The sequence below is a fragment of the Lutjanus erythropterus genome, chromosome 16 (assembly GCF_056507025.1).
Source record: "Lutjanus erythropterus isolate fLutEry1 chromosome 16, fLutEry1.hap2, whole genome shotgun sequence".
Taxonomy (NCBI): domain Eukaryota; kingdom Metazoa; phylum Chordata; class Actinopteri; order Lutjaniformes; family Lutjanidae; genus Lutjanus; species Lutjanus erythropterus.
Window position 1 is genome coordinate 1,215,502 of NC_139332.1, and position 144,179 is coordinate 1,359,680.

Consider the following 144,179-nt stretch of genomic DNA (forward strand, 5'->3'; position numbering starts at 1 on the left):
GTATTTGGCCAAAGCATATACTACACACTCTCCACAATCACAAAACACCTTCACACAGGAGTGAGGATTACTTAAGAGTTATTTGAACAGATTTTCTATCAGCAATAAAATGTAAATATTGAAGTTAAAAGTGTCGGCGTAGTCTGGTAAAAGGGGCAGGGACAACTGATTTAATATGAATATCTTGCTACACATTTACCTGCACTAATTAAATGTTGGTTCTAAAGGAGTGAAATGTAGGCTAACACTAGTCTGTAGCTAGCTTATTTCACTATGGACGTTAAGCTAACAGGTTCATTTCTACCACTCACAGACTATAGGCTACCCACTTTTCTTGGAGAAATATTGGGTCACATATTGACACCCTTTCTTTTCCCTCTCCTCTCTCTCCTTTCTCTCTATCCCTTTTTGAAAACCGTATTTGATTTCAGTGTGTGGCCCACAGTAATGTTAACATATTTATGGACACTACACACCCCCCATATCCCATATATTATTTTTATTATTGTGGGTTATTATTTTGTTCACTTATAAGCTGATGTATATTTTTACTGGTAACAGCAACTTTAATGCTTTGGTAGATTAATTTGTGGTTATATTGATAAAGCTCACTCATTCATTATCCCTAGCCTGCAGCATGCAGCCATGTTACTCAGATGTGCTTGTGTTTCTATATTTCCAGTTAAAGAGGAAGAATAAAGGCATTCTTTTAAACTTTTGCACGCCTGGAAGTCTGCTCTGTGTCCAAGTGTGCAACATTAGTACTAGGCAGCATTGTAGCGCAACTACTGACTGCTACTAGGCACCGTCACCAATAAGTGTGCTAAGGCAGGACCAAATCATTTCATGCAGATACAGGAGGAGGGGTGGTCGGTCAATATGGATGTTTACTTTTTCATCTTTTGCTATCTGGGAATGATGATGTTTAATAATTTTATATTATTTTTTACCTATTTTTGGGGACCCCTGTCAGTCAGGGCCTTTGGAATTGTCATAACTTTTTCCCTCTATATGGCACCGCTGCTCTGCTGTCTGACATGTTTTGCATAAATGCTGCATGATCTGCAGCAGTATTTCTCATCTTTCTTGTAAAACCCAATGACACGGTACAATGTCACTTCGCTGTTTTCAGCATCCTCTGTTTTGAGGAAATGAAGATGAGTGACAGGAGAGGGAGGGGGAGCACTTGTTTTGTGTGAGCACAGCAGCAGCAGGTGTCCAGTGAGAGCGGTGCAGACAGAGGCAGGAGAGAAAACAGAGGAAAGTCACACTTCATTGATGCCAAAAATGAAACATACGCGTCCTAATGAGATGAATCGATACGCTAGTGCTGCATCGATTTGTTTCCAATCCGTTCAGCTTTTTATGGATACAGGCCATCTGAATTGATGCACTCGTTTCTTACACACTGAAGTCTGATGCATCAGATGCATGAGTGAATCATTACAACCCTACTATTTGCACATGAAGCTGTTTTTGAGACATCCTGCTGTCTCCATATATTGCATGCTCTGGCGCTTTCACTCCTCAAACCAGGAGATCTGTCCCCTCACTTGAAAATCTCTTCTCTTTGTTTCTTCCTGGTCCTTAAAGGTGATGAAAGCTGACTTTCTGATTGTTTTATTGCATGTTTGGCCTAAACTCACCTGTGAATCAATGAGGGCACTTGGGCACACCTGATAGGTGTATCCCGCAGGGCGGGGCAGGGCAAAATATAAATAATAAAGCAATAAAACAGGAAAAGCTAATGCTGTAATGCCCTCCAACAAGGTCAGACTGTCACTGAGATAAAGAAGAAATGTCTCATTATGAATGAGAAAAAAAGACACACCACAGCCATAGTAAGAAGTGATCGATAACTGTAGTGAGGAGGGGACTAAGGGGAAGTTTTCATCACGAATAGAAGACAGAATAAGTGAGGATATTCACCTGGACAGAAACGTCATAAACCTGCTTGTGCAGATATATGACCAATACACCTGGCAGCAGGTAATACCGGATCATTCAATGAATGATGATAGGCTCAAAATGTCTTCAAACTAACAGAATACACAGTCATAATGAAAAACACTGATTTACATAACAGCAGGCTGACTGCATAAGACTCCTGTGACAGGTCTGGATCACTTGTAAATTGTTTGTATATCTGAAAGAAAATCCAAAATTGGTGAATGCAATAAGTTCTCATAAATCACTTGTGTACACCACTTAAGACCAAAATCTGTTCTTACAAGTGGTTTTTGCATAACGCTGATTGTCTGTGTCCCGGATGGTTGTGTAAGTGACACTGGGCTGTTTTCTTATGAAATGAAGTATCATGTGGTCAGTTTTTGACCGATTCATCCTGAGTAGAGATTTCTTACACATATCATATCATCAGTGACAGAACAATGAAAAGATGGGACATGAAGCAATGCAATGTGAAGAACAATTTACCATTGGCTATGATGGACTTGGCCCATTTTGTCAAGAAATTTAAAATCTAATCAAGAGAATTCAGTCTTTATTGAAGTCAGTTTCTTGGAATCTTTATCAAAGAGGCTAATCTAATATTTTACAAACAGGAAATGATATGAAGTCAGTACAATGTACATGTTTTCTCTTATATTTTAAAATGTAATCAGTTAGATCTTTTCCCAGTGTGAATGGTGTTCACAGAGTAAAGAAAATATACAGAGAGGGACAAATCTGTGCAGTCATGTGTATTGACACATCCCCACACAAACAGGTTTTGTGTATTATGTGAATGTTTGATTCAGGTCAAAGAAACAGAATAACAAAAGCAGAACAGGTGGATGCTTTTATTCAAAGAATGGACTTAATATATTCTGTGGTTTTGCTGATGTTGTAATGCACAGTAGAAAGCAGCAGATGGACCAGTTCATTTTTTACCCCAAATGCTGTCTGATGTAATATTAGACAATAATATTACAGAGATAATCAAGAATATCCTGACTTGTGCCTTGAGGTCACAGTGCCTTTAGACATTAATTTAACATTCTTTTTGTTATACAAAGTTGTAATGTCATAAAAATTCTTATATCTGATCAAATATGGTGTCCAGTGCTGTAAGAGATCTTTGAGAATGGAAATGTAATTGAATCAACTATTCCAACAGCTAAGACACTGATCCCAGCACTCAGTTTAAATAGTTTTTCTGCTTGGACATTCAGGCAAGTGAGTCAGAAATATATACTTGCCCAAAGTCAATTTTTACTTGCCTCTGTGCAAATTTGCATATTTATTAATGGTTATAAAAAAAACCAGAGACCAACTTTAATTGTCATGTTCAGTCTAGGGCTGCAGTGTCTATAAAATGTCAGAAAATAGTGAAAAATGTCTTTAAATGATTTGCTTTGTCAGCTCATAACCAAAAGTATCAGAAACAGAATGACAGTCAGAATCATGATCGCGTTATTCGCCAAATATACAAAGTACACAGGAGTTTGACTTGGTGATGCACCACAGAAGAAAGTGGGACAAGAAGAAAAGAGATAAAGTCAAATACAAGAACTATGTACAAATACTAATATCATATACAAATAAGAATACCATGCAAATTGAACATAAAAAGTGCAAATATGATAGGATTTGTACAGTACAGTATAAGTTGAGGAAAAGAAGTATGGATGACATGTTTAATAAGATAATAAATGGAAAAAACAGGAAACAGAATTTTCTGCCATGTTTGCATAAAAAATTACTTTAATGATTAATCATAGTTTGATTCGTTTTTAAAGCATGCCTGGCTGGGCAAGTGAGTTGCTAGGGCTAGCGGGCTAACCTTATTGTTTAGCCCTGTGCTTCCTGGTTAACCATAAACCTTAAGCGGTTATTTTGATCTCTCACCACAGCAACACAGCAGCAGGTTTGTTAGTGCAGCGATGTTGTGACCAGAGTGATGGCTATTGTTGTGTAGGGACAGAGGTAACTGAGTGGAAGTGGTAGTAGGTAATTAAAGAGCATATGCTCAACTGGAGGCCACAAAGCACAGATGTCAATAGAAGAGAGAGGGATAGCAGAAGCTTTTTGAAGAGTGCTTCATTCACTCTCAGGGTGTGAAATCCTTCCTGCAGCACAGCCGGAATAAGAGGCAAGGTCAGCTGCTCCAGTTTGATGGAAATAATTCAAATATTAGTCTGTAAAATGATGTTGCAAAGATGAGAAGAACTGGGCAAGGTTCCAAACACAGGCAGACAGGCAGTAACTGGACTATGTGGAACCGTGTTGTGGCAGTGTTTCCACCGAAGCATTGCTCAGCCCCTGCTCCTGTCCAGTTGCTGATGAATTTATAGTTCAGAAACAGCTTCTTACATTGCATTACATAGTTTTATCCTTGTGAGGGAGGTGTTATTTAGATCATTTCAATATATTTCCTCTCTGTTCTGCTCAGTGCTCATAATCACCTCTACAAACTAGGGTCACAGATTTTCGGTTTTCCTTAATTGATAGTTTAAAATGCTAACAATTAGTAATAATATATAAGATACAAAACACTTTTTTTTATTTTCTCTTTTTTTTTGTTTTTTGTTTTCTCTCTTTTTTTCTCATTTTAAGTTGTTTTTTTTCTGTATTCAGCAAATGGCTCCACCAGACAAAATGATGTCAAATGAGGTGCAGTTACTGCCATTTCTAGACTATAGAAATTTATATAGAAATTTTCTTGGTTTTATTTATATATGTGTATGTATGTATATGTATAGTATCCTCTAATGTTGGATACTCCCATATACAATGGAACAGAGTCCCATTTCATTCTAAACATTTAATACATTTAAGTGTCTGTGATGTCAGGAGACCAACGGTTCAGTTTGACCATGGGAATTGTAATGAATACTTAAGTACAAGTAAAAGTACAGACTTAACAATCTACTCATAAAAGTATAAGTAGCATTTTAACTCATTTCCACTCATACCATTAGCACACCCCAAACACTATATTATAGTTTTAAGTGTGTAGGTTGCAGCTCGGAGGTTGTTCTTGTTTTCTGAAGACTTTGAAAACATGGACAGTGGATGCCATGATGTGACCAATGGCAGACTTACACCCGCACTGTGCATCTGCTGAGTCAGACTAGACGGAAATACTCAAAATACAATGGGCCACATGCAAGAATCACTCATACAAACAGATTTGTTGTTAAATGGTGTGTATAAGTGATTTTAAAGAGAACTTGTGGCATTCAGCAGTTTTGTCATATTTTGAATTATCTGGCAGATACGAACACAATTTACGAGGTCCAGACCTGTCGTAGAGTCATGTGAAGTCAGTCTGCTGGTATCACAACCAAAGTTTTTCACTAATGACTATATATTTCACTAATTTGAAGACATTTCAAGTTTGAAAAACTAAATTACTTTTCATAATTATGTTGACATTATCCTATTTGACTACATTTCATTTAATTATAATATAATTGTAAATTTACATATAAAGCCTATATTATTCCCTGCTGTCAGGTACACTGGCCATATATTTGCACATACAGGTTTATGAAATCTCTGTCCACACTTATTCTGTCTCCTTTGTCCATGATGAAAACCTCCCCTTAACCTCTTGCAGTCCAGCAAGTCATTTTTTTTTTCTTAAGTAATTTTCATAGTAAGACGTTTCAGTGACAGTCCGACCCTCCTGTAACACAGCATGAACAACACTTGTTTTTCATGTTTCTTGGCTTTGGTTGGTCTTTTAATTCCACTCCTGGCGCTGATAAAATGGCAGATTTTCCTTTATGGATCTCTAAAAAGTTGCAAAAGGACTCCCGCACTGTCGATTTGAACTTTTTTGATCATATTAATCCTTTCAGTTGCCATGTTTTTTAGAAATTAGGCACAGCCATAATTGCTGGTATTTGGAATTTTTTTTGGATGCTATCACTTATTGTAATTGTGTGTAGTTCAGATAGGGAAAATGAACTTTGATCATTGTGATTGTATGTATATTTTGATGAATGACGTGTCTTTTTGTATCAGATATGGAGTTTTGTTTATCTGTCTTATAATGCTTATAATGTAAATACACCCCTATCAGCCTACTCACAAAGGGAATCTGCAAAATTTGCTGTTGAAATACTTATTCATTTATTTGTAATTGATTTATTATATTATGTATTTCCCTTTTAGATATGTGGGGGTTACTCTAGATTGTTATACAGAGAGCTTTGCTTTTTCAATTTGTTGTGTGTTTCAGTAACCCTATGATAATTTTGTCCCTCTTTGTTTGTACGTGAGAATGGGATTCGTTGTGGAGAAACAACCATTCCCTATTTAAGATGGCTGCTCATGAACAAAAACTATTTGCCTGATGAAGGTCTAGTACTGAAACGTGGCAAATAAATGATATATTGCTAGTTAGACAGTGTACAAGAGTCCTTTTGCAACTTTTTGTCTTCTCTCTCCAACGCACCTGCCTTGTTTAATAGATGTAGTGTTTCCTTTGTTCATTTATAGATCTTTGAAAACAGGACGTCAAACTCCAAACTCCTAAAGTTCTTTTTTTCTCTTTGATGCCATTTTCGTGAATGAACACTTCCTGATATTTTGGCCAGGATGTGCAGCTATATATTGTATTATTGGGGCATTAATTATGCTAATTTACAAGTCTCATGCATGTGCACTTAAGTACACACTGGTGGATAATTTACACGGTTTTCTGAAGTTATGAGTGTTTGCTGAATCTGATGTGGCATGTTTGTACGAGGCCTTCATATTTAAAAAAAGTAAGAGAAATTACTTAATTAGCATACGAAATGTTCTTGCATAAGGCCCAGTGTTCCTAAGTACAGCTAACACCTCTAAAAAAAAGAATTAAATATTACTAATACTTAGATTTACTGTGAGATTTAAAAATAATATCCTGTTAATTTCGAGATAAGGATAACTAATATACAGTGGTGGACAGTAGTGAAGTACATTTACTTGAGTACTGTACTTAAGTACATTTTTTGAGTATCTGTACTTTACTTGAGTATTTGTTTTTTTGGAAACTTATTACTTTCACTCCAAAGACAAATATTGTACTTTTGACTCCACTACATTTCTAGGAAGGTTGTTGTTACTTTTCGACTGAGCTTTGAAGTCAGCTGTTGGTATTTTTCTTTTCTAAAATGCAGTTGGTCACATGCTGTGTTCCTCACAGAAAGAAACCAATCACAGTAGCTCCTCTGGATTGATGTAAAAGTGGAAATACATCATCCAGGCGCTCTGTAACAAGAACAAGCAAGTTCTCCCTCTGTCATTCAAACAAAAAGCAGTAATGGTGACGTCAGGAGAAAGACAAAATGAAATCTCAAGATGTTATTATAATTATTAATTGTTCCAGGTAGCTTTTAAAGTTGGATTGTATTTATCGGGATGAAAAATACCACATAATTCATGTATATATACTGCCTCTGAAGACAGAAAGAAATCTCAGTTATTTAACTTGGAGAACTCCTTACAGTTAGCTTCAATCTAATTTTCATGATGTGATTTTAATACAGTTACATCAGAAATTGACAATAACTGTCCTTTTTGTTTTTGATTGTATTTGTATGCTGAAGTTTTTATAGGTTTTTCTATAGACTTTGTGTAGCAGAGCGGTTCTACAAGCAGGTCAGTGCATCATTAGATGGTTTCAGAGAGTTACAAGCTTCTGTAAATGCATCATGAGAACAATACAGCATGTATTGATATTAGAAAATGTACTTTGTAATTTGTACTTTTGAATACTTAAGTATTTTTAAAAACATGTACTTTTGAATACTTAAGTAGTTTTAAAAGCAAGAACTCTAATACTTTAACTTGAGTAAAATTTTGACTGAGCAACTTTCACTTGTAGTTGAGTAATATTTGACCAGGAGTATCTATACTTTGACTCAAGTACTGGGGTTGAGTACTTTGTCCACCACTGCTAATATATTATTTTCCCCATCAATTGAAATATTCTAGATCCAGTATATAATTTTAAAACATTTTCCATTAAATTGTATTTAAAAAATAATACTATATTTGGTAACTTTAGGATCTGCACTAAATTTTTAGATGAAGTTCTGTAGGTTTCAACTGTTTCACAGCATAGCATGAGTTGATGTTGAAAAGGTTAAATAAGCACATTGCTTCAGTCAAAATGTTGTAATCTTTCTTGCTCCCTTCTACACCAGGTATTTTTAATACAAACATACCAGCAGGCCGACTTATGCTGCTTACACTAACGTTGATCTGGGTCTGTTACAGCTTTGTTACTACCTCCCTTAAAATATGAGAGGCATGACCAAAATGACCCCCCCCCCCCTTCCACCTCTAGAACTTTTATACAAACAGTGATGTGAAATAAAGGCACAAATTCCTGCCTTGAACAGGATGTGTAAAAGGGTTCTTATAAAGTGGTGGTACACTCACAGAGAGGGAGAGGGGACATGTGGATGGGTGTTGATGTTGGATTGTGGTGTTCTCTCTGCTCCTCTCTGGGGAGCTGCTGTGCTCCACGCTGTCACTTCACCTCAGCAGACGGCCTGGCTCAGCACCTGCTCCTCACACTGGGGGGAGGGGAAGGATGCTAGTGATAGTGATGGGGGAGGGGGTGCAAGAGCAAAGTGTGGCCTTTTGTGTAGTGATGGGGGAAGGAGTGTCTGTATGAATGTGTGGGAAGATCTGACTGTACAGGCTGCCGATGTAGGGAGTGTTGTGCTGAACAGACTGCTTCCCAGACAAAAGCACTCAGACTGGCTTAGATATGCCAATTATAGGCATCCTGCTGTATCTGCTGAGACCCACTTCATATCCTTGTGCTCTCATTTGCAACTTGGCTGGTAGTTTCTTTTGTGCTGAAGTATAAAAAACTGCTTTTACTCAGGTACAGCAAGAAACTAAAGTATGGTTTTATTCTGTTGGTAATTTTATTTCTGTTACACGAACATATATCCAGTGTGTGTGTGTGTGTGTGTGTGTGTGTGTGTGTGTGTGTGTGTGTGCGTGTGTATGTATATATGGCAATGGAAGTTATTCAGGCATGAAATATGAAGGTCAGGTTAAGTTTTTTTAGTCCACAAAACACTGCTGGAGTTTCACAGGAAAACAATGTTGCAGAGTCTCTCAAACACTGAAAAAGAATGGTGACCAGTTTTCAAACATAAAACACAACAAAATAGAGACATATTGATCATCCGGTGTAATCTAAGTCTCTTAAAGCCCCAACATGCCAAGTTGCCCAAAAACAAAGTTTCACCATGTTTTCGCCTGAATCTTCATTGTAGGTCCTCAGCTTGGAGCCACGTTCATGTGTACATGCACACTGTCTGAACTGTGTGTGTGTTATGACAGCACGTCAGGATTTTAGAAGACTTGGAGTACACCAGACAAGCAGTCTGGAGGCTTTTATGTTTTTTTTCTGGTATGTTTTTTTCCTGTAAAACTTCAGCAGTGTTTGGACTAACAAAATAAATCCGAACCTCAACTGGCATGAGGGTGAGTAGATAATGACTGAATTTGCATAGTGTTAAAAAAAACTAGGATGTACACATACATGGTGTTAATTAGGAGCTTCAGAGGTGTTGGTAGGTGCATTTTCAAACTTGTTCTCATCCCAACTTGTTAAATACTGACATTTGGTCACCCTCCCCATTCCCTTCATTGTCACGTTCAGCACATGGTAACCTTTTGCAGCTGTGTGAAACTCTGCCAGAAAGCCTTTTTAACACATAGTTATTATGAAACTGTCACTCTTGGAGGTAGCTATAGACACAAAACCTACTTTGGTAGGTTTAGGGTAAGACCATGTTTGGGGTTACATTAACTATGTTGCATTACATATGTAACATGATGACAAGTCAAGCAACCCACAACACAAAAGTCACACGACAAAAGTTAAGTGAGGCACATAACGTTATGTGCCTAACAACAAGGGCTGTGCAACTAATTGAAATTTTATTGAAATTGCAATATGGCCTTTTGCAATTTTCGAATTGCAGGAGGTGCAATGTTTTTAAAGGCAAAATGTGCCAACAAACTTTTAAATGAATGAATGTCATGAAACAGATATGTCCTGTCCTACAAATGTGATTATACAGACCTAAAAAAACGTCCTGCAAAAAATTACACCAGTCATTTTAACATGTTCTTCAATCAAAATAAGAATAATGATGTAAGAATTATTATAACCTCTAATGTTGCAAATCAGTATCAATCAAAATTATATCAGATATTTTTCCCCCAAATTATTTAGTTCTACTAACAGCTTTTAATGACATTTTGGTTTCACACAGGACAGGAACTCCAGTCTCTGAGGTGAAAGTCCTGTCTTTGTTTCAGCCATTCATTCACCCCACCTCTTCCATATGAGGACCCTTTTAATACCTCCTCGACAGCCCAGGCGTCTCATACAGCTGCAGATGTGTTTACATTGAAGTCATCTGAAAGGCTGGTGCATCTCTTGGGATGAGACTGAGTTGGATTTTTTTAACTTTAGAAAGAGCTGGGGTAGACGTTTCCCCCTGCCTCCAGTCCTTGTGTCAGACGAGACTAACATTGTCCTGACCAGGTCTAACACACATACAAGACTAATATCCATCTTCTCATCTCACAATTCTGTCATTCTATCCCTGGTCATATTGTGCAAATATTCAACAACATATGCCAAAAAAATATATTTTTTGTATTCTTGTATCAATGTCCATCAAAGTTCTTCCTGTAAAAAAATATATGACACATTCTTACACAGGACTGAACCAACAAATTTCAATTCATAATAATCATGACATCCATCCAGTCAGCTAAAAAAAAGCATAGTCTTTTAGGTTGTAACACGCACAATTTTCATCGTTCAAATCAAAGTCCTCCCAACATTCTGTCCTGTTTGCCTATCCTGTTTCATTGGGAAATATGATATGGAAACTAGGTACTTTTTTTTTTTTACTGTTTTATCTGGACTTAAAGGATTTGAGTGCACTATAATTTTTCAAGTAAAGGAAGTCTTCCTTTGTCATAAAAATGTTGAATGATCAGACTTTGAAGACAAGTAATTGGCCCTTCACTAACCACAACCCTCCTTAGTTACTGTTGCAATGCCTGCAATACTTTCCATTCTTTCATTGTATTTATGCAGTTTACAGTGATAACGGTAGCAGATTTAACATTGACATTGTAATTGTTGAAACACAAAGTCTTTGAATCCTTTGAGAAGTTAACAAAAGCAGAGTCTCATGACAGTGGATTTTGTTGGCTAAACTAATGACTCACAAGCAGATTTCATAAACTGGCTGATGTGAGCTAATGCTAACTCTTTGAGTCAGCTGAGAAATCTCCAGCTGACATTTTAATTTTTCCATCTGACATGTATTTAAAACAAGAACCCTGTGAAAGTGTAGTAATATAAAATTAGCTGACAGCTGCATACATGTTATAGCATTGATGCTAAAGACTAAAGAGGCTAAAGCTAGCTTACATCTCAACAAACATGATATTGAAATATGGCAGGTATATCTACATGATACATGACAGAAATACACTCATTAATGCAATTAGCGAGCCAGACAGAGATGTATCATTGTCGTTTGATTGTGCATCAGCCCTCCTCCTCCTCCTCAAACCCCCACAGAACAGATGCAGATCCAGTGGTATCTAACAAGTTTGTCTGGAGGTAAAGTTACTGCAGCAAGTAAGCTCATGTTAGTCAGCCAGACATGCTAATGTTTGCAGTTTATGTTAGAGCAAATGAAGACAGAGTTTAATCCATTCACCACATGTGTGCTCTTGTGTTACAAAAAAGATGTCACTGTCCAGATTCATGAAACACTGAGTATCATTCTTCTCAGAGTCTCCTGCACACCTTCAGCTTGGAGAGAAATGGAAAGTTTGCCAGCCCTAGCAATGGTTGATAACCTATGATTGGACAGTTGCTATTTGGAGACACTTAACGAAGTGTAAATTAGATGGTCTATACACCCAGTGTGATGTCACGATTTTCTCATGACATCTAAGATTAGTGACTGAAGCTATGATGCCTATATGTATTTGTGTGTTTTTGCACATTATTTTACTTCCTGGCTGATAAAAGCACCAGGAGTCACTGATAAAACACATCAGGCAAGAACCAGCATTGCTGGTTTTGATGATGTATATCATGTGAGACAAGAGAGTGTAGTTCACTGAGCGGTTTGACATAAAACTAAAACACAACAAACCTATGACAAACTGCAACTTTCTTGTCTTGTAAAATTATAAACATCATATGTGTATTTTGTGACCCAATTTAATCAGGAATGAAAAATTATTTTCCTCTCCCCAATGACTATGGTTCATATTTTTTCTGCAGTAAAGGCAAACAGAGAGGGGAGGGACTTCACCTCTTTATTGTGTTGTCATGGTGGGCAACAGCCTTTCTGGCTCCTTCCGCTTGTTGATTGCTTTATTGTTATTCATTACATAGAGGTTATGAGTGATGGCAGATCTGATCACAGAACCTTGTTTCAAATGCAGGCAGAATGCAGGCCTGTTATGTAACAAACAGTGTCCTGGCATGTCTGGGATTGTAATCTACAATCCTCTCAATGCTCTCAAACTGTCATCAAACAAAGTATTACCTGAATTCATATTTTTGTGAATTAATTCAAATGACTTCAGCCTACTCACTCTCCTCTTTTACTAATACTGCTGAGTGAAAATGGATGCATTGATTTTTTTTGGTACAGCATCCTTGGCTACTGATGGTGGAGCTCTGCCATGAAGAGCCGCTCTGAGAGCTGTGATTGGAGCGGGCTGCTCCTGCAGCTGCTCCCATTGGCTGCTTCCACAAATACACTTGCCTCATTACATACAAAGCTCCACCCTCCTGTTCAAAGAAGGGGGATGTTGAGGGTTGTCCAAGCCCTTTGAGTTGTCTTACAGGCTGCATGTCTCAACATATCCTTTTAGCCTGGCTGTTCTCTTACATTTACAGCTATTTCTTGTATTTTAAAAGAAATCCAAAACATGTATGCATGCAGTGAGTCAGAAATTAAATAAACATAAAGCATAACATCGCATTTTGAAGCTCAGATTAACTGAGATTTAATTTTAAAATTGATATTCAAATGGAGGTACTAATTCATATTGATGCATCATTTAATAAATAAATTGGATGTATCAATCAGACTTCTCAGTCATAGTTTGTTTATTGTGTATAGTTTAATGAACGTCAAGTCTGAAACGTATTTCTAGGTCTAGTCAACAGTTTGACAAGAGGCTGAGCAGGTGAGTCAACCGCATATTGCGCCTCCTCTTGCTGCCTGTCAGACAACACTGGGGGCAAAGAAAATCCACCAGAGCGTTTGCTAGTGGTACCTAAACACATTGTTAAAAGCCGCCTGATAACGCTCATGTATTCCCACTTTGTTTATCTGATGCTTGTGAGGAATAGTGAGCGCTGAGCATCTGCTGCCTTACAGGATCTTTTCTTTGCGGGATTATCTGAACAGAGGGTGAGTGTTCTGTCCATCACACTGTGAGTGGACCACAGAGAATTTGTTGACATTTTTTCACATTCAGCGCCATTTGCAGACAGGTACACCTACCGCCCCCTTTATTGTTCCCACTGTCAAACTGCTGCTATCACGGAGCAAACGGCGCAGGAAAACCTCCAGTGGTCTGAATATAGTCTTTAAACTGATATGATATGTTAGCATGTAATGCTGCTATAAGGCGATGCTGTAATGATATGAACGACAGCAGATGCGATGTCAGCTGCGACAATTTTCGTATTTTTTGTCTAAAATGACCGCACTGAAACGATAAATTGTAGATGTTTTTGCAAATGATTTGGTGTATTAGTCTTAATCATAAAGCCAATAGGGACTGTGGTCGTTCTCCATGTTGTCCACAGTGATGCAGTCGTAGGTTCACTTCATTCTGTAGGATCATCATGGAGTCTGTTGTATACATTCAGCAGGGGCGATGCTACGGTCAGTGGAGATCAGGGCCGGAAATCTTTGAGTGAGTCCTGGGTCATGTGTTGATCCAAAAATATTACAGTACATAGAAGTGCTTTGTGAGTGAACAACAACTACTATAATAACAACAACAATAGCAATAGCAGCAGCAGCAACAACAACAACAACAACGACAATAATAATAATAATAATAATAATAATAATAATAATTGTTATTATTATGATTATTATTATTATTATTATTATTATTATTATTATTATAGCCTAACCCAGTGGTTCTCAAACCTTTTCTGGTATACCCCCCTTTTGGAAGCTGGCAAAAAATGATTAAAAAAAAAAAAAGTGTAGCTATATCAGTCCATATTAGAGTCAGCATATATGTTGTCCAGTATGCACCTATACAAAAGGTTTGCTCTGTTTGTGTTTATTATTTATAGTCATTTCTAATTATTTATTGTTAAACCATAAAACATCCTGACTTCATTGCTGAAGCATTGCTGATGTCTGATGTTATGTGATTTTTGAATTAAAATATAGAAAGTTTTATACTATGTGCAGTATCTGTATATGCAAATATTTAAAGGTGAAATATGTAAGACCATAGCATTAAATGAATACTGTAGTTTATGGAAGCCACTGAAATAAAAAATATCCCCATTTTAAGTCATAATTATGAGATAAAAAGTCCTAGTTATGAGATAAAGAGTCATTATTATGACTCTTCATCCTATAATTTTTTTTTTTTCTTTCAGTGGTGGAAATGGGCTTCCATGCTAGTTGGAGCCACAGATGGTACATTGTATATTAAATATGCTTAAATGAGCTGTGTTTGGCCCCACCCCATCCCCCTGACTCAAAGCTGCAGTTTGCATTGACTGTAACTTAGAAAATGATGAGTGATGACAAGTATTCAACCAAGATTTAATCAGGTGTTCATAACTATGTTAGGTGTCTATAGATATAAAATTCTTCCCGTTCTCCTGAAATAAAGTACACACACTCTCAGTTCTGAGTTCAAAGACCGTCTGCCAGACTCCATTAACATATTGCTCAATTTGACTGTTATAAACATCTGCTCCTTCTGAAAGATCATTTATGGTTTATGACTTACTCATTGTGCAAATATTCAGCATTAATTTTGGCTCCATGTAAAGTGATTAAACATGAATGAAATGTATGTGAAAGTACACAGGCCACAACAAAAACAGATGATCCGCCCTGTAATGGAAATTTTCAAGGAGAACATGCGAGCTGTAGTGTTGTTGGTTGAGAAGCTGGTATTTCAATTTAGAATGTTTCTTTAATCATTGATGAAATAACATGATCATTTCATGATTTAATACAGTAAATGTATTGCATATTTCTCCTTAAGTGCATTAATTAATAATGTTTCTTCACAAAATGTTAAAATTGAAGGTAGCTAACTGTAGGACTCAATGAGTATTTTGAATAATAATCATATTCATATATTCTTGTGTAGAACCTGATCTGAATGTCTCATTAGGATCAGTGTCAGTAGAATCAGGATTGTCAGCATGCTTTACACTCTTATGTTCATCGACTACACCAGTGGTCTACAGCCTTTATGATCAAAAGAGTAATTTTTGGAGCCTCAGCTATTAGATTCTCTCTTTTCCCCGAGGACCTTTTTTATTTGGCATCCATAGCTAACTTGTGGAGACTCTCTCTCTAAATTTGGTGTATAGGCTTCATATTTTTACACATGATAAATGTAAAGATCACATTACCCATTTTAAAATAAAGGTAAAAAACAACAACAACTATAATCTTTAGTTGAAAGTATTTACTTTCCTTTTTGAGATAAACTTGAATCTCAAAAAAATAAATAAATAAAATAAAATGCATTTCACAAATTGGTTGCAGTAAAGTGTGAACATGATTTGTCATTATTTTGATACCTGAAAACTGAATGAATTAACTCTATAATTTTTTAAATACTGACTAACTAACTAACTAACTAACTAACTAGAGAAGTAGTTGGTAAAACATTTTCAAAACTTGAGTTTGAGTTAGTCTTTTTATAGACCTACAACAGTTATTGATGAAAATGTTAAAAGTAACTGTTATTCATTTCCACATAATTTTTTGCCAAAGTCACAGGGAGCCACTGGTGAGGTGTGAAAGAGCTGCATGTGACCCCTGAACTACACAAACTTGACAAATTAGAATATTTAAAAAAAACAGGCTGTTTTAAAAAATTCAGCTGATGCAAACAAATTTAAATGCATCTGATGCTGAAGTTGCTGTCCTGTGTTAGTAGCTTCTAGTTGTATGTGTGTGTTATTTAATACTATCTGTAGGAGTCACCATGGTCTGAACTGTTCAAGTCATACACACAGTCCTGAAGGGATTTCAGCCAATCAAACACTGTTCATGTGCAGTATTTGTGGATGTCGGGTGCTTGGTGGGGCGCTCCTTCATGGCTGTCTTGACTCATCTTTCTCTTCGCAAGTCTCTATATTTATCTCTCCGTGTTTTATTTCACACTCTCATGTTCAACTGATTACTGTTCTTTATCTCTATAGACTGCGAGTGAACAAAGCAAGTCATGCAAACACACATTTCCTCCTTTTCAATATCGTTCTTTTCCAAATGGAATAAACATCGACTGCCTGGAAAAAGAAAGTGACAAGACGAAAGAAAGAACCAGAAAAAGACAAACAAAGAATAAAGAAAATAGCTACCAGCTGTCAGGACTAATATTAACAACAACAGTTTTCCTTGTATCATCACTTTTTCACTTTTTCATCACTTTTTCCAGGTATGTTGTGTTTTCTCATCTGCATTCTTTTTTTGTGTTGGTCAGTTACAAACTATAACAGATGTCTAATGTTTGATAGTGATTAGCTGAATGTGAAAAACCACTGAAATAGTAGTTTGAAACAAAATCTTCACTTTTCTCTGAGTTTTCAATCATATATTAGGATCTTCTTCTGTGAATGGGTTTTGCTCACTGACTTCATTTGCTGGGATAACAGTGAGATGTGGTTGAGCTAGTTACCTTCAGTGAAGATTTTTTCGTCAAACAAATTGTTGGTTTTTGGTGTGAGTTGCAACATGTTGATAATTAAGAAACATGTTTGCACAGAACGGCTTGACTGTAAGGATTCTGTTTTTCTGGTTTTGCTCAAAGATAAGTCAGTCTAGACCAGGGGTTTGCAACCTGTGGCTCCAGAGCCACATGCTGCTCTTTAGTCCCTCTCCAGCGGCTCCTGTGACTTTGGCAAAAAACTATGGAAATGAATAACAGTTTTGTTTTACATTTTGATTTTCGTTTATCATTGTTGTAGGTCTATGCTGTAAAAATGAAAAAGTTGAGAACACTCAAACTTTCAAGGCAACGTAATGCAATAGATTTGACAGAGATTTAGAGTTCTGAACTTAAATTCTTAGCTTTTGAAAAAGTTCTTCCAATTGCAGATCTTTTGTTGAGATAATTAACTTTTCTTCTTTGGATTAACTTAAATCTTTGAGTTTTAGAAACCCAACAAAGTTGCATTTAAAAAATCATTGAGTAAATTCATTGACATGAAAATTACTGATGGTTAAAATTTTAATATTTTCTCTTAAAACATTTATTTTTCAGACACCAAAATAATGACAAATCAGGTTCACAGCTCACTGTGACCAAATTTTGAAATACATTTTTTTGAGTTTCTAAAACTCAAAGATTCAAGTTTATCTAAAGAAGAAAAGTAAATCAGTATACATTGCTAATTTTTTTTTCAGTTTATTTCAAAGCTTAAGAGTTTAAGTTTGGCTCAAAGCTCAAAAATCTATTGCAGTACTTTGCCTTGAAATGTTGAGTTGTTGCAAGTATTTGTTTTACAGTGTAAATTTATTCTTACATGCTATAACTGTAAAAATATATAGCCTATGCTTTTTTGTCAAAATTTTGATGGTGGCTTGTCTTCTTGAGTCTCCATAAGCACACCATGGATGCCCAAACCAAAAAAAAAAAAAGAAAAGAAAGGAAAAAAAAAGTGATTTTATACACTTTTTTAAGGTTTTTAAAAGTGTCCAGTGTGTTCATCTCTCAGTACTTTTGTAGCTTCTAACTAAATCTCTGTGGTTTGTGTAATTTCACTCCTGCACTGCTGTGCGTACTTAAGGATATTTGCTTTAGTTCAGCATTTCATACTCACTTTCAGAATAGAGTCGTGTAGAGTTACTGCCAATGAACCCTTTAGTGATGTGTATATATATATATATATATATATATATATATATATATATATATATATATATATATATATATATGTATATATATATATATGTATATATATATATATATATGTATGTATGTATGTATGTATGTATGTATGTATGTATAGATAGATAGATAGATAGATAGATAGATAGATAGATAGATGTAATAAGAGTGAGTTATATCAGTTATTTTTCCTGTCTGTGCATTCTAAATATTTCTCATGAAGAGAACACATTTCGAGGATTGTGCAACTTCTCAAAGTGCTTTTTAGTCTGCTGTGGAATATGTGATTCTGTTGTTAAATGTTGTTAAACCTTTCCCTTCAACTCTCTAACCGCTACAGGTCACTATATTTTTTCTGTCTTTACATTTTCTCAGAGCTGTCTAAGTGTCTTATTATTACTGATTGCTTCCATCACTGTCACTGATGTCTCCTACATCTTGATCCGTCAGGCTACGTTGTGACACTGTGATAGGGCTCAGCTGTTTTTGGGTTTGTTTCCTCACTTGTGTCTTTCAGCAAAGACTCCCTGCCTCTGATTTCATTTGGGTCAGGTTGGCTCCCACTTTCTGGGTTGTTTCCAGAGCTCGTGCCAGCTCAGCAACTGTGTGTGTGTGTGTGTGTGTGTGTGTGTGTGTGTGTGTGTGTGTGTGTGTGTGTGTGTGTGTGTGTTGGGTGGGGGTGGGGTTGGGGGGTCATCCAGCTTCCACAGCAGCCTTTAATCCCACACAGGCCCGATTAACTTTAAAGCCGCTTTCAGTCCTTAAGCTCACTTTCAGCACTCTGACACAAGCTACAATGCAGTCAGAAACACAGATATGCTTAAGTATGTTTTTCCTTTAACTTCACAAATGCATTTCAGTTTGAACCTTTGAACCAAACCATACTCATGTCCACATCCAAGAATCTTTGAGATCTTAAAACTGTTTTGCCTACATCAAATATTGTAATCAAATCATTTCTTTACTTTGAGCCCAGAATCAAGTTGAGGATTTGGAGGTTTTTGTTGCTCAATGCTGAATATTTTTCATCACTTGAGCTTTGGAAAATTGTCTGTATGAATGTTTCCAAAGAGAGGTCTACTAACAACAGAGTCTCAGAATCAGCATCAGAATCAGCTTTGGTGTCCAAGTATGAGTACACATTCAGGAAATTTGTATCATGTGTAATTTGTGTGCAAGAACAAAGTTGGTCAGTCAGTCTCAGTGGTGGACAGTAGTGAAGTACATTTACTTGAGTACTGTACTTAAGTACATTTTTTGAGTATCTGTACTTTACTTGAGTATTTGTTTTTTTGGAAACTTATTACTTTCACTCCACTACATTTCAAAGACAAATATTTTACTTTTGACTCCACTACATTTCTTGGAAGGTTGTTGTTACTTTTCGACTGAGCTTTGAAGTCAGCTGTTGGTGTTTTTCTTTTCTAAAATGCAGTTGGTCACATGCTGTGTTCCTCACAGAAAGAAACCAATCACAGTAGCTCCTCTGGATTGATGTAAAAGTGGAAATACATCATCCAGGCGCTCTGTAACAAGAACAAGCAAGTTCTCCCTCTGTCATTCAAACAAAAAGCAGTAATGTTGACAGCAGGAGAAAGACAAAATGAAATCTCAAGATGTTATTATAATTATTAATTATTCCAGGTAGGTAAAGTTGGATTGTTTTTATCGGGATGAAAAATACCACATAATTCATGTATATATACTGCCTCTGAAGACAGAAAGAAATCTCAGTTATTTTACAGACTTACAGAACTCCTTACAGTTGGCTTCAATCTAATTTTATGCAGTGATTTTAATAGTTACATCAGAAAATAACAACTTTCCTTTTTGTTTTTGATTGTATTTCTATGCTGAAGTTTTTATAGGTGTTTCTATAGATTTTGTGTAGCAGAGTGGTTCTACAAGCATCAGTGCATCATTAGATGGTTTCAGAGAGTTACAAGCTTCTGTAAATACATCATGAAAACAATACAGCATGTATTGATATTAGAAAATGTATTTTGTAATTTGTACTTTTGAATACTTAAGTATTTTTAAAAATGTACTTTTGAATACTTAAGTAGATTTAAAAGCAAGAACTCTAATACTTTAACTTGAGTAAAACTTTGACTGAGCAACTTTCACTTGTAGTTGAGTAATATTTGACCAGGAGTATCTATACTTTGACTCAAGTACTGGGGTTGAGTACTTTGTCCACCACTGGTCAGTCTGTCGGTCTGTTTGTCTGGGTATCTGGACATTTCTGGCTATGAAGTCTGGCTATGAAGTGATGGTCCCCAATGAGAACAGCAACATTATCATAGTGACTGCATGTTGTGTGTAGTGCAATGATTTATTGATTTCTTAAATGAATTACCAACTATTCTCTGATTTTTTTCTTAAATGTGAATATTTTCTGGTTTCTTTACTCCTCTCTAACAGTAAACTGACTATCTTTGAGTTGTGTACAAAACACAACATTTGAGGATGTCATCTTGGACTTTGATCAACATTTTATGGACCAAATAATTAGTGGAAAAATTACTGCCGGATTGATCACTAATTGAAAAGTAGGTCCAAACATGTGAAAACCTATTTTCACGCTTGGACTCATTTTTCAATTGATTTTTCAAGATTGTGACAGAATTAATTTTCACCATTTTCTGATATTTTATTGACCAAACAACTAATCATTTTATCAAGAAAATGATCAACAGATTGATCAGTAATTAAAATAATTGTTAGAGGACCTGAAAGACTTGAAAAATGTTTCAGCGGACAGGATTGTGACTAGAGCTGCCACAATAAATCAATTGTTAAATTAATCACCAGCTATATAGATGATCAATTAATCAGTTTGATTTTTTTTTTTTTTTTCCAGAAACAGTCAAACTTTATTGCAGAATCTTCCAAACAATGGAAGTGAAAATTGACCAGTTTTCAAATGGAAAAACTGAACCATTTCTTTTTTTCTTTTTCTTATTTTAGTCACAGTACAAGCCTCAGGTGACCTGGCATCAACAGCACTAAAAATTCCAGTGTCTTGAGTCTTGCAGGTCCCTTAATTCCACTGATGATGCTGTTAAAATGTCAGATTTTCTTTTATGGATCACTGGAAGCACAACTTCAATCTCCAGACTTCTGGATTTTTAATCTTTCAACTCTTTTGTGAACACTTCCTGACATATAGGGTAGGAGGTGTAGCCTTATATGGCATTATTGGGTTGTTAGTTACGCTAATTCACAAGTTTCATGATCGTGTGTTGAAATACACATAGGTGGATTATTTACACAGTTATCTGAAGTTACGAGTGTTTGCTGAATCTGACATGGCACATTCATATGAGCCTGCCATACACAAAAAATAAAGAGAAAGTTAAGGTAAGAATATGAAAATGTTCGTGGATGAGGCCCATTGTTTTTGCACATTGCTGCTGCTGTATATGCCAGCACCCACCACCCACCACTGCTGTACAACTATCTCACAAGGCCATGTCTTGTGAGATAGCCAAAATAGCTTGACAACATTTGAACATTTGATTTATAATGACATTAACCTGTCAGTAGAAGGAATGAAGGTGTAAACTGTTTCACCATGGTGGAATAACCGTGGTTTTATTTCAGCTCATTTCATTAATGAGCACAACAAAAAGCAGGCAGAATGCTTATCTGAACTGAAAAGCTACAGACTGTGACACCTGCAAACTACTGCCTTAGACCATACAGTGACTGAACAATCAACCATGACAATGTGAACTACTTTTCTGTACATGTACACACTCCTCAGTACACCTGGATCTGTGAAGCCCACACTCTCACGTTTCTCTGCCCTGTCAGCACTTGTGTAGCTGTGCCAGCATCCTTTCAGTACTGCAGGCTGCTGCTTCTGGAGCTTCATGTGGTGACAGGCTCCTTCTGCCCTCCATCTTCCAACTAACCTTAAACTATTATATCAGGAGCTATATAATTACACAATTCAGGTTCAACTGTATTGTATTTAAAACGAGCTATTACAGTCTTCTTCAGTGTTTTGTTTAATTTTGTTTCAGCTCCTGAAAAGTGTATAATGCTGTTACGGCACAGAATCATTGTTTACTTCTTGAAATTATTACTCAATCAGAGTCTTTTTAAAATATGTCTGAGGATCTTTGAGGATAATAATAATAATAATAATTGTTTTGCTCAGCCATCACTTTTCCTAACCATTTTCTCTTGACTTTTTTAGTTTCCTTTTTATTTGACCTGTTGTTTGTTACATTTCTAATTTTGTGAAGATTTTGACTTTATTACTCAAAATGCCTGATGGAATATATAATTTTGTGCAGTGGCGGAGAGAGTACTGAAAAATCTGTGCTCAAGTACAGGTATTGTTACATTACTAAAATATTACTCCATTACAAGTAAAAGTACTGGTGTTAGAAAAACACTTAAGTAAAAGTGTAAAGTATTCTTACCAAAAACTGCTCAGAGTATCACTTCTTGCTTATTACTTCTTAATCATTGATGTTTAATATATCATTAATAGCAACATTGAATCAAAGGAGTTCATGTTTCTCCAAATATTCAGTCTAAATTACTCCAAACTCCTGCACTGTTTTGCTGCTCAGTGGTAAAGGTCACCTCTCCAAACTAGGGTCACATATTTTGTGCATTCTTTGTAACCAAGAATGGAAAATGCTAACAACCAATTAATCATTAATAATGTTTAATACAAAACACCTGTTTTTCACTCATTTTCAACTTTTTCACTTTTTTTTTTCTCTCTCTCTCTTTTTCTAGTCATTTTAAGTTTCCTCATTGAACAAATGGCTCCACCAGACATTACTGCCATTTCTAAGACTATTGCTTAAATACTGTTCAATACATTTTTAACTGATTAAATTCTTAGAGGCAATTAATGATTAATCATGAACCATTGGAATCCTCATTTCAAACCTGTGCTGCTGCAGTGTTTTAGTTTTCATATCGAATTATTTTCGTTTGCTCTTTCTCCATCAGATCCCCTTATTGTTTACTAAAATACAGATGGAAGGTGTGGATGTTATGATTTTAAAAGTAACTAAGTAGATTACATGGTGTAATTCATACTTATTTACAAATAAAAGACAGACTTGAAAATGTACTCATAAAGGTACAAGTGCCCAAAAAAGCTACTTAGTTACAGTAATTTGAGTATTTGTAATTAGTTACTTCCACTCCTGATTTTGTGTCGGTGCTTTCCAGAGCTTACAGCAGGTAAACTAGGTCAGAAAAATTGTCCTGACATAAATAACAGTCATTTCTGAATGATCACTGTATTGCATGAAGGTGTGCTGAGCAGTAACTTAAGTCTTTGGTGGTCATTCTACTCATTAATTGTAGAGTTATGGGTAAAGGGATAGTTGACCTAAAAATGAAAATTCTATTGTTAGTCCACAAAACACTGCTGGAATTTCACATGAAAACAGTGTTGCAGAATCTCCCAATCAATGGAAGTGAATGGTGACCAGTTATCAAACATAAAAAATAACTGAAAAAAAATCATAATCCAAGTCTCCTAAAGTCCCTACATGCACACTATCACAACACACACGTCTAGTTTTGACAATGTGGCTAAAAACATGTTGTTTGAAAATTGGTCACCATTCACTTCACTTGGGAGATTCTGCAACACTATTTTCCTAAAACTAAACCAGACCCTCATAGTAGATAATGGGTGAATTTTTATTTTTGGGTGAACTATCCCTTTAAAGGAAGATGCTGAAATTCACCAAAAAAAAAAAAAAAAAAAAATCCTGGATCCGCATGTCCTCATGATGAACATTCTATGTAAAACCTAAGTTCCAAAACTGTAAGAGACTGTATCAGCTGACTGTAATGTAATGTCCATGAGTCTTTGATCAAGTAAATAGGTTGCTGTCAGTACTCTTTTGTAAAGTTAAAGGTGCTGTTTACAAATCATGAGTAGCACTACTCAGGCTGTAAATTTTTTTTCTGTGGCTCGGGAGGGAGCTTGTAGAGTCAAAGAAAAGAACTCAAGTGATGTCATCAGTGTTATTCGTGCCTGGGCTCGGAGACAGATCTTTAATGCATGTCATGTGTAAACTGTTGGCATAAAGTGTGTATCTGTTACGGCCCCCTGTCAAACAAAGAATCACACGACTCAAGTAGGGGTAGGAGGCTGCAACATATGATGAAGGACGCCACAACAAAATCAGGTCTAACCCACAAGCTTTATTCTTACCAAACCAAATAACAAACAAAAGGGGAAAACAAAAGGGACTGGAGACCGCGGCCAAAATGAACAAAAGAGGGAAGACGCTGGGCCACCCACGCAATGGGCCGTCGCTCCCAGTGTCCTCCCCTAAACTGCCTAAAAGAACACTAACCTAAAATAAACAAAGACGAATAACAGAACTGCCGGTAGTCTCCAGCCCAAACTAACACAACAAACTAAAATAACAAACCCCAGCACCTAGGCGTGCATGGGGGGGAAAAGAACCTGCTTGGGGAAGGAAAAATGCAATAAAGAAGGAAGGGAAAAACTCCTTCCTATACCTGATTGAATGTGCGTCTTGTGCTGTGCCAAGCCCCCTCCTCTGTCTCTCCACTCCCTGTCCCTCTTATCTCCTCCTCCTCTCCCTACCTGAGTGCCAATTGCACTCAGGTGCGCAGCAGGCAGAGGGAGGAGGGAGACAAGCCGGGCAGAGAGAGAGAGAACAAGAGCAGGCTGCTGCATGTAACAGTATCACAGTGTAATACTAATGAACTGGAGTATCCCTTTAAAGCCAATGTTAAAATGGAAAGCATGAAATTAAGATGTTCCACCTCACTCACTCTCACAGTTAGACCTGGATAACACTACTAATATTACTGAGAAATCTTTCACGATAGTGAAGTTTTATATCAGTCAATGTTCATAAATATTGATCATATAGGTCACAACATCTTGTGTACCCTGAAGGGTGAAAGTAGCCAAGGTAATAAAATAAGTGTGCTGCATTATCGCTGTGTTATGACTTGGTCACATTTGACCAAGTACCTTGATATCGATATTCAGTCCCTCCAGGAAGTTGCGATATTGTGATCACAACAATTCACGCAGATTCAGCCAATCCCTGTGAATTCTAAGACCTTGCAGTTTTATACAAACTCCACAACTTTACCACAAACTTGACCAATCATCATAGCTTTCCTCGAGTTACACCAATCACAGCAAACATCATACATGTACATCTCAGTGAACCGTTATTGTTATTATTTGCTTTTTTTTTTATGCATTTCTATATTGTTTATTTTGTCATGGGTTCTGAAAAAAACACATTTGTTCTTGCAATTGATATTTATCAATGCTCTGTGCATTTTATGTGATAATTTTATGCTGGTCTTGAGTTTGAGCTCCAAAAAGATTTTACTTCTTTGTGGAATACCTCGCAGGCGCACTTCTTCATTTACACATAAAGCAGATTTTTTCATTTTTTGTAATTCTGAGCATTTTTGGTAAGGTTAGTTAGAACATTCAGAACAGAGTGTGGTTTTGTTCTCCCTGGAACAAGTCACCTTTGATTTTTAATGAATTATACAAAAAATATTTTTTACAACTTTCTTTTGCGATTTTCTCTTGGCCCTTCAATTTCTCTGAAAAAAATAATCCTAAAAGCATCACAACATTCATTGCAATTTTTTAGAAAAGCTGCTGTGAAATCAGGCATCTTGGGCCACATCAATCTCAAAAAAGGCATGAGAAATCCTGGGGGGACTGAATTTTGCAACAATATAGACATGACTATTGGTGCTTTCACAAGATACTAACCTAACACTAGGATTACAAATTTTGTGCATTTTTCTTAACCAGTAGTTGAAAATACTGACAATTGATTAATCATTAGAAACTAATACGAACAAACTGCATCTTCTCTCTCATTCTTTTCTCAGTTTCATTTTTGTTACAACTATTTCTAGACTATTGATTCATTATAAATAGATTTTAATTGCTAATAATTAGTTCAGATAAATGATGTCACTTTTCTTTCACACAGCCTTATAAAACAGGAAAAGACTTAGCCCATGTGATGATATAACCATGTCCAAAATCTAAGACTATATCTAGTTTCATATCATGATACAATATAATATCAATATACTGCCCAGCTCTACTCACAGTTGAATTGAATTGTGCTCTAATGTTCACTTTTCTTGCTTATTGTTCAGAGAGGGTGAACCTGTGTGTTTTGTTCATATGTCCCTGACCTCTCAGCTAGATGGATGCATGTAATAAATCAAATAATGTAACATTTCCACCTGTTATTAACATGTGATCCCTTTCTTATCATGATCTGGATTAGCCTACAGTAAATACAGGTCACTTTCTGTTATTTTAACTTCATCCTGTCCTCTATCGCCACAGCCGTTGCCATGACAACAGACGAGGCGGAGAGTCACCAGAAGAAGCCGAGGCAACAGGAGGAAAGGGGCCAGGACGCCAGGCCGCCCTCACCGGAGGAGGAGCAGCTCCGGCCCCGCAACCGCAACTCTGCTGGCCGTGGCCTCTCCCGCCTCTTCTCCTCCTTCCTGAAGAGGCGCTCACATTGCGAGAGTGAGGTGGGGGAGAAGGACGACAAGGAGGAAGAAGAAGCTAAAGCCCCGATTGCTGACCCTGAACCTGAGCTGAAGACAGAGGGAGAAGTCGCCCTGGATCAACACTCAGTGAGCAGTGTTGAGTGTCAGGTCAGCAGTGTGTAGTGCATCCCTAGAGATCACATGTTCATTTTCATTTCTGAAGTAATGGCTCTTTGTCATTCAGGCTTTTCTGTTAATGTTGTCACCTTTTAGTGTGTGTGTGTGTGTGTGTGTGTGTGTGTGTGTGTGTGTGTGTGTGTGAGAGAGAGAGAGAGAGAGAGAGAGAGAGAGAGAGAGAGAGAGAGAGAGAGAGAGAGAGAGAGAGAGAGAGAGAGAGAGAGAGAGAGAGACTGTGTGTGCGTGTAACAACTATCTAATCAACTACCTAACCTTTTGTAAAGCTGGGATAGAGAAATATTATTAAGTACTCGAATATCCACAGGTTTTTTTTTTAGCCTTTATTTAGCCAGGTCCTGTTGAGGTCAAGATGGCAGCAACACACTTACAGTTGTTTGTAGGGTCAGATAAGTCCCCAGAGAAACTGAGCGTTCAGGCTAAGGGTAAAGCGTGAGTTCACATGCTTGCTCTCTGCTCCAGGCTCAGGATTAGATGATCATTTTTCAGCCAGCTCACTCTCCTCACTCTGTTGGTGCTCCATTGACATTGTAGACATTAAACACATAGACAATAATTTGAAGTGTATCATGACAAATATAAGTGGAATGTTCAGTTTGATTAGCCATTTAGACAGCTTTGTAAAATTATTCTTTTTTGAAATGAGGGCAAAAACTAGAATATTTTGTGTTTGTAAATGTAGTTACTGGTGCATTTTAAAATTTATTTTTCCATTTAAACCTCTGGGGAGGTTTGCCCCTGCTTCTCTGGGTGAATCCACTAATACATTTAGGCATGAATTTCATCATTTGATGTTATGAGCACAAACATTAAATGGCTGGAGGTTAAGTTAGGATGAGCCCTGAGAGTGCCAGGAACCTGTTGTTTTAGTAGCAATTATTACAATATTTCTGCTGCAGATGCATACATCAGCTCTGCACTCCCCAATAATAACTTTTTGTCCTTAAACACATTTTTGACTAGCTCAGTCTCATGAAATCTGGCACACACATATCAGAGTCATATGCACTGAAAGAGATACAGGGATTGGGTTCATGACTGTTAAGTGGACTCCATACCGTTGCCTATTGCCTGCAGTTCCTCAGATATTCACCAAATTTGCACATTGCTCTCATCACTTCAGACATATTAAACATTGGCTTTCATGAACTTCACCCAATTGAAACTGAATTTTGTGTATTTTTCCTGTATTTTGTAAGTACAGTACTTATTCAAATTCCACCTAGTGGCTTTATGGGATTCCTTTACTAGATGAGACAAATGTAATGTTTAATAAGTTTATAATATTTGTATTTCACTTTGCTTTACATACAATAAAATACCCACCCCCCACAAAACTGCAGTGCTAAAGAGTAGTAGTACAAGTTAAAAAGTAATAAATGAAGCAAGCAGATGCAAAACAAAGTACATACCAACAAAGCAAGATATAATTCACAATTTTATAAACAAGTATTGAAAACTATTGAAAATAGGAGAAAAGGGTAAAATGACTAAAACAGAATAAAGACCTTTAAATGATTCTATACTCCCATGTGTCAGAGCATAGGTTGTGAGGTCTATAAAAATGTATTTTAGAAGAGAATGAAAAGATGAGACAGATTGTTAGCCTAATTTCCCCAGGCAGGCCATTTCAGAGAACAGGCACCCTAATAGCGAACATGCACTCAACTTTAGTTCAGAGCTTGGATGGTGAAACAACTAATAAGGCCTTGCCTGTGGGTCTGAAGCTGTGTTAGGCTCATAAAGAGTCAGCAGCAAAGTCAGCAGTGTAGCTGGGAGTGGTAAATAGTAGCCAGTGCAGATGTGCTTAGACCAGTGATGTGGCCTCTACATTTTGTGCCAGTTAAGATTCTAGCTACAGCATTTTGAACAAGCTGGAGACATGATAGTCATTTTTGACTGAGGCAGGTACAGAGCAGGTGGCAATAATCTAAACAAGATGAAATGAAAGTGTCAATTACATTCTCTAAATCAGCATGACATAAAATGACTTCATTTTAGACACATTTTTGAGCTGATGGAAACAACACTGTACTATGGAGGTTTTAGATGAGATGATTGCCAAGATCATGTAAGAAAAGCTGATGTCCAGCATGTCCTTGAGAAAGTTTATGAGGGACTTGAAACAGTTGGGATTCAAGGCACTCGAGTAAAATAGCATGAACAGTAGGCTCGGGCGACATCTACTTTTTCATACCTGCATATCTTTCAGACATTTTACCTGGATATAAGGTGTTAGGGCAGTGTTTGTGTAAAATGACCACTGCAGATAGCACTTTCTCAGCATTGGTTGAGGAAAGTATTATCATAATGATGCTTCAGTCTGAGAAGCTGCAGCTTTTATTTACTGACAAACTCAAACCTACATTATACATTTAATGACAGACAGACAACTCATTGCTCCCCTTTTCTTCCACTCAGCATGCATTCACTATCAATCTCTGCAACACAGACAGCAATCAGTCTGCCACTGACTCGCTCTTACACTTGATATGCTCACTACTTGTCACTCCTCTGACCAGTCGGTGGTAAGCAGTGTTTCACCTCTATTATTGAGACCAAATCCAAAATACTCCCAACCGCATGTTTGTCAGCTCAGCTGAGCTGCCTTGTCCACCACCAGAGAGACTGACATCTGGTGGTGTGTGCACACTACAATGCATCATATCAATACAGCATCTCTGTAGTTTAACAGAAAGAGAAGTGTCCATATGTTTGACAGTATTGAATCATACTGTCAGGATTTCCTAATAACCCAGTATACCGTAATACCTTTACACCTCCCAAGCCTACTGATGAGTGGTGTTGAAAGCTTAACTCAGGTCTAAAGGATTAGGTCAAAGCAGTCCCCTGCATCTGCTGTGAGGAGGAAGTCATTACCTACTTTAACAAGGGCAGTTTGGGTTGCTTTGTTATGCTCCAAAATCCTACTGGAATTTTTTCGAAAATATTATCATGGTTCAGATGAGAAAAAAATTAGGCCAAAACTTTTTTTCCCCTAAAATTTCAGACAAAAAAGGGAGTTTAGAAATTGGCCCAAAATTAGACCAATCAGAAGAATCAAGGCTGGGCTTTTTAAGAAGAGGCTGAACTACTGCATGGTTAAAACAAGGAGAAAAAGTAAATTTGATCTTTATTTAACCAGGCAAACCATTTAAAACAATTTCTTATTTGCTAAGAATTGGTTCTTAATTACTTGTGGTTTGTACGGTAATGTAATACAGATACAGACACAGACACAGACACAGATACAGTGCTGAGACGCAGCTGGTGGCGTAAGCTGCACATTCTGTAGTATTGGCAGTATTGAAAATCATACTGTCTGGATTTCTTAATACCATTGTATACCTTTATACGCCTATTTAAAAGTCATGAAATTTGACACACACATCACAAGTGGTGAAAGATTTTATCTGATATGGGTCTTGGGCTTGTGTGGCAGTGGTATCCTGGATGTACACAAAATTTGGTAAAAGTTGTTTCTCACTGGAATTTTTTCACTGGAATAAGACAATGTCAATATAGTGATAACTTCTGTTTTGCCAAGAAATACACATACCTTTTATTTAATTCCTTGAAAGTCTTCTACAGACATTATATGAGTCTGGGCACACATGGATGTAACCTGTAACTTGACTGGTTGGTGGAGGCATACAACCAGGGGGTGGAAATTCTACCATCTCCTGGTGTAGCAGCCATCTTGGATTTTGAGGTCTGTGTTGGCAAGTTTGAAAATTTCCTTGACGGAAATCCAAAATCAAGGCGCCACCTGAATTGACCCTTTGCTAAGCCCCACCTCCAAACAACAACTGTCCAATCATAGCTTAGCAACTGTAACTAGAGTTATCAGGTTTTCTATTTCTCTCCATGTTGAAGGTGTACAGGAGACTCTGAGAAGAGCGATGTTTCATGAGTCTGTATGGTGGCATCTTTTTTTGTAATCTTTCAAAAATGTGACACATAAGAGCACACGTTGTGGGGATTGGATTAAACTCTGTCGTCATCTGCTCTAAACATGAGCTCTGAACGTTAGTGTGTTTGGCCCAGTAACACTAACTTACTAGCTGCAGTAACTTTACCTCCAGACAAACTTGTTAGACGCCATTGCATCTGCATTTGTTCTGTGGGGGTTTGAGGAGGAGGATGTGGACTGATGCACAATCAAAGTGGGTCGACTACGATGCATCTCTCTCTGGCTCACTGTCTCAGGTCTAAGTCAGGTTAGCTTAGCTTTTATCCTGCCTCTCTTTCATTACACTAATCAAGTCCCTGCATGTCCTTTTCCCACATTAATGAGTGTATTTCTGTCATGTAGATCTAACATGTCGGCATACATGCCATATGTCACCACCTGACCAGTGTTTGCTGGGAAGTAAGATAGCTTTAGCCTCAGTCTTTTAGCATTAACGTTATAACATGTACGCAGCTGCTAAGTAACTTCACATATACACTTTTGTCAGCTAGAAATAAGAATCTGCTTTTGTTTTCTTCTCTAAGGAATCAAAGACCTCGTGTTTCAAGAATTATGATAAATTTGCCACCGTTATCACCATAAACTGCATTCATGCAGAAATGGAAAGTTTGGCAGGCGTAGCAACAATCAGTCGGCAGTGAAGCAGTTCTTAGCGAAGGGTTAACTGAAATTTCTGATAAGGAATTGCGACATCCCAATTCAAATAGAATGTACCTTTACTCCCAAAGTGTAACTACGTCAGCCAGCAGTCTGTAGTAGTAGTGTCTGTGTGGATGATCTGTGTGTGAGAGCCCATGAAGATCCATTCAGTCGTTCACAGTTATACCACCAAATAAAAGTGACTGGATGATTTACATTCACAGCGTTCTTTCTATATGATTTCTGCTCTCCATATTTACAATTTAACAATCAATACTAAAATGACAATTAAGGCACATACAGTATATGCATGAGTTTAACTTAATTGTAAACAGATTGATGTCATTGTGATTGTCTTTGACAGGCTCTCCAGGTAGAGAAGAAAGAAGGAGAGGAGGAGGAAGGTGGAAAGGACAACGAGAACAACAAGGAGCAAGGAGAGGAGGCTGCCCTGGAGAAAGAGGACAAGGAGAAGGAAGAGGAGAAGGAGACTGATCCTGAAGGAGGCAGCAAGGGAGACAAGGAGGAGAAAATGACAGAGGAAGAAACCAAAGGTCCCAGAGCTCCACGCCGACCCAAGACTATGCAGATCAAAGTCACCCTACTGGACAACACTCTGCTTGAGTGTGAGCTGGATGTAAGAACACTTTTTTCATCATTCATACACACACAAAAGAAAAATTACATTTCACTGGGTTTAATGATTTAATTTTAATACATGCAGCCTGAGGCTTCTGTTCAAAGTATCAGAGTCAGAGCATATCCATTGAAAAGTATTAACATATATATTAACCTCTCATGATGTAGTCTGAACACTGTTGGATAAACTAGTAAAACAGTAACCTAAAAAGTTGTTTAATTACCTAATGTTTGCCTTAACCCCAACATTAAACATACAGAGAACTCAGGCCTGATTGCAACTTCGTAGTAAATGCATAGATGCTTAGAATTTTACTCTTTATAATGCTAGAACCACGGCTAGTTGTCCTTGCAGATTATCACTCACTATATACATAGGTGTGAGACCAAATACAAATTACAGGGAAACGTGAATACTGTATTCTGTATACCTTCATACCTGACATAAACTGACCTCATGTTGTATGCATGCACTCAGAGCACAGGCTGACATGAACTTGCAGAGACATGCACTACTGCATCCTGCAAAATCATGCCCATCCAGGTGGAAGTTCCGTCTGCCTAGTGACTCTTGTCATAAGTTGTACATGCACTATATAAGAAATAGCATAGACATATAGACATATAGACATATATGTGGATGCTGCATTGGCCTTTGGATCAACATTGCTGCCATATTTGCCTTGTTCAAGACTGGCCTGTAAACAAATACATGTATTCAGGGAGCTGTGTTTTTTCTGGATAAAAAGCACTATAACTCTTAATTTCTCAGCTGACTTGTGGCTCGTGTTATATTCAGCAGGAGTAAGTTTGAAGAAAAGCCTTTTTTTCCAGGCTGATCTTATATTGGTTTGATAAACTGTCAGTCTAATACCTCCAGAAATTCTGGGAACCACAGAAATCAGATGCGATTGGAAGTTGGGGAGTAGCACTAATTTTCACTGTCAGTTTTCATCACTTATTTCTGAAACCTTACTGAGAGCGAACATTATCAGCCTTGTTAACTACATCAGTGTGAAAGCAGCTACATCTGAAAATGCTGTTTAAATCTTTATGTTTTCAGGTGGCTTCAGTAAAAATCTTCAAGCACACTGAACAGCTAAGTAGTGGAAAAATGGCAGTCTTTTTTTTGTTCCTCTCTTGTTGTTCAGCTTATAAAAACGAACCCGTCACTTCTCATTTACTTGTTTCTGCTGTGAGGTAACTGAATGAGCATCAGGAGAGATTTGATTGTGGCTCATGTGAACAGTTCTAAAACACAAAGGTAACCAGTGAAGGAAGGATTGGTGAGGTGATTGATTGGTGATGTGGTCACTTTTAGAACACATTAAAAGCCAGCAGCCAGCTGGCAGCAGTGGAGGGAGCATATATATATGTATATGTATACATATATGTATATATAATATGCTCTTGTTGCTCTGCTCAGTCTTCTCATCTTGTCATGGTGTCTGACCTGTAACATGAAACTGTCTTCCACAACCTCACCTTGGTAGCAGAGTTTGTCTGTTCCTCACCCAGTTTTAAGCCTCCTACACAGCTGTTTCTGTTTGACTTAATGACTGTGTTTCAACCTACATATGAAATTGATGATATAAGTGGTTAATCTTACACCTGACTATGACTCCCTGACTGTGTACAAGTGTACCTAGTAGAATTGATGCTGTTTGGAAGGCAAAGGGTGGTCACACCAAATATTGATTTGATTTAGTTTGCTTCTGTTCGCTTATTTTGCATTTCTTAGTTTAGTTTAGTTTATTTGCACATTATATATATATGTACAAAGACAAAAAAACCCAAAAGATTAAAACATTGTGCAGGAGAGGTTGGAAGCCAAAAAGGCTTATAAAGATACCTCCCCTATATAATTAACATTGACAACTTAAAGGTGTCAAGACTAAATAGATATAAAACTGATATACAGAAATGAAAGTATACAGGGTGCGATGCATTAACAAAAAAACAAACAAACATAAAAGCAAAACAAACAAAAAAGGAAAAAAAAAACAAGCTTATTAAAACAGCTATTTGCTCATTAAAAACTTTTTCAAATGTTTTTTGAACAAAGACAATGTAGAAATTGATTGTAGAGATATAGGTAAATTATTCCAAAGAGATGGTCCTCTGTATTTCAATGTGTATTGGTTCAGGGAAGTCCAACAATATGGAAGATGGAAGTCTTTTGAGTGTCTTGTATAATGGGAATGAATGTCTGATGAAAACGTGCTCAGCAATTGATGAGTTAGGTGTACATATTTGTACATGAACACACACAAGTCTGGTATATGTTTACATTAAAAATTGATAGCAGTCTGTATTTTCTGAAAAGAGGAGCAGATTAATCAGATATTTTAGCAAAACTCATCATTCTCAAAAACTTCTTTTGAACTGACAAAATCATATTGAGAAAAGTGGGACATGTGACAGCACAGTACATAATATAAGGATAAATTAAGCTGTAATAAAAAGTTAGAATACAAGAATGATTTGTCAATGAACGAACTCTACTCAAAATTCCAATTGACTTCATAGTCCTTTTACAGACAAATTCAATATGGCATTTCCATGTTAATTTTTCGTCTACTATGACACCAAGGAATTTAATATGAGGAACCTGAGTAATTCCAATATTGTCTATAAATAATTTGGTTTCTTCTTTTGAATACTTTTTATTTTTATTTCAGAATATTATAAAATTAGATTTATTTATAGTGAGAGAGAGTTTGTTCATCTGAAACCATTTAGAGATTGATGACAGTTCTTCATTTGCTTCTTGAATCAGTGTGCCAAACTTTTCATGTGAAGCAATAAGACATGTGTCATCAGCAAATAAAAGAGGCAGGACATTATTACAAACCCTGGGTAAATCATTCATATATATCAAAAACAAGAGAGGTCCAAGGATGGAACCCTGAGGAACCCCACAAAGCAGCTTAGCTGTATTTGAATTTTGTATATTTATAGATACATATTGTTCCCTGTCCTTTAAATAATCAGTCAACCATTTCAGAACAACATCATGAAAGCCTTGGTTTTGTAACTTAACAATAAGGATGTTGTGATCAATAGTATCAAAGGCTTTTGACAAGTCTAAGAATATGCCAAGAGAAATTTTTTTATTATCTAAAGCTGTAGAGATTTTATGAACAAGCTGTAAAAGAGCCATTTCAGTTGACATTTTTTTCCGATAACCATATTGATGGCTGTACAGTATGTTGCTCTCATCTAAATGTTTTTTAATTCTTGAATATACTAGTTTCTCTAAAACTTTAGAAAAACTAGGTAAAACAGATATGGGACGATAATTAGTAAATGTGCTAGAATCACCTGATTTAAGACAAGACTACCTTCTTTACAAGACTAGATCTTATTTCATCATGTCCTGGACCAGAATTTTTCATATCCAATATAATGTCATGTACTTCTTTAGAGGTGGGGGGATCAAACATACTGATACGAGGATACTGCTCACTGATATTCACCTAGACGGATTCATCTGTATTCTCTATGTCTTTAGCTAAGGAAGGACCGATACTTACAAAGAAATCATTGAAGCCATTTGTTATGTCAGAAAGATTAGTATAATTTCTCACACCATCAGATAATTGAGATGGGATAGTTTCTAAATTGATAAACATAAACAATTACATTTTATCAGTTTTGATGTTGGAGGTTCTGTGTTACAGCTTTCTTGCTGGCTGTTATAATATTCTTAATAGATATTTGTCTCCCTTCAGTAGTTGAGGTGCAATGTTGCCCAAATAAACTGTTAAGAAAGAACAGTCAAATCCATCTCCAGAAATATTCTGCATTACTTGTATTACCTCTTGACAGTATGACTGAATGGCTGGGACTTTAACTTGGGGATTGTGAAATATCTAATCAAATTATGCCAGCATAATTCTCTCCAAAGACCTGAACTGGTGCAAGTCTTCCTCTGAAATGACAAGTCCAGATTCTTTCTCCCATTTTTATCTAATCTGATTTGTTTCTTAATAGATAAATATTTGAGAATAACTTTGAAACAAGTTTCCTATTGCCCTTATTTTGTATAAATGTCAATAAATATGTCAATTACATTGGTATCACTTTTCTTTAAGAATTCTGCCTCATATTAAAACAAGAAAAAAAATCCAGTCTTTCTAAACCGTTTATGTCCCAGATTTTCTGGAAGCTATCTCTCTTTGTTGAAATGGAGCAGTAAGAAGTGATGCCAATTCTATACCAGTATTAAAACCCACCATCAGTCCTTTCTGGCTTGAAGTCTGGGTCAAAAACTTTGACCTAGACTTTCAAATAATGGTGATTTACATTTCTTAAACCACACTCCCACCTTCACTTATAAGAGAAGCTATAGTCCATTTATTGAAACTATTAGAATGCTGCTCATACGAGGTTATGCTATCTAATACGGAGTGTAAAGGTATGTATATCTAACTGTAACGTTTCCAGATCTGCTACATACTATGGATTACAGCATCATGCAAGTAGTCTTATTTGTGCCACCTTGTAGTAGTCTGTTAAGCAGGGTAATGATCTACTCCCTTTTTCTTTAGGATGTTTGTTTTTCTTCAAATTCTTGGTCTTCTACACCCTCTAGTCCCCACCCTACCCCGTATGAATCTTGAGATCCATTTATCCCATTCATTAAATTGTCATGATATTAAGATCACCTTCAGTGTCCTTGAGTCAGCAGACAGACATGGTTTAGCTGGCTCACTGTGGCTCTGTTCTCAGACCAGTCATCTCCTCTGCTGAGTCCCTGCTTCAGTTGTAAGCTGACAGCTGTTAAACAGTCCTGTGGGAGAAGCAACCGCTCCCTCTGAGCCTCTGCGCTATTCTCAACATCTGCTCAGTCATGTTCAGCACATTATGAGATGTCACATCTCTGACAGCAGAGTGTGTGTGTGTGTGTGTGTGTGTGTGTGTGTGTGTGTGTGTGTGTGTGTGGGTGTGGGTGTGGGCCTCAGAAACATGCAAAAGGTCAGGAGCTGTTCATGAAGGTGTGTGACCACCTCAACCTGCTGGAGAAAGACTACTACGGCCTGGCCATCTGGGAGACACCCACCATGAAGGTGAGTGATTGTTGCTAGTTTATATCAATCCAACAACCCAAACCTCAGTATTTCTTTAAGACAACAAAAGGATCTTCTTCATATGTAAAGTCATTAAGGGGTAGATGAGCATGTGGCCCTCAGTGTTTCTGACACTGAATGGTGTCTGATATCAAAACTCATTGCTACATCATCATTTTCTTGATCAGACTTGGATGGACCTGACCAAGGAGATCCGCAGGCAGGTACAAGGTGAGCAGAACCCCCTCTGTTCTCTTTTTTTTTTACTGACATGTTTGTAATACATGTTCACAGTTGTTTCATGACCCTATTCTTTTCTTTCTCAAGGTGCCAACTATAATTTCACCTTCAATGTGAAGTTCTATCCACCGGATCCAGCTCAGCTGTCTGAGGACATAACAAGGTACTGCAGGGGTTTCAGTGAGTCTGTCACCAGCTAAAGGCAAACTGAATTTTAATGAACCAAAAGCTTAATGTGGATTTATATCTCCAGATGAGGTGGGATCATTTTAACATCGCATGTAATATTTTACTCTGTGATTTTTGGAATGCATGTGTTTTAATGTAAGTTTAGTTATCTGACATTATGAGAACAATAGGATGGGTACCGTGATGTTCCAGGTGGTTTTAATTATTGGCTGCAGAGTCCTAATGTCCTGGGCCATGCACATCCCATGATGCCAGTTTGTGATGTTTCCAGTCAGGATGCTTTCTGTTGCTTCCCTGTACACAGTACTTGGGGACTGCATGTTGAACCCTAGATTGGAGCAGCTGTGATCTCCAATCCAAACTGTCTGGGGTTTGCTCTGTTTGCAACGTGTGCAGATGAGATCAATTAAGCATGAAAGCTGACAGAAATCTTAACCCAAAGTCCACTCACAAGCCTCTTCTGGAGCTTTGACCCACATCTCACAGTCAGACCCCCAAATATCTGATTATCTGTTATGAAACCTGAGTTGTACATGTGATCCTTGTTTGCTTATTGCAGGTACTACCTGTGTTTGCAGCTGCGGAAAGACATCTTACAGGGCCGACTTCCCTGTTCATTTGTCACCCTGGCCCTGCTGGGCTCCTACGCCCTGCAGTCGGAGCTGGGTGAGTACGACCCCGAGGTGCACGGCTGTGAATACGCTAAGGACATGAAAATGGTGCAGGGTCAGACCAAGGAGCTGGAGGATAAAATGATGGAGCTGCACCATACGTACAGGTCAGAACATCACCTCAGTCAAGCAGTGGTGCAAAAGTAAAAGTATCAATGCCACAATAGAGAGGCGAAGTCACGCCCCTTCAGGTGTGCCCGCATGGGACCTGACTTTGGAAAAAGAGGCAAATTATTTTTTTATTCTGTTTGAACTGTGCCACAAATCACACATATGATGTTTGTCAGTTTAAAACATAATTTTTCAAATGTAAATACTAAAACTACTAAAGGTACTGATGATGGTAGGATATTAACTTCCTTATTTTAATCCTTCACAATACATCCTAATTTTTATACATAAAATCATTACTTGAAAGTAATTGGTAACTACTACTGCAAAATGAAATACAATAATACCCACCTCTTAAGTGAAAGACAAGTTTTTAAGGTAGCATAAATTGTATTGTCTATTTAAAATACTAGTAGGAAACTGTACTAAAGTAATATACTTAAATAAAAACTCTTTTACTTTTGACCACTCCACTCAACACAACTAACTCCATCTTATTATTGACAATACATGAACTAAACAAAGCATAACTAAATCTTTTATTGGATCCCTGCTGTGATGTTGTGGCAGGTCAATGAGTCCAGCCCAAGCAGACCTGATGTTCCTGGAGAATGCCAAGAAGCTTTCCATGTACGGAGTAGACCTCCACCAGGCCAAGGTGAGCACATGGGGAAGAGTAATTCATCCTTGTTTTCCATGGTGACCCTTGGGTGTGTTCACATCAGCCTCGTTTAGTCAGGTTGAACTGAACACTGGAGCCTTTAACCCCTGGTTGCAGTTTGTTTTGGGTTGGTGTGAATGCCAGACCTAAACTCTTGTGCGAGCCAGTAATCACTCTCTGGTCCACATAGAACTGGTGGTCAAGTGAACTTTGGAGTGGTTCATTTCTGGTGTGAAAATCATTTGCACCAATCACAGAAGCATACCATTATTTGTGACATTTTATTGGTTAAAACATGTTTTTAAAGGGACAAAAATCATATTTGTAATACAGGGTACAAATAGAATTTTAAAAAAACTATTTGTCTTTTACTGTTGACTTCCTCATGTCTTTTTTTCTGAAGTAAGGTGGAGGGACTTCCCATCTCTATGATCAAAAATCTGAATTTCCATCACATGACTTTGTTTATAAATTCGAGACATTGGAGATTACCTCAAACTGGACCAGCTAGAACACTGAAAATGTGTATCCTCTTCACATTGGTTTGATTCAGGGACAGCACCTCCAGACTCCCCCCTCAATTCCAGATTTCCTTCATAGATCAGAGCTGCATGCCGGAGTTTCCATGTACCTTAGTGTTCTACAAAGGTATAAAAAAAGGAACTTCTTTTCCTGCAAGTTTTTCCCAGACTGTCCCTTAGTGGGTTCCCTCAGGGAAGAGCTGCTAAAGTACATTGTAAGCTGTAAGTTGTCTTTCGCCGCAGTGCACACATCGAATGATCACTTGTAAAGGCTCATAAATGACATTTTACATAACAAGTGTTGCCACAATCATTTTTTCTATTATTATTCCAGACGAGACTTTGTGATAGTACCAAAAAATATGTAACCTATAGTCTACAAAATATAAAACAGAGTATGAATGGAGACATATGACACAGTCTGTGACTTGTTGAAAGCCCAGGATAAATGATAGAGCTAAATAGGTGAATGATTTTGTTCTCATACAAGCAAAAGGCCTAATACAAATTTGTTGTTATTACACGAAAGACACCTGTAGCAGCATATCCATGTTTAATAGCAGTGCGTGCATGCATGCGTACGTACATATGTATGTGGTCTGTGTCAGCTCTGTGCTCCTCTGCTGGCAGCATTTAGCTCTCAGGGTCAGTCTGAGGTTCAGGCTACTATAGACTAACCAGGCAGTCAGAAAAGCCATATCCTCCTTTAACTCTATTACATTAAAAAACATTTTAAATTTTTTCACAAATTGGATTAGTGTTACGGAGAGGTTCTATATTTTATTTGATTACCTTCATGATAAGAATAGACAGATTAAATGACAATATTCTCATGATGTGTTCTGCACAGAAACGTTTTCATAATTAACTTTCATTAATTTCGTTAATTTTAAACTAATGATGTAACTTGGGCCGGTAGCCTAGATGTGAACTACACTACAACTGTCCATTTGAAAAGCATAATGTTGGTCTAATAAACCAACAACTGTGACAGGATGAACAGAGTGCATCACTTGTAAAGCTTATGGGGCCCAGATAAAAAACTTGTAAAGCTTACGGGGCCCAGATAAAAACCTGCACTCTTAATCTGGGTGGAATGTGACCCAGCCTTCATGAAAACAAACACCACAGATGTGAAAAGAAAACCCCACAATGTGCTTGCAGTTTTGTCTGATAGTATTTTTTTTATCATCACAGAAACGTGCATGCCTGGCCTGACCAGCAGGAACACATGTGACCTGTCAGATTTTACAGCAGAAATCAGGTCAATGTGTTTGCATCAGAACAGGGGTTTAACCTGATATGCAAGACGGGACTTGTACAGAACTATACCTCCCCCTGTGGATGATAGTGAGCACTACAAGGAAGCTACATAATAAAACAACTGGTTCAGATAAAGATACAGCAGATTCAAGTTCCTACTTGCATGGATCATTATTGGTAGGTTAATTCAATAGAGAGCCCAAGTTACACCTGTTCTAGTGGACCACTGTGGGACCTAACTTCAGAAAAAAAATAGAAAACATAATTTTACTTGTAAAGAAAGTTGCCTTTTGTCATACTTGTTAAGTATGAGACTGTGAAGAAACTTAATTAGCTTAAATATTTGTATAATGGTTTGGATGAAGGTGGAGTTAAGTTAATTCATCTTAAAGCATTAAAACTGGCTTTAAAGGCTCCACAGAAAATATATTGGAATCCTTATTAGAGCTCTTGTCCAGATTTCAAAAACCATTTTTGAATATATACAAAAGGTCATCACTAATTTATCACGTTTTTTGAAGACATATTTCAAGCCTGGTCACATTTCCAGTATTTTCCACCAGACTCTGTTGATGACATTTTGCAACAAGTTTTATGGTTTAATTCCAATATATTAAGCAATGGATGACTTTTTTTTATCTTTTGGGAACAGTTAGTTCAAAAGGGCATTATTTTTATAAATGGTACCAGTGATTTGAATGGTAAATCACTTGTATCATTTACAGAATATCTATTCATATGAGTTATTTTGTGAAACATTTGAAGTAGTCTGTTCAGAATTTAGATATTAACATTTAGTAGCTAGTGCATGTGGCTTGGAGGAAAGAAGTGAGAAATACTCCCTTTCAGGGAAACTGTCTTTGGCTAAAAGAAAACAGATCAATGTTTTTATGTACAAAGTCTTTTGAGGGCACATGATTGAAATGACAAGCTAGACAAATACCAGTTATACTGGGACGGGACATTTGATATCCCGTTGCCAATGAGAAAGGTGTATAATCAAATTTATAAAGCTATTTTAGATTCCACGTCACAATACATTCAATTAAAAATTCTATACAAAATACTTCCAACAAGAAAAATGCTTTTTTGGGGGTATGGAAGAGAATGACAACTGTTGTTTCTGTAAATCAGACGTCAAGGATATGTTGCATTTATTTTGGTTCTATCCTCATGTGGCAACTTTTTGGATAATTATCAAAAGATGGCTTGCATTAAGTGTGATTTTTTTAACCATGTGCCCTCAAACAATAATGCTCGCTGAATTAAGAAATGGATGTCTTGGCATTTTAAATACTATCATATTTTTGGGTAAAATATTTATTTTACGATTGACATTCCCTGTTTCTCTCTCCTTTTTATTTAGTTTAGAGTTTATGTTAGAAGGCATTAATGCTACCAGGCAGGGGAAAAAGAATTACTTTGAAAAAAGATGGAAAATGTTAAGGCTGAGTTCAGAAGAAGGATGAAAATGATGATCATGTCATTGTTTTATTGTTGTTTTTGTTTTGTTTTTGTGTGCCTTGTGTTTGTGTATGTGTTTTTAAATACTGTCCTTGTTAACTTGGTTCTTTCCTTGTTGCTTGTTGTTGATGGTGTATGTTTGTGTTTATGGTTGTCTTGTTTGTATTGTTTAATTAAAAAGAAGAAACTTATTTAGAAAGACTACACACCCAGATGTCACATGAGTGACGTCATGTTTTTCTAGCCACTGAAGCTACGATGCCGGTGTGTTTTTATACTGGGATTTAGTCACACATGCAACAGGTCTTTCTTGTTTTTTCAAAATGATTTTTCTCTTGCTATTTCTCTCACTATATTCATATTTTTTTCCAAAGGTTGAGCTTTACACTAAACATGTTGTGTGCTGAAAGCCACTATTAGGAAAACTTTGAGACAGTCTAATAAATTGTTCAAATGTAAAAGTTGTGTAGAAAATATTTATTAAAATGTCAATTTGTATGTAAATTTGCATGGACCACCCCAAAACTTTTTGAAACCCTTAGTAAAATCTACTCACACCATTGGCAAGTAAAAAAAACAAAATGAAGTTATAAATAACAATAACTTGGCTAAGGCACAAATAGTTTTTAAAGGCAGCACAACCTGTGGTCAAAAGTTGAAAATTAGATATGAATGAAATAAAATGATGATAAAATGTGTATCTGTAAAATCTTAGTTTCTTTAACTCTTCTCTTGTTTCTCTTCTTTCTTTCTTTGTTTCTTTCTTTCTTTCTTTCTTTCTTTCTTTGTGTCCTTCTGTCCCTCTTTCTTTCCTGCTCTCATTCTTTTTTTTTTTCTTTTTCTCTGTAGGAGTGTTTAGAAAAAGATCAGTTGTAAATCAGTTGTGGATTAATTCATCACCATTTGTCAAAACACACAGTGGCATCTGTAAATTTTATAAAAGTGTGTGTAGTAAATATTTACAGCCATGAAAACAACCTTTTATGATTGACACATGGATGGACAAGAGAGATAGAGAGACAGTTTTGCACCTAATAATGGTTTTAGTTCATCTTCATGCTGCAGGAGGAATATTCCACTGCTCACTTTTAAGTCAAAAGTGCAGAATACAGAAAGACGAGAGCCTTTATTTTCATCAGATATACAGCACGATTAAAAGAGCTTCTCCTGATCAGTGCATCAATTCAATTAGTAAATAAAAAGTTAATTCACTTACGAGCAGTACATTCAAACATAATTGCACTTCAAGGTTGTTGCATTCAAAGGAAAGTTTGAACTGTCAATTCATGCAAATGACAAAGATCTTCATGAATGTCCCAATAATTCGGATGGTTTTAGTAAAAAGCAGTGGTTAGTAAATATATTTCTAGGCCATTCACTCATTGCTCAGTTGCTTTCCTTATATTAGATTGTCCGTGTTTCCTTTTTGTGTATTTTATGTTTTGCTTCCTTGTAAGCTTCCATTGGTTTCTGTTGCTCACTGGGTGTAAACTACTACGCAGCACATATTTTCCATTTCAGCATCAGTAAATCTGTGATCAGTGGTGGACAAAGTACTCAACCCCAGTACTTGAGTCAAAGTATGGATACTCCTGGTCAAATATTACTCAACTACAAGTGAAAGTTGCTCAGTCAAAATTTTACTCAAGTTAAAGTATTAGAGTTCTTGCTTTTAAAACTACTTAAGTATTCAAAAGTACAAATTACAAAGTACATTTTCTAACATCAATACATGCTGTATTGTTTTCATGATGCATTTACAGAAGCTTGTAACTCTCTGAAATCATCTAATGATGCACTGATGCTGATACACAAAGTCTATTGAAACACCTATAAAAACTTCAACATAGAAATACAATCAAAAACAAAAAGGACAGTTATTGTCAATTTCTGATGTAACTGTATTAAAATCACATCATGAAATTAGATTGAAGGATTTCTCCAAGTCTGTTAAATAACTGAGATTTCTTTCTGTCTTCAGAGGCAGTATATATACATGAATTATGTGGTATTTTTCATCCCGATAAAAACAATCCAACTTTAAAGCTACCTGGAACAATTAATATTTATAATAACATCTTGAGATTTCATTTTGTCTTTCTCCTGCTGTCACCATTACTGCTTTTTGTTTGAATGACAGAGGGAGAACTTGCTTGTTCTTGTTACAGAGCGCCTGGATGATGTATTTCCACTTTTACATCAATCCAGAGGAGCTACTGTGATTGGTTTCTTTCTGTGAGGAACACAGCATGTGACCAACTGCATTTTAGAAAAGAAAAACACCAACAGCTGACTTCAAAGCTCAGTCGAAAAGTAACAACAACCTTCCTAGAAATGTAGTGGAGTCAAAAGTACAATATTTGTCTTTGGAGTGAAAGTAATAAGTTTAAAAAAAAACAAATACTCAAGTAAGGTACAGATACTCAAAAAATGTACTTAAGTACAGTACTCAAGTAAATGTACTTCACTACTGTCCACCACTGTCTGTGATAGACCTCACGGTTTGTTGACAAAATAATTACCTGTATTACGTAAACTTGGCTTGACCTAGCAGCCCCCCTCAACCTGGCTTAACCATCGTGAAACATACAAAGTCGGGATGAAATGACTCACTTTTTCTCATCCTGGATTTCTGAATTCTGCTTTTGTGAAGTAGTAACTTTTCTTCTTTCTATTCCTGGTTCCATCCAAAGGGCCATGCTCTCTGAAATCTTAAACTTAATGTAAATCTTCCTGTCTGTCTCTCTGGGTGTCTCTCTCAGGACCTGGATGGTGTGGACATCATGCTGGGGGTTTGCTCCAGTGGTCTGATGGTGTACAAAGACAAACTGAGGATCAACAGGTTCCCCTGGCCCAAAGTCCTTAAGGTCTCATACAAACGCAGCAGCTTCTTCATCAAAATTAGACCATCTGAGGTATATTATTTTCTCTTCAAATTATCACATCTGCCATTCATTGTTTGACACTGAACTCACCCTAACCTGGACTGGAACCAGGAAGCTCTTTCTGTTAGTCTTGTTTTTAACAGGTATGTGTTTCTTGTTTCAACAGGTAGAACAGTATGAGAGTGCAATTGGCTTCAAACTGCCCAATTACCAGGCAGCCAAGAAGTTGTGGAAAGTGTGTGTCGAACATCACACCTTCTTCAGGTAGGGTGTTGTATTCTTTAAGTCAGTTTGTGCATATGGCAGCTGCCTAACCTGCAGTCAGATCAGAAGATCAGTATCGATGTTCTTTGTGGTCAGGCTAACGTCCACTGAGATGGCCACCACTCCTCGGAAGTTCCTGGCGTTGGGCTCCAAGTTCCGCTACAGCGGTCGGACTCAAGCTCAGACCAGACAGGCGAGCTCTCTCATCGACAGACCAGCTCCTTTGTTCCAGCGCTCCTCCAGCAAAAGGAACTCACGTAGCCTGGATGGAGGTACACTGCTGGTGGTGCTCAAGGCGTGTGAGCGTGTGAGTGTGTGTGTGTGAGAGTGTGTGTGTGTGTGTGACCGAGTGAGTGAGTGAGTCTGTGAGAGTGAGTGAGAGTGAGTGCATGTATTGTGACACCAGAGCTTGTTAGATCCTAACCCTAATCCACATCATGGCTACACCATGTGTTCCTGAAATGTTGGTTGGTTGGTTAGAATAGAATAGAATAGAATAGAATAGAATAGGACAGAATAGAATAGAATAGATCTTCATTGTCCACTGAGGTGGAAATTTGTCTTCGGCTCACCAAACACAGGACACAGCAGTTTGTGAAAAAAACTCTGTAGTGCCTCCCAGAGCTTTAAGACTCAAACTGGCTGGAGAGAGGATTAGAGCAATCTGACAGGATGCTCCTCGCCTTCTCCCTCATCCTCTCCATAAAAAATTGGTTCAAAGGCCTCTGGGTAGTTGGTCTTGTTTACACAGGTCACATGAAGAGTGCAGCTCCTTTGTTAATAATTCAAGTAGTAATATTTGCTGATAACAGCCCACATTTTAATGGGCAGTTTAATGGGTAATGTCTCTTTACAGTAGAGGACAGTGCAGAGGACGAACTCATGCAGAAAATGAAGCTTTGTGTGTGTTTATGTGTAGTGTGTGTGTAACCTTACATGAGCAGTAGATTGGACTGGCCGTACTATTCACAAGGAGGTTCAAGATGCATTGTTGTTTACTGTGGTGTGCTGATGATCCAGCATGAAACCAGCCATCTGTTGTTAGCTTGAACCTGACAGGGAGGACAGCGAGGGTCAAATCAGCCACATCCTGGATTAGGTTATCATCCCTTCCAGCCTCTGGACGAGCTGAGGAACTCTTTTTTTCTCACTGTGTGAATTCGGAAAGGCAAAACAAGACTAAACATTATTGTCTGAGTTGACCTGGAGAGATCGAAGGTTTGTTAATGTTAAAAGTACTCCATACTGTGAAACTCCACCAGTGTTTTGTGGACTACCAAACTAAACTAGATCCTCCGTCGATGTGAGGGTGAGTAGATAATAACTGAATTTCCATTTTTCCCTTTAATACATGAATTTTCACAATGAGGCCATTGTCTCTTTTGTCTGTCCACTCCAGCCATGGTGTCCACTCCCGACAATAAATCCATTCGTCCAGTCAGCGCCCCCGTTATGTCACCGGTGTCTCCTGGGGAGGCAGCCCCTTCACCGCTGCTTCCCACCCTGCACTGCTTGGACCACCATGATGGCTCGACACCCAAAGGCCACCGCTCTGCGGAGAGAAGGGCTGAGGTAAAGGTGGAGAGTCAACCAGCTGAGCGCACGAAGAGTCACAGCCCCAGACCGCAGTCCACTCCAGAAATCAAGGTAGTGGACTGTTCTTTACAGTACTGTATTTGTTTTTGGTACCATCAGGTGTTCACTGATGGTGTTTGTCAACTTAAAAGATAATTTTACAAGTCAAGACAGTAACTATTTAATTTCTTTGGTTGTTGCATTCCAGATTGTGTTCTTTGTAAAAGTCTACTGTAGCTGTTGATTTTTTAAAATGTGCATTGAATAAATTACTTAGTCATAGCAACACATTATGTAGTAATATTTCCAAATCTCAAGTTAGCCTAATGTAGCGTCATATAAAATTATGTCATTTGGCTTTTTTTTTTTTTTATTGTTACATGCCATGATTACAGCCATGAAGGCTCTACCTTAATGTTGCTATCAGTCTGTCACTGACACACACTAGCCCCCATCAAAAAAACAAAAAAACAAAAAACAGTTGCCTCCTGGCTCTTGTCAAAAGATACTTTCCACTGAGCCTCACAACTTTGCAGGGGAAAACTCTGCATGGGTCAAATAAAGTGATGAAAGTATATAATAATACTGTGTATGCACATTGGATGAGGGACATATGTTGTAACAGTGTAACTGGTCCCACTGGAGTGAATGAGTCAATACTCGTACTGACTCAGAAGTGTGGATCTAAATTGGGTGAAGAAATGTAGCATATGCAGTAAGTTAAATAAAGAGCAATGGTATAATAAGAAGCCAAAAAAGCCACCAAGAAGGGAAGTAATGTGATTTTGCTTACAGGATGTAAAGTAGTGTGTAGAGTCTTTCAATAAAAACTAGAACATTTACGTTTAAAGCCACTGAGGGTGGACAGGGAGAACTTGTTCGGACGCGTGTTCTTGGCAACAACAATAAACCAATGTCCAATACGCCGGTCTCTTTGGGTGCAGTGACCCATTTATTTTCACATGTGCTTACCTTCACACAGGTACATCATTAAATCAATTATTCTTTCTCTGACAGGTTTCCATCACAGGCAAGTATCCATTGAACAGTTTCAGTTCCAGTACATTGTCCAACAAAACTTCCATGCTGCCACACACACGGTCAGAAAACTGTTTGCTTGCCCCTGTTCACACACCTGTTGCTCATCAGCTTCACCTTATATTACCTGTGTTTTATCTAGCGCTCCACCCCGTGTTCAAACAACAAAACTGCATTTCTGCATTTTACATATAATTATCTTTACAAAAAATAAAACAAACAAAAATATTACTGTGGCTCCAACACACCGGCCCCTAATTGTTAATGGCAGGAGGGCATAAACAATTCAGTACATATTTACATAATGGAGCCAATAAATCATTTGAAAATGAATCAATAAACCAAAAAAACTCTTTTATAGGTCAGAGGTCACCAACAATATCTGTTTAGATACAACTCATATTTCAGCTTCTTGAAGAAGACATAGTTTAGTCACTGGCGTGTCCAGTATGCTGGTCTGGGTTTGTACTTGTGCAGAACGCACAAGTCCTTTCCTGTCTGGGTACGTCTGTAGGACTTTTCCAAGCAACCAGGAATTGCGTGGGGCTGTAGGATCTGCAATAACCACAATAACTCCAGGCACCAGACTTTGTCTTCTTTTAGTCCATCGTTGACGCTCTTGTAGCAAAGGTAAGTATTCTCTTAGCCAGTGTTTCCAAAAAAGTACTGTACTTGCCTCCATCTTCTTTTGATGTACAGATCGGCCTTCTCAAACAGCCCGGGTGGCAAGACGGGTTTCCTTTTCATTGTGAGCAGATGAGGCTCACTATTTTGCTGTGATTTAAAGCAGCAAGAGCTTCTCTTAGCTCCCTTTCAGCTCCAGTGAAGTTGGTTCCATTGTCAGAACGAAGATGAGAGACCTGTCCTCTTCTACAAACAAACCTGCGCAAAGCATTTATACAGGAGTCAGTATCCAATGAGTAGGCAACTTCCAAATGAACTGCTCTACATGCCATACAAGTAAAAATAACTTAATAGCGTTTTTCCAAGTTAGGCCCTCTTTTGACCTCGATCGGTCCAAAATAATTCACTCCAACGTTGGTGAATGGAGGAAGATCTGGGACTTCCCACCATGGCCCACCTGCTCATGAATGTGCTTTAGTATTAAAGAGGACACATGTTGGTCTTTGGATAGAATGATGGGATGTTTTGTCTCCTCAGGCATGGCTGCCTTACTCAGTCTCCCTCCAACTCTCAGCAATCCATCTTCCAGAGTGGGGTCCAGTTTGCAGATCTGACTCTCTTTTTTTACTTCACCTTTGCCAGATGATAATGCAGCAAATTCGTCTGGGAGCCTTTCTCGTTGAGTGAAGCGAATGATGGATATTTCCACTTCTGAAAGATTGTCTGGAGTCAAATTCTGTCCTCCAAATGCAGCTTTAATGCGCTGCATTTCCTGTTCTACCTGGTTGTTATTGATGTTAGCATCCTTTTGACTCAGCTGTTTTTTTTTTCGGCTCATTTCCTGTAGAGCCTTCCTTATCTTCAGGATCCATGCAACTGACCTCTTTAACCTTTTCCAGTCAGAAAAGTATGTTATCAGCCGATGTGTAGCACTTGGTGTGTCCTCGACAATCACTGCATTAGCCATGAGCTCCTTTTTGACCTCTGGGTCATCGGCAGCAATGTCAGAATCCAAGCTGCTTGCTGGCCACTCCTCTTCTTTTTTCCACAGAAATTCAGGGCCTTCAATCCATCTCCTGTTAGTCAACAAATGATCCACTGTAAATCCTCTTGAGGCTTCGTCTGCAGGGTTCTGGGTGGTATGAATATATCTCCACTGTTGTACATCAGTTGCTCTTCTGATGGTAGATATCCTGTTCGCTACAAAGGTTTGAAATCTCCTGTCCTCGTTTTTGATATACTTCAAAACTGAAGTACTATCAGTCCAGAAATGTGATTTTTCAAATGGAAGCTGTAATTCCGCTCTGAGCATTATGTCCACTCGAACAGCAAGGACAGCAGCAGTGAGTTTTAAACGAGGAATCGTCACTTGTTTCAATGTTGCAACTCTGGCTTTGCCTAGCATGAAAGAGACATGAATACTGTTGCTGTTGTTGGTCGGCAATGAAGAGTGTCCCGGTGTGGTCCGTGGCTTCTGTTGAGTTCGTTGTCCTTTTCGATATCCTAGCAGGTGCTGTCCTGATTTTCCCACGTTGTCCAAACGATCCAACTCCAAACACAGAAATCCAGCGATGACGTCCAATCGATCAGCTGTTCCCGTGAACGGCGATCCCGGCGAGCTCCATCAAGCCAGTTTTTTGACTCAAACATTTACATTTAAAGCCACTGAGGGTGGACAGGGAGAACTTGTTCGGACGCATGTTCAACAAAAATATTACTGTGGCTCCAACATAGTGTAAAGTAAGGCCACTCTCTACATCATCGTAGTTTTCCTACTCACAGAAGAAAAGTTTAGATCTTTGGAAATATAGTTTAATAGCTACAGATTTTTTTTCAACCTTCCAAACTGTACATATCCTCTCTGTTTAGCAGGTAAAGGTCTATAGCTAGTGTTAAAGGAACACTTCAACATTTTGATGAATGCAGTTAGGCCTGAGTGATAAAACGATAGCAGTAACTATTGGTCATAGGCACATCATCGATGGCAGTAAGAAAGTAGTTTGATAAAATATGTCATAGTTTAATTTAAATACTTTGAATGCAAACCACCATTAAAACACAAAATGACCACACTCCCACTCATAAACAGCCTGTGATATCCCTTTATAATGGAGCATCCTATGATTGACACATAAACAGCCAATCCTTTAACAGACAAGCCCCACATGTGCTCCCTCCCTGGCTTACAAACAGCCCATTATATCCTGAGGTGCTACAGTGACCCATGAACAGCCAATCATTTCATAGGTGTGTTTTTTGATTGCACCATCAACAAGTGGGAAACAACATGGAGTTATACATGAGACAACAACCAGCCTGAGAGACATGTGAGACAAACAGAAACAGTGGCAAAATGAATGCAGGTGAAAAGGAGGAGAGGGACATTGCTGTAGCTGTATCGCCCAGGCCTAAATGTGGTCATTTACTTTTGTTGCAAAATAATGTTGAACTATTGTGTTAGGTGTTCACATGGAGCTTATTGTAGTGTACCAGAGGCACATGAATCATTTTGTTGTCAGTGTAGCCAGTAGTGACTTTTTGTTTTTATGGAAACTGTGCAAAAAAACATAGAAACTATTTTGTGGAAGGTTTTTAGTCCTGTTGTGCTTAGAATCGATGGTGATGTATAAGTTTTGTCTGTACTACCAGACAGTGGCCAGGAGAGAGCGGAGGCACTCGCCCTCCGTGACCACTGCCAACGGGGAAAGAGAGAAAAAAAGCCAGGTTTGTTTGTTTGTTTGATGCATGATCAAACTGAACTAGTGTTGGAACAAGTATGTCAATGAGGAACTAAACTAGATTTAAATAACTAAAGGATTCTAAAAATATAAATGTCAATATAATATATATATATATATATATATATATATATATATATATATATATATATATATATATATATATATAGTATTATATATAATATATTCATTGCATGCATTAAAGAAGTTAGAGCAAGAGCAACAGAGAAAAAATAGATACCATATAGTATGAGCAAGGACATTTTGGCAAAATGGAGATAACAAAACATGTACTGTCTGTTTTTGGAGGTAAATAAGGAGAAGAAAGAAAATCTAAATAAAGTAAACCACCATAAGAAAAGAAAAACCTGTATGATGTGTACAGTAAACTATGAAGTAGTGGCCTTTATTGACTCAAATGTTGAGAGAATCAGGCCTTTGTTTGGAAAGGCCACATATAAGAGAAAATATAAAATATATTGTTCACTAATATATCTTAAACACACTTTAGCAAGAAAATTACAGTATTACTTTAATTTGCTGTTAATGCAAAGTCTTCCTCCTTGTTTACCTGTTGTGTTGATCTATTCAGTATAATGTACATTAACCAGCAACAATTCACAATGACAGAATCATGTCATACTCACTACTCTGCTGATTATTTCCATTTTTTTTTTTTTATAATCTACCATCAATGAAACTCCGAGGGTATAAATTCAGTCATGAATTCAACCAGTATTTCTTCTACAAAGAGAAAAGTTAGAGTGATGTGAAAATGTTCATTATGCTGAATTTACAGTGAGCTCTTGTAAAATATAAAACCTCATTATTTCTTAAGACTGTGCCAACTTCACTTCATGCTGGCTACTTGGTCATAATATTAATACTGGCTTTTATTTGAGAATTTACAAGTTTTTGCATGATTATCAATTTTGGTGAAGTTGGGAAGTGTTTTTACAACAAACAAATGGTTTGTTGGACTGAAGCAGGGCTTTAACATACAGTAACTGTGTCTTTCCTCTGATGGGGGAACACTCTCCTCAGGACAAAACAAAGACGGAGATGGTGCGAGTGAGGAAGGTTAGCATGCTCCCCAGCCTGTATTCCTGCTGACTCACCATCCTCATCCCTGCATCACTTACACTTAAAATGACTTTTAAGTTGCTTTTCTGTGGTCTAACAGTGCTCTTTTCCATTGCAGACACCCGGAATGCTTTTATGATTTCTGGCTGTTTTTCTTTCTGGGAAGATTTCTACCATCATCATTTTAGTATGATCAGCTTGTACCATCGTCCTAACAGCTATACAAGAACTTAGTGTTTGACGAAGTGCCCCAGAGTGGCCAAAGAGAGAAAAAATACATACTGATGCCATGTTTCACTGTCTTACCTCGAGTTCTCGAATTACTGTTGGATGCCCAGAAGATACAACCAGTTTCCACAATTTGATTAAAGGAGTAATCTGTAACGTATTTACTGTTCTAAATTATACAATGACCATGAGATGTCATCAAAGATTAAGGAAACATACTAAATTGAAATACCTGCTTCCCTGCGAACAGCACTCCAGCCAGCATGTTCTCCTTTGAAATTTCCATTCTGGTGCAGATTGTCTGTTTTTGTTGTGGCCTGTGTGATTCCACACACTGCTTCATGTTTATTCACTTTACATGGAGTTAAATTAATGCTGAATGTTTGCAGAATGAGTTAGTGTCTGTTTATGAGTTGTAAGAAATCATTCATATTCTTTCAGAAGGAGCAGATGTTTTATAACAGTTAAATTGAACAAAATGTTAAGGGAGTTTGGCAGACTGTCAGTGAACTCAGGATAACAAGCTTAATTTTACTTCAACTGACAGAGTTATAAACAGCTGATCAACTTACAGTGAAGGATTTGTTCTGACTTGTCATTGTCAAAGTTTAATACTGAGCTCATCCTTGGCTCATGTCAGTTCATTGTCTCTGCCTGGCTGAGGAAAACAACTGGTTCCAATGTTTTGAATTGGGACTGCAGTAGCCATTTTAAACACTTGCTGCCAGTGTTACATATTTGAAAAAAATTGAAAAAGAAATCTCTGCACACCAGAATGTGTGACAGGTGTGTCGGAGGAAGATTCAACTCAAAGACAATTTGTTTTTTAGATGGGTTATTTGTTTGTTTTGTTTTTGCTGAGAAATATGTTCTGACTTAAAGACTTAAGTCATTAGAGTTATCCCTAGCCTTTAATATTTTCCCTCTACTATTTAAATTATATGAATGTTAACCTGTTGACATTGATTCTGTTTGTCCTGATATCCATGTCTGATGACCATTTAATGTTTTTTTGGGACAGATATATTTATTATAGGATGATGCATAAGATGATATATGATGACACTTTTTTACATTTTTTAACTTGTATGTAAGACAAAATCCATATTTAAGATTTATTGTGATTTAGTGTTTTTTTTTTCAGCTCTATTCTGGCTGATAACGCATTAATCAGATTCAGGTGTTGTCAATCTCAGCAGTCCTTTGATTGGGTGATTGAAAACAGAGGCCGTGTCTATGTTTGTGTCTATATGGAAAATGTTTGGATGCTGCCAGTTTACCTGATGAAGGTCATTTAGACCAAAATGTAGATATTAAATAAATGTATCAGCAGGAGGTGTTACATATTTAATACTCGTCCCCATGCTTGGTTTAATTTATGTGCACAAGATAAATGTATATACAGAGAAGCAGCACAACAGACTGGCCTATGTTGAACGCATAGGTAGACTATCAACACGCAACTTCAGTATGTCTTAATCCAAGTCTGCCCACTGTGCATAAAAACACACAACTCATTCAGCAACGCTGTTGTTTTTTTCTCTCTATGGCTACTGCAGGGTCCGTAGAAATCAGTTCTTTATGGAAGTAATTATTAATTATTAATTCTTTAGTCACTACCATTCCTGCAGCTCTTTTACAAAAAAGTGTTTTTCTAGTTTTTCCAAAATTCTCCAGAAATCAACAGGCGGGTATAGTGGTTCACAAAATAATGTTTGTGAGAGTGAGGACACCTTTGGCTGTTACACATATTCATGTGTTCATTTCTGTTTGGGACAATATTGATTGATTGGTTGGTTGGTTGGTTGGTTTTGTTTGATTGATTGATTGATTGATTGATTGATTGATTGATTGATTGATTGATTGATTGATTGATTGATTGAATCACTCCCTCCAGGATTTTGCTGATTTTTCTGTGATTATTGTGACCAGAAATACTCAGTTTGCAGTGGCCTTGATTAAAGTGTCAAGCTTTGTAGTTACATATTCAGAATTAATATAATATAATATACAATATATTGGCAGATATTCTCTTTTTTTACATAAATGTGGGCACTGAAATACTATTTCATGCTCATAAAATTACAACTTTATAAAGTAAATGTAGGATTTTAAAAATACTCGTATCTCTCCATGGTTTTATGTAATGGAGACACTGATACAGATATTTGTGACGGGCTCTACACAACATTGTGGAATATTTAGCAGCTAATAGTCAGATATTTCTCAGAGTGAGTGAATAGTAGACTTGGACTTCCACCTGTTTATAAACATGACTCCAGATGAATGCAAATCATGATCTGTAACGGTTGGATGTTTAAATAATATATTTGAATTTGTATATCAATATAACAGCTGATAATTTGTGTTCACAACTTGAATCTGCTGCCCCCAAATGGCCAAAAATTCTATTATTGCAATTTAAAATTATTAGATAATATCATGCCATTATGCCAATGTATCGGTCAGGCCCTGTAATTGTAATTTATTTGATCACTTTTGACATTTTAAGACAGATATTACAGATTTTTTTAAAATTTGCAAATTCCTGAAGTGACACACAGACACAGAGTGGTGCTGCTCCTCCTGTCCACTGCACTGCAGCAGCCTTTGCATGCACTGCATGTGACTGACTCACTCACAGCAATGACTGTGCCTGGCTGTTTCCACATGACTGGTGTGTGCATAGCTGATTCCTTCACCTGTTGCCAGCTGAACTGGGTACACTGGGAACTGTGAAACACACTCCGTGTTCCTGCAACCCCAGAGCCCTTTGTTTGTTTGTTTGTTTGTTTTTTTTTTGTGTTTCATGTCATTGCCATGGTCAGTGCTGCTCATTGGATTCCACTGCAAATCATATATTAAAATGTTTGGATGAACTTTGCATTTCTTTCAACCAGCTCTTCCTCTGTCCTCATTTTCCCACAGAAAAGAGCAAAGAAACTTGAGGGTGAAACTATTTATATCAGACATAGCAATTTAATGTTGGAGGTTTGTATCTTCAGTCTTCAGATATCTGTTCTGGCTATTTGCATGGACACAGTGATCATTTTCTTTTTGCTTTGATGTGTATGTTTCTCTTACTTTCTTACCTTGTTTTCAGCTTAATCCTAAAGGCTTGGCATGCACTATTTTCCTTTCTGATTCTCATGCAAGTAGCTTCACATCACTTTGACATTGTCTTTGTCATTTCGTATCCTTTTTTTTTTTTCAAATATATGATTGGGAAAGGTTTCCTTTAAGAAAAAGTTTAAACTGCAGCTTGCTTTTGGTGCTGAAACAAACAAAAGTACGTAAAACTGTCTGAGACATAAGCTATGACATCATCGTCTGGACTCACAGTACGCTCTCTGCTGGAATCAGTCAAGATATATAGGCCTGTTTTCAGTCATGTAAATTAGAGATTTGCAGAGTGGAAGTGTGCCTCTCCAGGAGGGCTACAAACTGCTTCAGAGGAGGCTCAGTGAATGGAAGTGAAAATGTATTAAATTAGTTATCAAAACAAGATCACATAGAGTAACCCAGATGTCAGAAACTAGTAAATGCCTTTGTACAGACCTTTTTATGTATTTGGTGTAGTCAGAAGTCTTGCAAAACAGCAATATCTTAATTGTTGAATGTCTATAGGATCAAATTACATTATCACGATTGCATAAACATCCATCAGTAGATTTGGTGAAACCAAACAAGTAAACTAAGATAAAAGAAAAAAGCAAATCCTTTTTGTTCTTTCCCAGTCATATATTTCCCAGTGAAATCACTTACAGATTATGGACACTGTTTCTCATTGGTCCTTGTGGTTGCTGAGGACTTCTAGTATCTTTTCCTTTGATTAATGTAATACAGTGGAAACCACTTACACTGACAGTTACAGTCAATGTCAGTGCAGGAATGGATCAAACATTTTGTGACAGCATCATTCAATGCTGTTATAATAAATAATTTGCTCATAAGAATCAAGAAGTCTCAAGAACAGTCGGCAAGTGATGAGGACAGAAAACAGACGGGCACAGAAGCACCTGTAGTTGAATCTGGCTCATGTAATACAGCCCTGAATGTGGAAGAAAAAAAGCAAATCTTTTTGTTTTTGTTTTTTATATTTAATAATTGTGAGTAAATTGATTTAATACAAATTGAATGGTGAGAGAACATTTTAGTATTTTCAGGTAAAAACCATTTCATTTTCAAGCACATTTTTTTACATACAAGATTATCTAAAAAAAGAAAAGTAAATTATGTCAACTAAAGATTAGAGTCAGCAAAAAATGTTAAAAGTTATTTCAAAGCTCAACAGTTTGAGTTGGGGTCAAAACTTATAAATCTATTGCAGTATGTTACCTTGAAATATTGAGTTTTCTCAACAGTTTTTACAGTATAAATTGATTCTTACATTCTTTAACTGTAAAAATATGTAGCCTATACACCAAAATATATTTTGTCAACTATGTCAATGAGCATCATATCCTATGGCTTGATGCCTTTTTGTCTAAATTGTGACGGTGGCTCGTCTTCTTGAGTCTCCATAAGCTTGCTGTGGCCAAAAGTGTCAAAAATGTTTGAGCACAAAGCCCATGACCTATAGTGATCAATTTGATCCAGACCGATATGACTGGTATAAGAGGTTTCCACTGTACTGTCGTCCTAACTCCCAGTCAAAGCTCATGCTGTGTTTACTCTCTGTCTGTGAATCTGAATTTCTGTTGCTGTGATCAGAAAGGGATGACATGTTAACATTACTACAACTTGTAAGCACTACTGTTTCTAAGTTTACCTTTTAAAACTGCATTAATTCCTATATTTAATGTTGTCATTGATTCAAAAGAGTAGTACTGTAGTATATAAAGGGTCATTCATAGTGACAAACCCACAGCTCAGAGTTTGTTTTCTAAACACCTGGCTTTTGGATACAACCTCAGCCTGCTATGAATGTGACATGTCACACACCTCTTCATGTGTTTTTACTGAATGTGTTTGCTTCTCCCATTCAGCCCTACCTTCATTTAAATATGCAGTAAATGAATCGATTACTTGGAGACTACTGTCACGCTGCCTTTTCTCATGACTACACATGATTAACTGGACATGTTGGGAAATAGTTTTTTAACCATTACATCCTGAAGAGCAGATAAATTTCAGATTGGATCTGCTGTATGTCCAGGATGTGTTTAGCCTTGCTCAGTTTACAGCTCTGCCTCAGCCCTGCTCTCTTTAAAGGGACTTTTTTGCCACTTTTCATGTGGATGTCCAGTCAGTGTTGAGGGTAAATGTAGTCAGCTGGAAAAATAAATACTTGAATTCTCCTGTCGCAAAATCTGTTGTTCTTCCACACAGTGATATCATTGTTGTTAAAGGGATAGTTCGCCCAAAAATGAAAATTCAGTCATTATCTACTCACCCTCATGCCGATTGAAGGTTGTGTTTAGTTCTTTAGTTCATGAAACACTGCTGGAGTTTCACAGGGAAACAGTGTTGCAGAATCGCCCAAACAGTGGAAGGGAATGGTGACCAATTTTCAAACATAAAAAAAAAACAGAATAAAAACACAAAATGCCTCCATACTGCTCGTCTGGTGTAATCCAAGTCTCATAAAGCCCCAACATGCCAAGTTGTCTAAAAAATGTTATTCACACCATGATTTCATCCTGAATCTTCACTGCAGATCCTTAGCTTGAAGCCATGTTCACGTGCACACTGTCTGAACTGGGCGTGTGTGTAGTGTGATGATGTGCAAACAGCATGTTGGGACTTGGATTATGCCAGACAAGCAGCACAGAGGCATTTTATGTTTTGTTTGTTTTTTTATCCAGTTGTTTTTTACGTTTGAAAACTGGTCACCATTCACTTCCACTATTTGGGAGATTCTACAGTGGTGTTTACCTGTGAAACTCCAACAGTGTTTTGTGGACTAGCAAAATAAACCTGCCCCTCAATCTGCACAAGGGTGAATTGATAATAACTGAATTTTCATTTTTGAGTGAACTATCCCTTTAAGAAAGCACTACAGGCTTGAATTTCTAGTGGCTTCCTCTGGGGCGTGCTGGGTATTTTTGTCTCCTATCACTGTGTTTTGGCCAACAAGGCAGTAGCAGTTGTGGAAAATCTCATTTACAAGTACCTTTACATTACTAAACTATTACTCTATTACAAGTACAAGTACTAGTCTTAAACAAACCTAGGAAAAGTATTCTTGTCAAAAAATACTCAGAGTATTAGTTATTTTTAAGCACTGATGTTTAATGCATTGTCGACAGCAGCATTCAATTAAAGAGGTTTCTGTTTCCCCAACTCCTGCTCTGTTCTGCTCAGTGGTCACTCTCACCTCTTTGCCAAACCTGTGTCTGCTGGAGCATTTTTGGGTGTTTTTCATCTGCATGTCCTTGTTTTCATTGGCCCATTTGTGATCAGATAGCTATGGAAGCCTGTTTCCGCCACTGAAAGAAAAAAATATCCTCAAGGTAATTCATAATTATGAGATAAAAAAGTCATAATTATGAGATAAAAAATCGAAATTATGAGATACAAACTTGCCATGCGCTTCAGTGACGCTGTCTTCACAGGACCCTCCATCACCTTTCAGGCACAACCATGGCGTGCATGGCATGCTAACGATATATAGTGCTACATATTCGAGGTGACTTTTGTAAATGTTAGGAGTTTGGTATTATTTTAAAGTCTTTTAATCAACACTTGTTGTAGTTTTGATCATATCTTTTGACTGTGAAGAACCATATGTCGTCTTTAAGCATGTAATGTTTATTACCTTATGTAGCACTATATATCGCTAGCATGCCATGCACGCCATGGTTGTGCCTGAAAGGTGATGGAGGGTCCTGTGAAGACAGCGTCACTGAAGCGCATGTGCAGTTGGTATCTCATAATTTTGACTTTTTATCTCATAATTTCGACTTTTTAATCACATAATTATGACTTTTTTTTATCTCGTAATTATGACTTTTTTGTCTCATAATTTTGACTTTTTATCTCATAATTATGACTTTTTTATCTCATAATTATGACTTTTTATCTAATAATTTTGACTTTTTATCTCATAATTATGACTTACCTTGAGGATATTTTTTTCTTTCAGTGGCGGAAACAGGCTACAGGCAAACACTACAAAAATGCAGATGAAAGGTTTGGATTTTAATTCAAATTGTACTAAGTACTTATAACTGATGTTAATGAGTCATTTCGATATTCAAGGGTTTATCATCTACATGAAGTTAGTGCTTTTATCCAGACAGAGTGTAGCCTGCCTGTTTGAAGACTGCTGCATGGCTCTGAGAGCAGGAAAACTCTGCTTTCTTGGTCAGTATAGCAGCACTGAAGAATTTATTGCTTCAGTTGACTACATTTATCATTAACACTGACTGGATATCCACATGAATAATGGTAAATCTTCCCTTTAAAGTCCACAAGCAGAGCATTTAATGACTGTTTGACTGTTTAAACTGTTTGATCATGAAGGAAAACCATTCATGGTTGTCATTCCACGAGAGAAAGAGAATGTCTGCACACTGAACACTAAAATGTAATGATGCAACATTTTACCTTCAAAGTCTTTGTCAAATCAACACCCCTGTCAAAAGAAAGACAGAAAGAACAGCTCTGGCTACAACGAAGAGATCACATTATTCAAATTATCACTGATCATCCAAAAATATTTACTATGTACGTACAACAAAATTGTCCTAAACAGTGCCACTTTGGCAAAAAAAAAAAAAATAATAAAAAAATCTAGAAATCAGTAACAGTTTTTTTGTTTGTATTTGTAATGTTTAATTTTTTGTTTGTCATTGTTATAGATCTCACTGTAAAAACGAAAAAGCTGAGAAAGCTCAAACTGTAGTAGATTTTTGAGTTTTGGGCTTAGCTCAAATTCTAAAGTTTTGAAAAAGTTTTACCAAATTACATTTTTTTTTTTGTTGAGATAGTTAACTTTTTTTCTTTGGATAAACTTAAAGTTTTAGAGACTCAAAAAAGTTGTATTTAAAAATCATTGAGTAAATTGAAATGGAACTGAATTACACTGTAAGTGGATTCTTTACCTGTAGAAACTATGTATACATCAAAAAATATTTTGTCAACTAAAATGCATGTCATAGCTTACGTCTGTGGCTTTTCCTCTAAATTGTGATGATGGCTCGTCTTCTCAAGTCTCCATAAGCTTGCTGTGGATGCCAAATCAAAGAAAAAAGAAAATCCTCAGGCAAAAGCGAGAATTTATTTGCTGCAGCTCCAGGCAGTTTTTTTTTTTCTTTTTTTGGCCAAAACTGTCTGTTTTGACCGTAAAGGTTGCTGACCCATGTTGCAGACACTGAAGTTCATTCATGACCCAGGAAACAAGATTTGTGCAAAATTAGTTCAATGTTATAATTATACATAAATAGCTTTAAGCCACCTAATTTCTTCTACTCTCTTTTTTAATATACTGGATTTTTTGGGAGCTTGTAATAATCAGTGTGCTGCTTGTGTCCTGCACCCACCTGGGTATGGATGTGCATGTCATTCATCTTCATTGCTTTTGCAATCATCAGACCTGCTCACCATGTGCAGGTGAAAGCCGTTGTCTGTGAGCCAGTGAACCTGTGCTTTATTAGTAACAGCTAATCAGGAGTTATCCTCTGCACAGCTGCTGCTTTATTTCTGTTATCATGACACACATGAGGGATATTTAGACATGGCTATAAATTTAAGAGCTCAGTGATGCTGCTGGGCTGATACTTGAATCACAGATGATGGCTCCTCCCAGCACAGTCTGATGTCTAGATTGTCTGAAAAATATCTTCTTCCATGACCTCAGCATGTCATTGGGAATAGGCAGGCTAAATTTGGGGAATCATTTACAACTTCAACATACAACTTTTGGCTATTTGTCTCCTTTCTTCACTGATATAAACATTTATTTTCCATATGACCCTGTGTTCATTTTCCCTTCTCCTTTATCGGTTTCTACCATCCTATTTGATGTCTTATTACTGTCATTCTTCCCCATCATTCCACCTGTTCTGACTCTTCCATTCTTGTTGAAGGACCTGGATAAGACCCAGACTGAGATCATGCGTCACCACACTAGCATCAGTGAGCTGAAGAGGAGTTTCATGGAGTCAGTACCGGAGCCTCGGCCCAGTGAGTGGGACAAGCGTCTTTCCACCAACTCGCCTTTCCGCACAGTGAGCATCAATGGCCAGCTGCAACCAGCGGTGAGTCGCACACCCTGAGCAGGAAACACACTGCAGCAGTGCTGCTGAGTACTCCATCCACAGTGTCACATCATCCATACAGTCTTTTTCACTTGAAAGCCTCCGAGTTGTTGAAAGGTGTGTTTTTTCATGTGATGTCGCTATGCTAGCAGCTTCCTCTGCTTCTGGTCTTGTGCTAAGCTAGGCTGAACACATCCCTGTTCGATCTCTGTGCTGGACACACAGAGATGAAACTGATGCCATTCTTTTCATCTGACTCTGTGAAATAAGAGCATTTTTAAAATGCAGGCTGTTCCTTTAAGCAGCACTTTTCCTATGTCACTGTCGACTGAGTTGTAGCTTGAGTAAAGCTCAGTAAACCTGAACAAACTCTTTCAAAATTGTATACAAGCTAACTAGCAGGCTATTCACTCCCAGCTCATGGTAGATTCAGCTAGCTTCTAGCACCTAAAACCACTTTGACCGTGATAGTGATGAAATCAGACCTGAAGGCCATGGACATGGTAGGAGCTAGTGCCAGTTTATAGAGAATGCTCTGAGGGTCATAAGGTGATAAAATTAATATATTTTCCACCCTGTATTAGTGTGTGCTTACAGTTAGGCACTTATGTTTCAGATAACATAACCATCCATAACAATTTGAATTCAGAGGCTTTAAAGCAATGTTGTTAAAATGCCCTCCAGGTTTTTCATACCCTCAGGTTACCTAAAAAAAAAATGGATGCTGAGCTCTGTGACTCATTGCAATACAATCATATAAGAGATGCTTTTGCCCAAAGCAACTTGGAATGATGAAGGTTTTGAAACTGTTGGAACAAGAGCTAGATTTGGAGCTAAGTACTAGAAAGAAGCTTTTGTAGTGTAAACCTTCATAATACAGGAGAAGCAGGCTCAAATGGAGGCTGGTGGGAACCCTGTTTCTAGATTAAATGTGTCCGAAATGAACTTTTCTAAAACATTGCAATGCATGTTGCAATGATTTTATGCATTTTTCTGTAGTTCAATTGCTGGAGCAAGTGAAAATTACAAAAGAAAGCTGCATTTTTTGTGTAACTCATTAAAAGTTCTAAGTAACCTTAGAAATGTCAATTTCATCCATAAACAGTGCTAAAGCAGAAACATCAGAGGCCATCAAAAGAACTATAAACAGATGATATAATTGATGACTCATTATTCTAGATAAATGCATAAATTAATATGTTGATGGATGAATTTGAAGGGGTACATGCTGAGCATAGTTTACAGCTAATAGATACCATATCAATGTGAATATGATTATATGAACAGTGATTGCAAACAAGTATTTTGTTTTTATACCTGCAAAATGGGGAGAGGGGTGTACAGGGTGGGGGAGGACTGGGCAAGGGGATAGCTCATTGTCCCCCCTTTTTTGTCTTTGTCTTCTATACTTAATTTTATACAATTTCTGTAATTGTATGTTAGTGCCACCATGCAGAATGGCGGATAAAACCAATAAAAAAAATTGGTCACAAAATAAAAAAGTTTGAATTAACCTCACCAAAAAGGCTCATGATTATAAAAGCTTGAACAAAATCTGCTTTATTTGCAAATGAAGTGCACCTGGAGCATATTCTACAAAAAGGCAAAATCTTTTTAGAGCTCAAACTCAGTTAAAACATCAAGTACAAAATTCTAAAATAAAAGTGGACGGAGCTTTGATAAATGCCAATAATGATGTACCTGTGAAAAAATAAAAAAATAGTGAATAAAAGTTTGAGTTGGGTCATTGAGACGTACATGTATGATGTTTGCACAGAGGAGTGCTGTTATTGGTAGAACTCATTGGGACCAACGGTGATTGGTTCAATTTGCAGAAAGGTTGCCGAGTTTGGACACAATTGCAAAGTCATGCAGAATTCGAAGAGATTGGTTGAATTTGTGAGTTGTTGCAATCGCAACACAACAATTTCCTTCCTAAGTCAGTACATACTTTGTGATAATTTGATGAAAGCCCCTCAACAAGTCAACTCAATTTTATTTAAATGGCCCAAAAGTCAGAAATTAGCTTCAGAAGACTTTACAAAACACTTCTTCATGTCACAGCAAGAAGTACAGGTGTAATGGGCTGTTCACACCAAAAACTATAACTATAAAAAAATAAAGTTTTAAAATCCTTGGACAGTGGTGTCCAGACTGCAGCTTTAAAGTTGTGGTGTGGTCTCTTGATCCACTTGTAATACAATGATATTACAACTATATTTTTACAGTCATAGTTGTAGTTGGTGTGGATGGCCCTTAGATTCCACACTACAGCTTTGAAGCTGCAGTCCAGATGCTCCCACTTAAGTTAGAACAATTTTTAAAAGTATTTTTATGGTTTTAGTTCTTGGTATGGGCAGCCCTTAATGGCTGACTTCCATTTAGCTCCTTATGTACTGGAGTTTGAATGCAACAGAGCTGTTCATTTTATTAGTAACACATACTTTTCCTACCATGACCAGTCCAAATTTCTGCTGTGAAAGAGGCCAGTTCAATTCAATTCAGGTCAGTATTAGACCAGGGGTGATTTAATCTGCAGGGTTTGTTTCAAGACAAGACAATAACCCTCCTTTTCTCTTCTTTTTGTGACATCTTATCCTCTTTTTGACAGTCATCTGTTCTGGGCTGTTTCTGTTCTCCGTGCACACTCACAATGCAGCTTGTTTTAGCCTGGCTTGAGTTAGCGTTGACTACACCAGGATAAATCATCTTAGTGGGACGGTTTGAGCCTTGAGTGAAAGTTAATTCAAGCCAGGCTTTTTCATTTAAACTCAGACTTATTTATCAGCCTTGATGGAACAGGAGTAGACTGTACTCTTTATAAACCCAATAGTTCCAACCAAGCACTGAGACCACAGTGGCAAGGAAAACTTTAGGCTCTTTATTGGGGGGCGGGGCCATCCACCGGGACTAGTCTGCCCACACACGTGCTCCACTATAGACACATATATAATAAATAAAATTACTAATCACCTGAAAGACCTTAAGGGCCCCTGACAGCATGGGGAGCAGGGGACAGTCACTTGCTTTGTATGGTTAGTTATTAGTCAGTCAGTCATACTTTATATTGCCTTTATTTTAAATATTAATATGAACAGGCTTGTATGAAGGAATATTATGGGTAAGACACATAATATGTGTGATATTAAACATAAATATGTAGTTGTTTTTCATGGAAGGTATGGCCACAATGTCATGTATCATATAGAAATCTACACCACTCCTCCACTTGGTGGTGCTGTTGGCTTTCTTCATTTCATTCCACTGCTTAAGCATGACTGTAAGTGCAGTCACAGCAGGGGGAGACACATCAGGGTTGTTGTCATATGTGCTGATGTGAAGATGGCGTGTGTGTGCAGGGCAGGATGTCCACAGTTGTACCTGCATACACAGTAGTTGGTGGCGTGTCTGAGGTAAAGGTACTCTAGTCTGGTGCTTTGTGGCGCACGCTGCAGTACGTCAACACTGTCAATATAAAGAATGGCACCTGTAGGCTCTGGCCATGGCCTGCTGTGAACAAGCAGCTCTCCAACTTCACCAGACTATGCTCAGCTGCAACCTCAAGGCTTCAGTATGCTTCAAACCAGTAGTTTGTGTGAAGTGTTGCCAAAACATGTCTAAAGGCAAGACTTGAACAGTGAAAGTGTTGATACCTTTTCAATACTATGTGTTTAAAAACAATACAATACTAATATTTAATTGATTTTTTATAGATTTGGTACTTTTGATACTAAAAACTTATTCAAGACCTCATTTCAGTTCAGTCTTTGTTGTCCTACCTGGAATTTGGTATGCAGTAAAACCAGACACTGTTCAGTGAGGGAGACGGAGAGCGAGAGAGAGCGAGAGAGAGCAAGCTTTACTAATAAAATATATATAACAAGTACACTGGATGCACAAGGTATACACACACACATAATGTCATATATGTATAAGATAATATCACAATACATGTGTGTGTGTATATATATGCGTGTATATACACACACACACACACATTAGGGCTGTCAATGAATTAATAACGGCACTAATTTTTTTAACACGCGATTAACGCACAGTCTGTTATATTGGCCTGACCAGTAGTTTGAATCAGCAGCTGGAAATGAATCGGCGTCTGTTAAGGCAACTGGCTCAGTGCAAAGAAATAGAAGTATAGGAGGAGTAAGATCTGCAAGAGCTGCAGAGAGGATGGAGGGAGGAGAGTGAGCGAAGTACCAGCTGATATAAAAACTTTATTGATCATGAATCCTGATGTTACTGTACAGTTCTGTGGTTTAAACTCTACAGATTAAAATATCTGTCGCTGCAAAGGACAAAACTGTGTCCAGACATTGTCTCTCCTCTTCATCTCCTTGGTGCGTGTCGGTGTGCAGTTTGCTGTCTGCTGTCTAAAACATTCACTGATGTAAATGATCCTGCTGCCTTAATAAAAAACATGAATATTATGCACCATTTCATCATTATAAAGACTGAGCTGAATAAGCTGGATTTTTCTCCTCAATGGGCAATGAGGGCAATATTTTATTAAAGAAATAAACTATCATTAACAATAATAATACTAAAGAAATAAATAATTGCATATAAATGGTAACCTTTTCCTAAATTACTGCTGGTTCTGTGGTGTTTGAATTTTGAATCTAAAGCCTGCAGTGCACCATAGAAGCTTCAATTGACTTTTCTATTGAAGTTTTTAATCCATTTTGGCCTTAATGTTAAATTGAGCAGGTGAGTATGCTCATCAGTGCCTGATGGACTTAATGGACATGTGCGATTAATTTGCGATTAAATATTTCGATTGACAGCACTAATATACATATATGTATATACAGACACACACACACACACACATATACATAGATAGATAGATAGATAGATAGATAGATAGATAGATAGATAGATAGATAGATAGATAGATAGATAGATAGATATAGCACCAGATACAGAATATTGTAATATTGTATGTATATTTAAGTATTCCTTATGTGCAAAAAGGTCAGTGTTAAAAGCAGATGATACAAAGTAAGAGAAGATAAAATGAAGTTAGTCCAGCTCAGACACAACAGGCCAGTCCAAACTGGACTGAACTTTATTTTGCTGGTTGAAAAAGAAAAAAGAAGAAAAAAAATCATTCTTTCTTTCTTTTTGCTGTGGTATCATAAAAGGTATTGAATTTTATTTTTATAGTAGTATTGTATTGAGGTTAAAAATTCTGGTGACAAGTCTAGTGGAAGATGTAAAGCTTTGATTATAATGAGGATGTGATAATTTGTACAGATGAAGACGAGTGCACAGTGTTTTCTCAGAGATATTCATGGTATTGTACTCAGCTGCTCCACATCAAAGGTGACAGGGGGTGAGGTTGTGTAAAAAAAATGAAAGAAGAGCTTACAAGAGGTTTAGATCCTGCACAATTTTGCACCTAAACACACCTATCCAATCACTTCACAAGTCGGCATGATGTCAATTTTGGAAAACTTAGAAAATTGTTGGCAGCCCCTCAGGAAACGATGTGGGAAAGGTGGAGGAGGAGGAAGTATCAGTGCTGTTCAATGATCTGACAAACTATTTGGTTTGAAGCCTGGATCCCATTCCCCTTAAGCATAACCCTGCCCCCTTACCACTGCCTTTGCTCTATGAATGGCTGCTGCAAAACGTGTCATCCTGCTTGAATCAGTCGCATGGCTGGGTAAATACTGATGATGTATTTGCATGACTCTTGAGCCTGATATGACCTGGGAAAGTCTGAAGAACAAAAGAACACAGGAAAACAAACTAAAAACCAACCGTTAGTAGCCAGAGGACTGACCCTCCTCCCCCCCTCCTCTTCATCTGTGTCACCCTCCAATCCTCTTCCCTATATCTTTCCCTCCTCCTCCTGGATGTCTTTATGTGTTTTTCTCTATCTTGTGTCTCTGCCACCTCAGTCATCATCTCCTGCCCACTCTCCTTTGAAGTCTAGGATTGCTTCCCCAGTCAGTTCCCCGCCACCTCCACCATCATTTCCTACGTGTTCAGACAATGACACTGGAGGTCAGAGAGGATCTCAGGCCTCTGACCTCCCAGTGTTTCCCTCTGGCTCTCGGCTCACCTGTAGCCACAACTTGAAGACACAGTTTCTATCTCAGACATGAGATCCAGCACAGTAATCACATCTTTCTTTTTTTTTTTTTTTTAACTCAAAATCTACTCAGCATTTTATGTTGGAAGCCTATGGCATAATTTTAGTTTCATATTTTTGCTCAATGCCAGAAATTTTGATGACACGAGATGAAAAAATAGAAATAGTCTCCATTGCATCACCGTCCGCTAGTTAAAAATGTGCAGATTCTCCTGAGCTGTTGGATTCTTGCAGCCTAAACACATATCCTGCCTTGTATGCAATACTACACCCCCCAGAATTACCTTAAAAAAGTGTTTTATGGCAAGCTTCTCCACAGATCATGTCATCTGAGAAGCCAAGAGAAGTGACAGACTGTTGGTACATTAAAAAGCAGTGCAGATATGACATATTATGGTTTTGCCAGCCCATACCAGGCAGTTTTTCTGGTGTTTCTTCCTCCGTTGGCATTAAGGAGGCTTTGCACTTCAGAATAGGTTGCACTAGTAAGCATTTTAGCTACCAGAGAATACCTTTCCTATTCTCAGCATGAAGCAGGGATGTATTAATCCTCAGTACACTGCCCTTCCCCTCCTTCCTTCCCCTCATACTGCTGCTCTGTCAAAAGCACAGCCTTGTTAGACCACCTCACTGTCCACGCTTGTCATCTTTTTACAAACTACACGATCATTCAGTGGCTGTTTGCTGTCAGAGTTACTCAAGCTTGTGATTATACCTTGATTTAAGATTGGGTTTAAATGCTTAATGAATATTTGTTATCCTGGGATTTAGGCCATGTTGCCAACAATAAATCAATTAAAAGTCCTCCTCCTTCTTTGGCTGAGGTATTGTTGCTTACTTACAGCAGATACAAATTGTTACAAATAACAGGAGTCATTCACCCTTCACTAAGCTCCACACCCCTACTGTTGTGATGCCTGTCAAGCTTTCCATCCTGGTTCTACGGGTACACACTTTACAATGATAACAGTAGCACATTTTTGATCCTTTGTGCAAATTCTTGAGGAAACTGGTCCTTGATTTCCCACAGAGGTAGACCAAAGAAGGCTTCTCAGTTTTAGCTGGTGACCATAGATTTCATGTCTCAGTTTCATACTGATGACTCCCTGATGACCCACATAAACTAACAAGACTGTCCACGAGAAGACTGGAAAAAAATTCTGTTTTCCAAAAGGTCAGTTTCTCTGTGAAATCAGTTGAAGTGAGCTTGTGTTTCCATTTCCCACACAAATAATAGTGAGTAGTACATTAGCAAGAAGCAGGAGGAGATTAGTATTTAGATCATTTTATTTATTTTTTTTACGTTATATTCAGTTAAAGGAAAATGCACAAAATTTACAACCCTAGTTTGAAGAGGTGACTATGAGCACTGAAGAGAAACTGAAACCCCCCATTGACAGTGTATTAAACATCAATATTTAAAAGTAACTAATTCTCTGATGAAGTTTTTAGATGAATACTTTATACTTTGACTTACTTTAACCAGTACTTTTACTTGTAATGAAGTAATATTTTAGCAGTGTAACAGTACTTCTATTTGAGTACAGATTTTCAGTACTTTTTCCACCACTGCTTATATTTTGCTGTTATTATGGTGGAAGCACAATCATTTTTGTCCACAGGGACCTCCAAAATCTACAAAATAGTGTGATCGTGCAACAAAAATTGAGACTAAAGCAAATCTCAGGCAAAAAGTCAACATCTTCCCCTGCTGATAGTCTATGTAGCAGGCATGGAAATAAAAGGAGCAACATTGTTGCACTGTTACCCCAGTGCAAATCTAGACAGCCCAAGTATTGTATTACATAAAAGAGAATACACATTATCACCGAAATGTGTGTTTAATTATTTGCAGAAGAACATAAAATTAGAAAATAAAAGTGCACAATGCATTGATAACAAAGAGAAATGTTCTGTTCTTAGTAAAAAATAAAATACAATAAAACAGAACATTGAGTTGTTCATTGAGACACAGGTATGATGTTTGCGTGGAGGACTTGCAAGAAGCAACAATGATTGGTTAAATTTGCGGAAAAGTTGCAGATTTTGGACAAATTTGCAAGGTCGCACAAAATTCACAGGGATTGGTCGAAATTGTGTGAATTGTTGTGATTGCAACATCACAACTTCCTGGACTGATTAATACTGTATCTAACTTTCCTCAGAACAGACAGAGACAAAATAAACACTGCAATTTAGTTTTGGTTTTGGAAGGACAATAATACACCCTGTAGTCTCTTCAGTTGCTTATTTATGATTGAACGATCACTTTTTGGGAGAGCCTTAGTAAATAGTCACTTGCATCAATTTACACTACACAAACAGTGGGGTGGACCCATGGGGCAAAAATGTACAATGTTTGTATCCCATAGTAAGGCTGTTATCACACAGTCTGTCTCTATACAACAGTTTGTTAGTTTCATATGGAACGACCTGCAGCCACCGCAGCTTTGCTTTAATCTGCATTGCCTGTACATTCCAGTGCCTTGTGGCTGTTGCATGCATTCCAACATGTTCATAGAAAGTGCATCCTTATGCCAAAAAGGATGTTGTCATTATATTAATAACATAGCTAACTAGCTTACCTGTCAGCTACTGAACCACAATTCATACATAACAACCAGCTATAACTGAGAGCTGGCTTCCTAACTAGCAGGTACAGTAACATAATAATTATTAACATAGTTATTATTTCTCTTGGCAATGTCTCTCGCACCTCTACATCACATTTATCAGTGTACCAAAGAGTCAAGGAAAGAAGAGAGGAGCAGAGACTGTGCAAATCAGGACAGATGAGATCTGAAACAATGATAACTTTGTATTCAACAAGTTCATTGGTTAGAACTAGGAATGGGGTGACATCACTATAAGGGATAGTTCACCCAAAAATGAAAATGCAGTTATTATCTACTCACCCCCATGTGGATTGAAGATCAGGTTTAATTTTTCAGTCCACAAAATACTGCTGGAGTTTCACAGGAAAACAGCATTGCAGAGTCAAACAATGGAAGTGAATGGTGACCAGTTTTCAAACGTAAAAAAACAACTGGAAGAAACAAAAAAACATAAAATGCCTCCATACTGCTTGTCTGGTGTCTCATAAAGCCCCAGCACACCAAGGTGACTTGAAAGATGTCATTTACATTATGTTTTTAGCCTAAATCTTAACTATAGATCCTCGGAGCCATGTTCATATACACGCTGTTGTATGTGTGGCGTGATGGTGTGGCCATGCAAGTGAACTGGTCATCATTCACTTGGAGATTCTGCAACACTGTTTTCCTGTGAAACTGTTTTGGATTAGAAAATTAAACCTGACTTTCAATCAGCATGAGGGTGAGTACATACTGACTGAATTTTCATTTTTGGGCAAACTATCTCGATAAGTCTAATAAGTCAAGAAGTACAAGCAGTCAGATGATCATAAATGTTGGAAACAAACTGCAAGGTTAGTCAAACTTATTGTGAAGAAACAACAAACACCAAGTGCACAATTACCATCCACATTGTAAACATCCCTCACACTTTTGTTTGTTGCTTCTTGTGAGGTTGACCTGCTATACTTGCGGTAGTTGTGCTCTCAGTTTTAATGTCAGGTTAGGGCTCCAAAAAAAGGCTCATTTATGGTAAAAGTTAGATACGCCTATAGATACATACAGAGCTTCCTGTCTGTATCCTGTGTTCAGTTTGTCTGTATTTATGCATGTTTTCTGAAAGCTTACAGGTCCGAATGACATGGGACAGTAACAACAATAATCATGTAGAAGATCAAGTAAGACATGACCACAGGACACAACAAAGATGTTTACATGTTGTCTGTCACATGTGGCCACACAGATCACCTCTGTCTATAACTCTGCTTCTTGTCTCTTTCTAAAGAGGTTCATTTTTACAACCTCCTCCGGCGCTGCTTAGTTGGTTGTTATCTTCTTTGGGGTCACTTTTGACTCTGAGCCACACCTTGTACTGCAGAGGTTCCCAAACTTTTTCTGTCCTGCCCCTCTTTCAGAAGCCAACAAAAATTTGAGCCCCCCACCCCAAAATTTTCACTCAATTATTAACAATATTTGGGGATGGAGCTGATAAAAAAAAGATTCAGAAGTTGAATTTTAGTGAAATAAAATTCAGCAGGATAGAATCACCAATTCTTTAAAAACACCCCCACCCCCAATTTGGGACACACTGTTGTAGTGGAAGTAGTGCTTATGTGAAGGCCACATGGGGATATGAGGGCAGTAATAGCCACATCAGACATATCTATTTTTGCATGTAAAGGAGGCACAAATGGATAAAGGCATAGTTTGGCCAAAAATGAAAATTCAGTCATTATATAACTCACCCTCATGCTGATTGAGGGTTGGGTTTATTTCTTTAGTCCACCATACACTGCTGGAGTTTCACAAGAAAACAGTGAGCAGCAGAATCAGCAGAATCGCTCAAACAGTGGAAGTGAATGGTGACCATTTTTCAAATGTAAAAAACAACTGGAAAAAAAACATAAAATGCCTCCATAAAGCTTGTTTGGCATAATCCAAGTCTCCTAAAGCCACAACATGCTGTTTTGCATGCTGTCACACCACACACACCCAGTTCAGATGGTGTGCATGTGCATGTGAATGTGGCTCCAAGCGAAGGATCGATAGTGTAAATAATATTTTTTTTTAATTTACTTAGCATTTTAGGCCTTTAGGAGACTCAAATTACACCAGACAAGCAGTATGGCATTTTAAACTTCCATTGTTTTAGAGATTCTACAACGCTGTTTTCCTGTGAAACTCCAGCAGTGTTTTGTAGACTACAAAAATAAACCTGAACCTAACTGTATTTCCATTTGACTTACAAATAAAGGTGTTTAGATAATGTGTTTCATCATCTGACTGCTCATGTTTCTTGCTCTGTCAGACTTTGCTGTATGATGTCAATGTGTTCTCAGATCTTTGTAATTACATTTGGGAATACAATATTTAATGATTGAGACTTTTCCTCAAAGTCATGTCCTTCTGAACCTTCTCCAAGGTGCATTTTAATTCCTGAACATAATTTTTCTACTTTAGTAGCTAAGAAAACCAAAAAGATACGCTGCAGGTACAGTCTGCTGTAACCACACCTAAGTATGGAGCAGATTTATCCAGTTTCATATGACAGTAGCCACCCTGCATCTTAAAATTGTCAAAATTGGAGTAGGAGCTTACTTAGGTAATTCAAAGGCTCCCCCGCCAACACTGCAAACAATGGAATTTAAAAGCTGCAGGGGGTGTCTTGCAAACCTATGTCCCCTCCATGCTCAATACTCTCCCTTCCCTCCAACATCCCTTTCCTCCATTTCCTCATCCCTCTATCCTCTTCCTCCTTCTCCTGTCAGTTGACCATATCCCACTTGTCTGTTCATTGTTATCTGTCTCTCTTGATCTGCTGCTGCTGAGCACAGCGAGGGAGGCAGTCTCGGTTTGGACACCAGGTAAGAGCATATAGTTTGTCCCCAGCGCAAAGGGGACCACCGCTGTACAGACAAGACTGCCTGCTGGAAGAAGATGAGGAGGACAGTGAGGTTGATTGGGTTGATGATGTTGATGAGGAGGAGGAGGAAGAGGAAGAAAAAGCTCATGGTCACACTCTAAAGGTGGCTATCAATGTGCCGGATGAGCAGATGAGCTTGGTTAACCCATGTGAGCTAAACCCATCCAGGCTCAAGCCCTCCCAGATGTCTTTGTTTCTGTCAGGGCTGCTGGTCATGGCCCTCACCATGCTGTGGCTGGCCTTCATTTAGAAGACAAGCAAATGGGGAGATCCCTGAACATTTAATTCTGCAAGGTGCCCTCAGCCATCTAGAGACTGCGTTATTGAAGTGCTGTTTTATCCCTCTACCTTCAAGTCATTTTTTCTGTCTGTTCTATACTTGCAATAACCTTTCCTACCTTCCATGTATCTCAGTTCAGCCCAAAATACCAGAGTCAAGAAGAAATTTTACTCTTTCAAAGTGAGTCGATGTAACCTTTGCTGAACAGCCGCCACTGTGGTCACTCCTGCTAAGCTCTGCCCAAGTTTAGTAACTCTTGCTACACCTGTCAAACTTTTTGCAGTGACAATGGGGGCAGATTTATTAATGACATTGGAAGTAAGTAAAATTTCAGATTTTTAACATAATCCATCAACTTTGCTGCCTGAAATAACAGCTGTCACTGACAGATTTTACACTTACATACTATATAACTATATAACTTTACAACGTTTGGTTGAAAACTGTCTTCTGCTTTTTGTTTTGTTTTGTTTTGTTTTGTTTTACCAAACATGCATATCTACATTTATGATACTGTAGCATGCTAATAACCTCAGGCTAAAGCTAAATGTTTCAGGCAAAAAGTCAGTATCACCAGTTACTGAGCCAAGTAGAAGACGCAGGAACAAAGGAGTAGCATTGCTGCTGTGTTGTGTTGCTGCTGGGGTAGCTAGTTGCTCTAGCAATACACTACAGTGTGACCAGTTCAGACTGCTGTCTTGCTCCAACATAACCCTGTTCAAATGCTTACTATGTAAAACATATTTGGACAAGCAACGCAGAGGTTTGATTTCTACAATATTGTTTGTATTTTCAGACAGTACATTTCACTTTTACAAGAGGAAATGCTTTTAGAGGTGGAAATCACATTTCACTTTGCTGGTTTCGCTTTGTTTAGTTCAGTTTAAAAATTTGTAGGCACTGAGGCACTTCAGTATGTACAACAGTAAGTGAATGCATCACCCTTCATACCACTGCAATATTCATCACTGATACTGACTGTCTTCTGTTCAGACGTGCAATCAGTGTAAGCCCTCACTCTTCAGGAAACACACATTCATTCAAATTTGACAGAAAAACATGAAAAACTCACCAGAAGAAATGCGGAAGAAACTGTACTGTCATCAATCACCAATGAGGGGAGCTTCACTGATGAAAGGTACTGATTTGTCCAGTGGGAATGGTGATTCATTAAAGAGATTCGTTTATACTTGAACTGACCACTTCTAAAGGCCTTGGGGATGAGAAACAGAGACAGACAGAGATTGTTGCATTTGGGACCAGCTCAAACACGGTGGATGTTCCAGTTGTGAACAACCAAATGGCAAAAATTGATACCATCTTCCAGTCTAATGGCTGTCGAACCCGCCATAGTTATGGTTGCTGAGACATAATTGAATGATTGCCATTCAGGAGAGGCACTGAGTGAAAGGTCAGTCTTAAAATATAAATGAGGTGTCAAAAATCAGGAAAATCACAACGTCAGCCACAACACTATCTATCCACATTTGCTAAGCTAAGCCAAGCTAGCATTACCCACCATAACCGACTGGTCATACCAGGCCAAGTGAGGCTACTTTTTATTTGTAGAGAATTAAGTGCTATTACCCATTTCAAAATTCACATTTTCTCACAAGAAATCAGCAAAGTAGCATTTCTGTTTCAGACAAAGATACATTTTGTCTATGTTCTTATAAATGAACTATGATAATACACATATCACAGTTGCAGGAAGATGAAAGAGACGTTACTAATATTTTTTTATTTAGTGCTTGCGTTGTACATATTTTCTTAGGAGTTAGCATTTTCTGTGGCTGTCCTACGGAAATGTAGATTGTAGTAAGTTGCATGAAAAAAAAATAAAATGATTTTAAGATTTCATGACATTTCTTTTATACAGCTGTGACGAAGGTTAACAAACATCTATTGTCAGTCAGTTGACTAAAACTCTCAGACAGTATTAAGGATCTGTGTGCAGTGTAACTGTTGTGACTGATGCATATTAGCTCTGTGTTGTTGGACCAAGTATCAGCAGACAATCAGGCCAAGTGCAAGTGAAGAATCCATCAGTGGAGAAAAGGAATTACTCAGGAATTCATCACAGTAATTTTATACTTTTTCCAGTAAAATGTATGGGAACAAATATTGATTCTGACTCCATTAGCAGTTGAAGCTCTGATTGGGTCAGCCATGTAGATGCAACCATTATGTGATGCTGGGCTGATAATATAACAACATCCAAATGAAATAAAGCTATAGATGGAAGTAGAGTCATGACTTTTGTAGTCTTCCAGAAGACTAAATGTTGTGCATGTCTGTAGACAACATTTGGTTTGCTTACTGTCAATCAGGGAATTACTGAGCTATCTCAATCTGTGAAGGTTACATTTAAAAAGACAATTTTGGGTGTGCAGCACAACAATTGTCATTCTGACGTAGTTCAGTGGGTTTTGAACAGATTTCATGAGCCTTATTGGAGAATATCTGAAATCCGTAAAGACACATGTAATCAACTCATTAACATCTCTGTAACCATCAGTCATTAGAACTGGAGGTATGTTATTCTTTGGACAATGAGCTTCCAGTAAGGATAAAGTAAAATAATAACAATTAGTACTTGTACTAATATGTAATCATTTTTGGGAGTAGGCAGCCCAGTCCTGCTGGACAGATACCTTTTAAAGGTCTCAGACTGAAGCTATTGCACTTCTTAAGCCATGATGTACTTGTTTAAATGGCATCACCATTGGTTAGCAAAAAAAAAAAAAAAAAGTTTGTTGCATGACTGTTGAAGATACTCTGTGTTTGCCTAGCTACAATATGCAACTTTTCTCTTTTTTGCATTGCTTAAGTTTGTTAAACATCTTGTTCAAAGAATTGTGACTCATTCTGGAGTCACAGCAGTAGTTCATTTAGAGATTACTGCTATCAGTGAACCCTGCTGTTGCCACATCTAAAACCACACATGTAGCTGCCAGTAGTCCCATAAAGCAGGCATTCCCACATACTGGGCTGTAACCCACAGTTGGGTCACGGGGTATTTTATTTGGGTAACCAAACAATACAAAGACTTTGCAAGAAATTATGCAAAATTTAAGATTTATATCTGGAGTACATCTGTTATAAAGCACTTAAAATAGACTGTAGACTGTTTGACTGATGAGAGGGCAAAAAACAAGAGCCTGGTAATTCCCCCTACATGCACTTATTTTTTCTTATTTATGGAGTAGGCTAAAATGTCTTATACAGTAAAAATGAAAAAGTTGAGAAAACTCAAAGTTTCAAGGCAACTTACTTTAATTGATTTTGAATTTTGAACCAAACTCACACTTTGAAGTTTTAAAAAAGTTTTACTTGCTAATAATGATTAATAATATTGAGATTATTTACTTTTCTGCTTCAGATAAACTTGAATCTTTGAATTTTAGAAACCCTCAAAATCGTATTTCAAAAATTATTTTGTAAACTCGTTGAAGTGAAAGTGAATGATAGTTAATATTCAAATATTTTCAATTAAAACCATTTAATTTTTAAGCAATCAAATAATGACAAATATATTTTTTGAGTTTCTGCAAAGATTCAAGTTTACTTAAAGAAGAAAAGTAAATTATCCAATTAATTATCCAATGTTAGTGTTGGGGAAAAAAATAAACAATTCCTTTGTGCTGAAGTTTGATTTGTACCGGGTCCACGCTGGTACATACTACCTCTGAGAAGAAGCCATATGCAGGGCCATGTGACTTTCCCAGTCTGTCCGGTCATCAGAATGGAAGCATTACACCCTTAATACTAGAAGTGCTAGAATTCCATAACTAGTAGAATGGCCAGAAGGGTCATTTTGACCACTGACTTCCAAACTCTATTATCTCTCATGATAAATACCAGATTAAGATAATGCTTTTATTCTGTTAGTTTATCTTTTTAAAAAGGACATAACACCAAAATGTACATTTTGTAAAACGTATTTATATATTTATCAATATGTAGCCATTGTGTGTAGTAAACTGTAGTGATTGCATATATTTACAGCAGTATTTTTCTGTAGAATAATAACCATCAGTGATCTGATGAAAATTATAGATTCATCTAGAATTGAAAACAGTTAAATGTATTTTATAAGAATATAAACATGTTATTTTAACATTAATAAGAACAAATTTTCACCTAGAACCATCACAAAAAATAATCATAGCCTTTACATTTCTGTTTGTAATAAGTAAGGGTACTTTTGCTAGAGTACTTTGTTAGAGTAAGGTGCTGAGACAAAAACTGTTACAACCATCCCTGGCCTCCGCTACTTTATTTTTAATTGAGTCTAGTTCATTAATTATTTGTATTTAAATGTTGGAAAATCGGAAATCAAGACCACTTGTGAAGTTTTATTGACAGAGACAGTGATAGTTGCTAAGCAACCAAGATGCATCTTCAACTGGAAAAAGTGACAATATAACAGTGGTAATTTCCATGCAGTCAGTTTGACCGCTTGTGGCAGAAACAGGTAAAAATGATCACATTTTCTTTGCCTTTTGTGTAATTTATATAAAAAAATCATTTTAAATGAAAATACAGTTACTTTTAGGAAAATCAGGTACCAGCAGTATTGTATTTTTTTGATTCAACAAAGTTATTATTATTAAGAAGTTAATAAAAATATTGAAAAGAGAAAAGAAAAATATAAATGACCTAAAAAAGGATGGATATATATATATATATATATATATATATATATATATATATACATATATACACACATATTTATTTATATATTTGTTGTTATTATCTTTCTCTTTTTTGTCAAGCATCTTTGAGTATCATGAAAGACGCTATATAAGTATAATGAATTATTATTGTTATTATTATACCTAAAAAGCCAAGTAAAAAGTAAATAGATACAAATAAATAAAACAATTAAATAAAGATTTATAAATAATAATGATGAAAATTATCATAATAATAACTAACTAAATAAACACTTTTTTTTCAATAATATTTTATTGGAAGGAATATTCTATATTCTGCTCTATACAACAAGAAATTGTCCCTCCATATTTTAATATTTTCCTCCCACCCTGCTCCCACCCGACCCTCACCAACTGCAGATGCACAGAGGCTTAAAGATAAATAATAAATAAATAACAAAATTACAAGGTGAATAAAAAAAAATCAAATTAAAAAAATATATATATAAGTAAATAAATCATAATTAACCAAGAAATATATAACAATAATAATAATAATAATAATAATGATAATAATGATAATAATTATAATAATAATAATAATAATAATAATAATAATAATAATAATAATAATAATAGAGAAAGAAAGAAATAGAAAAAGTAGAGAAGTAGAAAAGTATTTAAGTGGACAAATGAACAAAAGCAAACATGAAGAGAAAATGAACAGCACCATACTTTGATGTAGTTATTTGATGTATACCCTTAGTAAGAGTATTGTAACCTGGTTGGAGAAGAGTGGCCTTATGATACCCAGCCTTGCTAATGACCCTCTCTTTGCAATGTTTTCACAAAATCCCCTTAGCTGCTGACCTGGGCGTTACTTAAGCAAGCAGAAATTTTGGTGTCACGTGAGATTTTGTGACTCTCCTTCTGCTGATAGTAGCTATATTTTAGTTATTCAGTGTGAAAAGTTGCATATTTAGCTTTAAATCTGTGTCCAAACTACTAAACAGTGGAGGTAGAAAGAATGAAATCTGTCCAGCCTGATAAACTACAGAATCACAGTACATTTTGTAAAAATTTACTGTTGTCCACTAAGATGCACAGTGTCATCTTTGTGGACTATGACATCTTTAATTTTATCTGCCACTTACACCTGATCATTCTACTGCTGTGAGACCTCATAATCTCAAGACTCAGACCCACACAGTTCTTTGATTTCCTGAGAACTTTGTCCGTTTTCTTTTTTTTGTTTGTTTGTTTGTATTTTTGTATTATTATTATTGGATATGAAATTAGTTTGAATCCATTGTGTATCAATTATTGTATCAATTAGTTTATTTGCATCACTAAACCATCATTACCATATGTCATGAATTCTTCAGCATAATTTCAAAGCCTTCTGAGTGTTGTGTCCACAGTATAGATGATGCTCAGAGCCTTTAAAGTGAAGATGGGAAATGTTGACATTTGCTCATTTTAAATAAGTATGACCGGCTATAAATGAACTCCGGGAAAGTAAAATGTTTACCCTTTGAAATGTTGCTGGGACTGACATAATATAAGCTGTAATGTGTCTTTACTACTTTTACAACTCTGCTATTTAACTAAATATATCCATGGAAGAAGTGCATGCTCAGTAAATGTACTCAGTCTATTGGAGGGTGTGCATATCAGTATGACCTGCTAATGATTCAGTGTCACTGGATTTCTGATTCTGAATCTGTAAGCCTGTACTTTTCACTGTGATACTATAGGAACATAGAAGTTGTTTTTCATTTTTGGACTTTCTCTTATTTAGCTAATGGATTCATCCTATCTATCTTGGTATATTTGGACTTTTCCAGTATTAATTTGAAGCTACATCAAGGTGTGTTATAGGTACTATAAAATGAATAAATGCATCAAATCTGACATGTGTATATTTGAATATCTATAATACAATTGTGGTCAGACTGACAGTTGATTACTGTATGATAGTTCTACAGGGTATGCCACATGGCGTCTCCATGTGTAGAAGTCACCACTGCCACTCTACACCAGGTGTGAATCTGATCCAATCTGTACCAATGTCTAATATCTAATATCTCATATTAGACAAACAAAAAATATGTATGCTAAGTGAATCCTCCATTCAGAACCCCTGACCAAGGTACTGGATTAGAACTGGTGTTCGTCCTGGGCACTGTGCAGTAGCTGCCCACTGCTCCCAGTATAATGATGGGTTTAATACAGTGACTATATAATTGCAGTCTATGTGGTTGTATGATTAGAAAAAAGTTGGCCTTCACCTTTACCCTCCAATGCTGTAGAGCAGTAGCATAAAGCTACAGAAAACTCAAAACTGAATTTGTAGCTTAAAAGGATAGTTCGCCCAAAAATGAAAATTCAGTCATTATCTACTCTCCTTCATGCTGGTTGAAGGTCAGGTTTAGGTTTTTTGTCCACGAAACACTGTAGGAGTTTCACAGGAGAACAGTGTTACAGAATCTCCCAAACAATGGAAGTGAAGTTTTTTATAGTTTTCAAATAGACATAAAATGTACATAAACATAAAATGCCTCCATACTGCTCATCTGGTGTAATCCAAGTCTCCTAAAGCCCTGACATGTCATACCAACATACCCAATTCAGACGGTGTGCATGCGAACATGAATGTGGCTTCAAGCTAAAGATCTACAGTGAAGATTTAGGCTTAAAAAATGGTGTACATGACATCTTTCAAGTAAACATGGCATGCTGGGGCTTTAGGAGACTTAGATTAAACCAGCTGCATGTTTTTCTGTTGTTTTTTTGTTTGGAAACTGGTTGCCATTCACTTCCATTGTTTGGGAGACTCTGCAACGCTGTCTTCCTTTGAAATTCCAGCAGTGTTTTGTGGGCTAAAAAAACTAATCCTGACCTTCAATCGGCATGAGGGTGGGTAGACAATGGCTAAATTTTCATTTTTGGGTGAACTATCCCTTTAATTATGTATGTTGTCTTGTAATCAATTGCTGTAAATATTGTCTATTATGTTCCTTTACCTCAGTGTCATCTTTGTTTTCTGGTTTAGACGCAGTGTTTTAGGTCCCTTTGGCTCTGTTTTATCACAGGAAAAACAAATGCTCCAAACAGGAACCACTGCTGCACGTCTGCACCAATGTGAGATTAACAGTCTCTCGTCTAATTAGAGCTGACAGGAGGTGACTTCTCCATGTGCATGAAACGTTGAACAGTGCAGGACATACAGGTCAAACTTTGGCAGATTTTTCACCATAAAACTTCTACAGAGCTTATTGCAAGTGTCAAAGAAAAGAGATTATTGTAACCAGAACAGGAAACAGAACAAACTGCTGTACACTGGCTAGTTCGGGAGGCAGTGCCACAGCTGTTGAAGTTTTGCCGAGCTCAGCAATGGGTGAGTTTTTTTTCTCATTAGTAAAGAAATGGGAGTGACTTCTATATTGTTCCCTGCATATGTTTCAGTGTAACACATTGTTAACTCATCTCTCTATCTCTCTCTGTCTCTCACTGGTAAGCAGAGTGCAGTGCGGACCTTGTTTCATCAGAGTAGCCTGGGAACCAGAAGAATCTGCAGAGCTCATACTTTCATCTGCTCTGGCAGATAATTCACATTAGTGAATTAGTCTGGCAATGCCAGGCTAGTTGTTGAGTGGATCTGTGGGTGAATATTCTGGATATTGATATGTTTTCTGTGGGGTTGTACTTATTGGGGTGGAGCTGTTCAGTAGTGTTTGCAGTTCTGTTTGGTGGGGGCTCATCTCACTCTATTTGTACAGTTTATGGCTATAAGATTCCTCTGTTACATTTATACTGTGTGCCATGTTTGTGCGTTGTCATAGCAACCTAAAACATGAGGCTTTGTTGTTTCTGGTATCATCATTGATTTTATTTGTAACTAATTGAAAGGCCCTTACATCTGCTAAAAAAATCCTTTTTGTTCGTTTGTTCACTGCTTGGAAATAAGTTTATAATTCAGGGGACTGCATCATCTTCCTTGGTGTGGTTTCTGGGGTTTAGAGTTCAACTATGCAGGAACATAAGCTTGACAAGCCAACTGCAGACAGTTGTAGTGAGCAAGCTTAGGAAGGACAGAAACCTCCTGTGGAGCAGAAGGGCAAAAGCTAGCTTGTACTTGATTTTCAGTATGAATACAGACCGTAAAAGGCGGGCCTCATGAGCAGTCTAACTTTTTGGGTGTTAAGCAGGAGGTGTCAGAAAAGTTACTGCAGGGATAACTGGCTTGTGGTGGACAATCGTTCGTAGTGCTTGGTTTTTTGATCCTTCGATGTTGGCTCTTCTTATCATTGTGAAGCAGAATTCTTGCTTTGCGGTTGCTACTTGGGCTGAGTGTTTACATTTCATGGCTGGACTATTATGTTGTTGGCTGATCAAATTATAGTTTATTACTGTAGGTTATGACTTTAGATGATCAAACTGCATTTAATTCACCACAAACTTACAAATTCAGTTGAGTTTCTTAATTTGAGTGCCCTAAAGGCACCACTGTTTCTGCACACAGATTTCAAACAAAGAAGGCATAAAGAAATGCATCAGACTTGTTCTGTCCTGTTGTAATATTTAGCAGTGTTGAATGTTTCCCATGTGTCTAGATTGTATGCACAATCTCACCACATGTTCATGTAAGGAAGCAGCACACTGTCAGACTTCAGAAGAAGGCTTAACATGAGTTTGTTACATAAAATCTGTGTCCCAATTCATGAGTATCCTTTAAAGCAGTCCTTCCCAAACTCTGGGCTGTTACCCATAGGTGGGTCACAGGAGCTTTCATTTGGGTTGCCAAATAAATAAAAGATTATGGAAGAAATTCTGCAAATTTAAGATTTATATCTGCAGTTCACCATTGTTTAAATTGTGTTTATTATGCATATGTACAGTATATGCTTATTTTGTCTCATTTATTAATTCAGCTAAAAATGTCCTATATTGGTTTCCTGATGAGAGCAAATAAAAACAGAGAGATGGCTTGTTAACACTAGAGCTAACAATTATTCATTTATCAATTGTGTGTTAAATTATTTGGCAACTATTTTGATAATTGCTTAATCAGTTTGAGTAAATTTTTTAAAGAAAAAAGTCTAAATTCTGGAGCACATGGATGTACGTATTTTGATTTGGCTCATGATGGTTTGACATTTTTAAAAAATGGGTCCTCAGGAAAAAAAAGGTTTGGGAAACACTGCTTTAAAGAAAGGAGGTCTTGGAGGCTGGATGGCTGAAAAAAGATGATAAACAGAGGATTTCACTTCTCACTCCTAGTCTCCCAGCCTAGCAGTCCTTATTAACTTGTGAGGTTCAAATTAAAAATTGTCACAAAGTTAACCTGTGACATTTAACTTCAACATACAATGGACAGTTTACTCGGCGAGTTCAAGGATCATGAAGTTCTTTTTGATAGCAGGTATGGAACCATTTAGATAGTACCCTTTTTATGTGATACAGCTTTGATGCATCAGGATGTGTTAATTCTTGACATGCAGTTTTAGTTTACAATATTTGGCCTGCATGAAGGTGTTATCATCATCTTACCACACTTTCATCCAGGCATCATCTTAACCTGTCAAATTTATCTTGAATGGAAAAGGCTTTGCTGACATTCAACAGAAAGTGTTAAAGATCCCCTCCAGACACATTTTAATATGACTTTTGCACAAAAATGACAAATCACCTCATTAATAATTCTACATAAATACAACTACTACTTTTCCATCACTGAAAAATCCAGATTGAACATGCAAGCACTGTTAATTTCAAAAGTTTAACTCTTGGGCACAAGATGTCTCTTCTTCTCTGAAAAGTCTATTCTCAGTGTCTGTGCACTAGACCTCAAATATTCACATCACACCTTTGTTGCACACTGGACGGTGACTGGCTTCCAAACTAGTTTTGATTGTCAAAGAAACATTATATGCATGCCTTGAACTTGTACTGAAGTTGAATGCAAAGAAACTTGAACAGCAGATGAATATGAAAACAGCACATACACACAAAGCACATGTCTGGAGGGGGCCTTTAATATAATGTATGGTTTAGGGACACTTCCAGCAATATAGTTTCTGGCTGGGTTTGTTGTTTTGATGTTTTTCTTCCTCCTGAGGTCCTGCAGTAATGTTGCCATCTTGTGCCAAGCACCATATTGAAAGACAGAGGTAATAATGCAAGAACAACATTTCATTGTCTTTTGTCAGTCCCTCCAGGAAGCTGCGATGTTGAGATCGCAAACACTTAACACTTAACTGTGCAACCTCGCAATTTTGTCCAAACTCTAAAACTTTTCCGCAAATTATAGACCAATTGTCATTGCTTCCCACAAATTCCACCAATCACAGCAGTCCCCTGCGCAAACATCATATATGTTCATTGTGAACCAACTCAATGCACTTTTGTTTTATGATTTTTTGCTGTTTTGACTGTTTGAGCTCCAAAAAGATTCTGCTTCTTTGTAGAATACATCTCAGGTGCACTTCTTCATTTACAAAGAAAGCAATTTTGAATTTTTTGTAACTCTGAGCCATTTTCCTGAGGTTAGTTACACCCATAACAGAGTGCGGTTTTGTTCTCCCTGAAACAAATTGCCTTTCATTTTTAATGAATTATATAAAAAAATCACAACTTTCTTTTGCAGTTTTCACTTGGTTCCATACTTTCATTGTCAAAAATGCCTAAAAGCATTGCAACATGCATCACAATTTTTCGGAAGAGCTGCTGTGGAATCAGGCATTTAATGCTGCAACAATCTCAAAAAAAAGGCCTGCAAAATCCTGGAGGGACTGATTTGTGAGGAAGCTAATAGGACTGCTTTTCACTTTCTGACCACTGTCTCACCTACAGATACAGTAATACCACATGTATATGACAATTTTTCTGCTCCTGCACCTGCTCCCTCAGCTTATCTGGTGACAGGAGGATATACAGTAGTACTATCAATGCAACATGCTAACAACAAGTGCTACTGATATGTGCAACTCCCCATATCAATATGAGATCATGATCATCCTGCACAGTAACCCTGTGTGTTTCTCATTTAGTTAACTGATATTACAGCACACTGATGACTTCACGTGAACATGATTATGATTATAATTATGATTATTATATATTAAGTAGTCAAACTCACTGTTTAGTATGAACACACTTGAATATGGATCTGTTTGTGAAATCAACCTCAACCTACTCTATGTAGTCAATAAAAATTAAAGTTAGGGTAGAAACTTGAATTTGATGTACGAGCACTCTGTTTCCTGACTTGTACTAACTGTATGTCTTTTTTAACAAATGCAGAAGTGCAGTAGTTATCTCCAGGGAATGAAGTAGTTTTTTTGGGGTACTCATCCTTTTATGAGTAGATTTTCAAGTCTGTACTTTTCTTTGTACTTAAATATGCATTACACTGTGTAATCTAACATCATAGTTGAGTACCAAGTAAAATTTGAATTAATATCCAAACCTTTAATCTGGTTATGTGATCATGAATGGGCCAATGAAAATAATGACCTACAAAGGAAAAACAAAGCAAAATGCTGCAGCAGCACAGGCTTGGAGTAAGGATGTGTGGACACTAACTGCATCTCATCTGACGTTGTTTTAAGTAAAAATGAAGAAACTTAAAATTTAAAGTTGGAAAAAAGTTGAAAATGAGAAAAAAAAAAAAAAAACAATTTGTATATTATAAATTATTTGTGATGAATCAATTGTTTGCATTTTCAACTAGCACTGAAGAGAAACAGAAACCCTGATCACTAATCCATTAAACATAAAAGTTTAAAAGTAACTAATACTCTTAATAGTTTTGGAGACAAATACTTTGTACTTGTACTTAAATATATTTCTAACAGCAGTATTTTTACTTGTTATTGAGTAATATTTTAGCAGTGTAACACTACTTTTACTTGAGTAAAGATTTTCAGTATTTTCTTCCACGACTGCTTATCTCAACAGTCCATATTAATGCATGTCCATGCTTGCAGATCAGAGTACTGTGTTTTCAGCCCACCAGTATGGTGGCACTCAGATGCTGTAACATCAACTGCAGGACCTCAGCTCCACCTTCAGCCTTCCAGGCTGCAGCATATTGATGTGTCTCAGCTTGTTTCTGCTGAGCAGTCTGATAGTTTATGTGTGATAGTTGTTTTGTATTGATTAAGCACTCAGAGAGCTTGTTGCTGACTGTTTATCTGATCCTTCCAGTCTCCTGTGCTAAAGACCCAGACAATCACCATCTCAGATGTCACTAACTCCCTGAGAGGAACTGTGACCTACAAGGATGTCCCCTTAGTTCACACTGAGACCAAGACCATCACATACGAGTCAGCACAGGTGAGGGGAGTTCTGGGAACTGCACACAAAAAAGGAACATTTCACAATGCCTGTAGGCCTTCTTTAAGTACAATCACAGGTCCAGAGGTCTCACAGTGGATGTAATGCGGGGTCATTTTTGAAGCTGTGCTAGTGCACATGTTGACATATGTTCACTGTAGTAGTAGTGTCAACAAAAATCACAGTTTCAGGCTTTGTGCACCTTTTCCAAAATCAAATTCAGGCTCTTTTCAAGCATTTTCAAGGTGCATTTTCAAGCTTTTCCAGCTGTGGTAAATGACATATTAATAACTAAAAACTATCAACCAGTTATGTTTTGTGACAGAAAGTTTAATGTCAAAATATGGCACCTGTCTAAAAGTAGACTTGGCTTCCTAATAGGGTTACACATGAGCATTTTCCTAATTGATGAGTCATTAATAAGTAATAAGATATAACACATGTTTTTTCTCATGTATTTCTCATTTTAAGTTTAGTTTTGAGTTTCTTTATCCATATCTTTGTCTGGCTCCACCAGACAAAATAATGTAAAATGAGGCACAATTAATGCCATTTCTAGACTATTGATTAATTATTAACTAATATATATTTAGTTGGTTAAATTATTATTGGCTTCCTGTGCAATTGTCTCAGTAAATATCTGGCGTATTTTATATCTTTATCTAAAAAGTTAACTAACTAATTCAGTCAGGCGACAATTTATTATAAAAGTAATGTGCTTACAAGTTCAAGCAGTTTCAAGCACTTTATCCAAAATCCCAACACATTTCAAACCTTGAAAACATTGAAATTCAAGTGTATTCAAGATTTTCCAGCTCCTGTACAAACCTGCAATTTTTACAAAAAGTCTGTGTTCAAGCTGGGGGATCTTTGCTTTCCTTCAGTACAAGTAGGGGGGGGGGCTCCAAGGAGATAGGTGTGGAACCACAGCTGTAGAGGAGTGGTCCAGCCTGCACTGCACTTTTTTTTTATTCATGGCTCATTTCAGTTCGTAGAAGTTATAATGGTTTATAGTATGCCCAAAGGCTAACCCATCAGAGGGCCCCGAGGCCCTGGTTGCAACACATTTTCCAGCTGTGGCTCAAGAGGTAGAGCATGTCATCCACTTATTGCAGGGTTTGGCAGTTCGATCCTCAGCTCTTCCTTTTCACATGTATCCAAATATCCTTGGGCAAAACAATGAAGCACAAATTGCTGGTGACAGTCAGGCCAACACCTCCTATGGTGGCTCACTGCCATCACTGTGAATGAGTGATTGAGGGGCAAACTGAAAAGTGCTTTGAATAAAAGTGCAGCCATTTACCATTTTGCTATGTACGTTGAATCTGGAGACTCTGGGTATGCTGGGGCTCAGGGCCTTGTTTGTCCAGTTGGTAATCTAACCTAATTTAAAAATACATTTTCAGTACTAATGCTGATAGAGTACCCAGGTTTCAGTACCAATACCAAAAGAGTAATTTTTTGATACCTTATTTTGAGAAATATGGACCTTTTCCACTTAAATGTTTTTTCATTGACAAAAAAGCCAAAGTCAAGTAATTTAACTACAAGCAGTCACATCAGAATTTGTATAAAACTGCCTAGAATTGGAAACTGTTGATCTAAATGAGAAAATGTGTAATTAAAGAATAAGATCTTAAGACACATTTTGGTTGGTAACAAAAAAGATCAATACCCAGCTGTAGTTCCAAGTAGGGTCGGCTATCAAGAACCACTTCCAAATAGGAATTGATTCCAAATTTACAATTACAATTCCAAAAAGAAACATTAAGAAAGTTAAATTATGTTTTTGCTTCTGCTTTCTGCACAAATTTAACTCATGCTAGTTTCAAATTAAACTATGTACTATAAATGCCTCCTGTATATAGACCTGGTTATGCATCTGCATCTATAGGCATGTTAGTTGAAAGTATGCATGTCTTCCTGTTTCCTAATGCATTTGTCTAATTAAATCAGGAGTCTGTATTATTCTCACTTAACCTACTCAGCTGTTGCTAAGGTGCTTGGCCAGCATATGAATAGTGCAAATTGTGTGAGTCGTATAACAATCACTTGCTATTTACCAAATGCTACAAAACAGTTTACAATGTTAAAGGGATAGTTCACCCAAAAATGACAATTCAGTCATTATCTACTCACCCTCATGTCAACTGAGGGTCGGGTTTATTTTGTTAGTCAGATTCACAGGAAACAGGAAACAGGAAAACAGCGTTGCAGAGTCTCCCAGATAATGTGTGTGAAGGGTGGTCAGTTTTCCACCATTCACATTCCACCATTTGCATGTGCAAAACACCTGGGAAAAAAAAAAAAAAAAACATAAACTACCTACATACTGCTCATCTGGTGTAATCCAAGTCTCCTAAAGCCCCAACACACTGTTTACTTGCATGGCCACACCATCACACCACACACACCCAGTTCCAATGGTGCACATGTATACATGGCTCTGAGCTAAAGATCAACAGTGAAGATTTAGGCTAAAAACTTGGTGTAAATGACATCTCTCAAGTCACCTTGGCATGTTGGGGCTTTATGAGACACCAGACGAGCAGTATGGAGGCACTTTATGTTTTTATTCTGTTGTTTTTTTACATGTGAAAACTGGTCACCATTCACTTTCATTGTTTTGGAGATTCTGCAACACTGTTTTCCTGTGAAACTCCAGCAGTGTTTTGTGGAATAAAAAAACTAAACCTGACCTTCAGTTGGCATGAAGGTGAGTAGATAGTGGCTGAATTGTCATTTTTGGGTGAACTGTCTCTAAGTAACCTTATTAAACCTCAAAATATTCAAGAATACAGAAAAGAGACCACTGTTATTGTTATCTAGAACATTAGCTTAGCTGTTTTCTGCTTATTATCCATGGTAATAAGTGTTTCACACAACTCTGGTGTGAAGAACGCAAACACTCAAAGAATCAGAATTCAGAAACTGATATTGATAAACAGAATCGGAATCAGAATCATTGAAAATCCAAAAGATACACAATCTTAGTTCCAATAAGATTAAAGTCTATTCAAACTTGGAAATCTCACAATTACATAAATTACAATTCACCCATCCAAATAACAGAGAAGAGATCATTGTGTATGTTTTAATGGATTCATCAGAAGCTCTTGTGTAACTCTTAAAAGGTGTCTCTCCCACAGCCGGTGGACAGCCTGGCAGAGAGGGAATCAGGAGTGCTGCTGAGTGCCCAGACCATCACCTCCGAGACCATCAGCACCACCACCACCACCCAGATCACCAAGGTCTGCTTACTTCACTAACAGCCCCCAGCGAGTCAATACAGATCAATACAATCATTTACCAGCATGCTGTGATGGAGCCCTACTTTCAATCACTTGTGCCAGTGATATCGACCCCTCACAAAATTTAAGTACCTGCAGGAGAATGACTAAGGAGGCTGTAAGCAGACCGCCACTTCTTCTAATCAGAATCAGGAATTCTGTATTTCTGTCATGATATTTGGTTTTTAATGTGGGTGTCGCATCACAAGGCCCATGTGATCTGTCTCCCCTGACATCAACAGAGGGAAGAGGAAGGAAGGAAGATGGAAGGCTTTGTTTGATCTGATGTTTTGTTGGTTTTTATGCTGTGTCCTGAGAGAGACCACTTTCCATTCAGCAGTTTTTTTTAGCTGGAAATACAAATTATTCTTTTAAAAGATTATGTTTTGGCCTTTTATTGTCTCTTTTGGATAATAGTAGTAGCTGAAGAGAGATGTGTGGCAAAGGGCCGTAGGCTACAGCCTACGGCCCTTTGCCACACATCCAGAACACAACCAGAACTCTGGTTGCTAAGGCAAGGATTCAACCTTTACATGGGCAGCTTGGAAATACAAATAGATTTGAACTTGAACCAAAAATTTGAGTACTTCATCAGTTTAACAAGTGAGTAAAACTGCCATGAGGCTGTGCATTTTGAAGTTTTTGGAAAGTAACGAAAGCATTATTGTCATGTCTTAGTGACATAGTGCTGGAATGTATGGTAGAAGATAAACATTTGGACCGCAAAACCCAAGTAGCATGTCTCAGCTTTTCAGATACATCAGTGATTCAAATGCTCAGACTAATCAGAATATTAAGTCATGTTGTGTAGACACAATGTGGTGTTGCTAAATTAGAAGACATTCTCATCTTATTTGTACTAGTGCAGTGCCTGTTAGAGCTGGCCATGAGATATGACATTTTTTGCAAAAGTAGCCCTTCCTGCATTTGAGCGAACATTGAGGGGAAACCCTGGAAAAAAAGATGTTCTATGGCAAATTTGGTGACAAGGAAAAACAGATTTGGACAAAATTTAAAATGTGTAAAATTTATCTCAATGCAAATAGGCATGGCTTATATGGATAGATCTGTCTAGACCGTCATAATCCAGAAAGTTACAGACCAAAACGTACATACAGCCAGACAGAGACTCTTTTCTTGTTAGATTGTCATATTGCAGGTAGTACTGGTACTGAACACACGGACATGATGCACATATTTTTACATTAAGCTTGGGATTTCACATATTATCTCAGACATTTATCATGAATGAACATCTATAAAACTGAGACATCCCAGTGAGAAGATGCTAAGTTGTCTGTACATTCATGGCTACATTGTGAACAAGAACTGATCATTCAGCAGACTTTTGAAGGTGCCAATTTAAACAAAGTAAACAAATATAGAGTGGGTCTCAAGTTGTAGCACACAGGGTAACTCACTGAATCAGTGCTAATACTCTACCTCCTCTTTACACCCCCCAAAGCATTATTGAAGCTGTAGTTCCATAACTTAGAGCACCATTATTCATGCCACTTTGAAATACCTCTGGTTGGGGGTTTTTATTACCATGATGCCTTACAGCTGTACCAGCTACTGACCAGACATAATGTACAGTGAGCTGTGTACTGACCTGAACCCTGGTTAGCAGGTCTTACTTTCTGCATCCAGTCCTCTGTTCGTGGTAACAACTGGGCACAGAGCTCGCTGTTGCAGTTCATTCAGATGAACAATCAGGGATGACAGTAGTTCATCACAGTGTCTACAGAAATGCTCCTCACTATCAGCACATCTTCACTATCCAACCCACTCTTCCTCTGTGGTGTCTGCCCACTGACGGCCATACTACACCAACATCAAGTGACAGAAATGTGCATGTTAATGTGCAGCTATAATTTGTAAATTAGTGTGCATTTAAAACAAATACTAAGAGTCACTCTTTTTTAGATATGTACATATTCATCACCTTGTTGTTACCATTCAGCAGTCATGATTGGATGTTGCTTGTCCTATAAAGTTTATGCATGTCCTGCATACCTCCATGTTCCTTTGCATCATCCTCCAAGGGAGGGACATGTCATCATGACTTGTCTTTCTCGATGATCCTATGCACAAGTCTTGCCTGGTTTACCTGCCAATGTGGACTCTGTTCTCATCCAACCATCTTTCAGATAAAGATGGATTTTGGTTCTGCATATTTTGTATTTTAGCTTGTCTGTCTCTGTTGTAGACGGTGAAAGGAGGGATCTCTGAAACTCGCATTGAGAAGAGAATCGTCATCACTGGAGACACTGAAATTGATCATGATAAGGTGAGAAATGTAAATGATGGAAGGAGAGTTCCTGAGTTTTTCATTTTTCACTATTCACACTAAATTATGTTGTAAAGCTGGTGTTTTCCTCAAAGCTCTGCAGAGAGCAGGTGGTCAGACTCAGATACCTATTGGGCTTTTGCTGCACACTAGTAGCTAAATATCCGGCCAATAATTAGATTAAATACTAATCTAATCAAATGATCTCCCAGTAAGCTTGAGATCTCTGGACTGTGTAGTCTTTCAAAAAGCAGTTAAAAACCTTCCTGCACAGATGGGCATTTGGTAATTTATGTTTTAATCCTGTGCTTTTATCTGCTTCCCCTGAATATTTGATTCTGTCAACTTTATTAGAAGTATAAACCCCTTGAGATGAATTTCTCATTTTCAAGGGAGTACTTAACACAGATATACAACAAAAATACAGTATATAAAGCAAAACAGCACAGATACACTCACACACACAACAGTTAGCTCTCCTGGGCTGATCCACACCCACCCCCACTTATTCCCTAAAATATGCCAAGATACATACAGAAAATGTTCACGTACCTATAGTAAGTTATATACATGAGTTGACATGAATTTACATGCACCTACTCAATAAATTACACAACTTAAATACATTTAGAAACAAAAGCAGGTTGTTTGAAGGTGAGTAAAAAGAAATGCCTTAAAGACATGAAAGGAGGAAATGGATAAATGAACTGGGCGGATTGTTCCAATCAGATGGCGCTTTAAATTTAAAGGCACATTGCCCACTTTCTTTAGAAATTCTGGAAATGAAAAAAAAAGGATGCTCTCTGTGTCTTAGACTATGCCAGGAGCTGTATGGAATTAAAACATGTTTTAATTAAGAGGGATATTTAAAGAAAATACATTTAAAAATAGACTGCAACCAGTGAAAATTGGGTGTTTACAAATTTAACAACTCATGCATATATACATAACAATGATGGGTTCCATAAGGCAGTCATTCCCAAACACTGGGTTGGGACCCACAAGTGGGTTACAGGAGATTTTATTTGGGTCACCAAGTAAACTAAAAGACTATGGAAGCAGTTTTGTAGTATCTTAATTATATTCTTATAATTCATCTAAAATGTTTGTTTCCTTTTCATCGTGTTCCTGATGAGAGGATATAAAAACAATGAGATGTCCTGTCAACTCAGCTTAAATGCATTTATTTCTCATTAATAAAGTATTTAACATGAGTATGTGTTTGCAATAACATGCATCAAGATTAGGGATGCAAATATTTTATTGCCAAACAATCTGTCCATCTTATTTACGATTGATCGACCAGTTGTTGATGAAAAACAAAACAAGACATCATCTGAGGACATCATCTTGGACTGATCAACACCAGAAAATAATGAAAATTGATTAATTAATCCTGTCACAGTCTTGTCAATTTGAAAAATGGGTCCAAACATGAAAACAGGTGGAGCGTACGTACGTTTGGGCCTGTTTTTCAACTAGTGATCAATTTGGCAATAATTTTTTCACTGATTGAGTACTTGTTTGATCCATAAAATGTCAGAAAATGTTGATCAGTGTTTTCCAAAGGTCAAGATGACGTCCTCAAATGTCTTTGTTTTGTCCACATCTCAAAGATATTCAGTTTACTGTCAGAGAGGACAGTTTGACTTTTCTAAAACTTAATCAAACTTCTAATTGATTAGGAAAATAGTTGCCGTTTAATTTAATAATCAATGAATCATGCGGCTCGAGTTAAGACAATATATGGTGTATATTTATGCACAAAATTCAAATTTATAAAGATTTATTAATGAGGTCCATTGTATTTTTTTGGTTTTTTGTTTGTTGTTAATTGATTGTCATATTAGAGTTTTAATAGCCTATGTATTACAGTTTGTGACTGCACAAATAGGCACACATTTATTGTTGTTATTATTACTGTCATCATGAGTTATTTATAACTAATGTGCTTATTTTTAATCAGTATTGTTAATATTTTTTTGCTTTAGCAATGTTAGCACTGCCTTTTTGTGTCAATAAAGCTCATGAAATTGAATAAGATATAAAAGCAAAAATACAATATAAAAATATAAAATAATTAACTATATATCCAAACTATTAAAGCTGTGTGCCTGTGAACCCAGTGGGTTTGGGTCAGGTCACGCCATATTTGTCATATATTTCATGGGCTTATGTCAAGTTTTGACTGTGTTTTATTATTATTATTATTATTATTATTATTATTATTATTATTATTATTATTATTATTATTATTATCAATAGTAGTAGTCATTTTTTGGTTGTTTGTGTGTTTGTTTTTTCATTTTTCTTCCCAGTTTTGTCGTTGTCAATTCAAATTTCCTGCATGTATTGTCCCTGTCACTGCCAGCTCCTGCTGTTTGGTATATAGAGGGAAGCTTGTTCAGGAAAATTTCAGGCTGTAATTGGGTTCGAGCTAAACTATGCTAATGAGGGACTGGTTCAAGTCGGTTTCAGGCAGAATTTTGTCGGGCTTAGGCCATTTTGGGCTCAACTTTTTGGGCCTGATTAAAATTCTATAAACTGTATACTCTAAATACACCTTTTACTTATACAGATATATGTATAATTGGACAGGGTAATGTCACACATGTTGTAATAGTAGCATTGGGAGAAGTGGTGTGTTTTGTGTTATGTGTGCAGCATAATACTAAGAAAAAAATATTAATAAAATGTTTTGCCCTTTTTAAATGGATAATTGCACAGGATTCAAGCAAGAAAAGATAATTGCACAGTACAAACAGGTAACGATAATTGCACAGGTTGATTGCACAGTATACATATACAGGATTTACGGTATGGACAGCATATATAAACTGTGTAAGGATGTAGATATAGAATATGTAGCTGATTATTTGCTTGCTTAATGTACCTCATGGAGCAGTTGTGTTCATATATGAAGCAAACTTGTTTTGCATTAATGAAACTCATTAATCATGGTCTGGATTGATGTTCTTCCTTCACTCTTCAGGCTTTGGCTCAGGCCATTAAAGAGGCAAAGGAGCAGCACCCAGACATGTCTGTTACCAAAGTGGTTGTGCACCAGGAAACAGAGATCACCCCTGAGTAAGACAGACTGATCCTTATGGAGGTGAGTGTCCACCCTGAACACACCCTGAACCCAGCCTCACCCCACCCCGAACAAGGGATGATAACAATTAATCAATGATCGATTAATCGGTTGTTAAGAATTTGATCAATCATGAACAAGGCTACCCTTTTAGAAATAAGGGTTCCAAAAAGGTTCTTCCTGAAGGGCTGTGGTTCTCTACTAGACAAAGGATTCCATTAAGAACCATCCAAATAACCTCTTTTAGAAATTCAAGCATTGTTGAAATTCTTGAAAAACTCTTTCATTAAGGGTTTGTCAAGCGTTCTTTGTACCATAATATAAAACAGTTCTCAATAGAATCCCCTGGGCTGATTCTAGATAAAACCCTTGACATATTAAAAGATTCTTGGAAAAACCTCCTGCATGTATTCTAGGTAAAACCCATAGAAAGAGTGAAAGATTCTGCATAGAACATCCAGAGATTCTTATTCTGCAATGGTTCTTATTGGAACCATTGCATCATAAAAGGATTCTCTGTGGAACATCTCACAGGGGGTTCTAGGTCAAAACTATCACTGATTGCTCTAGGTGCAACCCTTTATATTGGGTATATTGGGTTAGTACATTGGGTTCTTGGTAGAACTCTTTGCAAGGGTTCCAAGTGAACTTTTATAAAAACTTCTAACAAGAACCAGAAATGGCTCTTGTTAGAACTTTCTCTGTGTCCTATGGGGACAAGCTCAAGAATCCTGTATGGTTAGCACCTCTGTTTCTAAGGGTGTATGTAATGCTGTCAGAGAACAAGGAACATGTTGATGTGGAAATTTCACTGAGGGCAAAAATGCATTTGGTAATTTTTATGGTTCATCAGTTAATTGGTTGTTAATTTTACCAGTGATTGATTAAATAAAGAGCTTACAAATTGCAACCCCACCCTGCACCCACCCTCACTAGAATAAAAAGTAAAACTCTAACTCTAACATGGTCTGACAAAAGGAACCTGTGCCTCCTAACCTCCCAACTCCAGCAGTCACAAGAAGGACAAATAATAAGCCAGCTGAGCTGTAAAGGTCATTGCAGGGTTGGACAATATACAATAAGAGCAAAACACTAGCTGGTGATTGCTTCCATCTGTTCCACAAGTTACATTTGTTAGGATGGAGCTTTGCTAGTCTAGCATTTCAACGAACATTGAAAATCATCTTGCAGTGTTAAGTCTGGCACACAAGGAAGAGAACTGAACCAAATGCAGACTGGTATTATCTCTTGCTTCAATTTGTCTTTTAAATGAGTCATGGAGTTCATAGAGTCAGTGAAGGTGAAGTTTAACAAGACTCATGAGTCAATCACTGAACCTGCCGGCATTTCTGATATTGAGTGAAATGTCTGATTTAAAGGAAGTAGAAAAAGTGTGACATTTAACAGAGGATGAAATCATTTTGAAAGGCCAGAGAAATTGAAAAGATTGCATTGTTGTAAAAATTGTTGATGGTTGGAAGGTTCTGGTTGTGCCAGTCCAGAAGGCCGGATCTGATAAAGAGGGCACAAACAACTGTCTTCTTAAAGAGTGCTAAAGTACGAAAGCTAATGGAGTTTTATGAGTTTACATAATAAAGTGCTTTAACATAGAATATTCATGTGAGAGCTCTCACCTCAGCCCTCTGTTGTTCATGTAACCATCTGTAGTTGTGCTTTACCCTTCAGCATTTCCTGTTACATGTTCCCAACATCATGTACATACTAGTCTCTCCCACTACCTGACATGGAAGATAAAGTGCTGCAGGCTACTCCAATAACCTGCCAGAGCCAATCTGTTTAGAAAACTCAATTAAAATAGCACAGCAGAGGGCCAGGCTGTATTTACTGCCTGTAGTCTGTGCTGTAAATCAATCAGCAACTTCAAACTGGCTCTTCTATGACTGGCAAAAGATACATGCCTGGCCTCTGGTCTCCAATCATACCCTGAGTTTGATTTCAGCTGTGGCTGGATGAAACCTTTTACTTGGAGAAGTCCACAGCACACCGAGGGAATGATTCAAGGCTTTTGTACCAAAGTGGAGCATTCTTCCCCAAACACATGTGCTTTATTCTTAAAGCACATTCACAAAGCTGGAGTTCGGCTGGAGGTTTTGTTTGAGTGTTAGCAGGCTGCATCTCTCCTCTATTGAATATGCATTTCAGGGAGGACCCTGAAATCATAGAAGAAGACATGTTGAGGTTATTTATGTATTCGGCTTGATTTACTAAGGTTACACTAATTTGCAACTGTCATTTTTGGTAGGAGAATTCTCTGCCTCTGAATACCAGGCATAAACATAACGCAAACAGGCTTTAGCCTGCACATCTGCAGGTTTGTTTTTTTCTCTCTCTCTCACCTGTTTTTGATAGGAACAGCTGAAGATATGACTGGAAAGGGGGTAGAGAGAGAGGGAATGGCATGCAGCAAATGGGCCACAGGCAGGAGTCGGACCAGCAGCCACTGCAGAGGACTGACAGACTCAGTACATGGGCTGCACGCTCTACCAACTGAGCTATAGGGCTGCCCCATCCACACGGTTTTTAAGATTAGTGCATCTGGCTTCATTTACTGCACTATTGCCATCCATCCATATCCACTTGTTCCGCTCTGAGCTGCTGGGTCTGATGCCTGTTCCACATTCCTCTCCCCCTGCTTCTCTCGTAATGATTCTTAATGTATTCATGATTACTCTACAGATTACTGTATTTTAGCAATTTAGTAATTTTTTAGGGGAACATTTTGAATAACACGTAGAGTTGAACTGCGTGGAATCAAGATGACTGCATTATATTGGATTTTAGGAGCTTGATGGTCTCATAGAAATCCCACTGCTGAAGTGCACCTGTGAGCTGGTGGTGCAAGGCAGGACCAGGTACAGTCCAGGGGCTGACTGCATGATCAGCTGCTGCTTGTAAACAGTGTTGGGAGTAAGGTGTTACAAAAGTAACGTAATAACAGTAATGTATTACTATTTGCTCTAACGCAGTAATATAATGCATTACTAATAATATTAGTGTAATATTATACCAGTTACAAACGCAAAAAGGAAAAAAAGGACAAAAAAAAATAGCACTAGTTACCTGGACCGGTGCCACGCTAACATCAAGCTAAACGAGAGAGATACACCTGCGGATAAGAGAAAGACAACCAAGGACGAGCATATGGGAAAGTTAAAGCAACAAAAGTTAAGTTTCTCTTGGTCTGCCATGCTTCTTGAAGCCAGAGAAGTGAGGAGACTGGTGGCAGAGTATATTGTGGAAGACATGCTCCCCCTATCAACGGTAGAATCACCGAAGTTCATAAAGCTTGTCAACAAAATCCCCGTGAACTAGTGATGGGAAGTTCGGCTCTTTTCAGAGAGCTGGCTCTTTTGGCTCAGCTCCCAAAGAAGAGCCGGCTCTTTCGACTCCTGAACGGCTCTTAATTTAGGATATTTTACATTTTAGAGAGAAGGGGGCGCTCAGACAGACAGACCGAGAGGGGGCGCTCCACTGCAAGTTAGACAGTGTGTAACTTGCACCCCTCTCTGTTTTCACATAAGGGTATGATCCTATATCCTCACATCTGACTGGCCGCAATGCTGACCAATCAAAACAAAGTTCTGCCTTGAGCAGAGCTCACACTGAGCACTGAGGTAAGCAGCGAAAGGAAAAAAAAACTGGGAGCCGGCTCTCACTCGATGCGAGCCGGCTCTTCTGATTCACTGCAAAGCCTCGGCTCTCAGAGCCGCATCTTTTGCGCATGACACATCACTACCGTGAACACCAGCAATGACAAGGTAAGCTAATGTTGTCATAGAGAGTGGGCCATGTGGTCATCTACCATGTTATTATTACAAACAGTAACCTAAACCGCGAGTCCACATGCTGTTGAGGAGAAGTGAATCTGTGCACCTCAGGTTCAGGGTCGAATCCGAATATACAGTGAGGAAAATAAGTATTTGACCCCCTGCTGATTTATGCTTACTTGATCAAATGTAAATTAATTTCTAACCTTTATATGATGATATTATGTTTTTGTTGATATTCTGTCTCTCTCTGTTAAAATAAACTTACCATAAAGTAAAAGTAACTCAAAAGTAATACAAAAGTAGTGTAACACATTACAATTTAGAGGCAGTAATATTGTAATGTAACTAATTACTTTCAATTGACAGTAACTAATTATATATAATGTATTACATTTGGGATGTAACTTGCCCAACACTGCTTGTAAATGAACCAAAATGAGCCACTTAAGTAATGAAAGAACTGTTCTGACACCAGCAAAACCATTACTGGCTACACTAAGACTAAATAGAGTGACATAAACATGGTGATGGTGATCATCAGCATAAGCATCAAAAGCAAATGAGAATGTGTATGCATTCACGCTAGTTGTCAATACTAGTTGCTTAAACTATCTATCAATATTTTATTCATGTATAGTGCCAGTTAAATGTTGCCTCTAAGATGTTCTGCAACCACGTACCACTAGTCAGGGCTACAGCACCATCAGACAGCTTGTTAGTAAGTCGGTGACAGCTCGTAAAACCAGTGCACTTTGGCAGTGTTTTAATTTAGAAACTGAAAATTAGGTTGAATATAAACTGTGCCAGAATAAAGTGATATATAACCACTCAACTGGAGCAATGTGTGACCACATTCAGCACAGATATAGATATTAACCTGCAAGCAGAGCAGGTTGCTGCTGCTAGCACTGTTAATATTAACCACACTGTGTTGCAGCTAATGTCAGCTACAGGTGAGCAATGTCATTACCTGCAGACTCTAGGCTTGTTCAAAGTGAACTGCACCTCACCTGGAGAGTAAAAGAGATCAGGTGGTCGCAGCAGGAGGCAGTGAGAAAAAGCTGCAGAAAAGTTGGACAGTTTCCAGGAGACTTCAGAGTAGGCTACCTGTAGTCTGCAGACCACGTTCATAGCTGAAGAGACAAAGTGTGGTCTTGATCGCTCATTAAAGCTGAAAAAGAAGATCCACCTACTGTCTCATGATCCTCTGTTCTTTTATCTGCCTTGTAAAGCACTTTGTAACTGTCCATATATGACAAACATATATAACCTTTTTTATTATTATCAGCCACAAAATATATGCTTGCTTCGATTAAAATTTAATTGCACAACATAAGACCAATATATATAGCAGTAAATATTACAATTACACAGAAAATTAACATTTTATAGAACACATTTGCTGTTTGGTGGAGAGCAGTTGCAGCACCTGGCTCTCAAAACTGCGGCTGCCTTGATCTTGGTTGGTTGTGCATGACATTAGAGCAAGGTGGGATCAAGTCGGACACAAATCCAACTGGCATGCATTGTGCAGTGATCAACGGTGAGCCATTCTGCACAGACCAGGATCATCTCAAACACACCTGATGTGATCCTGTACAGTCTGAAAAGGTGGAGCATTTCGTGAAGTGTTTTGAGGGATAATGTGTAGTTTTTAAAATGCACAATGCAAAATGTAACACATTTCAACTTCATTTAAAATGCAATGTGGTGGGGCAGTTGTTTAGCTCTGTTGGTAGAGCGTCCGCCCCATGTATGGAGGCTGTCAGTCCTCTGCAGCAGCAGCTGGTTTGACTCCTGCCTGTGGCCCTTTGCTGCGTGTCATCCCCTCTCTCTTTACCCCCCTTTCATGTCTACTCTTCAGCTGTCCTATCAAATAAAGGCAAAGTCCTTTTTCAACATGAATGGTGCCTCAGCTACATGAGGTATATTCAGTAAAACTGCCCATGTGGCTTTAATTGTGGCCTTGTTTATGTTAAAGGTCTGTGTTGGGAATCTGGTGCAGTTTAGCCGGCTGACAGGCTGGAATGTAAACACACTGGCCCCCACTGCTGTCAGTGTGTGTGTGTGAGTGAGCCTGGCCAGCTGATAGGCCTGGAGTGTTAGGCCAGTGTTAAATATGCAAAATGAAATGGGTAAAACAAAGCAAAAGCAACACTCGCTCATAACTGTAGACCATCAGCACCCCGCCTGTTTTTTCCTTTATGGTATGATCTTTGCTTGTCACCACACACAATTGGCCACATGCAAGAGAGCCATACAAGAGACAGAGAGAAAGAAAAATGGCGGAGCTGAGAGGGAGTGCATTAACAGGAGAAAAGACCTGGAGGGCGGGGTGCAGCCAAATACTACAAAATTATGTTCACAAGTGAGGGACATGAGCAGAGTTAAACATAAATTAATTAAATTAAAAATTGCTAGCAGCACCGCCCTCAGCACATCTCCAGAGTGCACCAAAATTAGATTCATGTCATGTCATCTTGTGTAGTCTTTTAAGTCTTTTGGATGTTTTCAAAGCAGTTTTGTGTGTGGTAAAAAATGTTACTGGTGTAAACATTAAATTATGTTTCAACAAATGAAGCTCAGCGTAAGTTCAATCAGGAAGACCTTCTATTACACTGCCTTCATTCATAACTTTCCTTTACTCCAGCTCTCTCCTCCTATTCCCTCTAATCAGCTGTTTGTGGGCGTTCACCTTCATCTTTACTATTCAATCAGATTTTGCCACGGTTGCGATAGCCAGTCAATTTGCTGCTGCCAAAACTTTAAATCGCCTCTGTCTTTGCTCCATCAGTTGTCATTCAGTCAAATGCGCGACCCTCCTCCACCCCTCTCTCCTCCAGTCATTGGACCCAGGTAGCCACAAGATGTTCACCTCAATCCTCCCCGACGGCCTCTCCTCCAGTCTTCAGGTCCAGGCAGCAGGAGTCCAGAGCCACTTCACCTCACCAGTCTCTGCTTTGCACCTCATCACCACCACCACCACCAGTGTCTAGACCCCGGGGGTTCTCTTCACTACAGCTTCATCACCCCCATTTATATATATACATATTGTTTCACCTCAATGGGGTCTAACCGCCAAAGACTGTTCATGTTTCATATATCATGCACGTGCCAATAAACCATTTCTCTTTTACTCTTAGTCTCTCCTGATTGAAATCAGTTTACATGGTTGTGATATGAGCCTCAGCTGATGTTAGAATTTCGTCCCGAATTATTATTATCCCAGTCGGCCCTGATAGTCAGTTTGTGTTCTTGTGTGTTCATGTTATTGTAGACTTGTGTAATAAGTCAGACCTGTTCCCAGTGCATGTTGGACTCCGGCAGCGCTGCCCTTTGTCACCGGTTCTGTTCATTATTTTTATCGACAGAATAAAAATAGGGAGTCTGGTTTGGGGACCACAGGATCTCATCTCTGCTTTTTGCGGATGATGTCGTCCTGTTGTCTCCTTCAAACCAGGACCTTCAGCATGTACTGGGGCAGTTTGCAGTCGAGTGTGAAGCGGCCGGGATGAGAATCAGCACCTCCAAGTCCGAGGCTATGGTTCTCGACTGTAAAAAGGTGACTTGCACCCTCCGGGTCGGAGGAGAGTTCCTGCCTCAAGTGGAAGAGTTTAAGTATCTTGGGGTCTTGTTCACGAGTGAGGGGAGGATGGAGCATGAGATTGACAGACAGATCAGTGCGGTGGCAGCAGTAATGCAGTCGTGGGAAAGAAGGAGCTGAGCAGAAAGTTCCCAGAAAGTCATGAACTTTGGGTCATGACCGAAAAAACAAGATCTGGGATACAAGCGGCTGAAATGAGTTTCCTCCACAGGGTGGCGGGGCGCTTCCTTAGAGATAGGGTGAGGAGCTCTGTCACCTTGAGATCCTCCTGGAAGACCTGGAGGAAGTGTCCAGGGAGAGGGAAGTCTGGGCATTCTTGCTTAAGAACTGCATGTGTGAATACAGCAACTCAGTGTACAGCGAGCCACTGGGTATGTTGATGACATTGTGTGGTGTGCAGCTGCCCACCTGTGAAGCCATCAACATTTTCTATTGTTTATTTATTTATTTATTGTTCATCTAATAAATGTCCATTATATATTTCAAAGTAATTAAGGCTTCTTCACTGATGTTTTAGGTTGTGGGAAGAGGTGGGGTGGTGCCCTAGTGCCCTCTATTGACCAGCTGTCAAACCTTTATTTTATTTGGGGTATTACTGTCCTTTTTCTTTCTGTGTTCACTTCTTCATGTATTCATGTGCTGAGATGTGAAGTAACAAGGTTTGGTGTTCCACTAAAAATTCTTTCTCTTTTTCCTCATACCATCTGTCCATCTGTCTTTCTCTCAACCTACCAATCTTCCAACCACATTTTAGAACTGTCAGCTGCCCCCACTCTTATTCCTTACTTGTGTCTCCATCACGACATTTTACCACAGCACCCTCAGACATCACACCCAACTGCATAGCCTTTGACATGAACCACCAGCCTACATCAGAGGGAACAAGCTTCACTGCTGAACTATGAACTTTAACCTCCATGAGTGTGGAGTTTGCCCAGAAGGAGACGGAGTCACCAGAAAATTCCCAAGAACCCCCCCCACACACACACACCCAATATTCCCCACAATTCCCTCTTGTTCCACTTACTGCCAAAAGATCAACCGCTGGACTGATGAAAAAAGAAAAAAACTTTTTTAACAGGAAAAAACAACAACAATAAAGTACAACATTTGTGGATTTATTCCTCTCCAATTTGTCTGGAGGTTTTAAGAAATTTTTCAAGGGCATTTGGTCTTTTAATCTTGAGATTACTGGTACATTATTTTTCTACAGCTTTTCTTACCATCAGAATTGGTTATCAATAACTTGGAAGTCAAGTGTTTTTTAACAGTGTGTTCCAAACAGCATTGACAAAGGCATTGTGGGTGATTTTTTTGTGGGATTGTACACATTGGGAACAGAGGATCCCTCTCAAATCTTGGTGCAAGTTTGGTGTCATTTCTTGTACAGTAAATATTTTATTTTCCCTCTCAATGTGAAAAAAATATTTTTTCAATTTATGTGTAAAAAAGATTGATTTTATCAAACAATGGGGCAATTACTCCCTTCACCTTATTTAAAATTCTAACTAAATCATTTGTTGAGTGATCTTTACATCTTTTGATTGTTTGAATTGTCCTAGTTATTGTAGTGCTTGTGTCATGAGGCTTTTATCAGGACCAAGGAGACAACAGTGTACTGAAATGACCTCGTCTTTATTTATTTATTCCCACCTCTGTCTTCTTTTTGTGCGTATTTGCGTTTTAGATCTACTCAGCGCGGTTGTATGTAGCTCCATGATTTTGTATCGAGAGCATTCCAGTCACAGAATACATTTTTACTAGTTTCTACTGAGCATGACATCAACATCTACAGTATTTCTGCAAGACTTTTCTATGAAATGGGCAGTGTGTACTCATCCAGAGAGAGGGAATCAGATGATATGACAGGGGTTAATTGGAGTCAAAGTGTGCCATCTGTTTGATTTTATTTGAAGCAGTTGAAAAGTCAGGAGATGAGCACAGGATGATAATTGTCTCATTAAACTGCAAAAGCTCTGATTTGCATCATCTTGCTCTATCAGAGCATTTACATTAATGCTTGTACTTTGATTATAATCTGTTCAAGACAGTACCCCAATTATTGCAAATGTCACATCAACACATTAACAAGGTTATCCAGTTAATGCTGTTAATTACACTCATTAATTACAGCAGTTTCTAACACACAGCACGTGAGTGAACACAAATCATAAAGGGCCATTCCAGTTTAATTTGGGTCTTATTTCTGTTCTGTTGTTCATTTCTATCAGTTATTATTTACTCACCAAGTAACTGATGAGATCTCAGGACATAATAATATTACTGTAACAAGTCAGGTGAGTCAAGAAACAGGAGGAGTAAAGAAGTGAACAGTTTATTCTAAAAAATATAACAAAGCTGGGGTAATTTTATATTTCATGTCACAAAGTAACACAATCTATGTCAGATTAAAAAAAAATGCCAATACCATTAAACAGAAGGAACCAATGTCATTAGTTAGGTGACATGAAAAGATATTTTCTGCTCACTGTAAGGTAATTACTTTGAATACGGATACATGTATTTGTCTATGTATGTTAGCTGCCAAAGAATTTCAGTTGAGCTTTTTGTTATATATAATATTACTCAGCCCTTTAAAAATTATTATATTTGGAAGTTATGGTCAAACTTAGGATGTTACAGTGACAGTGACTTGTTTACATAGTCAGTTGCTTTTAATTCGGTTTTTAAGCAATGATGTACAAATTCTACAAAGTCTTAACCACCTCAGATATTCCTGAAGTTCTAATGGTGCAACCTGATTTATCATTTGAAACTATCTTGTAGTTCTACATAAACTCACAAATCCACTTCTGAATAGTCTATGCAACCCAGTCATGCTGAATGACCAACACCATGACCCAAATTGTAATAAATTTAAATTATTCTCTAACAAACTGTCCTGATATACACCATTCATTATGATCTGAGAAGGGTTTTTGCACCTTTGGCTCTAAAATGAGTGACAGTCAGTTTGATTAAATACTCCCAGGAACTAAACTCAAGAATTAGCTCAGAATGAAACATTTTCATTTTTTTCATTAGTTAATTAGGCTGGTTAGTTAGTTAGTTAATCCATTTTTAAACAGATCAAACAGATTAAACAGTCAAATTTAGATTAAGATATCTCTTTCAAGAGACATGTTGGTATTCTGTAGAAAACAATAGATACAATTCAGAAACAGAGCCCTTCAAAATAGAGAAACTAGTTCCACACAACAAAACATTCTGCTGAATTAAAGAGTTTTACCTTCAAATATAGCAGGCTGCTGAAAACAAGTTAAGAGAAGCATGTCACATATAAAACATTATCATCTGCATAAAAATGTACATTACAGTGCAGAATGGCAGCGATAATATAATTTATAAAATAAAGTGTTCAAAAGATGACCCAGGAAAGGGGCATCTACACCAACTTTAAGAGCACTTGATTTGAGTTCTTCTTGAGGGGTTGTCAACAACCTTTTAATGAGCTACAGTGTTGAAGATTGTCTAGGGCAATCAGGATGACCAATCTTATTTATTAATGTATGAAGCACCATCATTCAAACTATTAACCTTAACTTGTTTAGTCTGAAAATTGGCATATTGCATGCATGCAATCACACCATAACATCACATCACATCATTACAGTCTAAATATTCTAATTCTAGGAGGCCAAAGTTAACTTCCTCCTCAGTACACACTGCCCATTATAATCAGACACATATTTAGTATGGCACATGTAGTTTATATTTTGTCAATTTTCAAAAATGAAGTTTTTTTTTAGAACACAATATTCTGTACAGTCCTCCCAACATGTTGTAGTTCCTTCACTGTTCTATTGTCTTCATAGTGACACTCCCTTTTCTTGTTGCAAACAAGCAAGCATTTCTAAGTTCTTTCTTATTTGTGAACCTCACTTGGCTATCACATGAAGACATGTAATAAAAGAGCACCATGAATAAATAGATTTAGACATTGTATTTTATCTTGTTATGTGTCTCAATTTTGATGACGATGATTTCACTATTTCTGTTTGTATTATTCAGAATCAAATGGGATCAAGACACTGGCCCAGTTCCAATTCAGCACCTGCACACTCCTCTTACCCACTCTCACTGCGTTGTGCATTCATGTAGATGCCAAACCAGTCAGTCTTATGGGGTAGTTGGTTACAAAGCCCTCCAACAGAGAGTCTGCATCAATGCAAGCTCAAAAACCACACTCCTCTCAGGTGCAGCACCTCTTTTGTGTCCAGGATGGAGGAAACACCACAAAAGTTTATGTGTGATGAACAGTTACCTCATAATATGTTGTCTTACCTCAAACATTTGATATTTTGATACATACATTATGAAAAAATGTTTTGTATGTATGTATTTGATTAATCATTTTTCCTTTCACAAGCTTACTTTGCCATGAGTGTGCCATGTCATTACAGTTAATATCTTTTTCAATGCTATTTATAAAATTATCATTTCAAGACTGGTTTAATCCATCTATCCATTATGATAAACGTTCCTGTTTCCATCAGAGAAAGAAGGTGTCTTAAAGCTTGCAAATGTATGCACACCTTCCCCCTTATTTCAGTGAACCTTCACTCCGCATAGAGTCACACTCGTCACAAAGTGAGACTTTGTCGGGGCCAGATCAGAAATTGAGCCACTGATTCACTGATCGACCTTATCAGGAGCTACAGCAAGGACGTAGGGATGTCATTGCGACTGAGTTAATGTGGCCACATGGTTGCAAAGGGAGGGAAAGTGATCAGGATTGAGTTATCAACAGGATAATAGGATAGCAGAAATACAGGACAGCTACAAGTAAACTCATCAAAAAAGTTTTGAAATTTGTGTTCCATCATATCTCTGTTCTCACAGTCATTCATCATTGGAAAGCCTTTTCTTGTAAGGATCCTGCATTTTTGGGATGAGCACCACAGCTGATTAGATGGTTGGGGACCAACATGAAATGAAGCAAATTTTCCTGCCAGCATTAAAGAGAGTAAAGAGAATCCTGGTGGTATTGACTCCATTGTTTTGAGCTGTTTGGGGGATTGGCTGAACTCTCCATTAGTAACATGGAACAAACAAGTCATATTGGTAATTTTACACTTTATTGAACAAACAGTCAGAAGACTCAGTAGAAGGTGGAAGAACCATACACAGCCAACGTGGTTGCGTTGCTCACTCCAGCATGTACAGCACATCCAATCTGATCCCACAAGTGTTCAGTTCATGCATGGAGACTACATGGAGAACACTATGCTGACTGTTGCATTGATCGAGTAACAGCTTTTGCTGGAGGCAGTATCATGATGTCGGGCGGTATCTTCATCTCTAGCAAAACAAGGCATTGAAGGCAACTCAATGCTGTAAGGTATCGGGACAAGATTCTGCAGCCAGTGGTGATCCCATACCTCCACAATCTGGGGCCTAACCCATCCTCCAACATGACACCACGCACCCCGACAGAGCCAGGGTTATCACAGACCACCTCCAGAACGTGGGAGTAGAAAGAGTGGAACGGCCTGCACAGTCCTCAACCCAACTGAACATGTGTGGGATCAGCTTGGGCGTGTTGTATGTGCTAGAATGATCAACGCAACGTTGGCTGACCTGTGACAAATCCTGGTTGAGGGATGAAATGCTAGCCCAGAGCAATATGTGACCAGTAGGAGGACAAGGAGCCAGACTGTTGCAGCTGCGTATGGTTCTTCCTCCCTCTACTGAGGCTCCTGATTTTTTGTTCAGTGAATAAAGGGTAAAATTACCAATATGTCTTGTTTGTTCCTTGTTACTGATACAGAGTTTATTCAGCTGATTCCCCTAAACAACTCAAAACAGTAGAGTCAATACCAACAGAAGAATACTCTGGCTGTGTTCGAAACCGCATACTAACTACTACATACTTCCATACCCATACTATCCATACTCCATACTGCATACCCAATCCATCAGACAGTATGCAAAGCGTTTACACTACAGCGTACTGCATGATAACCCACAATGCATTGCGCTCCTACCCGATCCGAAATCGACAGGCTGAAGCTGATTTAACTTTAGCTCTAAACTCTTTAAATATATCACTTTATCGAGATTTTTTTAAAAATCAGGCGAGAAAGTGGCCGTTTAGATCCCAAGTGTGCCGTTTATTTGTCCAAATACCAACCGTTTACAATTTCTTTCGGACGAATTCGGTGAAATTTAAGCTAGCCGCAGTGAGCAACACACTTCCGGTTATATTAACAAAATAAAATACCCATATCCCTTTCTCATACCAAAAGACCATGGTGATAAATAGTGCTTTTACTTTGAAAACAAGAAGCAAACCAACCCGCAATATATCCTGCTTGACACTGCCGTTTGGACTGATCTCGTCCCGTTAACAGAATTTGACCAATCATGATGCCTTACCGGCGGAGAGTCTTGTCGGCTATGAGACGAAGATTGGCCTGCCGTCTTCGGTATATCATGGTCGCTATCGACTTGGGCTTGTTGTCAGATGTAAGTTGTATTTATTTTTTTAAACTTTCTTAATAAATGTAAATCCAATGAGAAATCACTAACATAACATACCTCCAAGCATAAAAATTATATCTAACCTTACTCAGCTTGGTAATTCTCCTGTCCTGTTTGCGGTGACGTCACGTCGCGTTGCATCCTGGGTAATTTGAGTGTAAGTAGTAAGCTGGTGTTGCATGCTCAACATTTCTGGCAAATGCAGTATGCATCCGGGAACTTCTCGCATACTCAAAAATCGCATACTGCCAGTGTAGACACACTGCATACTCAAAGAGTTAGTATGAGTAGTAGGTAAGTATGCGGTTTCGAACACACCCTCTGTTTGACATTTACGGGGAAATTTGACACATTTCATTTGGGACCCACCCACATATTCAGCCGTGCTGCTCATCCTACAAATGCAGGGTCCTTACAAATTTGACATCATAGTAAAGGGAACTGAATAGACTTTCCAAAGATATAAGATACAATGCTGATAATACAGTGAGAACAGAGATATGATTGACCAAACACAAATTTCCAAACTTTATTTTGACAGGTTTACTGGGGTATCCCCTACCAGTCATCAGATACACAGCTGCAATAGTAAGCTGGCCACAGGACGAGATAGTATAACTTTAATCAGACTTGAAAAGTTGAGTCTGAAAAGGCACAAGCTGGACAAAATGCTGTTCAAATCCATCCCAAACCCGTCCTTCATTAGCATATTTCAGTCCAACCCAATAATAACATTTTTTCTAAACAAGCTTCCGTCTATGTACCAAACAGGAGGAGTTGGCATTGACAGGGACAATAATGATAATACAATGATAACAACAACAATAATAATGATAATAATAATAATAATAATAATAATAATAATAATAATAATACAGCCCAAACCTGACATAAGCCCATGAAAAATGTGAAAAATATGGCCTGACCTGACCCAAACCCGTCGGGTCCCATTGGATTCAGGCAGATGTCAAGCCCCAGTAGATAGATGCCACTGATAGCAAGAATACTCTTCACAATGCAGGGACAGTTTTACCCAAAGTCCAGCACCCTCAGACTCTACAAGCAATAAGAAGAGGGGTTTGAGGACTAGTGAGTGTCAGAACCATGATGAGGATGATACAGGTATCAGCTGATTACAAAGGATGATGAGGAGAGGAGGAAGAGGAAATTCCAGTCATGTTTTCAGTGTGCACTCACCACCAGCCTCAGGTAGTAAGCCAGAAGCAAACCAGTTTTTCACAAGACAAAGAATCATGGAAACACAATTACTGTTTCAGAATTGTTTTCCACGTCATGTATAAAAACGACCCCACATGAACACTGCTCGATTATTATTTAAACGTTTCAAACAACATTTGTATAGAAATGATTCTGTTCCAAGCTTTTTGGGATGGAAGTCAAAATTTATTGAAGGAATTTGAGTTTTTATTCACCTACCTACTGACCTACATACCCACATAGATAGCACATACATACATACATATATACTGGTATCTAGTAGTAAAGCAGGGAACCTTGGTAAGAAACCCTGTATTGCGGGGTGGACAATGTATTCTGAGTACAGAGGGAAGTAAAGCACTCCCACTAATTCAGACCTGTTGACTTAAAGTGACAGCTAATCAATTTTATGTACAGAAATTACTGCATTGAGCTAATGAGCATAACACAGTGAGTCAGTGCTCCTCTCCCTCGGTGTGAATATTTCATTCAGGTTATGCAACTGTTCAGGCTGTCCTGCTCTCACTAATTTTCACTAGAAAGGTAAGAAATGAGGAGGTTTACTTGCCTAATTTGTACAAATCTGCTTTTCCTTGGTGTGCTATTGGACAAACAAGTGACCGCTTTAAAACCAGCAGATCAGTTCTACCTTGTCAGTAAAGCAATGACACGTATGTCTCCATACAAAACAGACGATTGCTGTGTCACAGTCCGCACACTGTCCAGTGAAGGAAATTATTATTATTTATTACAAGCAGCTGGTGCACCATATGTGATTCAGTCCAGCCATGAAATCACAGGCCCAATCATTTTTGAACAATGCTCCTTTCTAGCTTCCTCTCTTCAACATTGTTGTTTTTCAGTGCTCTGACATTATTTTTACAGTGTACCAACAGTTTTTCTTTTTTGCCTCCCTTTATTCACCAAGCAGTGCACACGCATGTAGAAAATACAAATATTCTAACAATACATAATAATCCATAATACCAAACCATTATAAGGACACAGATATGTAACAGATGGCAGTGAGGAAAAGGAAACATGTGAAAGCAAAACAACAAAAACAAGACTAGAGTCAAACAACAAAAATAGAACAAAAATAAAATAAAGTAAAACACTTAGAAATAAGTAAGTGGTGATCTTTTTTTGGTTGGATGTTTTAACAGACTTTGCAGTGTGGGTTTGGTTTAGTATAGGCAATTCTCCCTTTTTTCCTTCTCTGCCTTCCCCCTCTTCTTTTCCTCCTCCCCAGCAGCACACCTTCATCTACATTTACTTGTGTTGTTTTGTGACTTTAACTCACCAGAATTTGAACAGAGCTACAAAGTGAGATTAATGTGTTAGTGAGGTACGTTGAGGCTAAAGTCAGAGTTTTCAGTGTCACGAATGTGTCTCTCTTTTAACCTGGCTAGATCACCATGGTAACTGATGCTGAACTCATAACCTGGTCAGGAGCACATTGTGTTCTGATTTTCAGATTAAATTGGCTGTAAAAAATGCCACTCTTTAACTAATTATTTTCCTAACGCAGTTCTTTATAAGGAATATAGATTCTAAACTGAGGGAAGACATTAAAAATGACAAGATGCTGAGCTGTTCATTTGTAATATCACTGAGCGAAGCTGTATAATGTAGAAAAATAATGTAATGTAACAGAAACACCGTGCTGTCACAGGAACCTGTGTTTGGTGATGCAGGGTGATTTTTCTCATTTGCTTCTGATCATATTAACACTTTAAATTTACACAGTATATCATCCACACACTAAAAGAATGATGATGCAACCAGTGGTGGACAAAGTACCCCAGTACTTGAGTCAAAGTATAGATACTCCTGGTCAAATATTACTCAACTACAAGTGAAAGTTGATCAGTCAAAATTTTACTTGAATTAAAGTACTAGAGTTCTTGCTTTTAAAAATACTTAAGTATTCAAAAGTATGTTTTTTTTTAAAACAGCAGCATTAAGATCACATGCAGTTCAGTAATTTTTCTCTTTGCAGCAATAGTGTTGTTTTTGCTGTTATATTTCTTATATTTTCCACAGCTGTCCATTGTAACGACTTGATTATCTTGACTTATCACTTCACTGTGTGCGGAAGTTGAGTCAAATGAAGCAGCAAACGCCCTTTTTTATGTGAGCATGCAAAGAGTCTGACTTGGGGTTTAGGTTTTGTCAAGCAGCTCATGCAGAGAAAGTCTGGCTGTGTTGAACTTCCTTCAAAGTACAGTCCTCCGCCCTAAGAAATGCTGAGTACATGTTATTGAAGTGGTTGAGATGTTGGGTTTTTTTTGTGGAGTTGTGTTACAGCATGACTAGATAGATAATAGACAGATATTATGGAAGCCCATTCCACCACTGAGAGAAAAAATATCCCCATAGTACACCCACACTGGTGAAATACTGTCCAGTACTGTTTTCAGATAGAGCTGAAGTATCTGTGTCAAAAGTCAGATCTTTTCATTTCTTAGTGTTAAACTTAACCGCTCTCCCTTATGTTTCATGACTTGAAGTTTACTCTGCTGAGGGAGAGAAATTCTGCTTATTCATGCTACAAGAGTGGTAAAGCCCATTAAGAGAAACTGCTGTTTATTTCCTGTTTTCTGCTGAAAGTCTGTTTTTCTTTTAAACATGATCACAATCATTGTATAACCTTAACCTTAACTTATTGTGAGCATGACAACAACGTTCCCCTAAAAGTAATTTTAACCCACATCAAAGTGTTTTCCTAATCTTAACTAAATACTTAATGGAACCCAAATCATGATCTTCCGCCCAACCTAACCATGTTGTATAGTGCCTTAACTTGACCAAACCAACCATCGCTGTGTCTCCTCATAAAACAGATTGATGTGAAGGGACTGACAAGCAATGGCGTCCTGCTGATAAATTAGAAAGTACTTTCATGAGTTGATGAGGGCATGGATAAATAAGATCTTATGTGGTTTATTAAAAGCAATTGTTGGAATTGTTGGAATTGGCCTTGAACATCTCAGGAAACCATGACGTTTTGATTTCTGTAACATGACCACAGGACAGGAACAGTGGGCATGTAATGGCCTGCTTGGAGTGCATGATTATCGTAAACAGCTGTGGTTTGATCTAAATTATTTCAAGTGAATTTCTCTCTAATTGACTAAAAGTCTTGCAGGAGGAGAAGCAGCTTCCGTTGGGAGACTTTGCTGTCTTTTTGTGGACATGTTGAGCTAAAGTGCAGGAAGACACTGCATAGAGCACAGCAAGGAGAACTTCTTGTAAATCTCACATTCTGCACCCTGTTCTCATTTTGCCTCTTATTTTCAACCACTAAAAGGAAACAGAAAAAGGTGGGAGAGACCGATGGAACTGATCATGAAATATTGATGCGCAAGCACTGGTTTCTCCCACAGCACTTTGATGTGTTGATGTTTTATTTCATTTCCTCATTTCGGTCATTTTATGAGTCAAATTATCTTTGCACCCAGGGCTTAATTTGTGTTGGATCCTGCCGGAACAGGATCCAGGACCTCCCAGACTGGGACCGGCACTTTGATGATTTGCTTATTTGATTGGATCCGTAACCTCCTTTAAATAAAGTTTTTGTCATTTTTCATGTTATCTGATGATTACTGTGAACCCCGCAGCAAAGTAAGTGGGCCTTTGTGCTGTGAAATGGTGAAATAACTTCAGAGGTGTAGTGCTGTTTGTTTAAATATCCAACTGTACACAGTTAAATTGCATCTTGTTTCAGGTCATGTGACCACTGTTTCTACAGCAGCAAGTTTACATACATTAGTCAACTATAATTGAGCACAAGATCAAATGTCAGACTGATTCATGAATAATGAATTCTGTAACAGTTTCAACAAGGGGGAGGACCCAAAAGCAGACAGGAGATGCAGGCTGACTGGCGTGCGTGCGTACAAACAAACACAAACACAAACAAACACACACACACACACACACACACACACACACACACACACACACACACACACACACACACACACACACACACACACAAACTGACAAAGACACAGAGAAACACAGGGACTAAATGGAGAGAACTAATGAGACACAGGTGGGCAAACAGGTGAAACACATGACAATCAAAAGGGCGGGAAAGCAGACAAAGACAGGAAGTAAAAACAAGACACACGAGGGAGAACCAAGACTACAAAATGAAACAGGAAATGGCCAACAACAATCAAACAACTAAACCATGACAGATATGTATATTTGAATGAATAGCCACATTTGCATGTCATCGCTGTCCAAGTGAAAAACACTGTTCTCAACATGTGAACTTTTCAGATGATTTCGTACTGGATGGTTGAGTGGATGGTTTGTTTGGCCTGAGGGTCAGTAGAGGTGTCTCAACTCATAGAGGAGCATTCAGTTTTTGATGACAGAGTCAAGATCACCAAAAATCTAGAGATAGTTGTTTTTTGTTTTCAAGACAGCAGTGATACATGTATATGTATATGACTTTAGCCTTTGTTTTTTAAAATGCATTTTTGATGTAACGTTGGACTTAATATACATGAAACACTTTAATTTAGTTCTGCTTATTTTTCATTTATTTCTTTTCTTGTCTTTTTCTTTCTCGTTCCTTCTCTCCCCTGACTTGATGTTTTGTTTTTTATTTTGATATTCTGTGTCACTGTCAATGTATGTACACCCTGTGTAACTGTAATAAAAAACACAAACAAACAAACAAACAAACAAACTTCCTTTTCTTCATTTAGTGAAGAAAGTGTCAGGCACCCCGCAGCACTAAGGTTAAATTAAGGGGTGCATTGTGTAGGTGCAGCGCTGTCAGTTCCATTTTATCACACACACAATACAATACACAGACAAAAGGGAAATGAGTGAAGTCAAAGAGTAGTCCCTGAGAGAGAGAAATTATAAACAGCTGTTTCTTCACACCTCCCCCTGCTGATTTCAAGTGATCATTGTGGATGCTCTGATTAATAAATAAATAATTCCTTTCTCATTTGTTGATGTTTTTGCTTACTTTTAACTGCAAGCACCTATAGGCAAAGTTGTCCATTGTCCAGTGCTCCACTATTGTGTTCTGTGACTTTTTCTCTGTCCCTGACCTGCTGGAACAACACCTCCTCTGTGATCCCAGACCTCCTAATTTACTGTTCAAGCACTGTTGGCATTTCCCTGCTCTTTAACTGATGTTTATGTTGATTTTTTAAGCTGCATAAGGGAAGATTTTATTGTAAAAATATATCTTATTAGCCTGAAGAGCAAAGTGGAGCAATATAACAAAAGAACTGATACACACCAATTGTGCGAATTAAAGTAGCATTATGTAGCTATTGTATGTGCAAAAATAAGTACAGCAGTACAAATAGCGAGTTAGAGCCATAGACGGTATAATAAACAGGTTAAAATCCTCTTTAATATACTATATATGGCTGAAGCAAGTTGTTTCCACAGCCCCCTCCTCACCAGACTTGGGGAAGCCCAGGCTGGCTGCAGGAGAACAAGACATGTGCAACATAGTAAACTGATAATAACGAGCAAGGACAAGTCTGTCACTCAGAGTTGAGTTGATTAGCAGTTTATAACTGTTAAATGACCCTTCGCTAAGCTATACTATAATTAGGGTGTCTTAAGCCTGACGAGCTTTACATTTCTACATGTTGAAGCACTATGCATGGAGCTCAAAGAAGAGTGATACTTTGTGTTTCATGAGTCTGGATGGTGGTGTCATTCTGCAGTCTTTCGAAAAATGTAAACACAAGAGTAGAAGTGCGGGTAATGCATTCAGCTGTATTTATCCGTTCTAATGCAAGCTGCAAATATTAGCATGTCCAGCTAACTAACGCTAGCTTACTAGCTGCAATAACTTTGCTTCCAATCAAACTAAGAGTGCTTTTCCCACATTCATTCATGTATTTCTGCAGTCTAGCATAATTATAAAGATGGGTTTCAGTGCAATGTCATCACAGAGATGTATGTGCAATAAGGGGGCAGAAAGCAGTGCTGTCCATATAGTGCAATCAGTGTTGCCAACAGATTTAGCAGCAACTTTCCTTCTAAAAAGTGAATAGCGACAAATTTAGCGACTTATTCGACAAACAGCACAGGGGTCTTGCTCTTCCTTTCCCTCCTTCAGGTCATGTTAGCAGGCAGGAACGGAGGTGTCTAGAAGGGAACCCCAGACCCACGACGAATCTCGCGCAAATTCTTATTCTAGCCTAAACCATGATCTTGCAAGAGTTTTGCAAATCATTTCTAGATATGATTGAGGAGGACACATGGAAGATAGAGTTATTCCTACAGCCTGTAGACATACACTGTTTCTTTGAGCTGCTTTCTGTCTGGATCTAATTATATCGTTTCAAGAGACAACACTGAAGAAATGACACTTTGATACAATGTAAAGTAGTCAGTGTACAGCTTGTATAACCGTGTAAATTTGGCAACAAAAGTGAGTACACCCCAAGGTGAAAATGTCCAAATTGGGCCCCATTAGCCATTTTCCCTCCCCGGTGTCATGTGTCTCATTAGTGTTAGGTCTCAGGTGTGAATGGGGAGCAGGTGTGGTAAATTTGATGTTATCGCTCTCACTCGCTCTCTCATACTGGTCACTGGAAGTTCAACATGGCACCTCATGGCAAAGAACTCTGTGAGGATGTGAAAAAAAGAATTGTTGCTCTACATAAAGATGGCCTAGGCTATAAGAAGATTGCCAACACCCTGAAACTGAGCTGCAGCACGATGGCCAAGACCATACAGTGGTTTAACAGGACAGGTTCCACTCAGAACAGGCCTCGCCATGGTTGACCAAAGAAGTTGAGTGCACGTGCTCAGCGTCATATCCAGAGGTTGTCTTTGGAAAATAGACGTATGAGTGCTGCCAGCATTTCTGCAGAGGTTGATGGGGTGGGGGGTCAGCCTGTCAGTGCTCAGACCATACACTGCACACTGCATCATATTGGTCTGCATGGCTGTCGTCCCAGAAGGAAGCCTCTTCTAAAGATGATGCACATGAAAGCCCGCAAACAGTTTGCTAAAGACAAGCAGACTAAGGACATGGATTACTGGAACCATGTCCTGTGGTCTGATGAGACCAAGATAAACTTATTTGGTTCAGATGGTGTCAAGCGTGTGTGGCGGCAACCAGGTGAGGAGTACAAAGACAAGTGTGTCTTGCCTACAGTCAAGCATGGTGGTGGGAATGTCATGGTCTGGGGCTGCATGAGTGCTGCTGGCACTGGGGAGCTACACTTCATTGAGGGAACCATGAATGCCAACATGTACTGTGACATACTGAAGCAGAGAATGATCCCCGCCGTTTGGAAACTGGGCTGCAGGGCAGTATTCCAACATGATAATGACCCCAAACACACCTCCAAGACGACCACTGCCTTGCTAAAGAAGGTGAGGGTAAAGGTGATGGACTGGCCAAGCATGTCTCCAGACCTAAACCCTATTGAGCATCTGTGGGGCATCTTCAAATGGACGGTGGAGGAGTGCAAGGTCTTTAACATCCACCAGCCCTGTGATGTCATCATGGAGGAGTGGAAGAGGATTCCAGTGGCAACCTGTGAAGCTCTGGTGAACTCCACACCCAAGAGGGTTAAGGCAGTGCTGGAAAATAATGGTGGCCACACAAAATATTGACACTTTGGGCCAAATTTTGGACATTTTCACCAACAGGTGTACTCACTTTTGTTGCCAGCAGTTTAGACATTAATGGCTGTGTGGTGACGTATTTTGAGGGGACAGTAAATTTACACTGTTATACAAGCTGTACACTGACTACTTTACATTGTATCACAGTATCATTTCTTTAGTGTTGTCCCATGAAAAGATTTAATTAAATATTTGCAAAAATGTGTGGAGTGTACTCACTTTTGTGAGATACTGTAATTTCTTGAAGTAATCCAAGTGACTTTCTAATGTAATTGGTGACATTTTATCACTGTCCCAGGCCTACAAACTGTCACAAGTCTTTCATGTCTTGTACAGTATGTTTACAGTAGTTTCACATTTCTTTCTAATGTTAGTGAGAGTCATGATTTTAGCTGGGTCAGTGGTCTTTCCATGTAAAGCTTTTTATCCTAAAAACAAAAGCCCACTGCTCTGAAAATACACACTCTGAATAAAAACTGTCTTCACATCTTCTTAGCTCGTCACCAATACCCCACCAATATGAGTATCTAAAGATAAAGGCCAGTTTTATTGTGACATATACAATTATGCAGATCAGAGTCATTTTCTGCATTTCATCTATTGTAGTACTTGGAGCATTAGACAGCCAGTGTACAGTACAGTGCCTGGGTATCAGCTCCAGATGTAAGCCAGCATCTGTCAGATCAGGGAAACTGACAGAAGAATTGACCATGTTATGATGATGGGGAAAACCAGAGTACCTGAGCACAGGGCCAGCTGTATCTGAAACCATGACCTTGATGCTGTAAGGTGCCACTTTGCTGCCCTGTCTAGACAGAGGCTAGCAGTTTCCCATTGCTAAACACATGGTAGACTAATGATATGCTGAAGAGCTTTTTTGTGTGTGTTTTTCTCTTATTTGTTTGTTAATATAAATTAAATAGTAGATTGCATTGGGTAATATAACATGTTTTGTAAAAGGGTAGGCGAAATAAGCTATGCTTCAGCCTACACCTTTTCGGTCTTGAATGTCTACTGAATGCCCTTTTTAGTTACTTATTTATTTGTTTATTTTGATTTGCTTATTCTTGTTTTGTTTTTGTTTTTTGTTGTTTTTTTCTTGGATCTTGTCTAGCTGTTGTATTTATGTTGAGATGTTATTTCAATTGCACAAACCAAACCAAACCAAACCAAACCAAACCAATGATAGGTGCACAAAGATGAGACTGAGATCAATTTCAAGTGCTCCTTTACCAACCAGGAGAGACATATAGAATGAAATCAAGTTGAATGAATATGATCTATGTAGGGGAAATAAACAAACAAGAGTCTGGTAATTCTTTCTAATGTTTATTTCACTAAAATTCAACATATGAATTCTTTTTTATCAGTTCCATCCCCAATTATTGTTAATAATTGATAAAAATTCTTGGGTGGGCACAAACTTTTTTCAGCCTCTCAAAAGGGGGCATGCCAGAGTGACGTGTGGGAAGCACTGTACATCTGAAGTTCACTGATAACACATCTTAACCTATTTGTTCAGTCCCTGCACATACAGACAGTAAAAAGATATGTTAGGGTTCAGAAGAAATTGCTGGAACTCTTAGTGAACAACAATCGGCTAAGCAAATGTAGTTCCTACTAAAACCACAATATCTCACTAATATAGAACAGTCTGTTGGAATAAACACAACCCAGCAGTTATGGTCACTTTACTGAATACATAACATGTGCATTACCACAGTACATGATTGTGTGGGTTTTTGTGTAAACCCTCGTCTATCTGTTCATTTCAGAAAGGCCCCAGGCATCATGTTCAGCAATCTATCTGGATGTTGTTGGGCATCCAGTGGAGCCCTGAGGCACCAAGTCCCATATGGGCTAATCAAGGTGGTAACAGGCATGTAATGGGAACACCCAGCAAACTCTCTGTACACCTGTCCTGTCTGACTATAATAAGGCAATACTACCATTTCACTAAAATACCTACACACCAAAAGCTCCTGCATCTGCTGTGCACATGTGCAGTGAATGGTCACATCAGTCTGTCTCAGAGGAAGACTGGGAATTTGCTGTCAAGGGGCCCTGACTTGGTATACCAAATTCAAACTGACATAAACTAATTTGTTAATTTGTACAGTTAAAATATTGGAACTAATTTCCTCCCAAGTTTGTGTATAGGCTACAGGAAGTGAAAATTTGGTAACACCTCAACTTCCAGGTCCCATAATTTCATGGGAAATAGGTGGTAATTACCAAGTAATATATTAGAAATTTCTTAGTAATTACCCCCAAATTACACACAAATTAATTTTGTGATAATTAGCAAGGACTGTTTTTATGTAGTGGGTGGTATTTACAAAGAAACATATTTGAAATTACCTCCAAATTACCCCAGATTTCATGCTTAATTATGTTATAATTAGCAAGTACTGTTTTTATGGTGGTAATTACCATTAGTTAACATATTTTAAATTTCCAAGAAACTGACCACAGATTACGTCCAAATTTCATGGTTAGTTATGTGATAATTAGCAAGTACCATTTTCATGTCGTCGATGGAATTTACAAAGCAACGTATTTGAAATTTTGTTGATTTTACCTGCAGATTTCATGGTAAGTATGTGATCATTCACACATGTTTTCATGCAAGTAGGTGGTAACTGCCATTTCACATGTTTGAACTTTCAAAATCATATTTGAAATTTAAAATATTTTATTATACTACACATATTTACCATGAAATTATGGGACCTGGAAATTGAAGCATTACCAAAATTTCAAAATTGAAATGAATACAATGATCACTTGGCACCAGGGGTCGCGTTAACTGAATATTTTCCGTCGTTGACCGGTTTTTTAAAACGGTGACGGAAAAATCTGAAGGTCATCTATCATTTTGACAGGTTGCAATTCACACTCCTGACCACTTGGTGGCAAGTGAGCATATTAATTAGCTATTAGGTGTGTTCGAGATGAACTGCGCCTCGCCTGGAGAGTAGATTAGATCAGGCGGCCGCAGCAGGAGGTGGAGACAAAAAGCTGCAGTCAAGTCGGACAGTTTTCAACAGACTTAGGAGAGAGTAGAGGAAGAGACACGAACATCCTGTTAGATCATCTGTAGTTACCTGTAGTCTGCAGATCATGATCATAGCTGAAGAAATAAAGTGCGTTCTTGATCGCTGATTGAAGTTAAAATAGAAGAGATCCTACTTTTGACGCTTGTAACATCTGTTCTTTTATCTGCCTTGTAAAGCACTAAACTGTTCTTTTGATAAGTCATATATATATAACCTTTATTATTATCAGACACAAAATATCTGCTTGCTGACAGATTAAAACTTCATTGCACAACAGAAGACTGACATGTCCAGCATTAAATATTACAATTTACACAGAAAATTAGTATTTTATACAACACGTGGTGTTTGTTGTCAAAATTATGAGCCAATCAGAGCCTGTCAGCTTGTCAATCAGGTGGTTTTTTGCAGTCGGTGGAGGGCAGCTGCGGCATCTGGCTCTACAAACTGCGGCCGCCTCGATCTCGTGAGGTTATTGTTGCCCACATGTGCAAGTCGGGATCAAGTCGGGACACAAATCTAACCGGCATGCACTATGCTGTGATCACTGCTGATCAATTCTGCGCAGGCCTGGCTCATCTCGAACGCACCTAGTGTCACGGCAGCTGAGCATCAGCAGCTGAAGTTTCTTCAAAAAGCCCAATAACGATGATGGTGTTGATAAAAGAGGTACAGTGTGGATTCTCTGTTCAGCTTGTTTGGACTGAATATTAATTAAAAATGAATCAAAATTAAATGCTATTGAATATGTAATATCATTTTAAAAATTTAAGTGACAGGTAAAAATAGATTATGACGGGATTTTTATGACCCTGTCAGTCAAAATGACAGACAATGAAAAAGTCTAGCGCAACCTCTGCTTGGCACCTAATTTTATTTAATGGCCTACTTTTATTATCAGAATCAGTAAAATATCACTGACCCATGTTCATCTGCAGATTAAGCATCTAAGCAGATCATTTTTATTGCTGGGCTAGCTATCAAATATTATAGGCTATAATGTGAAAAGGAATGGGTGAGATTAAATTTACATGTTTATTTTACCCATTTACAGTTGAAGTACATGACCATTATTTGAAAACACTTTAAATAAATTAAGCAGAAACTTCTCTAAATGTTTGTGCTAAAAAAGTTAGAGGTTGGAAATTCCCAAGGTTAACAAAAACATTTTGTTCTTTAGTTCATTTAGTTCATTTAGCCAGTTCACAGCATAAAACATGTAAGTGTGACAAAGCAGCTGCTCCCTGCTCTCTCTTCTGTGATGTGTCTGCCTCTTCATCCCTGTCCTCATCATCACCTGCAGACTGCACAAACTAATCTGTTGTTGTTACATATTGTGAGGCATTCACCAGCAAAGCCTTTTTATGCCTGCATGCAGGGTCCAAATTATACAATGGCTTTCGGGGGATCCCTATTTCCCGATAGACACTGCTTCTAAAACATACCACATGCACGTGCAAATATACCACATGCACACGCATACATGTAAATGTGCATCAGCGTAGCCAGTTTCAGGGTGACTGTGAAAAGCATGTTTCTGTTACTATTACAGATAGTTTAAGAGTTAGATTTAACTCGCGGGTGCAGAATAAAAAGCTGTGGTCCTCATTTGACACTTCAAAATTAAAACGAGTTCAGAGTGGAGCATTATGGCAGTTTCATGCCGGTAAAGATGCTTTCAGTGCGGGTTCTGCCTTTAAAAACAATGGATCTATGTCAAAATGTGAGCGTCAGGAGCCTTTAGTGTGTTTTGGCCTTTAAAATCAACATCATAACCTGATTTTTGTGAATGTAGAGAGTTCTTAAATAAAAATAAACTAACATTTGTTTTTACATGGGAGGACTTCATAAAGTATCACAGGCACATAGAAACAGCTGTTCTGCTGCGTGCATCTCTCTCTCACTCTCTCTCCTCACTGACTGTCCCTTCACTTCCCTATCATTTCCCTTCTGTCTGTGGGTCATTATAATCAGGAGAAAGTAGAATTAGAGCCCAAAGTTCAGTTTGCAACAACGAAAAGCAAACAGGAACCGAAGTAAGTAACAAGTTCTGTCTGTCTGTCATTCACCTCTGCTCCGCGTCAGAACCACGGACAGCGTAGCGGTCAGGGTGGCGCACGCAACATTGTGTTAATTGTGTTAGTGAAGATATATGTTGGGAAATTATAATATATTGAATGAAAACACAACACTGGCATTTTCAGTATTATTATTTATTTCAGGACCATCATGTTTTAGAGCTCCCCTCAAATGTCCCGGATAAGGCTTTCAGGGGAGCCCAGGTCCTTTTTGGGGGAGCCGAGCTCCCCTTAGCTCCCCTGTAATTCGGACCATGCCTGCATGCCAACAGCTGTGGACAAAGCCGTTGTGTTTTTTGGTTGAATTTCTTTAAACGTGGCCTGGAAGTTAACGTGAACTCAAGGTTAAAGGAGAGTTCTTAAGCCAATTATGATAAAATTACACACAAATAACTAACAGAATAAAATGATGAGTCAATGATGACATTTTATATCCAAAAGGTCAAAGGTCAACTTCACTGTGACATCATAATGTTCAGCTCTCTGTCAGTCCTCTGCACTCCTCTGTAAAAACAGTCCAAGTGAAGATAATATGTTTCTCTCTGAAGTAATTCACTGGAATCACACGTCAATGTAGTGATTGTAATGAAGGTCTTCACTAGAAATTGTTGCATGTATTAAGTCTTTCCCCACAATTGACGAGTTATCTCATCAATCGTGGTTTTCACTGTGAGGCTGAGGGGGATGCTGTGGCACATCACATACCTGAAGAAGAGGGGGACTGTTGGAATTGAGCAGCAGCAGAAAAAGATGGTGTGTAAACATTGAGGCTCAGCTGCAGATCTGCACGTCAGAGAGCGTTGCGACCTGGCCACAGAGCCCGGGTACAGAGCGGGGCTGCTTGCACTGCAGCCCTGGGGCTTTTTTCATTTTTTTGTCTGAAAAGTAGAGTTTCTGACTCAACCAACCAAGATTCAAGTGCTTATCAAAAAAAGAATGAATGAAGCTCAAACAAAACGTTTTTCGTGTCTGAAACTAGAAGACCTGTTCCCTCTTTTGACATATTCTATGTTAACATATTCATAGAACTGAATATTCTGTAGGTGTTGACAAATCAATGAGTTTTGTCAAAAATGCGGTGCTGGCTGGCAACTTTATTAAATACACTGGTGGGGAAAGAGTAAACAATGTGTTTGATATGTTGCAGCTGCCTCTCAGCTGGAGTTCACTGAAGACTGGCCCTGTAAAGACAAACATATACATGTAGTTTGACTGGCTGGGTTAGCTCAACAAAATGTGCTCCATGTAGTATAACCTTAGTCAAAATGGTGATGATTGAGGCTAATGCTAACTGTTGCTGGATTTGTACAAGAATGTTTAAATGTGTAATGTTGGTGGTTGCTCACTCACATCTCTTATGTCTCCTCTCTAGGGTGCACAGGCTTATACACTCCCCGGGGTACCTGGCCACATTTTTAAAGGGAGGATACCATGTGGTAATTAGTCTAGGGGTGTAAGTGTGCTTTAATCTACAGTTGCAGCTTTTCCAGGACTTTTAATGTGTTGTAATGTGTAACATAAAGTAAGATATTGTACATTAATTGAGATTATGCTGTTAGATGTATTTTAAAGTATTTGTTGTGTTTGTATTTGTGTTTGGACAGATTTCCCTGTAGAACAGATATAGAACAAGAACAACCCATCCGGGTACTTTCACTACTGAGTCATGTTTCTGTCCATTTTTGGGTAAAAACAACCAGTCTAATTTGACTGGCAGTCATATAAATTCCCAGGTCTTTGCCAGTTTAAACACATAAAATAAGAAACCTGCATCACAGTTGAGCTCACAGCCAGTCAGGTGAACAACCATTCTATGCCTTTATCAATCAGCGATTGCCATCATTACGTAGAAAAAATTTTAGAAATAGGGGCTGGTGAGTGTCTGCTTCCGTCAAAGTGGAAAAAACACTCCACCAAGTGGTTGGAGGTAGTATATACTGACATAGACAAGTACCTTATTGAATCTATCACTTTGTAAGACTCAATTTAACTGTATTAGTAGTCTGTCCACTGTGGTATCATGATAAACTAATGCCAACATTAACATGCATGAAAATCACTAGTTCAGGGGTGTGTATCTCACTGACTGAGACTGATTTGATTTGTATCTTGTTACATGTTCAACAATACAATATATCTAAGAACTTTTTCAAATATCCAACGACTCGGTCCAATACAATTCAGCTCTGTCACGATACGATACGATATGATGCAATACAGAACAATACAATGTGTAAATCTTTACATTTAGATTCCATTAATGCTACATTTGTAGAGTGCTGTTAGTTGCAAAAAGACATCCTGATAGTTTTACTAAATATAGTAACAGTAGAGACAGAGAGAAGGAGACATTACAGTGGTGTTAACATCTTATTATGAGTCTCATGTGAAAATGAGATACTGTAGGCTAAATGAGAATCTTGAACAAACTTTAAAACTGTTTATAATATTAGTATATTTGCAGTAAGATGATGTTCTACTCTGTTTAATATGAAGAGCACTGTGGTTTGGATTAATGTGGAGACAGACAGTAACATGACGTCTCTGTGGGTCAGACTCGTGTCTCTGTACTCCGCTGTCAGACATGTTTTGCATAAATGATTTGCAGCAGTGTTTCTCATCCTTCTTGTAAAACCCAAACTTTTTCTACACTTGCGTGTTATGAACGTTTGTTGGTGCAACACGGTACAATGTCACTTCTGTCTCAGTTTTCAGCGCCGTCTGTTTTGAGGAAATGAAGAGGAGACACAGGAGAGGGAGGAGGGAGCGCTTGATTTGTGTGATCGCAGCAGCAGATGTCCAGTGAGAGCGGTGCAGACAGAGGCAGGAGGAGAGAGAAACAGAGGAAGGTTACAGTGGTACTTCATTGGTGCCAAAAATGAAACATATGCACGTCCTAATGAGATGTATTGATACGCTAGTGCTGCATTGATTTGTTTCTGATTCATGTTCAGCTTTTTACCGATACAGGCTGAACCGATGCACTTGAATCTTACACTTTAAAGTCCTATGAATCTGATGCATGAGTGAGTCGTTACAAAGTAAAGTCCACCCACTACATGTCCATCCTAACAATGATGACTTCCATTTTGACAAAAAAAAAATTAGCCCTCACACCTCACAAGACCTGCCCACCATTAAATTTTCCAAATTTCCAAAGGCCAGCCTGTACCTGGTCTGTCCAGTTGAACACCTTGGTCCAGAACAAGATCAACTAGAAGAGGTCATTCAGTAGAGTGCAAATCCCCACCAGGCAACAGATGGTGAAGCTGTCATGCCACCACAGCCAGATGCCAGCGGGGATTTGTAAAGTTCTGCCAATATTAACATGACCTCCACATACGTTGTCTTGAGCTGAAACAAGATTTCAGACTCCAGCAGTTATTGATCACTTGTGGCCCCTTGTGGTCGGTTAAGAAGAATGAGAAGTCAGCTATCAATGGTCATATAAAACAGTGGAGTCAAAAAGTAAACTTACTGCCTCATAGTTGTTTGTCTCCACCAACCAGTGAAGTTATAGTTTACATTCATGTCTGTCCACACTCATGGAATATCTGTAGTGAAGACTTTGAAGGAACTATACTGACCTGTAACTTTGTGGGAATTTAATCAAATGTATTAAGTGTATTTTTTGGCAAAATGGAACTTATCACAAGTTCCAGTTTATGATTTCCAGGTAGAAACATGCTGTCTTCACTTAGAGACTATTTCTACAGAGGAGGACAGAGAACTGATAGAGTGATGAACATTATGACATCACAGTGAAGTTGAAATTTGATCTTTTGGATGTAAAATATCATTACCTCATCATTTTATCCTGTTTGATAATTGCGCATAATTTTGTCAAAATTGGTGTGAAATCTTTGAGTTAGGGATGAAAATGTGTTCAGTGAGGTCACTGTGACTTTGTCCTTTGACCCCTGATGTCCACCTGGTCATTTGTGCCAAGTTTGAAGAAATTCTCTTGAGCCAGCATGTTCAACTAATCTGGAATCTTAAATGTAGTAATGGAGGTTGTGACAGTGGCAGCGATAGTTTTTTTTTTTTTTTTGATAAGATTATTATTATTTCATGCTTTGTGGATTAGCTCTTTCCCTGCAGGCTTGTGACCTGCTCTCTTTATGTATTTCTCTGAGAGGATGTAGTTTCTCTCCTGAATGTTTTGGAGTTCAGACATACTGTGGATGTAATTGCTGTTGATGAACTGTAGGACTCTGTCTGTCATTTTATTACCTGGTTTTGGATTTGTTGTAGTTGTTTGACTTGGTGTTGTGAGGCTGTGGCCCAGGCTGCACATTCAAAGACTGATGTATGTCTTGTAAACCTTCAGGATGATTATATCCAGTGCTCCATGTTTGTTTCTGCTTGTGCTTTGAGGTGGTCAAGACATTTGGCTGGCCAATGTCATTATTCTTTGAGATGCGGCTCCTGAGGGTGAGAGGGGTGTTGTGAATAATTTGGTTGAGTTTTTTTGCTTGGTTTCATTTCAGTTCTCCACATGTTGGATTACCTTTACATTTTTTTTTTCCAGTTGGGTCATTATTGGTTTTTTTTTATGTTAAAAGAAAAGGTGGTTGGTAGAAAAAATGATCATCAACCTTAATAAAACTTCATGAATCCATTAATCCATTTAAAAAAAAAAAAATAGTTATTGAAGCGGTGCAATATTTTCACTTTCATGCCTTTTACTTTCCTAATGCAGACACACAGGTGATGTGATAATACATACAACAGAAAAAAAAGTTAAATGCTAATCTAACATGCCAGAATTTAATCCCCCTTTCCAGAATTTATTTTTTTGCTGGATCCTGCCAGAACAGGATCAAAGATCTCCCAGACAAGGATCAGCACATATTTAATTGGATCCAGTATCTCCTTTGTCACAATCAAAATCTTTAAATAAAGTTTGTGTATTATTTACTGTTATCTGATGATTACTACTAAACTACTAAACTAAACTAAACTAAATTCAGAGTTACTTTAGTGCTGTTTTTAATTATCAGAAGCATACATGCAGACAGATGCTTATAATGTGACTCATTGCAGGTAATTTAACCCTTGTTCACATCAGTGGCTATATTAGTCAATTATAACTGAGCATACAATCAAATCATGACTGACTTCATGAAGCCTTTCATCAAGTTGATCTTGAGAATATTCCACAGCTGTCAGTTGCCATGAGCGCTCACTCTCCGTCTGTCTGCTGCACTCACAGACGCTTCACACTGCAAAAACTGCTGTGTGTCTGATCAAGGCTGTGGCTTTAGTGTTCACTCCTAAAAACTTAAAAGAATAGATTTTGTCTACCGTAAACTACCTGAATTTCCTGTTGGAGTGGTGCAGCATCGTTCCTGTGCATTTGTGTGTGTGTGTGTGTGTGTGTGTGTGTGTGTGTGTGTGTGTGTGTGTGTGTGTGTGTGTGTGTGTTCATTCACTTTGGAGATTACAGTTTATATAAAAGCGCCATAACAGAATTTGAATGTACATAGCTCATCTATTCCTTTGGATGATCCATTTCATTCACATATTGTTGTGAAATAAAGTGAAATACCAAAAAATAAATACAAAAATACAAGAATGTAGTACATATAGCTGTATACTTAGGATAAGACCAATAATAAGAGCACTGATGTGTCAACGTATTTAAACAAATCACCTATTAAAATAACGGGGGGGACAAAAATGAAATAATATTTCAAAATAAAATTCTAACCTCCGTCTACACTTCCATTGATCATGAATTTTACTTTGCACTCCATCCTTTTTCCTCTCCTGCTTCTAACATTGTGCCCTTGCCTATACTCTTCCTCCCTCGCTTCCTTGTTTGTTCTCTGGCTCTCCTTCCCCCTGGCTGCTGCTGTCCTGTGCAGTGATTAGGATTGACATATTCCCTGGAGCTATGCTGTTTGTCTCTGTGATTGACCATGCTGGCTGCTCTGTCCTGCAGTCACCCCTGCTGTCCTCACCTGACAACTTATACCAGTAAGCACAACCAGTCCAGAGCTTACTGATTACTGCCACAAAGAAACTCTCCTATTTTCACCATGTGGTAGCTACTCAAGCATTCTGTGACTGAAGTGGGATACCGGGCCAGCACCAGTTTTCCTGTAGCCCCCCATCCTCCTGCCTGAAAGAAGAACATCCTATCCTATCTATCTATCTATCTATCTATCTATCTATCTATCTATCTATCTATCTATCTATCTATCTATCTATTTGTTTGTTTGTTTATTTGTTGTGCTATATTTTAGATTTATCGCCTTCATTATGGTCTGGATTTTCCCGATTGCCAGGTATATAATTCTGATGAATGCTGAATCCCTTTGATTTTAATTACATTTTTTAAAATTCATAGTTTTTTGCCTAAAACACATTTTAAGATTGCTTTTCTTTTTTTAAGATAGTATTTTATGGTCAGTGAGTGGGGATGACACCACATGTACTGAGGCGGCTGCCTCAGTACATGTGGCTCAAACTCTACAACCTAAACCACAGGAGTGCTCCTATTTTAAGGTTTTGAGAATTAAAATTTTTTAAACTGACATGTGGAATACGTGTGTCGTCAGTTTTGGAAAAGACTTAGGGAACCTCTTCAACATGATCAGAATTGTAAAACTGTTAGAGTTGAAGATATCCTGTCAAGTTTTTTTTGCAAGCAAGCAAAACTTATATTTATGTTCAGTGGTTCAACTTCTGTTCATCTTCATCTGTTATATGCTTTTGGTTGCAGATATTTTTTGTTTTATAAAAACTTGTTATTATTACCGATGTCTTTTTTTTCAACACCTTATTTGCAATTAAAAAAAGCATATTATTCATTCCTCCGCTTACTTACAGAACAGTCCAGCACACCTGCAGGGTGGCTGCTCCACACTAAACTCTGAGCAGGAAATGGTCCAGTGTTCGGTCTTATAAATGAACATGTTGGTCTTCCCTACAGCTCTCCGGGCCCTTCTTGTTCATGCCACACCCACAACTCCAATCCTCGACATGGAGAGAAGTCTGAAGTAAACTGAAGACAACTGTGAAGTTTGTGGATGACACCACCATCATTGGCCAGATTTCAAACAACGATGAGACTTCACACCAGGAGGAAATCAACAGTCAGAAGGCAGAATGGTGCACAGAAAACAACCTACTGCTCAACATCAGCAAAACCAAGGAGCCGATTGACTTTAGAAAAAAGGAGGAAAAGACACACACCCCTGCTTACATCAGTGGAGCTGAGGTGAAGCAAGTGAGTAGTTATATGTTCTCAAGAATAAACATAGAACACCCTGGTATAAAAAGCTCAGAAAGGAAAGTGCTTACAATTTGCAACCCTAGTTTTTACCTACACCATTATAGTCATCAGCATCACTACCTACAATCCCAATATATTGATCAGTAACAGCAGGAGCTGACAGGTGAGCTAGCTAACTGATTTCAGTGTAGTTAATAGAGCTTGAGCTTCGTGCCCGAATGGGTTTGGGTCAGATTGGGCCTTATTTCTTACATATTTAATAGGCTTATAGCAGGTTTGGGCTGTATCATTATTATAATAATAATAATAATAATAATAATAATAATAATAATAATAATAATAATAATAATGTCATCGGTAGTAGTAGGTTTATTTTATTTTATTTTATGTCTTTTTTTTTCATGTTTCTTCCCACTTTTGTTGTTCAGTTTAGATTCCTCCATGTATTGTTCCAGTCACTGCCAACTCCTACTGTTTGGTACATAGAGGGAAACTTGTTAAGAAACATGTCAGGCTGTAACTGTCTTTAGGCTGAAAGGTGCTAATGAGGGACTGGTTTGGGTTGGTTTTGGACAGAACTTTGTCAGGCTTGAGCCTTGTTGGACTCAACTTTTCAGACCTGATTAAAGTTCTAGTAGCTAACGGTTGGTGCCACATGTAAATGTTTCTAATCTAAGCTATAGATGCTGAGTTTGACAATGATGACGACAGCATTTTCACAGCTGAAGGCAAAACTGTCACTGGACTGTGCTGTTGTTTCTATTTTTTGATTTTAAAGACAGAATAATGTGAACATTTTCAGCCAGTGATGCATTTTTCCACCAGAGGCCATGATGACTGTAAGATTAGTTGGTTTCTCTACAGACCAGAGTGGTGTCAAGTGGTGTGTGTGCACACTGCATATGGTGGTATATTCTTCTTTATTTTGAAATGTATTTTAAAATTGTAAACCTGCTAACAATCCCCATTTTTAATCTGATCTGCATCTTTTTTCTGTACCTGTAATGGAAAACATTACATTGTTTAGGTTAACCTGTTCCTTCCAAGCCAAGCTATAAGTGCTAGTGCACTGGATAATCTGCACCTATAAAATAAACATTGAATGAAATGTTCTATGTGTATGCAGCATGTAGGGGCACTAACATAGATTTCATAATAAATGAACCTTGACGTTCTTCTATCATGAATTGATTGAATTGTACAGGAGATGTGTTCTGTGTGTGAGTGCAACCCAGCTCTGCTGGCTGTGCGGTAGGGGTGATCTGCTGCAGCTGCAGCACTGCTCTGGAACAAATGAAGCACACCATCCTCATGACCCCTCATCTCTAGTGTATCATTAACCAAAGCCCCTACATGCAGGGCTGTCACAGTCAGGCTTTGTCATGGGACTCAACAACATTGAAGTAACATTGAGCTCAGGCTCCAGCAGTTCGTGGCACTGCCTCTTGTTGTCATTCAAACAATAAAGTCCAATTTGCATTGAACACCCCCCTCTCACCCTCCTTCTTAATCCAGACTGAAGGACAGAGTCGCTCCCAGGCTTTAGGAACGACACTGTGGGACAGTGCTGAAAATAGCAACCACAAGGCATGACAGGATGCAGTAATGTGTTGGCCTTGCCAACACTCCATACATGGTGTGGTTTCTCCTCTTCTGGACCTGGATCGTCTCATCATATGATTGATTAAATGTACATGAAAAGGCTCTTAATGGGTGCTGGTTATTATCAGCCTTTTTACTCTCACAATTTATCCAAGGAAGAGCTGCTTAGCAGGCAGAAGTGGATGAGATGAATGTCTTCATTGTTGGAGAGTAAGAAAAATTACAGTATAACATGATGAAGGGCTGGGCTGGGGCTTCCACTATCATGACTTCAATATTGATTACATCACGTAAACAACATATTGTTAATTTTTACACCACCAGTGCTACAAGTAAGACATTTATCTAGAGGCTGGTATTAAAGGAAAGGTCTTTAAAGTTGAATTGATTTATCTTCTCGGAGGTTGGTTTTGTTCAGCAACTGAAATGAAAATCTGCCTTTGAAATGTTGAGAAAGTGCCATCAGGACCCATTTCTGTAACAACAATCTGGCAAAGACATGTGGAGCTGGTGGGGGTATAAATACACAGGGAAGGCAAGGAGGGTAATCAGGGGCAGGTGAGTTAGTGGCCTCAGGTGTGGTTGATGAGAGGCGGGAAAACACAGGAAACTGAAAAGACACAAGAGGTAGAGTTACAAAATAAAACAGGAAATGACATGATGAAAACCCAAATGTTACAGTTTCCACATGGCCTTACAGGGTATAAGGTTTACTTATTGATCATTTTGCAACACAGGGTTGTGCCACAAGAAGCTAGTTTTAGTTTCCTTCATGCTTCTCACAAAAACAAAGAATATATAGAGTAAAAGAATGGAAAATTTTTCATAATATTACTATGCTGTAGTAACACACTGTAACTTACTACACTTTAGTAATGCTATGAAGGGAAAACACATGATGAAGTATAAATGTCCATTATACCACTCGGATCTAAGCAAAGTATAAATGTAATGGCATACATCTAAAAAACTACTATTTTACTTTTTAACTGTTGATGCCACAAATCTTCAGTTTTCCATATCAGGTAGTTGAAAATGCTAACAATCAATTAATCTTCAATAATGTGTAAGATACAAAATATGTTTTTAAAAAATTCTTTCTTATTTTCAGTGTTTTTCCATTTTGTTTTGTCTTTTTTTTCTTATTCAACAAATGGCTCTGCCAGACAAAATAATATCAAATGATGAGTAATCACTGTCATTTCTGGACTATAGACTAAATATTCCTGGATACAGTTTTAATTGATTAAATTCTTGACACTGATTAATCAATTAATGATAAATTATTAACATCCAAACCTCCTCTGCTGCAGTGTTTAGTTTTCATTGGCCTGTTTGTGATCTGATCACCTTATTGGCTGCAAAACTGCAGATGAAAGATTTAGATATTAATTCAACTTGTACTCAGTACTCAAGTATGTTTTTGGAAGTAACTAAGTAAATTATATGGTGCAGTGAATACAAGTAAAAGTACTACAGTAACTTTAGTATCTGTAATTAGTTACTTCCTCCCCTGTAAATTGGTGTGTGCACCTTCAGTTTGGTCAGCAACACAGATGTGCAGCTATGTTGGAGATACTGGGATGTAAACAACAGAATGCTGGACAATCTCAGGACATGTGGAAGCTGCTAAAACTTCCAGAGAGGGACTTGGTCAGCAAAAAAGATGGCAATATTCTGAGAAAGGTTAATAGGTGAGGGGATCCATATATACTTACTCCTTTGACTTCGACCCAACAATTTTGTCTTCTTTTTTCTATCCCGACATATACATTGTTTGTTCACCAAACCCAACACACAGCTTAAAATCTTAGATATTACAAAGGTTTGGAAGCCTACAACAGACACAGTGCCAGGATTTAAATTTTGGGTGGGCCACAGTAACTTTGGGTGGGCCTTTTAATTACAAAAGTTAACGCTGATTCCAACTCATAGTCTCACTTAAACAAAAATGACTGATATCATGCTGTGGAGGGTGACTAGCACTTACAGTTGATTATGACACTTTTAAAATCTTTTTAAAAAACAGTTTCAGTGTCGAGATTTCAGCAAACAGGCCCCTGTGGACCCTATGCAGGCTTTTTGTGGGCACTGTGGGCCAGGACCAACCCCACCCAAACCTAAACAGGCCCAGGTGAAGCCCACAGCAGAACCTTTCCTTGGGCTCCCTGCGGGCTTTCACTGGGCAGCCCACACTAACAAACTGCCCACAGAAAACCCACACAGGCCCAGTGTACGTCAGCCCTTTCGGGCCCACAACAACTTTTCTACCTCTGGGCCCATGCAGGTTTTGGGTTGTCAGTCCATTCTCCTTCCTAACACCATTTTAAGACTGTGACCATCTTACCCTTTTTTGTCTAGCTTAAATTTTATCATTTGCTGGGTAGCCTAGAGATATCTCATCCATAGCCATTTTTAAAAAATATATTTTTCTTCATCTGGCCTCAGTTTGCAGCTTATCAAAGAAAAATAAATAGCAGAGAAAATCAGAGATTATGGCAGCATATTTACAGGGGCATATTAAGACAAGACAGTTTGACAGTTAAAAAAAAACAAAAAAACAGAGGATTGTGACTCTGAGATCAGAATGACAGAATTAGATGAGGCGGTCAAGAGAATAGCTGTAGGAAAGGCTCCTGGACAAGATGGACTGACTTCAAATTTTTACAATTTTTAGGGGAAGGATTTAGAGAGGTTTTTTGGATCCTATAACAAGACGTTAACACCTACAATGAAACATGGATCAATAACTCTTACAATTAAACAAGGTATAGATAAGAGATATGTTGCCAATCTTTGTCCTATTAATTTATTGAATTCTGACTATAAGTTGTTTACTCATGTAATTGCTGATAGATTAAGGGATGGTTTGACACAGATTCTAAATGATAAATGATAAATGATACAGTAGCAGCAGTAGCTCGGTCTGTAAAGACTTGGCTTGGGAACCAAAGGGTTGCCCGTTCAAGTCCCACTTGGACCAGAAGTATGGAGTGTGGACTGGTAGCTGGGGAAGTGCCAGTTCACCTCCTGAACACTGCTGAGGTGCCCTTGAGCAAGACACCAAATCCCTAATTGCTTGGGGTATGAGCTTTTTTAATAAAGTATGCTGCCTTCTTCTTCTTAAATTCTCAGGGGCCCTGCACAGGCAGGCTGCAGGCCCTGCCTGGTCTTGGTGAGGGCAGCACTGGGGCTTATTGAGGGCCACGCAGGGCCAGCAGTGTTGGGCCAATGTTTTGCCAATGAGCAAATTCTCAAGGGCCCTGTGTGGGCAGCCCTGAGTGGGCCTGTGCAGGACCAGTTCAGGCTTGGCCCAGTCCCCAATGGGCCCAGGCCCATTAGGCCCACCCATAATGCCACACCTGACCTACAACCAGATGGTTAAGAGTTAAGAAGCTTTATTGTCATTGCAAGGGGTACAATGAAATTCCGATTGGCAACATCTCTTGTAGCAGCTACAATGTCCTGGTCATAAAATATAATATAATATAATATAAATAGTAAAATTAAGTAAGTAAAATAAGGTGCAGTTAGAAAATTTACAACAGATACAGACTGTAATAGTCTGTATCAAGAGTGCAAGACAGTCAGTCAGTAGTCAGTCGGGGGCGGGGGGGTTCATGGTTCCTGCAGCAGTCTCTTCACAGCCATGGGGAAGAAGCTGTGTCAGTCTATTGGTGTGGGCTCTCATGACACTAAGGCCCTATCTTACGCTGATCGAAAGCGCGAGTGGAAAGCGCAAGGCGCAAGGGATTTAATTTATTCAAGGTGTGTCCAAATCCACCTTTGCCACGGGCGGGAGTGATATTTTGCCCTGCCCCGCCCTTTGCGCCAACAGCGCAAAACAGGATACACCTATCAGGTGTGCCCAAGTGCCCTCATTAATTCACAGGCGAGTTGAGGCCGAACATGCAGTAAACCAATCAGAAAGTCAGCTCTCATCACCTTTGAGAGGCAGGTGCACCAGCAGCGCAAGCAGAGGCAGCATGACGGCGGATTTACCAGGAGGAAACAAAGAGAAAAGATTTTTAAAGTGAGGAGACAGATCTCCTGTTTCGAGGAGTGAAAACGCAATATATGGAGACAGCAGGACGTCTCCAAAACAGCTTCATGTGTAAATAATTTATTTTACATTAACGCCTGCAAAAAAACAATACCATAAATGAACCGCAAATGTCATGCAGATATGTAACTGGTTATATTTTAACCTGAAGCACGTTGAAAGTATGTTGTATTTTATCATTAATTATTAACATCATGATCATCATTAACTCTGCTGGCTGAGGAGCGGGGAGAGAGATGGTGCAGTAGAGAGGGGAGGCGAACCGATCCAGTCCAGCCGCGAAGCTTCCCGGTTCCGCTGGCCCGCCTGAGCCAGGTGAAGGTGCAGATATGCGGCTGTCCGTGCTCCTTCTTCTTCTCCTCTCCCACCTAATCCTCATGTCCTCCTCCCATCCTCGCTCCTCTGACCCGCTGCGAAAATAATCAGAGAGAGTTTCTTAAGTTTGAAGTGCGCAAAATTACGCACAGATATATCCAACCAGCTCTGATAGAAGCACACATAACTTTTTCTCTCAGGTTGGGCCGGACTCGTGCGGTCAAATATAGTGTCTTGTATATTTATATGTTATAGATCATAATTGTTTAAACATTGTTTTTCTGGATCATAACAAACACGCAGACATAAACACTACAGCTGCTCCACCTGTCATGCTGACTCATCTGATAAAGACAATCAGACAGCTGTGATCCCGTTAGCAGGTCTGCTGAGATTTATTGGGCTTTATAATTATAATAATAGTACTGTTGTACTTATTAGTGAGATTAACTTCAAAGACACACAGGCGCCTGCATGTGATTGTAGAGATGAGTGTGCGCACCTCAGCCAAGGGCAAGACACACACATACCTGCACGCAATTAACTTCAATATTTACACTTTATTGCTGGTGGATATGTTCAAAGGACACTTCACTAATCGACACTCCTGTGGAGAATAAAGACTAATGTAAATTAAGGTGTTTGGTGATTGTGGAGCCGTTGCGCCGCCAGCACAAGTGATTTTGCTATCTTACGCCAGCGCAAGTGCCATTTTTGCCATGTGGGTAAGATAGCAAACGCGCTTGCGCTGGGTCTGTGCCGCTGTGAGCGGGAGGTCTAAACATGAAGGCAAAATGAAGGCGTGGCCGGGCGCGTTTGCTATCTTGTGCTCAGCGCACTGGAGTAAAACGCGCTTGCGCTTTAGTCTGTGGTCTTTCAGCACAAGATAGCACCTGGCGGGCTTGGCAGAAACACACACACGTCTTCACAATCACAAAACAGTAATTTATGGTCATTCTCTTCCTCACACAGGAGTGTGGATTAGTTAAGTGTTATTCGAACGTATTTTTTTTAACAGGAATAAAATGTAAATATTGAATTCACGTGTGTCTCGCGCTTGGCTGAGGCGCACACACATCTCCACAATCACCCAACACTTTCCATCAATGTTAAACAGCCGTGTGCGCATGTGTCTTTAAAGATAAACTCACAAATGAGGAAAAGAATTATCATTATAAAGCCTAATAAATCTACAACCTGCAAAGTGCTCACGGGACAGGATCACAGCTGTCAGATCGTGTCTGCCTGTTACAGTTATGATCTATAACATACAAAATATACAAGACACTATATTTGACCACAGGACTCGAGCCCAACAGAGAAAAAAGTTATGTGTGCTTCTGTCAGAGCTGGTTGGATAGATCTGTGCGTAATTATGCGCACTTCAAACTTCAGAACAGAACAACTTGTTTCGCAGCGGGACAGAGGAGGGAGGATGGGAGGAGGAGATGAGGATTAGGTGGGAGAGGAGAAGAAGAAGGAGCACAGAACGCCGCTTAACTGCTCCTCTGGCTCAGGTAGGCCAGCGGAACCGGGAAGCTTCACGGCTGGACTAGATCTGTTCGCCTCCCCTCTCTACTGCACCATCTCTCTCCTCGCTCCTCAGCCAGTAAAATCAATGATGATGATGATGCTAATAATTAATTATAAAATACAACACAATTTCAAGGTGCTTCGGTGTAAAACATAACCAGTTACATATCTGCATGACATTTGCAGTTCATATTTATTGTATTGGGTTTCGCAGGCGTTACTGTAAACTATTTCGGCGTGAAGCTGTTTTGGAGACGTCCTGCTGTCTCCATATATTGCGTGCTCTTGCTCATTCTCTTCTCAAACCAGGAGATCTGTCTCCTCACTTTGTAAATCTTTTCTCTTTGTTTCCTCCTGGTAAATCAGCCGTCATGCTGACACCGCTTGCGCTGCTGGGCACCTGCCTCTCAAAGGTGATGAGAGCTGACTTTCTGATTGGTTTATTGCATGTTCGGCCTAAACTCGCCTGTGACTTAATGAGGGCACTTGGGCACAGCTGATAGGTGTATCCTGCTTTGCGCTGGTGGCGCAAAGGGCGGGGCAGGGCAAAATATCATTCCCGCCCCAGGCACAAGATGGCAAAGGAGGATTTGGACACACCTTGAATAAATTAAATCCATTGCGCCTTGCGCTTTCCACTCGCGCTTTCGATCAGCGTAAGCCATGGCCCTAAGGCACAAGTATGTTGCGCTGAGCACAAGATAGCAAACGCGCCCGGCCACGCCTTCGTTTTGCCTTCATGCTTAGACCTCCCACCCACAGCGGCACAGACCCAGCGCAAGCGCGTTTGCTATCTTACCCACATGGCAAAAATGGCACTTGCGCTGGCATAAGATAGCAAAATCACTTGCGCTGGCAGCGCAACGGCTTTGCGCCGGGCGTAAGATAGGGCCCTGAGTCTGCCAGAGGGAAGGCTGGTAAATAGAGAGTGTCCTGGGTGAGCAGGGTCATCCTGGATCTTGGTGGCCCGTCAGAGGAAACGGCTGGAGTAGATCTCCTCTAGGCATGGAAGTGGGCAGCCAATAATCCACTGGTCCTCTGAGATGTGCAGGCCAAGAAACTTAAAGCTGGTGACCCGTTCCACTTCCTCCCCATTGATGCTCAGGCCTGAGTGCAGTGTGGTCCTTGAGTCAGTGATGATTTCTTTTGTCCTTTTTGATGTTGAGGTTGAGGTGGTTGTCACTGCACCAGGCTGCCAGTGCTTGGACCTCCTCCCTGTATGGTGCCTCGTCACCGTTGTTGATGAGCCCCATGACGGTTGTATCATCCGCAAATTTGATGAGGGTGTTGGAGCCATGAGTAGCAACGCAGTCATGAGTGTACAGTGTGTACAAGACTGGACTCAGCACACAGCCCTGAGGAACACCAGTACACACTAAAAACAGTTAAAAAATAACCCAATTTTAACCCAACTGCTGGTTCAGAAAAGGACAAACCCCTTTTTTGGGTTATTTTAACCCAACAGGTCGGGTTCTTTTTTTCGACCCAATTTTTGGGTTGAATTTATTTAACCCAAAAGTTGGGTTATGCTAACTACAATGTTGGGTTATTCCTAACCCAACTATTGGGTTGTGCAATTTAGCACTCCCAATAGTTGGGTTAAAATAATAATTGTAATAATAATAATAACAACAACAACAACAACAACAACAACAATAATAATAATTAATAAATTTTACTGCTGGTTTGTCCTACTCCTTCCCAACTACTTATCAGAATTAGTTTTATTCCATTATTAAAAATATACTTAAAATCAATAAAAGCAAAAATTGAGAATGAATTTTTTACAAGAATATGTATTTATTTTACAAAACACAACTGTCAAACATTTGACAGAAATTGGGTAACTTTACTGTAAATAAAAACACAAAGCATTCTCAAACATTAGAGAAAATTCCATAACCGGATCTGACTTATGTCAAACATTTTTTGGAACAGTGGTGGTTTACACAGTTAGTCTGCAATTCAGCAATGCAGTTTTGAAAAATTTGACCGGCTTGGACTCTGGTCCCTCTATCTGATAAACCACTTGTTGTAGAAACTCCCAGGCAGGAGAACACTCCTTGGGGTAGTTGATGTCGAAAACGTAGAACGCCTTAAAACATACATCAACTGCCCCAAGGAGTGTTGGCTGGGGCAGTGCCTGGCCTGCCAAGATGACAAAAACCTGAGATGCACATTCCTGAGGCTCTCCCAGGGCCAGGACTGATGGGTAGGGCTTGGCCTGCTGGAGATACTCGACCATATTTGCTCCAACCTAAGACAAACACAAAGAAAGACAGATAAAAGGAAGTGAATGTTGCATTGAAAGTGAAACCTCAGCAAGATAACAGATGTTCAGTTTGTGGAATAATAGTGGTAAACTATACAACAAAGCCAAATTAAATTTAGTTTGAGCAGTTCTTGACTGGTGGGTACATTTTGAGTGGGCTGTGGATGACAAAAAAAAAAAAAAAAAGGTCCTGAGGATAGACCAGTTGAGAACCACTAAGTTAGAAAACTAACATTTTAAATACCGTAAAAGATTTTTAAAAATTAGTGGTATGGCAACATTTCCCCATTTCATATTTACTTTCTAGTATGCAAAATTGTACTTACAGGCATAAGGTGTATAAAGGCAGCCCGGGACTCTTCGTTGGTGTTGTGCCGTACAAGGATTACCAACAAAAGTCCACACTTTCTTTGTTACTTTTGGGGCCTGCATGTAACCATAAAAGCCTGAGACCACATGTGGCTCCCAAGAGAACAAAGAACAGAGTCAAACCCCCTCCCCCCTCCCCAGGGAACCCGAAGCTCCCATTGGGTGAAATCCGCCATGGCCAATGACGTCATGCACAACTATAATAATGCGAAGCGCACCCGAGGACAGTCCTTTCGACTGTGACCCGCATAGTCAATGAAAGTAACTGCAACCGTCCCTGAAGCTTAAAGACTCGTCCCCCGTGGCGAACGCTTTAGACCAAGTGACTGTGCATTATTAGACGCGTTAGGCCTCCGGATTTCCCCCACTGGTCCAGCTGATCCCCTCTCCTCTCCTCTACCCTGTGCGCCGAGGAACGCAGAGCCGCCCGGTACGAGACCACGGATTGCCCCTCTCGTCCGGCTGCAATTTTTAATGTGTAAAGACATTGTCTGTGTTACTGCATTTGTTATTCCCTTTCCGCTCAATTGTGCCTGCTTGTGATACAGAGTGATCCGACCTCATCGGACCGCTATTGTGTCGCCTCGCACTCGGGATTGGTCAGTACTTCGGCTGTGTTGGTTCAATGTCCAGATTCACGCCGCTCACCAGCTGAGCCGAGCGCGTCTCTGCATAACACAGACAGGTTACTGCACCTCAATACCGCCTGCGTGACGACACCCTTGAGTGCTCTCCTTTCTCTTCCTCTTTCCTACTAACCTACACTTGGAGCCGAGTAACTTGAATCTCCCTCGCTACCTTCTCTCCTCCTTTATTGTGAGTCATGTGAGTTCTTGGCGAGACGCCATTATGGGCGTGGTCAGTGGCCCTCGCGTGGCGTAGTCCGCAGCGTCACCGCTGCCATCTTGCCACGTCTTAGCCCCGCTCGGGCTCAACCCCCCCTTCCCTCCACACTCTCTCTCTCATACACACACACACACACACACACACACATACACACACAGACACACACACACACACACTCGCTAAACCACTCACTGTCTTCCACACTCTCTCTCACACACACATACACATACACACACACACACACACACACACCCTTCTTGATGCTTGTTTGTGTAACATGTTATAGTTAATAGGGTTTATACAGCAATGTTGATGTTGATTGTAAATTAATGTCATCAGTGTGAATAAATCCTGTTATGCTATAAAGAGAAGTTGTCCTGGTTTTTCGTACATATTGTGATAAAAGCTGGTTGACAAAATCAGTGCTCGAGCTCTTGAGACTGAACGTACGCCCGATCATTGGTCCGGGTTTTCCCGGTGGTGCCCCGTTATAAGCTAATTAGAATATTATGCTTATGTAATAATTAATTAATTATTAATTAATTAATCAATTTTTTTAATAATCCATAATTAATATTATTAATTATGAATTATCACCAATGATCTTATGTAGCTCCTTCCCTGCACAACATTGGTGTGCCGTAGAGTCTTCTTGCCAACTCTGTACACCGTCTGTGCCACCATATCAGGTAACAGTCTGAGAGATAGTTCCCCTTTGGCATCTGTAGGGCAACAATATTCAGGGTATCAATATGGTGCGGGTGGCATTTAATGTGATTAAAATAAAGACTCATCCCAAAATGAACTATGTATTTTCCACAGATTTCTCCAGAGCTCTATCCCTCTACCCCTAACCCAACAAGTCTGTCCACCAGTACTCCCATTAAGCTGGCCTGCTCTCCACCCCTTCCCTGTATATGGGATCATTTGTAAAAAAAAGAAAGTAGGCTATATAAGCTTGACTTGCCTAATAACTTCTAAGACCTTTTCGATACCTCAAAAACAGAAAAATACAATTACTGTATAGTAAATGAACAGATATCATTTGTGTCTAGACATACAGACAAATGTGATCAAAAGGAATCACAGGTTCTTGCAATACAACAAACAAAGTTAGTTTTAACTTACCCAGTGTCATGTTGTCATCAGCAAATGAAGGCAGCTTTCTGTCCTTTTTGGCTAAGTGCAGGACCTTCTCTGCATATTCAGGCGGCCACATTTCACATAGTTTTGGCGAAGCCTCGCCATGCATGACGAGGAAGTCCTGCGCAATCTGAAAAACAAAAACAAAAACAGGACACTCTCTCTTAAAATGTAAGTACGGTATGCACAGTGTATGCAACATGTTCCAGTGGTCCCATACCATGCCCGGACTGGTGATGTGAGGGTACTAAGTAAGTACGTAAGTATCTCCAAGACATCCTTTGAGTTATTTGCCCGTATCCAGTTGGCACAGTACAAGACTGTGTCCTTCATGTACAACTGAACCTGGGAGAAGGGCTCAGAGTTGTTTTATAGCCATTCTTTTTGTTGCAGTGACCTTTCTTCTGGCGTCGTCGATTCTATAGAGAAAGACAGGATAGGGAAAAGTTATATTGGTTTTCTTCATTTATGAACGTTTTCCTAGTTAAACTGATACATGGTATCAAACCTTTTCCATATCAATAAGGTGGGAGAGTCAAAAAATGCCAGGACTTGTAAATTAATAGTGCCTGTTGTTGTGAGTCAGTTTGTTGTCAGATTTTTTCACTCTATTCATTTGCCAAATTCAGGAAATAAACAACCAAGAAGAATCAAAGGCCCAATTCCAATCCGCCCCCTAACGACTCAACCCCTGAAACCTCACTGACTTAACTGATGTCAGCTCTAAGTGACAGAGTGTGAGAGTGCGTGAGGGTCCAGATACTGTAAACATGAATGGAACAGCACCTACCCACTTTCACAACACATTTCCTTAACAAAATGTTGACTCCGGTTTTGGACCTATAATTTACCATTTACTTTCAACACGCGCAAGGTGTGTGAGGAGGACGGACTCAAAATAAAATGATCCTGGATCAGATCTGATCAAATCATCATCAATAATCAAACTACACACATTAATGCAGTTGTTAACTTTTTTTTTTTCTTTCTTTTGTTTTTGCTCCCATCCATTAACAATAAAGAGACTGGCGGAGCTCTCTCTGACTACTTCATTTATTTACTTTTTTTCTTTCTTTCTTTTTTAACACCGATGGCATCCCCTGCATTTGACTTCACAACGCTATGAACTGTGGGTAATTCCCTTACGCTAAGTCAGCATCGATGCAGACTTACGGTAAGGGGGCAGAAAGGGCTCATTCACGGACTCACTGATGATGATGATCTGACAATGGAACAGCCCTCGCACACTCCCATGAACACGCCTCTAAGTCAGTGAGTCCGTGAGGGGTCAGATTGGAATTGGCCAATGACTTCAAGAACAAAAGGGAGCCCGTGTCACCTGGTATGTACGGCCTTTTTGCTTGGCTGTCTTGTGGCACTTGCTCACGG

The 144,179-nt window shown here is 38.4% G+C and overlaps 1 protein-coding gene across 5 annotated transcripts; it reads left to right on the forward strand.

Moving 5' to 3' along the window:
- The first annotated feature begins 13,291 nt into the window (after positions 1–13,291).
- On the forward strand, positions 13,292–95,539 carry epb41a (erythrocyte membrane protein band 4.1a). 5 transcript variants are annotated; one of them, XM_084738492.1, is made up of 21 exons: positions 13,292–13,433; positions 26,504–26,823; positions 31,827–32,099; positions 37,069–37,173; positions 37,362–37,404; positions 37,501–37,576; positions 38,162–38,380; positions 38,955–39,042; positions 45,056–45,208; positions 45,345–45,442; positions 45,539–45,714; positions 46,842–47,089; positions 51,329–51,403; positions 52,462–52,497; positions 55,657–55,719; positions 55,832–55,879; positions 61,761–61,931; positions 86,716–86,844; positions 89,979–90,095; positions 92,344–92,424; positions 95,417–95,539. In XM_084738492.1, exons 2-21 carry the CDS (start codon positions 26,512–26,514, stop codon positions 95,513–95,515), a joined length of 2,610 nt encoding a protein of 869 aa, XP_084594618.1. In that variant the 5' UTR covers positions 13,292–13,433; positions 26,504–26,511; the 3' UTR covers positions 95,516–95,539. The 5 variants fall into 5 exon arrangements, with proteins under 5 accessions (XP_084594618.1, XP_084594613.1, XP_084594614.1 ...); XM_084738487.1 differs by lacking the exon at positions 55,832–55,879; XM_084738488.1 differs by lacking the exons at positions 51,329–51,403; positions 52,462–52,497; positions 55,832–55,879.
- Positions 95,540–144,179: the final 48,640 nt, after the last annotated feature.

What these genes read in the sequence shown, in the direction of transcription:
- epb41a (XM_084738492.1), top strand. Translation starts at nt 26,512, where the DNA reads ATGACAACAGACGAGGCGGAGAGTCACCAGAAGAAGCCGAGGCAACAG. An exon ending in GGGAGACACCCACCATGAAG is followed by an intron (nt 37,174 to 37,361) that starts GTGAGTGATTGT and finishes TTTCTTGATCAG; the next exon opens with ACTTGGATGGACCTGACCAA. An exon ending in CTGAAATTGATCATGATAAG is followed by an intron (nt 92,425 to 95,416) that starts GTGAGAAATGTA and finishes TTCACTCTTCAG; the next exon opens with GCTTTGGCTCAGGCCATTAA.